Source organism: Dreissena polymorpha, chromosome 10, assembly GCF_020536995.1.
Source record: "Dreissena polymorpha isolate Duluth1 chromosome 10, UMN_Dpol_1.0, whole genome shotgun sequence".
Taxonomy (NCBI): domain Eukaryota; kingdom Metazoa; phylum Mollusca; class Bivalvia; order Myida; family Dreissenidae; genus Dreissena; species Dreissena polymorpha.
The window spans coordinates 32,062,149-32,206,327 of record NC_068364.1 but is presented as its reverse complement, the minus strand read 5'-3'; the positions used below and the strand labels follow the sequence as shown (position 1 = coordinate 32,206,327).

Here is a 144,179-nt window from a genome sequence, read left to right as displayed (position 1 = left end):
CAGAAGCAAGCGTGAATGAGCCCGATAAATCACTGTAAATCGGACTGCAAGAACAATTTGTGCTGATCAAAGCAATTCACAATTGCATGGCATTCTATAAATTATACACACACGCGCACTATTGTCTCCAAAATCAAAACTGTCACTTCCTTTGTCTTGGCAGTGATAGATTGTGATTGTGCTGTAAAGTACCTATCAAAACATACCGAGCGTTATGGAAAAACTTTTGACCGAAGATTGAATTTATTCTGGTTGTTCAAGTTTCATGTCAATGTCAATGCCTTAAATTAATTGCAACAGACGAAATGCACTTGTGTACGAGCATGCAGAATAGTGTGCGTGAATTGTATAATTTATACTTTTTACGCTACGGTCACGGTTGTAGTCATTTGTGAGCGCTATAAATAAACTAAGCCAAGGGGAAAATGCACTAATCGCGTTTTCTGTACATGTCATACATATGGCGCTGATCATTATTTGATACGATAGGCACATACTAAATAATATTTATTACGGATCTATACTTTGCAATTGCATGTATATTGACTTGATTAAATATAAACGGGACGTGCATATTTATTAACGAGAAATAAATGAAACACGGAACGACGTACGTTTTAAAACGTCAAATTCGAAGATATGCACACGGAAATGGTGAACACGTAAATTCTTGTTGAATTTAAGATCTTTTTTGTTTCTAACAATATTTCATGCAAACTTTATAAATAATAATTATATATATATAATACATGGACATACATAGAATTGAATAGCTGGTTTTAATTCTCTTCTAAAATATCAAGCCACACAACATTGAAAAACAATGTTATCCAGATAGTGCATACTACAATTAGTATACATTATTGATGTTAAAATTTGCAAATACATGTACAGTGTACAGACCTGCGACAAAGAAATGGTTTGTTATGTCTTGTCTTGTTATGTATTATATAACAGGAATACCGCAAATCTATTGATGCGTGAAAACTTTGATGAGTAAATTAGGCCTCAGCTCACACCCTGGTGAATATTGCCTTATTAATTATAAGATACGCAATACAATTGAGACCTATCGTTAACATTAATTTATCTCTAGATGCTGCTGCTGGAGTGCTGTTAAAATTATTGTTATTATAATAATATTTTTATATAATTATTTTTAGAATAACATGCAGAGATAATGGTATAAGTGCTTTTATTATTTGTGTATTTTTTTCGGAAAATATCATTATAGCTTATCTCATAATTATTTCACAATGTTCCATGTTTATTCTTAACAGGTTATTTGAAATAAATCAGCTACACCATCTTTGCGTTTTTATCATTTTGCCTTTTAAAATGCTCACAGTTACGATGAAATTGTCGGAAAACAGATTTAACATCTATGTCGCATCGATTCCATATTATTCGAAAACACTGTTCTTTACGCACTGTGTCTATTGAAGTGTTCCGAGTGATAAAAAAGTGTCTTAAAACAAAGTAACATATAAACTTGATGTTTAAAGTAAAATTTGACTCGTTAATTGAAAAACTCGTTGACTATGTAACTTCTATCAATGAGAATTTCGGTTACTTTAATGGAAGTTATAAAGGTATTTCAAAATAATTTTTTCAAGCGTGGAAATGGAGAATGTCGTCAAGCTTGTTGACTCTTCTTTTTTCCCTTAGAACTCCAACGGAAAATCTTGAATTACTTATTGCAGTTTTTATCAAATGTATTAAAACATACATATTTAATATTGTTAAGTGTGACTATTCTGTAAGTAAATAATGACTTATTTGTTAACCATCAGTTATAACACAAATATACAAGTATAACGTAATTTTCTTTTTTAATCATGAAACTGAAAACCGTTCTTTAATCCGTTGATCAATTCTCAAGGTAATCAAAGTTTAAAATAATATAAAGCTTGGTTCACCACATTGGAAAGTTTCAATAAAAACTTATTACATTTCCAAACAGTATATATAAAGAACACGGTGCCTATACCACGTGACATTTTAAGATCTGTGTTGGGAGAATAAAGCGCAACCCAGTTAACATTTTTTATGATATCATTTTTAATATTTCACCATTATGTATGATTTTAAGTGGAGAGCCCGCTCATTCGTGAGAGTTTTCCATAGGTATCATGATCTTTTTAAACAAATAAGTATTTATTCAGTAAAGTGCAACCGCGCGGTTTGTAATATGAATTCCCCACACTGATCCGTCATTTTTCTAACCGTTCAAACGCGCGGTTGCACTTTACTGGAAAAACAAAAACTTTTTTGTTTAAAAATATCATGGAACCTATAGACAACTCTTTCGAATTAGCGGGTTCTCCAATTCATCCCATTAAAAATGGTGCAATATTTAAAAAGAGATCCTTAAAAATGTTTTATTCTCCCAACACAGATCCGAAAAAGTCACGTGGTATAGGCACCGTGGAGAATATATTGATTTAAGTGTTCTGAATATGGTACAAATGAAGTATGGGATTGGAATGAAAAACGCAGATGTAACACATATACACGTTTTGATACCATATTTTTAATTTAGAGAAAATATACTCAAAATAGTATGTACCACAATAATTGATTTCCACCAAAATTCTGTTATTGTGAGCATATACTTTTGAATCGCCAGTCAACGCTCACGTATGTACAAGACACATGCATTTTTTCTATAATTACCTCATGTATGGTTAACGATTTATCTCGATCAAAATTTACATGAATACGTATGGATATCGTTTATCCGCATGAGTGACAGGCAATAAACCCAAACGTATACTTGTTTTCCGTTAACAACACCAAACAGTGTATTGCGCATTTTTTTTTTAGCTCGACTATTATATATAAAATATATATAGTGGAGCTATCCTACTCACCCCGGCGTCGGCGTTAGCGCTAGCGTCTGCGTCTGCGTTAGCGTGCAAACGTTTTCGTACTACCCCAAATATTTTCTTTGTCCCTTGACATATTGCTTTCATATTTTGCATACTCGTTTACCAACATGACCCCAACCTATAAACAAGAGCAGACAACTCTATCAAGCATTTTGTCATAATTATGGCCCCTTTTCCACTTACAATATGCAGCAAATGTTAAAGTTTTCGTACTACCCCATTTATTTTCATTGTCCCTTGACATATTGCTTTCATATTTTGCATACTTGTTTACCAACATCACCCCAACCTATAAACAAGAGCAGACAACTCTATCAAGCATTTTATCATAATTATTGCCCCTTTTATACTTAGAATATGCATATTATTGATAAATATATGTTAAAGATTGCGTACTGCCCCAAATATTTCCTATATCCTTTGACAAATTGCTTTAATATGTTACATACTTGTTTACCAACATGACCCCAACCTATAAAGAAGAGCAGACCACTGTATCAAGCATTTTGACATAACTATGGCCCCTTTTACACTTAGATAATTGAACATTTTGCTTAAATTGCTATAACTTCTTTATTTATGATCTTATTTTATTATTACTTTGACAAAACAACACTTACCTGAATACCACAATGGATTCCACCCAAACAATACCCCACGCGCCTACCAAGAAGCCCCCCGCCAACCTCCCCCCCCATTCTTTTTAAAACATCATCTAATAAATTGCCACACCCTACATTATACCCCGCTCTCACCCCCACCCCCACTCCCCTACTCCCCCCAATTTTTTTAAACATCATCTAATAAATTACCCCACCCCAAATTATACCCCCCTCTCACCCCCCTACCCCCCAAAAACAATTTTTTTTTCCTTTTTTATTTTTGAAAGATCGTCTAATAAGTTATTGAATATGAACAATTTCCCCATGATGGCTTACGTTATACTGTCAAACACTCGAATAGTCGAGCGCGCTGTCCTCTGACAGCTCTTGTTTAATTACCTAAGAACGTGTAAGCTGTTTTTATTCTCTGATTTATTAACCTGATAGTTTATACGTTAAATGGGCTTACGTAAGTCTTCATACGATGGTTTCAGAAAATTCAAAGTGAATTAAGGATACAATGAGGTGTTCAATATAAACTTTGTTTGATGTAGCAGAAGATAAGATTGCGTTTTAGTTTATTTGCTTAGGTAAATATGCTTAGTCAGGGAATTTCGAGAGCGATATTCGTGAGACCTACTTTTATCCTTTAAAGCCTAATAAACACTTACAATCGACATCACACATTTTATCCACTTTCATTACTTGAATCCACAACTATATATATATATATATATGTATATATATATAATATATATCCCCTGCTGTAAAAAGCTGACCGATCAGTAGTTGAAATTATGGTATACAAGTGAAATCGCTTAAATTGTGTTTTTTGTTTTGACCAATGTGTCATTTACCTTAGACATTTGTGCACCCGCTTTTCCTTTTTTTCTGTCGTTTCTCTTCTATCGGTTTGTCTAAGCTATCATCGTTTTGATATCATATTTCCTATTGAATATGAATAGCACAGCTGGTAGGAAATATACATTTTCAGATTAATCTAATAGTGACCCTTCATTGACCCTTCCAAGCAATAGTAATTATATGGAGGCAAGATCAAATAGTCGTCTAACATGCTATCACATTAAGAAAACGATAACGATGGTTCTAATAATTTGTGTAGATTGATCGTAAAATGTATAAATCACCGTCATGCTGTCACTGTTATTCTAGAAGACATTTAACAACATGTGTTTCATTTGACACGTTGAGATGAAATGCTGATGTGAACAATACGGTAATAGTAAGCCCAAACAATATGTAACAGTATAACTATATGTTATGAATGTCAAGTAATCACTGAGAACTTACTTCATAATAATACAAAAACGGAATTAAAATGACAATTTTATCCATTAAAAACGAAAATGTTTTAATTTAATATTTTGTCAGCACACAGCTTTACAATAAATAAAGGAATTTTACATTGTGTACACACAGGTCTTACTGACCTGTGTACCAACGCGAAAGGAATTGTGTGTAGCACGTCTTTTACGAGTGAAAAGTGAAAGCGAAAGTAGGTCATGAAATCGTGCTTCTGATAATCGCTTCAGTCGTAATAGAGATTCAATATCACATTTTAACATACTTAAATAACATTTCTTTAAACAACATTCCGTTTTAAACAAACAATAAAAAGAGGTTTTTCTTTTTTATTGTTAACAGTTTCATTCCTACGCAGAACTACTTTGGCGAAAGCATAATTCCCCAAACCAGGGGAATGTGATGCGTCTTAGTATAGAGGTGACAATAACGTAGTGACGTCACCATCTATGTATAGAACGGGAATTTCAAGATCCCACAAACAAAGCAAGAAGTGTGTAACCATCCTTATGTGCTGTTCCAAATGCATTGAGTATACAAGATATGAATCGATGTGTCTGTTAATGTAAAAGCTGGTAATGTTATCTATTTGCAAGATGTATGTATGGATAATTGTCTTTAGGAACTGGATAAATTGATTCCAGATTGCGATTAACCTTAGTTTACGTAAGTCTAATGAAATATTAAATGCCAATTAAACGACATTGTTGTGTGTATACATATATTGAATATTATTATTTTTGTGTAAGACATATAATATCATGGAGCCCTTTTGAATATGCACCAGTATCGTTCCATTTGTTACCATGATTCCTAATTGGTATTGATACCGTGGTTACTCATCCTTTTAAAATTAGCCCACCTAAAAGTCTCATGTATATTTAATACATTTGTTCGATTTAGAGTTAATCCCCTTGTCATGTCTATATCGACATCATATTACCAAGAAGTACCAACTAATCTGTATCCCCACCTTGTTGAAAACAACGCACACGCGCAGAGCAGTGGTGCTGTTATTAATTAATTAATTATTTTCACGACGTTTCAATTGTCATTTTCGATAACATTTTTGCTAAGGTTCAAATTAAGACAGAAAAGTAACAAAGAGAAAACGCTGGCATAATATGAAACCATGGAGTGTCTTATACATATGAGCTGCGCTCTGAGAAATCGCTGCTTAATGCATGTGCGCAAAGTATCGTCTTGTATAAGCATACGCAGTAAGCGTTTATGCTATTTTTTTAAATGAAGTCTATTCTTATCAAACATCAAGCAAATACTGAGAGTGTTAGCCTGATTAGCTTTAACGGACAAAACAGGCTAATCTGAGACGAAACTTAACGCCCATGCATTTGTTAGCCTATCTATTCTATTTTAGCTCGATTGCAATGAAAGTGTTATGCCTATTGAAACGATCTCTGGACCTAGAACCAGTACTTGGTGTCTTTGGGGGAGGTCGAAGGAACGTTCCAAGTTGGGATCAAACCAGTGATCTCACGGTCGCTAGGCGGACACCATATCCACTACACAACGGGGACCTTTAAGCCATATCTTGCCAGTGCTAGGCACATATTAATTTGATTTGTCTCAGCACTTAAAGAAAATACAAGTCGTAATTTGTAGTGGTATCGTTTTTATGCTTCTCAAAATAAACATACCAATCGCTAACCTTTCAATTTCTATACATCGACGCAAGAAGCAGGCAGCAGGTGCTGTCGCACAGTGTCAACCACTCCACTCAAGGCAAAACTGTTTAGGTCACCAATGTCGTAAACTGCAACATATTTGTATAATATATTGGCGCTTTTGAACTCCCATAACGGTAATAATAACAAGTATTTGTAAATACATTTAGTCATGTTTATTGAATTTTTTCGTTGCATGAGCAAACGGGTTTTTTGGAAATCACTTAAGCATTTGGGAATTACAAGATTATTATTTCGCTTCAGTTTATATCCACTAACCGAGCGGTAAACGAGAAAAACGAAGGTTCTATAAGACTTGGCGAATTGTTGTTGCTAACACTTATACTGTGTTGTCAGCATTAGATCTTTGGTATTTCTCGTAACCTTCTTGACACCAGCACGTCACTGATAAAAAGAGGTTTGTTTGATAATTTTTACAAAGGGTGGACATTTATGACAAATAACATAAAACAAAAATTGCACGAGCACGCCTTTGAGCTGGTATGTTTGTATAGTCTGTTTTGATGATTCGCTTACTCTTCCTGCTATTTTTTTTATTTTTCAAATATGTTCTTTAATCACGAATAGGTTATACTTCATAAAAAAGATCTTAGTTCGAATTTTAATTAGAAAACACCAATATTTAAAGCGAGATAATACATTTTTTTTATATGTGTTAAATTGTAATATATTGATAAAATATGTTACAATAACACAAAATAGGCAAGAAAAGTAATACAGTAAGGACGAATTTCATTAAATGCAGCAAAGACAAAAAAGCGCCCCGAGCCGATTGTGACGTACATATTTCCCTACAATAACCGAACCATTCGTATTTTTATTACGACCAGAGTTAGTGTTCGTGTGTCGTATGAATACATATCGTTGCAGGAATTTAAAATGAACCGTTAAACTAAGTTAAGATTGACATCATACATGCATGATATGCATGCTGGCAAATTCGACTGTACAGCCTTTTTCAATTTCAGAATTAAATATCTGGCTTATTCCGCATTTTTCGATTCATGTTCTTCTTAACTTTTATTTTAATTGATATTGAAATATATGCTTAATACGTTTTTACACATGTTATATAAATTCATTAATATTCGACAAAATGGTATAATCTCGCTTTAGTTTGCAAGATAAAGCTACACTGATTATCCTTACACAAGGGTATACCTATGTCAACTAAGATTAAAGGTTTTCCGTATTCTCCGAGGTTTTACTAAAAATGTGTTACTGGTTTTAAGAAAATAAAAAAACACAATGTAAAACTGTTCGTTTGGCAACGGGTGACTATTTGTAATTGCAAACATGAACTCCTAAAATAATTGGCGTGGATGCAATTCATTTCACTATATTAATTTGATAATAATATATGTTTTATAATAAAAGCTTAATAACGTGCTTAAAGGTTTCAAAATACAATCAACGTTACACTGTTCAAATCTTTGTATTGAAATGAAATCAATATGTCGACAGTTCATACAAATTTGAGTTTCATTCATTTGTTTACTTTTTATATGTGTATTTTACTCTTGTTTAAATACATATGTAGCACATATATTCGAGTAATGACATTATATTAGCATTTTCAGGAGATAAAATCTTGCTTAAACCCATAAGTCTTTTATCTCACGCGAATGACAAACTGGAAACACAATAAAATAAAAGTAGATACATTACGACATTTAACATAAACAAGAAACGCATTTAAACAAGAGGGCCACGCTGACTATGAATCGCTCACCAAAGTTCAAGATCCAAATTACCGAAGACTTAACCTGGTGTCTTAGTTGTTTACCTCTTTATATCAAGATCCCAACAAATATTATGAGTCAAGTTTCATTTGATCGATTCATTGGATAGTAGAGTCGAGATATATTTTTTCTAGTTATTTGTTTTAATGTACAACACATATTTTCAAAAATATAAACTGTTGTTATAAGTTTGCATTCCCTCGAGTAAAATAAAATGCGCAAGTCAATTTGCACTGCTATTCAATGCCCCGCTGTCTCTAATTATTCCAAGAAATTTCGGTCCAAACCGATCTTAGACATTTTAGCCAAAACAAAAGTCAGATTAATGCGGGGGTCAATCCATGGAAAAACACATACAATCGCATGGACAATTAAAACCGGAGTTTTACGTCTAAAAACTCTCAATGTAGTTGTCCAGCATAATGAACCAATTTTTTTTGTAATTTAGAATTAGTTGAAATGCAAAATTAATACATATGGATTAACGCATACATAATGGCTAGATTAGTCTCCGCATTCAATTGTTAAATAGAAAATAATATGAACATTAAAAAAGTAATACTGCTGAGGTAATATTTTAATTGGTATAGCATTTGGAAACGTTTTGATTGTTTATAATTTAGAAGGGTGATTGCATTTTCTTGGTACGTTGCATGTGGAATCAATTTTATGAGGATTTCAATTTTTCTGGTATAGTAAAGCTCTTAAGGCTGTCTGTAGTTGCATGGATATGCATTTGTGAATAGCGTGTTTGTAAGATTTCCTGAAAGCGTACAATCAATTTTCGCCTCTTCTGGATTGAAACCAAGAGTGAAGGACGCACTTGTTTTGAATTAAAAGAATGTTGATGGCATAAACATGTGTTTGCGTGTTTATATATAATCAGATAAACATCAGGTAAGGATTATACCACAGTCACTTAAATGTTACTTAAAATTATGTCCAAATTGAGTATTTAATGTACGTCTGGGCCATGAACTATTTTGTTGCAAATTCCGAATTCCTCCACTTTTTTGCGCTTCTTCCTGAACCGGAAAGTTTTTTGGTTGGATATCATTTTCTGATTGTACACGATTTTGTATATTTATTATTATACCACATTTATATAGCGCCCTTTTCATACTCGAGATGTGCGTTCAAGGGCGCTTTACAGTTTTTCCCTGATCACTGGGTCATAAGTCGTCCGTTAACATCTTGGCGCAGTATGCAGCCACGGCACATTGGCTTATTTCCCTCACAGGTACCCATTTATACACCTGGGTGGAGAGGAGCAGATGTGGGATAAATTTCTTGCTCAAGGAAATTCCAGTGGTCGGGGCAGTATTCGAACCCGGGACCTCTCGATCCCTACGCCAGCGTCCTACCATTAGACCACTGCTCCCACATATATGAGAAATTAGCACTGCAATCCTGGTGATATTTTTCCTGTTAAGGTAGAGAATGCAATTTGGTTATCAGTTACACATTCCCTATCTTTTTGTGTCCTATCGAATCAGTTACACAGTCCCTATCTTTTTGTGTCCTATCGAATCAGTTTAACAGTCCCTATCTTTTTGTGTCCTATCGAATCAGTTACACAGTCCCTATCTTTTTGTGTCCTATCGAATCAGTTACACAGTCCCTATCTTTTTGTGTCCTATCGAATCAGTTACACAGTCCCTATCTTTTTGTGTCCTATCGAATCAGTTACACAGTCCCTATCTTTGTTGTGTCCTATCAAATCAGTTTTACAGTCCCTATCTTTTTTGTGTCCTATCAAATCAGTTTTACAGTCCCTATCTTTTTGTGTCCTATCAAATCAGTTTTACAGTCCCTATCTTTTTTGTGTCCTATCGAATCAGTTACACAGTCCCTATCTTTGTTGTGTCCTATCGAATCAGTTACACAGTCCCTATCTTTGTTGTGTCCTATCGAATCAGTTACACAGTCCCTATCTTTTTGTGTCCTATCGAATCAGTTACACAGTCCCTATCTTTTTGTGTCCTATCGAATCAGTTTTACAGTCCCTATCTTTTTTGTGTCCTATCGAATCAGTTTTACAGTCCCTATCTTTTTGTGTCCTATCGAATCAGTTACACAGTCCCTATCTTTGTTGTGTCCTATCGAATCAGTTACACAGTCCCTATCTTTTTGTGTCCTATCGAATCAGTTACACAGTCCCTATCTTTTTGTGTCCTATCGAAGGTAAAACAATTGTGGAAATCATGCGTAACATATTGCGTCATTCTTAACATATATGTGTCTTGTTCTGAGAAAACTGGGCTTAATTCATGTGCGTAAAGTGTCGTCCCAGTTTAGCCTGTGCAGTTCGCACAGGCTAATCAGGAACGACACTTTCCGCTTTAATGGTATTTTTAGTTTCAAGGAAAGCCCTCCTTACCGAAAATCAAGTTAAAGCGGAAAGTGTCGTCCCTGATTAGCCTGTGCGGACTGCACAGGCTAATCTGGGACGACACTTTACGCACTTGCATTATGACCAGCTTTCACAGAACAAGACACATATTATTTAGTATAACTCTTTAAAACCTTGTACGATTATTGTAAAAAAAATCTAATCATATTTACTGATCGCAAAATTATTTTTTTATCTTCAAATATGTGGATCGGAATAACATAAGTTCATAAATATTACCGATTTGCATTTTTATTAGAATGATGAACACAATATTTGATTTCTGAAATATAATTCCATCGTTATTAAAAAACAGCACTTTGAAATGAACCTGTTCTTATCGGTAAATATCTTGTTTTTGAATACATTTACCTGATTCATTTTTATAAACTGAAATAGTTTCTGTGTTATCAATTGGTGTGAACACAAATACTGCTTTGTCTTTCACGTTGACGGATTTTATACGATGTTTTACTTATATGGTAAATATTGAGCTCATGATTTTGTTGCAAGTTTTAAAATACATTTTTTTTCACTGCCCGTTTTCTTTTCAAGTTTAGTTCTTTCACAGAACTATTTTTCGGTATAAGGAACAAACCAAAGACATATTGCGAAATACAATGTAAGATTTTCCAAAAGCACATTACACACATAAATCAGAATTTCTATCACAGTAAAGTGATTCTATCTTTGGCTTTTTGTGGGCATTAAACGGATCTACATGATTTTATTTAGACTGACTAGCCTCCTGGGGAATCGACAGACTGAAGATAGTAAAACGAATGAATTAGATTTGAATGGCAATATGTTAATAAAGAAGCGTTCGATAAAGCTTCTTTATGTGGTCGGTATCTTTAGACTGCTTGCAAAACTTGTTAAACTGGGGATATAAACAGACAGACAGACAGACAGACAGACAGACAGACAGACAGACAGACAGACAGACAGACAGACAGACAGACATAGTTTATTCAGACTTATACAATAGTACATCGTCTTAATACTAAAAATACACAGAGGACTAGGTGCGTGATTGGTTTGTTTATTGTAAGTACTACGTGCGTGATTGATTTGTTTATTGTAAGTACTAGGTGCGTGATTGGTTTGTTTATTGTAAGTACTAGGTAGTGATTGGTTTGTTTATTGTAAGTACAAGCTGCGTGATTGGTTTGTTTATTGTTAGTACTAGGTTCGTGACTGGTTTGTTTATTGTTAGTACTAGGCTCGCGATTGGTTGGTTTATTGTTAGCATTAGGTTAGTGATTGGTTTCTTTATTGTTGGAGACAAAATCGAGACCAAAACAAAACAAAACAAAATTAATGTATTCGACACAAAACGGTTTCAAAGTATACTATCGGTTTCTCCATGTTATTGTTCTATCAATATATGAAACTTAAAAGCAAATGTCATTGAAGATGATATGAGAATAGCAAATGCCACAGCTGTCTTGTGTGGGTGTTTTATTTTCAACTTGGTGAAAATACAGCTTAGTTTATTCTTCTGGGTAATATATTGCCGCAATATGCACGATGTGTTGAATAACATACAAATCGCCCAAAATGTTTTCAGTACTAACAAGCATTACGAAATATAAAATCACACTTGTTGATGGATTAAAATGTTTTGCACATGACGAAATACATCACGAAATATGGATAACAAGTTTTGGTTGACTAAAATGTTTGCGTAAGACGAAGCCATTACAAAATATACATGAAACGTGTTGGTTTACTCAAATGCGCTGAATATTCAGAAGTCAAGAGGTGATAGTCAAGATGGCGTCGCCCATGCCAAGGCAAGTATTTTTCGCCGTTTAATACCCGTTATTACGTGTGTTTATTTTTTTTAAGGCCGCTTACTTTTTAGCCATATCAGCACAAAGTTACTAGCATTTATTTTTTATTTATATTCGATCTTTTCATCGAATTTTCTCGCTGCAAAATTTCTTTGCGGGGAGTCAAGTCGAGATTTAAAGTGAATTTTAATACGAATTAAACGCTAAGCAACTCTTAACTGATATGGGTTGGAAGTGAGCGTCATTTAATTTTTTTCAAGTAATAAAGGGTATACAACGGTTAAAATACCTCGCCTGCTTGACTTTCACGTTGTTACCTCCTCTGAATGGCGTTACGAAGTTAATATGACAAGCTTTGGAGGACACTTTTTTTTTTTAATAATGGATTAGCATCAATTGTAGCAATACAAATTGAGAACCCTTAAAACAGTTGGAACGAAACTGATGCATGTTCAATTCGGCGCATGTATATTATGTCTTTTAAAATATGTCAAAATAATCGTATTCAATAACATGAATTACACAAACAAATTGTTGCTCTGTGTGTAAAGTTCTACAATATACCCCCGTTACGTAAGGTTTATAACAATTTTGAACGATCTATTCCGTTCCTATAGATATGGATATAAACCTGGGCTGGGTACGCATTTTTAATCGAGTATACACGACGTCAATGTCAACGTTTTATTAACGCTATCTTAACCCATTTATGCCTATTTTACAAAACCATTTGACATTCTCATTATAACGCAAACACAGAAGACATATTGCATGCATAAATGTATGATTTTCTAAAAGTACATTAAAAATATAAATCAGAATATCTTCACAGTATAGTGATTTTATCTTTAGCTTTTTGTGGGCATTTAAAGCATCTACATGATTTTATTTAGACTGATAAGCGCCTGAGGAATCAACACACTGAAGATAGTATAACTAATGAATTAGATTTGAATGGAAATAATTATGTTGATACACACGCGTCTGCTAAAGCTTCTTTATGTGGTCGGTATCTTTAGACTGCCTGCATAACTTGTTAAACTAAGGATATAATACGCTGGATACGAATTTTTAATCGAGTATACACGACGTCGATTTCAACATATTATTTACGTTATCTTAACTCATTTATGCCTAGCGTCTAGAAAAAAGGCCTTGGCAAACAGCGTAGACCCAGATGAGACGCCGCATGATGCGGCGTCTTATCAGGGTCTACGCTGTTTGCTTAAAGGAATTCTGTACGAAATATTCTAAATATAGAAATAAATATACTAGACATCCCTAATTTTGGAAATTGATCCAATTTACAAGGATGGGAGAGTCCACTAGACATAAATGGGTTGAAATTTAATATTCACAACGGCAATATCAGAAAACACAGCGACATATAATATGGATCTTTAAAATGCAATTCGACTCTTTAATTGAAGAACTCGTTTACTCTGCTATTTCTCCCTAAGGGCATTTGTGTTACTGCAATTGAACTTAAAATTGTATTTCAAAACAATTCGTTCAAGTTTGGTATTGAGAAGGTTGTCGCATTTGTTTGATTTTGTTCCCTACAGGCATCATAATACTCTAACGGAAAACCTGATATGACTTAAAACGTTTTATTCTATTCAATAAAGAGACCAATACTGAATATCGTAAATTGTGAATTTCTATAAATTATAGTGACTTGATAGAAAGTCCTCAGTAATAAATAATATTTTGAATGCAACAACTGTTCTATTCATATTATAAAGTAAGCAAAAACATACTTGAACTAAATAAATAGGAACAGCAATGGGCAATGGGAAAACTTAAATGTTAAATAATTGAAAGAAATCACAAATATAAATAACAATGCTATTATATTTAATCCCCAAGTGAATTACTAATTTTCCGCCGTTGCTGTACTGTTTACAAATTAAATGTTTTGATCTCCTTTAAATATTTCTTAAAAGGCGGTCAGAATCTATAATATCGATATGGATGATCATTTTCATTCCAAAGCCATACGCTTAAAAATTCAATTCAAAACCACTTTCTGTTGATATTCTTGCAGAATCATATGTGACGCTCAGCATTCGGGTTCAATCTCCGATGAGTTACGATTCAATTGACATATGTGGAGGAAATGAAAATCGAAAACAGGCTCTAAGCTTTTGTTTACAAATGGTTCTAAACATGTGGGCAGTTAGCATTTTATGTGTGTAATAAGTGTGGGAATAAGTGTGTCTGTGGTGAGATATTCGACGGATTTTATTGTAGCGTGCTGATTAGCTTTTCTTCTGGTTTGCCTTAAAGAGTCAGAAGTTCAAGGTGGTAGGTTAAACAAAAATGCGGTAAGGTCACACATATATCGTATGTAGTCGTTTTATGACACACACTCACACACACGCATATAAATAAATATATATATATATATATATATATATATACATATATATATATATATATATATATATATATATATATATATATATATATATATATATATATATATATATATATATATATATATATATATATATATATATATATATATATATATACGATATATGTGCGATCATATCGCATTCTTGTTTTACCTTCCACCTTGAACTATATATATATTATATATATATATATATATATATATATATATATATATATATATATATATATATATATATATATATATATATATATATATATATATATATATATAGCTGAACCATAAGTACTTAGAACAAAAATACACTTATTGCTATTGTTCTACAGTTTATTTGGTTTGTTTATTGTAGTTAGAAGAACACAATATTGTTGTTTCTGCAACAAAGACATCGTTAAATTACTGGTTTTCTATTCCTTTATATAACAAGTTACTGTCACACAAACGGCGTTAATAAATAACTTGCCATCAAAGACTGGAAATCGTAAAAAGTCCGTGTTGTATTGTTTCACACCTGTATCCAAGAAAGACGGTATCCGATTTTTACATTTTTTCCATAAATTTACCTCGAGTTTATGAAAGCAAAGGTTATGTTTTTTTAACAGATAAATGTGTTTGCTGTGAATATGCGGTGAACTCGTTACGGTCATTTCATCTTTATAAACATTTTAGGTTATTATGCAGACACGAGTATCAGCTAATATTTGTTACAGTTATATTCCTTTTCCGTATGTATATTAAATAAGTTTTGTTCTTAAAATCCTTTAAGCTAAGCTGAACGATATCTGTAAACATATTTAACAACTTTGTTTAAAGTTTGATGTACTGGAGTCACCGAGTGTGTTGGTTGGTTGAAGCGTGTGTTCGCTTTGCTTGTTATTCGAACTACTTCTGCAAATCACATGCAAGCCTCTTGTAGCATTTTATATTTTGAATATGTGATAATGCGTGATATAAGTTATATATAAGTATCTGGCGTAACCTTTTACCTTTATTTGTGTTATTCTGTTCTGAAACATTTAACTGTTGGAAAAGTTTCTGTAAAACGTAAATGAGTCTATACACTTGTGTGATCACGGCTTGTTTCACTTCCTCAATAAAATTACACGAGAAACAATAACGTCCTTACCCTTTACGGATCAAAGGTCTGTAAAGCAGATATCTCGTAGTTATAAGATGAAGTATGCATGCTTTTGTCGTTGTTCAATAATAGGTCTTTTGTTCATTTTGTTTAAATTCTATGAATTATATAAAGGGCATGGGAAGTGCGCAATTCCCATAAAGCTTTCATTGGGCTTTGATAAAACACTTGTAAAGGTATGCTTGATAACTTCAGTTATTACGTATTAAAGAATGTCAACTATGTCCATGTGTACACGCGTGCAAATCCTGTCAACTGTCTTTGACGGAACACTTTGTTTTGCTGGTCGGCTACAGTTTATTTTTTGTTTACCATATACTTTATACTATAAAACGCTTACAAACGAAATGCAAAGTTCTATTATAATATATGTAATCTAATTTAAAAAATAATTAAATAAAAGACAACATGCTGTTCTCGTTGGGGTTCAGACCAGTGTCTTCACGATTTAAATGATTTCCGGACTTTACTAAATTGTTATGCGTTTGGCACTTTATTAAAATTTAAGCGATCAACGTTTTGTTACAAAATTTTATGAAATCTACACAACCATTCCAAATAATTAAATTGTCATTCGTTAACCGTTTTATTAGCTTCAAATGATTATTTGTTCTTCTATTTTTGAAAACTGAAAAAAAGTTCGAGAATTGCCAATAGTCCTTTTTACAATATTTTTCAATGATCTAGATCACGTTGTATAGGAGGTTGACTAATTAAGTAACACTTTGTTGGCATAGCGGTTAATCCTTGATCTTCTGTAACAAATTTACATTGTTAATATTAATCTTTTCAGAATGAACAAGCTGTGTTTTTTTAGAACGTACACGGTTTAGAAAAGGGTGTTTTGCTTCCACTAAGAAATCATAAAAAAAATTGGACAGGAAGATAAGGGAAAATATGTTATCATTTACTGTTTTATTATACACAAGTAATATCCAACTGTTGAATGTTAAATGGCATTTATTTTCCGAATATCTTTGCAACGTTTACTATTGTTATTTTAAATTTTTGCGAATGTAATCCGTAATAGACAAAATTAAGGATCGGCCAGAAAAGTAGTGTCGGTCGGGTTGAAGGAACAAACAACTTGTTAAGGCCTTTTTGATAACAATTTTGATAGAAGATCGCTTGAGTGTGTGAGGTGAGAACATCGATGAACAATCTGCAGAAACGAAAGACCAATAATCGAAAGTATTTTACAATGTTTGACAATGTGTTATTTGCCATAAATAAACAAATGTTAATTTCCGGCTTGTGTAAATGTTATCAAATACTTTAATAATTCACTGACAATAAATTGAAAATAAAGATTAACCTTTGTGCTTGTATAACACATTTAAATCGTGAATGTTTTTGAACTGTTGCAGGTGAAGTTTTATGATTTATATTTTCTAAAAACACTTGAAGGGTTTATTTTGCTTGTGAGGTATAGAGCATTTTGCATTGGCAACGAAAGCTAATGAAGGTATCCGAATGCACTTTATAGACCATGTGACACACACTTACGGGTTTTTTAATACTATAGATTCAAATGATACATGAGATCTAAAAACACTGTCAATTATGTGTTTATATTGCCCCGTTGAGATAAACACATTATTTCTTTTGTTTCAATCCTTTTTTAATAAATATGCTAGTGTGCGTTTTGATATATTATTTAATTGACTTAAGAAATGAATATGTTTAAACTAAGTTCCCTGACACACAATTATTTGAACTTTTCGCTGGTTATGTTTTCCTTCCCTCAAGGCATTATCCTTTATACGACTGTAATTTGCTTTCCTATGTTCAAATACATGTGTACACTGCACAAAACGTTATTCAGTATATTTCACCAGACTACATTTTACGTTACAGAATAATTATAACTTGTGAGTGTGACAAAAAACGTTGTTTACAAACGATATGGTTAAGAAATTCTGTAAAGATATTTATATTCGCTGGCATAACATTTCGTGGTTTTTCATTACGTTCGTGGACACGTAAATCTGTGTCTTTTTTTATTTCGGAAACAAAGAATTTGCGAAAGCTATTTTCCGCTTTTTTGAATATAAATTAATGGATCGGTCAAGCCCCGAATGAACTAAAATGCATGGGCCAACTCTGTGAAGAAGGGTTTTAATGCATGCTCGTTTAGTGTCGTCCCAGAGTAGCCTGTGCAGTCCGCACAGTCTAATCAGGGGCGACACTGTTGCTTACACTTTATAGTTTTGGTATGAAGAGTCTCTCTTTAAACAAAAAAAACATAAAAGCGGAAAGTGTCGTCTCTGATAAGCCTGTGCGGACTGCACATGCTAATCTGGGACGACATTTTACGCACATGCATTAAACCCCCTTTTCACAGAGTACGGCTCAAATGACATTACAGTCTGTAAGTAATTTATACAAGGTAATGAAAACATGTATTGCAGTCCAGCTTTATACCAATTAGGGTTGTAAAAAACTTTAACGTTATACATGTATGTTATTTCATTACACTATCATTGCCGCTGTATTGGACTCGAGCGTATCATTATATTTTACGCTTCAATATTTGCATTTAGGAACGTATTTTAGACGTTAACCTTAGTGCGTGTAATGGCGATAAACACTCAGCGCAATAATTTTTTGTTATATTGAGAATGCTTTAATTAATTTATTATTCAAAATACAAATACGTGGGTAAGATTAAATATATATACTTACAAACTGATAAAATTCAAATATTTGACAGTATATTGCATTCAAAAGCGTTCCTTTATACGTTCATACGAATAATGTGTGCAATTTATGCATGATTATTTTAATTGACAGTATAGTTCTTTCACACAAGAAAGTCAATATATCGCGTAAAGCTTTATTTAGCTGTCCACCATATACAGTAACACATATTTCTTACCGTTATTTAATTATTTTTTAATCTGTTTGCGTTGGCGTTCAATTAAGGATTGATTCTTATTTTTCGGGCGTTTATGCAGTATGAACGCTCATAGCGCGTATTGAAAATTTACCGAGAGCGCGCTTCACGGAATTTTCAAAACTCGCCCTGAGCGTTCATACTGCATAAAAGCCCGAAAAATAAGAATCAATTCTTATATTTATATTTGTCCTTTGATTTGAAACAATTAAAACATATTCAAGCATAAAAAACAACTCAGAATTTTATGCTTTAAGGGAGGCAACACACGTTGTAATCTTAGTTTCGGGAACAGCCGCCCCTTAAGGTTTTGTTAATCATTATTCCTGCGCGAAGAAAAGGAGTTCTGAAGTTTTACTATTAATTATAATTACACGTAGCACATTATTTGGAAAATTAAAACATCGATTGCAGCTGAAACTGTGCTGTAGAATAGATTAATGCCATTATTTAAGCTTTGACAGGGGTCAGACAAACTAAATTTAGTATAAACGACACGCTTACCTCAATGGCAACTTTAATCCAATGCTTATAACACAAAAGTTACAACGATATACACTTCCAGTGTCTGTTCTTAAGGTGTTATGCATGACAAACACACAAACCGAAATACGTTTTGGATTCGTTCGATGCTTTAAACAAATATTTAATTGTAAAAATACACCACGTCCATATTGTTTTCGTAAAATGTTTCGTCACCGAAATGACGTCACACAAGATATGTCATAAATTGCGTATTCAAGTGATGAAAATAAAATACGGAAAGCTGGTTTTGTAATATATTTTTACAGAAATATTTGACAACTAAGAAAATTGATGTGATAAATCGACACATCGAGAAATGAAACAACAAAGAAACAAAATAAACAAGCGGGTAATGTTAATTCATGTTTGTTACTATATTTACAAAAGTAGTGCGGTCACGGTATTGGTCACTGTATAACTACGCGTCAGCGTCTTGAAACCATTGGTTTGATTTTAGAAGCTCCGCCTTCGAAGGCGGTATCGCCGGCTTACGGGTTACGCAAAATGAACTCTTTCATTTTTCTACAGAAAACTAAGAGTGAATGTAAATATCAGTTTGTATTTGCTTATAAGTGAACAAGATATCTAGATATTTTCTCTTTTTTTATGGAACATACACGGAAAATAAATCTTGCGCTGAGAACAATATATGTAATAAAAACTAACCAATTGTTACAACGCACTTTGATATTTAGAAACATACCGACAAATGTATGTGTAGATGTGAAAGATTGGTGAACCCTTTGTCGACTTATAGCTCTGTCTTAAGTTGACATTTTCTGAATTAATCATGAGAAGACAAAACATCCCAAGTTTTGCACACATTATCTTTATTTTCAGGGACGGTTTCAGTTTTAATTGGTTTTGTTGGTTGATATGGCTTTCCATATATTTTTTAAAATTTGATATTTTGTCTTCTTTGTCCGTCCGTCCGTCCAATTGCCCTTACTCGTGAATATAAGTATGCTTGTCCATTATATCCATTATATATTGGTTATCAGCCTGTTACGAAGCCATCAAATCATTTCCAATGTAGTAACCACTCTGCTACGCAGCACCAGATATATTGAATGGTCATAATAATTCACATTTGAATGGCCTGTCATAAATTATTCATACACACGCACTATCGTATCGGGAATGCATACACACGCACTATCGTATCGGGAATGCATACACACGCACTATCGTATCGGGAATGCAAAATGTCACTTCGAATATTCTTGTCTTTGAAAAGGACTCTGGTTGAGAAATGAAGCAGCTCTTATAACGTACCGGGCGTTAATGCAAACCTTCAGTTTGATTGAGTATGTTCATTCGTGTGGACAGGCTAAAATTGCATTTGAATTTTAATGCCTTAAATATGCCGCAAGGGACTAAGCGTACTGATACAACTGTATGTTGAATATTATTCACGTTTTGTTAAGTTGAAAGTTTATATGGTACGATCATATTCGTACTTAATAATTTATACGTTACGGTCATGTTTGTTGTTATTTATTATTTCCATAATGAACATTACTCAATACAATTTGCTTGAACTTAATGTGTTTTGTTTTTATGCATACATTTCTATTGAATATATTATCACCGTATTCAATAGACATCGTCGAGTAAAAAGAGATAACGAACTACTGTAAAATTATTTACGCGTCTATATTACATACCTAAACAATGAAATGATATAATATTTTTTGGATATAAATCATATTTGTTCGTAACAATCTTTCAAGTCAAATATACTACAAAATGTATACTATTACAAGCCATATAGCCAGATGATTCCATCCATCAATTCAATTGACCTGCTGGTTTAACCCTTTCAGTGCGGGAACCGAATTTTAAAGGCCTTTGCAAACAGTTTGGATCCAGATGAGACGCCACAGAACGTGGCGTCTCATCTGGATCCAAACTGTTTGCTATTCTGATAGTATTCTTTGCAAAAAATGAAGAAAATGCTTATTTTACAAATTCAGCAGACGACATTTTAGCAGACGACAAATTTCCCAGCATGCAATCGGTTAATTCCCTCAACCAAACAGGCAACAGAACATGATTGTACATAATTGATGCCCGGGGAATAATTACAGACTGACACAAAGCGAAAGTGCGTTGATTGATTGATTGATTTTTTTTGGTAAAAATATGAACATAACATAGTTACTACATAATGCAGACAACATGAAATATATTATCACAGCAATATACATAGTAAAACATGGAATGCACACACAATACCAAGGATAACACAAAAAAGAGAAAAATGATTTTCACTTATTTCCATCGTGGTCCTTGATATTGGTGGCAGTAACCATGAAACAGTCACTTACGTTAAAAGAATGTTCCACTGCCAGCTGTGTTCAAACATGTGGTGTTGATGAAGCAGTGTCTGTGAACCATTTCTAGTTATATTTATAACTTTTTGTAACAGGTAAAGCATTTGGTTGTTCGTAACTATTTATTTTGCTTGATGTTGTTGTTTTTTCTGTAGGTGTTTAAGTGTGTGTGTTTTTTTTTTTTTGGGGGGGGGGGGGGGGGTGGGGGTAGGTGGTTAGGGGAGAGGACATATATTTTTGGGCGACATGGCCGTCACTCAATGTTTATCTTTAACAAGTTGTTTTAAATAGTGTGTATTTTATATACATATGTAGGTTTTGTGTTGGCTTACATGAAGATGTCCAGTAACATGTAATTTGAGTCAGTATTCGCAACACAACATGTGATGGCACTAGCTCGGTCTCTTAAAATTGGTCAAAGTGTAAAGCCATTACAGCAATCGTGATAGAAGTCCCGGCGACCCGTGAATCAAGAAACTATTCTTTTCACGTGTATATTGATACAGTGATTGTTTGCCTCAAATTGCAGCTTCATACTGGCTGTTTATTAATGGTAAAAAGTATAATTTTTTCAAAACAAATCTGACCAAAAATTCCTAATATGGATACCAACCTTTTCAAATAGAATCTATAATCAATATAGTTTAATTTTAGTTTAACGTACAGAAATATAATTGTATATGCATTTTAATTTTAATTTTTAAAAAGCAGTTTAAACTACACTGTTATTTATAATAGTATTAACTTTGCTAAAATGTTCCCAATGTCATGGATTACCCCGCTATTTTTCCCAATGCAAAAGGCACAGGTTGTAAAATATAAAGCAAAAAAAATACAAATCTCTGATAAGAGCTCATATTTTAGCACAATTTGTCAAGGGCAAAGTAGTTTGACTTTTCTCTTGTTTTATAGCTATCTTCGTTACATTTATAGAACATTAAATCATATTTCAAAACACATTTTTCAGTAGAGACCTTATAGGAGGTTTTTTATATGTATCTTCACTATTTCAGCATTTATGAATAATTATGAAAACTACTATAATGATGCCATACTCATTTTTTCAAGGATGGATTTTGAGATCTTTGTTACACTTTTGTATGTTCTGATTTTCTTTCTAATCGACATATATATTTGTTATTGTAATCTAAACACTTATATTAGTAAAAACTGTAACCAGAAAGTCAGATTATATCACGTGTTTAATATTGTAATTATGACTTATTTAGTTAAGTTTCCACGTTTAAGTGGTAAGTAAACAGTAAAACAAAAGTTTAATACAACCATACAGCTCCGGCTATTCATACTAATTAACGAAAACGGATGTACTGGAAAAAGAAAACCTTCAGCTAAATGTTCAAAAACAGCAACGGAAGATCGAGGCACTAAGATTGTTAATAATGGCTTTATGTTACTCAGAAGCAGTAGCTATTGTCAATTTTTATAGGTGTAATCGACACGCCAAACACATACAGTCAACTTAAATTCTTGCGTATTAGAATTCATAAATATTGTTGTGATTTAAGGATTTTCGCATTTACGGACAGTCCTTTTGAACCATTTGAAGGGAAAGAAATTGGTAAATAAACGAAATTGTGTTTTTCTTGTGGTGTCTAATATGGGGTCATGACTCTTTTTTTCAAAGTTTTGTATAAATGGTACGTATTATTTTTGAATATTTATGTCCCGTAAAAAATTGGCTATGGGCATAATCTCTGAAAGAATCGGGTTTTAAATGTGTAAGTTTTCGCCTCATTTCTCCATAAATGGCGCTACCTCTAACGAACGCGCATTATGAACATTTTAGCATTATAACAAGAAATGTGATTGCAGCTTTAAGCGCGTGTCTGTCTAAAGATGGAATACGTTTTTTTTAATGTGCATAACTCCCCGTTCTCACAGAGCTGCGACTTTACGACGGTCACCCAGATCAAGCCAAGATATGAAAAAGGTTTGGATCGGGGCCGATCGAGGCCGATCGGAGTCTAAATCGAGCATTTTGGCAAATTATGGTCTTCATTTCGACCGTAATACGATTCCCCTATACATACAGTCCACTCTCGTTATCTCGACATTGGATATCTCGATATGTCGAATAATTCGATTTCTCGATATAAAATTTTGTTCCGAGTCAAGTTTTTACATGTATTTACTGTGGTTTATCTCGAAGTACGAATAACTGTTCCAGTGTCGGCAAATGTGAGAGTTTTTTTTCTTTGATACTTCACAGTCCCGCTTCGCCCGGCTGCTCTCGATACTGGGCGGTAGGATATTGATCCGTTAATTGCATCAATAATTACACGTGTGTAATGTCGTTAGCCATTAATCCTTGAGTAAGGCCTGCCACATTAACTGTCACTTTAACATCAATTAACTGCGACTAATACACAGCCTGCCGAAAGGCCGAAATACTAATTGTTTTTACAAACAACATTCCAAAATGCAGTGAGTTATATTTTTATAATAATCGATTGAACTTTGCATTTCAAACTACAAAATGTACATGTACAGTTCAGTCTTCCGGAACGTGATTCAGGCATGTTCAGATGGAAACCCTCGTATTGATTGCATCTTAATTGCATCATAACTCTAAATAGCAATATAACCGGATATTTACTTGACAGTTTAGAACAATTATAACCGCATGTGTTCATGCAATTCTGTAATACTTTAAACTCCATTTTAAGCATTTAAATAGCAAAATAACTCTTGCCTCGTAAAAAACGCGTATATTTCAGATAGAGAGTATTATGCCACACGGTGACGGCTTTAGTTAGACCACTTAGCAGGTATTTAGATGTTAAAAACAAGGTCAATTTTCGTCTCATTTTTTTTCTTTGAAAACGCTTAATCGGATATCTCGAACTCTCGTTATCTCGATTTTTTTTCTTGTTTCCGCCGACTTTGAGTGGACTGTATACACCGAATATTGTATGCCACGATTACGTTACGTTTGTTTTGAGCATGTTCAAAATAAGCGTGGCGAGAGCGTAGAGCTCTCCGATCATGAAGACTTTGCCGCGATCATACTACGCTTATGAAGACTCCACTATGTTTATCCTGCGATTTGTCACGATCGGCCACGTTTTCGGCCACGCTTTGATCGAAGTAGAAGCGGCGTCTATGTGTGAACGGGGGGTTAGTTAAAACCGATTAAATGTCATCGGATTGTATCAAATGCAAGTACAGTGCGTCGAGTAAAAAATGTTTAATGTATATTCTTTCAGATCGTACGAACGTGTTAGTTTTTAATTTTGAAGTGGTTAAAAACAAAATATTTAATCACAATTTAGATGTTTCTCAGCGGTTAATTCTGGTAGCTATTTAAGTCATTAGATAAATTATGATGACCATCGCGTTCGTTCAACAATAGGCCTGACAATTACCAGCAAAATCAATTAAATCATCTGCAAGTGTTGACAAATATGTAACGTAATATAACGCTCTCAACGGGCTTTGGTGAATTAATTATAAAGGCTTCGGTATAAAGCCTGGAAGTAGCGCGAAGAAGCATGCCTAACTGATTTAGAGCGGAGATCATTTCAAACAGATTTTGACCGAGGGTAATTTCAAGCGGATTTATATTTCTGAAAGTCATACATATGTGATTTCTATTAGTTTTTTTATGTTGCATTGATTCAATATAAAATTAAATGAATTGCAACGTTTGCTCCCTGCTGTAAAATTGCACATAACATTAAGATCAAAATTGCACACACATAAGGTCATGTCGTAGGGCTGCTTGCGTTTGGTTTATCCTTTGTTTTTATAAAAACAATGTATTTCATTGTCGATGTCTTAGTGGTGTTTATATATGTATACAGATTTTAGACCTCAGATTTTACAACGGCTTGAACAACACCACGAACTTTATTATAGACATATTTGTCTCCTTTTGCAACACTTTGGGGATTTCTCATTTTAAGTACAAAATACATCAATCACAATGTTCGCACGCATGGTCGGGTGTGGAAAGTGCTAGACTTTTACAACAAGGGTCGGTGGTTTAATACCCAATTGGGCACTCTTTCTTATTGTATTCCTGTTTTTTGTTATTGGATCTATTTAATTCTTATGTTTACATTTATCAATTTAAAGCATTTAATGACTATCTTATGACATGAATTTTCTGTACTTAACGTGAACGAGCCAAACAATCATTGCCACTCGCACAGCAGCATTATTTAGAACTCGTAATAGAACTCGCCATTCACTATTTCATAATTATAATGTTATACATTATGCACAGATGCGCGTCATTGTCTCCCACTATGTCAATTGTCACTTGAATAGTTATGAAAAAATCCGAGCGTCAATGAAAGCTTTTGTCTGATGGCGTTTATTTATTCGGGTGGTTCATATTTCATTTAAATGTTAATGCCTTAAATGAATTGCAACGGACGCAGGAACTTTCGACGTGTTTACAGACTAATATAAATGTTTTGTTTGTTTTATAATTAATACGTTACGGTCATTGTTGTAGCTATTTATTGGCGTCGCACTGAAGTGCGGCGACTAGTATTTAATACTTTTTTTCTCTTATGGGAGGAGAAGTTATTTTACGGATCAATGTATATATTTTTGTTGTCAGAATATCTTGCATAGTGGTGATTTTTTGTGTAAATTAGTGTAAATAAGTACTGCATTTGTGCCTATTACATTTACTACAACATTTATTGCCAATAATGCTAAGCAAGTTGTTTTAATTAATAACTGATCAGAGGGTAAAGATCACAGGGACTGGGCAAATACGCGAACCGGTGAAACGTTCTGGTTTTGTATAAAAACAACTTCTTTGTTCCACTATCCTAGCAACCACCTAGTTACTAATAAAGGCGCTATAGAGCCCGAAGCGCGACACGTATTATAAATTGTAATACTGAGTCTTGATAAAGGAAGCAGCCGCTTATTAATGAGGAGCGTCATCACAGCACCCCAGCCTCATTACTATAAAGTCCTCCTACATGTTTGTTTTAAGAACCACATATAGAAGGCCGCAGGCCTGATCCGTATCTTGCCAGTGGTATGGACCCTTTGGTATGGACCTTTAACCCCGCTCACAATCCAGCGTTTAAACTTCCGGGTTTACATTTAAACCGACTATTAATAGCTTATTTATATCTTAGTAAGAAGGTGATTTTTTAAGCGGTTCCGTAGTGTAGTGGTTACACGCTCGCTTCACATGTGAGAGGACCAAGGTTCGAGCCCCAGTAGAATCTAATTATTTTATTTGTGTTCTATGTTAACTCATTGTTTTGATGTAGACATTTTAGTTTAAATAAATATGCTGTTTTATTGTAACCACTTTTTGTTTCAATTATGCCCATGAAATATATGTGTGAGAGGGTGGGGTGGGGGGTTCGTAAACACATTAAAACTTTTACAATGTTTTCATATCAATGAGTACTCAACCCCTATCGTAAATGAGCAACCTAAAAAAAAGTTCAGAATCATCTCCCCTTGAAGTTGAGAAGAATATGAAATAACGCACATAAGATGAAGCAGATTTTTAAAACCTAGACAGTTCTGTTCCATTAATGAAAACTGCACACGGATACCAGTACGAAAAGAAACAAATGTAAATAAAATGAACTATGAAATATTTGGGAGTTACAACACAAAATCATAGATAATGGTTATTTGGGGGTTATAACACAACCTCATAAATAATGGTTATTTGGGGGTTATAACACAAAATCATACATAATGGTTATACCAGTATCCTTTTCTATTTTGTTAAAAATAATCGGCCAATACATTAATATTTTCATTAGAACAAAATCATTGCATGTAACTTCATTGAGTGCCTTTTACACTGAAATTCCCGACGCCCTTTGATGCTTTGCATCAATACTTATCTTGTTATTTTAATAAATAATGAATAAACTCGGGATAGAAAAAAGAAAATGCAAAAGTCGCGTTATCCGCCCATGCCATACGTGCACATACGTACGACCTTGACCTTTGAATGACATTGACTCTCAAGTTCAAAGGATTAAATTTTGCTAAATTTGCCAAATATCTTTTTTATGATCTGATTTGATTCACACTTTGACAAAACAAAACTTACCTGTCAAACCACAATAGACTCCACCCAAACAATCTCCCACGCCCCACCCCAGAATCCCCCCTCATTTTTTTCACTTATTTGTATATTTTAAATAGTTTGGAAAAACAATATGCATGGACAATTAAACCGGAGTTTAACGTCTAAAAACTCTGAATGTAGTGGTCCATCATAATAAAACAACTTTTTTGTAATTAATTAATAAGTTGAAATTCACTGATGAAATTCACTGATTTTTTTTAAAATTAATACATATGGATTAATGCATACATAATGGCAAGATTTTTCGTCGCATTAATTTCTAAATATAAATAATATAGAACTATAATACAGTAGTACCCATGATGAACTATTCATGATTGGTATAGCATTTGGAGACGTTTTTCGATCTTTTAGAATTAAGAAGGTTGACTGAATTTCTTGGCATGGTATTCTTAAAAAAAAGGTATTTCGCGTGTGGTATCAATTTTATGGGAATTTCAATGTTTATAGAATTTGTAGAGTAAAGATCTTAAGGCTGTCGTCTGTAGAATGGATATGCATTTGTGTATTGCGTGTTTGTAGGATTTCCTGAAAGCTTTTAATCAATTTTTGCCACTTTTGGATTGAAACCAAGAGTGAAGGACGAGATTGTTTTGAACTAAAAGAATTTTGATGGCATAAACATATGTTTCCGTGTTTAGATATATTCATAAAAACATCACGTAAGAAAATACAACAGTCACTTGAATTTCACTTAAAACTATGTCCAAATTGAATATTAAATGCAAGTCTGGGCCATGAATTATTTTGTTGCTAATTCCGAATTACTCGACTTTATTTGTGCTTCTGTTTGAACCGCAAAGTCTTCGGATGGATTTAAGTATTTTGATTGTACACGATTTTCGTAAATATGACAAATTAACAATGCAGTCCTGGTGATATTTTCCATGTTAACGCAGAGACGCACATATCTGTACATGCTTGCAAAAAGCTTTTTAGTTTCACAATCACTATCTTTTTGTTTCCTATTGAAGCTAAAACATTTGTGGTAATCAACAACAAACAACAACAACAACAACAACATTTATTTCAGCAAATAAAGCTTATACAAGCTCTTAGCCTACACATATACATTCTATATATACAAGTAATACAAGTCATGGCAGATGTGGATTAAGTGTTAAATTGAACACATGGTGTTAGTGCAAAAAAATATATAATATATTCGTTTGAAAAAAAAAATGTTCAACATTGACAACTGAAAAATTAAATTAGTATCTAGTAACAAGTTATAGAAATAATTAAAAATCAAATTATTTCAATACGAGGATTATGGTTATAGTTATTTATAAAAAATAACAATTTCTGAAAGTTGATTTTATAACATAAATTATTAATAGCTTAGCCATTAAAAAAATAAATTCAAAATGAAACAACAAGTTGAGCGGAAACAAATTAGCATTGTTTATAATGCTATTCAAATTTATAAGGAATGAGAAATTGTATTTGAGTTAAGGTATGTTGTGCGTGAAATAAAAGATGGAATAATGCTAAAGGGTTGTTACGTTCTAAAAGACTTATTACGTATCTAGTAGGCGTCGTAAATTTGAAGCTTCGTATATAAACTTTGCTAGATTAATAAGCATAGTTTTATTTTCACTGGACATCAGACTTTGAAACTTTGAAATTGTTGGCCATCTGCAGTACTGTGACTTTAAAAGTTTTCTTCTTAGGTGCGTATATATTTGTGGTAATCATGCGTTACACATTTGCGTCATTCTTAACATGTATTATATAGTATAACTCTTCAAAATCGTATACGATTATTGTAAAAAAAATCCAATTATATTAAATGATCGCAACATTAAACATTTTTATACAAATATGTGTATTCAAATGACCTTAGTTCACAAATATTATAATCTGCAGATTTTTTATTACAATGGTGAACACGATATTTGATTTCTGAAATATAATAATCGCTTTCACAAAAAAAGCATTTTGAAGTAAATTTTCCACTGACCGTTGCTCTTTAATTTGAATTCTTTTACAAAACCATTTTACATTCTAATTATAAGGGAAAAACCAAAGGCATATTGCAGGCATAAAATGTATGATATTTCCAAAAGCACATAAATCAGAACTTATTTGTTTACATGTATGTTTTACAAAGTAGAAATGGGTCTATGTGTCTTACAAACAAAAACAACCCAGTGTTTATGTCTTGATCATTTGAGTTTTCGATTGTAAAAATGACAATACTGTATAAATATGTTGAACTAAAAATTGGTTGATATTCGGTATTTATTAATTGTTTGCTTTTATTTGTGCTGTATGTTCATGTTACATATATTGAAGAACATAACATCGTGTTATATTGCTATAATATATATGTTTCCCATGTAATATAATCATAACGAATATAGAGAATACTAGGTCGGTGCCGAATAAAGCAAAGTTTATTTTGCGAGGCTTAGAAAATCTGAACCACGAGCCTTGGCGAGTGGTTCAGATTTTCGTGCCGAGCAAGATAAACTTTGCTTTATTCAGCACCGACCTAGTATTCGATTTATCCCATCAATTTTCTTAGTCGTTAATTATTTCTTTAAAAATAGAATAGGAAAATCGAACTAGACGGAAAATCCCAAAGATATTTTAAGCAAACATTGTTTCATTATTTTAATCGTGTCGAGCCTAATACATTACAAAAAGATCAGTAACCAACCTGTTTTTCTGTTTATCATACCTCTACGTCCCCGATTTTAAAAAATAATGAAAAGAAAAGACACTAAACAACTGCATCTTTAGCGTGGAACAACATGCATTGTGTCGTATGACGTGTTAATAATGACGTCACGAGTACGCGCACTTAATATTTGTAAATAATGTTTATTTGCTTTTTGAGTTGCATTATGTGTTAAAACTATATTACATCTTGGTATCAAATTGTTTGTTTTGTTGAATCTGATTCGATTTTACTAAAAATGATTACTTTATAGTTGATTCCGAGTAATATGAACATTCTTCGCCGCGCGTGACAGCTATATTTCAGCACTGCTGAAATAGAGGAAAATTTATTCCACAGTGGTTTATTTCGACAATGCACGTCTGATGATGGGATAAACTTTTATCTCACACATTTGTAATAAACTTATTTTCGCATTTTGTTATTTTGCTTAAATGACGTTGCAACGTCAAATGACGTCACGAAAAATACACAACATTTGGGATTTATCATTATGTTTGCGTTAATATTTATTTAATTCGTTCATTTAAAAGCATGTGATAAAAAAGATCTAACACTCGTTGTCATGTCATATATTGTAAATTACTATGTCGATACCCGTCTTTAGAGCGATTGAAAAGTACCTCGTGCTTGTGGTGTTGAACCGTTTGTTTACTATAGCTAAGTCGATTGAGATCTAAATGCAGAGCTGACAGAAAAAAATAACAGCTCTATAGACAATGCTTCTGGAGGTTCATTATTACTTGATAGCACATATCGTTACTATAAATAGTAACAAAGTGACGTCACGGGCGTGCTGTTATTCGTATGGGCCGGGCTAATATGAGCATGATAATAATGTGATCTTGAATGTGGGAATGCATTTGAATTTCAGTTTTACAGATATCACACGCATGAAACTTTGATGAACCAAAATGGGTCCTTCATGTTTAAATATCCTTATATCTGATCAAATAACAATGTGTTAATTATAATCTATGGTCGTTCAATGACATATCGCAATTTGTTAAGTTTAGATCGAGTTTTATCTCATTTTTTTAAATAAATATTTTTACCATTCAATAATGGCATCATTTACGTGTAATATAGTTCATTTCATCTAATTAAAAAGACGTATATTTCTAATCGTTGTTAGTGGAATGGTGTTGATCGTATGCAAGTTTATTACAAGTTATAAAACAGTATCAATTACAAATAACGCCTTGAGCTGCACATGACAATTGTGGTTTATTCAAGGCCGTATGAAAGTAAGTTAACATTGCACTTAATACGTAGTTTTTCCGTCCGAATATACCATTGCAGATTCATTTCTTAGCCTTATTTATTAATACAATATTGCCGTCTCCATATCAATCGTCAGTAGACCCCTTTTGTAATGGCTCTGAAAATGTTCCAGGTGTGTCGCGTCGTTTATGATTTTAAAAGTCTTTGTTTGAAGCAAACGTCTAACCTCCGACTTAAAGGGACATTTCCACCTTTTGGTTTATTGGCAAAATTGAAAACAAAATTTTCACAATCGCAAACTTACGTTGTAGTTATGAAATTTGCAAGGAAATATAGAAGATCTTTAGACGATTTAAAAATCATGAAAAATTATAAAGCGTAACAAACGCAAAACGATTGAATAATCTGGAGAGCTATGTTGTTATTGTTCTATTTTGTAACACTTTGTGGAGTTCTCATGTTTAGTACAAAATACACCAATCACTATGTGCGCACGCATGGCCGAGTGCGGAGAGTGCCGGACTTTTACATCAAGGGTCAGTGGTTGAACCCAATTGAGCGTTCTTTCTGTAATTCTTTTCTTGTATTTTATTGGATCTATTTAATTCTTATATTTACATTTATCAATTTATAGCATTTAATGACAAACTTCAATACATGCCAAAATTCGAAAAGTTCCCTTACAAGATATATTTTAATGAAATAAAGTGCCTGGATTTGTCTGTACTGTACTTGATTGAGCCCAATAAATAATTGCCTATCGCAAAGCAACAACTGTTAAAACTCGTTATAGGACTCGCAATTCAGTGTTGCATTGAGTGTTATAAATTATGCACACATGCGCAGCATTGTCTCCTGATGTCAACTGTCACTTGAATAGTTCTGAAAAAAAGCCAAGCGCAAATGAAAAACTTTTTTTATGATGACGTTTATTGATTCTGGTGGCTCAAGTTTCATGTAAATGTTAATGCCTAATATAAATTGCAAAGGACGACATGAACTTGCACGTGTTTGAAGACTAGTATAAATGTTTTGTTTATTTTATAATTAAGACGTTACGGTCATTATTGTGGCTATTTATTATTTTAATAAATAATTTATAAACTCAGGGAAGAAAAAAGAAAATGCACTTTTCGCGTTATACGCCCGTGCCATACATGCGGAACTGACATTTTTGATGCAATATTAATATACGAATTATGTTTTATGTAAGTAAAGCTTTTAATGGGATATAAAATCAATTAATTCATATAACCCGGAAGTCAATATTAATTGTCGATTTGTTGGAGATAACGAATCAATGTCAAAATGTTTACTCGTTAAATATATACACAATACCAGGATGAACATGTAAAATCTTCGTGTTGACTTTTAAATAATGTTTGTTTCAAACACTATTTAAACCCAACATTACTATGAAATATATAATAACAACATAGTATTATGATCCTCGCGTCTGATGATTAAAGTCACTAACTACCTGACTTGCTGGTAGTAATGCTTTTATATCATTCGAACCAAACAATATTTAACACTGATGGTTTCCAGTTTGTGTATTAGTAAAAATTATTCATGTAAAAGCGTGCAAGAAAGTTGTACAGACATGCACTAAAAGGGAATGGTAAGTAATGCCTCACAGGAATTACACTAATGTGTGTGTGTGTGTGTGTGGAAATTTTGGACTATTGAGTTGGGCCTCAGGTCACAACGTGGTGAGTGTTGGCCTAATTATTCGATTTCGATATTAAATTGAGAGCTAACGGTAGCATAAAGTTTTCTCTTGATAATGCGTATTGAGTTGAGTTATTACTTTATCTACCCAGTATTCTTTTTATAATTATATTTGTAATAAAATGCAGGAATAAGGTCGTAAGCGCGGCTGCCTTTTTTTTTCGGAAAGTGCCACTGTAGATTATTATATGGTTATCCATCTATAACACGTTATTTAAAATAAATGATCGACATGTCATGTGTTGTTTGACATTTAGCGTTTTAAAATGAGCAGAGTCACTCTAATATTACTAGGATTTTTTTAACATAGCTTTTAATCATGTCGTTTCGACTTACATTTGACATGTTATTTAAAACACTTTTCGTTACAGATTGTGTTCATTAACATGTTATGTTAACAACGGCATTATCAGAAAACATAGTGACATATAGTATGGATCTTTAACATGTTATTCGCCTCTTTAATTGAAGAACTCGTTTACGCTGCTATTTCTCCCAAAGGGCATTTGTGTCACTGCAATTGAACTTAAAATTGTATTTCAAAATAATTCGTTCAAGTTTGAAATTGAGATGGTTGTCGCATTGTTTCTTTCGTTCCCTACAGGCATAATAGTACTCTAACGGAAAACCTGATATGACTTAGAACGTTTTTTTCTATTCAATTAAGAGACCAAGTTGAGTATCGTAAATTGTGAATTTCTGTAAGTTCTAGTGACTTGTTAGAAAGCCCTCAGTAACAAATTATATTTTGAATGCAACAACTGTTCTATTCATGTTATAAAGTAAGCAAAAGCATAGTTGAACATAATAGCAATGGATAATGGACAAACTTAAATGTTGAATAAATGAAAGACATGGCAAATATAAATAACAATGTTATTCTATTTAGTCTCCACGTGAATAACTAATTTTCCGCAGTTGCTGTAATGTTTACAAATTGAATGTTTTTGATCTCCTTGAAATATTAATAAAAACATGCGCAGAATCTGTATTTCGAAATGTTTGATTATTTTCATTGCAAATCCATTCGATAAAAAATGCAAATCGAGAATACTTTCATAACCGCTTTCTATTGACATTCTTGCATAATCATATGTGACACTATGCATTCGGGTTCAATCTCCGATGAGTTACGATTCAATTGACATATGTAGAGAAACAGAAAATCGGAAACAGGCTCTAAGCTTTTGTTTACAAATGGTTCTATGATTACATGTGGACAGTTAGCCTTTTATCTGTGTCATAAGTGTTGGAATTAGTGTGTCTGTGGTGAGTTATGAGCCGGGTTTTATTGCAGCGTTCTGATTAGCTTTTTTCTGGTTTGCCTGACGGAGTTAATAGTTCAAGGCGGTAGGTTAAACAAGAATGCGATGAGGTCACACATATATATCGTATGTAGTCGTTTTTATGGCACACACACACACACATATATATATGGCTGAACCATTTGGACCTAGAACAAAAATACACTAATTGCTGGTGTTCTACACTTGATTTGTTGTTTTAATTGCTGTTAAAAGAACTCAATATTGTTGTATCCGTTACAAAGAGTTCGTTGAATTACTGGTTTTCTATTAAGCAATAAAACAGGTTACTGTAACACGAATGGCGTTAATAATTAACTCGCCATATAAGACCGGACAATGTAAAAAAGTCTGTATTGCAGTCTGTTCCCAAGAAAGATATTGTTCCATTAGAAAACATTATTTATTTTATATATTAACGTCGAGTTAATGCAAGCAAATGTCATGTTTTTCTAGCATATAAATGTGTTGACTGTGGATATGCATTGAACTCGTTACGCTCATTGCATTTGTATAAACAAATCGTTTTTATGCAGAAAAGAGTGTTTATGCTATGATTTTTGACAGTTGTATCCCTTGTACATATGTATATTATATGACGAGTTTTGTTCTTAAAGATCCGTTTAGCTGAACGACATCTAAAAACATAAATAACAACTTTTGAAAGTTGGGTGTAATGGAGTCACCGCGTTTGTTGGTTGGTTGGTTTATGCGTATGTTCGCCTCGCTTGTAATTCGAACTACTTCTGAATTTCACTTGAGTGCCTCTTTTATCAATTTATATTTTAAAGATGTGGTAATGCTTGATGTTAGTGTTCGATGATATTCAAGATGGCTTACTTGATATCATCTTGGTTAAAGTTTTGACCTTCGTTAGTATCTGGCGTAACCTTTTATTTTCTTATGTGTTGTTCTGTTCTGAAACATTTAACAGTTGAAAAAGTTTCTGTAAACAGTTAATAAGTCAATATACTCACGTGAACACGGCTTGTTTGAGTTCCTCAATAAATTACACGAGGAACAATAACGCCCTTACGCATAATGCATCAAAGGTCTGTACAGCAGATTGTCTCGTAGTTATTAGATAAATTATGCATGCTGTCGCCGTCGTTCAACATTAGGTCTTTTGTTCATATGCAAATTCTATTGATAATTTAATATGCGTGGGAATTATACAAGCAATATAAAACTTTCAATGGGCTTCGATAAAGCAATTGTAAAGGCTATGGTTGTCTTCAGTTATTATGTGCAAAAAGAATGTCAACTATTTCCGTGTAAAAGCGTGTAAAGCCTTTCAACTGTCTTTGCCGGAACACTTTGTTTGGCTGGTCGTCTATAGTATATTTATTGTTTACCACAGGCATTATACTGTAAAATGCTAACAAACGAAATGAAAAGTCCTATTATAATATCTATAATATAATTTAAGAAATAAATGAATAGAAGACAACAGGCTGTTCTTATTGGGGTTCAGACCAGTGTCCTTATTATTTAAAGGAATTCCGGCATGTACTAAATTGTTAGGCATTTTATTTAAGCGATCTACGTTTTGTTACATAGTGTTATGAAAACTACAAAATAAATCCAATTAATTCAATTGTCATGCGTTTACAGTTTTATCAACTTCAAATGATTATTTGTTCTTCTATTTTTGGAAACTGTCAAAACAGTTAGAGAATTGTCAATTGCCCTTTTGTCATTTATTTCAAAGTAAATTATATTAATACAATATTAAAATAGCACCACTCAAGTTTCTAGTATATTATAACTAATTAAATTCATTTCATCATATCAGGGAGATGTGCATTAAAACTGGATTCTGGTATTTTGTTTTTATGCTTTTAAAGTTTAATACAAGTAATTAAACAGTCTCAAAATCACTGGGATCTTTTTTCTCCATGTCTGTGATAAACTAGTTATATCGTTCTTAAAACACTACCAATTATGTGTTAATATTGCCCCGAGCTAATAAACGAATTATTTCTTTCGTTTCAATCCTTTTCTAATAACCATGCTATTGTGTATTTCAATATATCATTGTATTGGCTAAAGAAAGAAATATTTTTATACAAGTCCACTGACACACAATTCTTTGAACTTTTTACTGGTAATAATATGTTTTGCTTTCCTCAAGACATTATACTCTCTTTATACGGCTGTAATTTTCTTTACAATATACACATACATTTGTGCACTCCACAACGACGTAAATAAGTTTATTTTACCAGACAACATATTACGTTTAAGAAGTGTTTTTGTGACGAAAAAAGTTTTGTTAGCACGATATGGTTAAGGAATTTTGTAAAAACATTTATTTTCGTTGTCATAAAATTACTTGTTTTTCAAGACTGCATTTTAGTGGACACGTTTATCTACAGATGACTGAATTTGGAAACAATGAATGTGCGTAAGTCGTTTTCCACCGTCTTTTTTTATTAAATTCGTATATCGGACAACCCACGGTAAACCAATGGTCAACCCTCGGTCAACCCATGGTCAACCCTCGGTCAACCCACGGAAAACCCTAGGTCCACGGCATGTCGACTTCGTAATTCAGTCAATATACGCAGCATTCAATGTAAATCACAGCTTTTTTCACGATCGTTCTTACCATCAACAATAAACCTATGGAACGCTCTACCTGAATCTGTTAGATCTTCTCCTTCTCTTTCTACCTTCAAAGCAAATCTAAACAAAGACAATCAAAAAATCCCCATGCATTACTACGATGGCGAGCGGACGCTGAATGTCCTTCACGCACGTCTACGAATGCATTGCAGCAACTTAAATGAACATTTGCACTCGAAAAACATCTCGGAAAGCCCATATTGTTAATGTGGGGAGATCGAAGACACTTATCAATTTTCCTACACTTGCCCAATATATAATAAAAAAGAGCATTCCTATTTGACAATATTTCCAGTTTTCAACCCATAACCTTAAAACTACTTCTCGTTGGTGTCAAAGACGGATCATACGAAGGCGATTCCTGTACATTTATCTTCAAACATGTTCAGTCTCTCATTCGAGATAGTCATAGATTTTAACATAGCCCCATTTCAAGGACAGACCTGATCCTGCTAACGATGTCCCGCCCCGCAACTGTTTCGTTTATTATCGTAACTCTCTCAAGTCGCGTTAACTCTGTCACTTTTAACTCATTCTTTATTACTCATTTATAATGCTGATGTATACAAACGTAACATCATTCTTTCACTATCTACATCATCTTACGTTTTTGTATTAATTCACCTATCCCTTTTTCAGTTCGATACTGTATATTTATTTATACTTACGTTATTCTCTATTCATTGTTTCGACATTCTGTACATTGTAGCTTTATGTTTAATTGTTTTCACCTTATCAGCAGCACCATCGAAGGACAGAAGAGAGACTTAGCATAAGCTTCGAGCTTTTTTCTCAGTTCTGGCAATTTACACTTCGCAGTACTTTTGTTAAGCATATTTCGTTGAAAGTTGTTAGTATGTTTGTATTGTATTATATTGCTTACATGCTGTATATGAATAGCCATATAAACATTGTTTAAACCATCCCTAGGTCAACCCACGGTTAACTCACGGTCAACACACGGTCAACCCACGAAAACCCACGAAAACCCCACGAAATGAACTAAAATTAATGATGTTACCATATGCAAGAATTATGAACTATAATGATTAAACCAAACACGTGTTCAAGTTCTTGGTAAATGGTGTTTAACCAGTCAGGATTCTGTCCCTCATTCTTTGCAAATCCGGCAAGGGTGGCGTTGTACACGGTATCTCTGATGGTCTTCCATTGTCCCATAGCATCCCGCTTCCGAATGTCTTTGATAGCTTTCACAAGGCTTATAATAAATTCCTCCCTGTACTAACAATCTCAAATATGTGTTGATACCGGTCCGACCTGGGGGTTTGGAACGATGTGGCTTGCTGGGGGTGGGGGTTGGGAGGGGATCTAACCTTGCTGTATACTAGGGCGAGGTCTGAGTCGCAGTCAGCATGTTTTTTGGTTGCTGCGTGTTCCTCGATCGCTGCTCAGCACTTCAGGAACTTGAACTCAAACTTCAAGTCATTAATAGAAGGTATTGAAAACAGTTATTTAAGTCTTGCATCATATCATATTATACTATCAATGCCGCTGTAATGGACTCGAACGTATCATTATAGTTTACGCTTCAATATTTACATTTAGGAACGTATTTTAGACGTTAACCTGAGTACGTGGGATGACAATAAACACTCAGCGCAATATTGTTTTGTTATATCGAGTATGCTTTTAATATATTATTATTCCAAGAATATACCTGTGGGATAGATTAAATACATACTAACAAACTAAAGTTAATATATATATTGATTTAAGAAGCGTTCCATAATACATTTTATTATACTAATACTGTGCGCAATTTATGCATTATTATTTAAATTTACAGTATAATTATTTCACATAAAAAAGGAATAAATCGAGTAAAGCTTTATTTAGCTGTCCACAATTTACAAAAGAAGATACATTTTCGCCGTCATTTAATTATTATTTAATTTGTCCGCGTTGGCGGAAAACACTTTGTAGTTGCTTATAACTGTACAAAATTTCTAGATATTTTATCTTTTTATGGAACATACACGGAAAATTAATCTGGCGCTGAGAACGATATATGTAATACAAACTAACCAATTGTTACAACGCACTTTGACATTTAGAAACATACCGACATATGTATGCTTACATGTGAAAGATTGATGAGCCCTTTGTCGACTTATAGCTCTGTCTTTACCCATTTATGCCAAGTGGTCTCTTCTGACCTTAACAGTTAGATGAGTCCATTTCCTATGAAAGGGGTTTCTGGTATATTTGTTCTATTTTTAGAATATTTCTTACATAAATTTCTTTATAAGCAGACAGCGCAGACCCTGATGAAACGCCGCATCATGCGGCGTCTCATTTGGGTTTTCCCTGTTTGCCAAGGCATTTTTTCTAGACGCTATGCATAAATGGGTTAAGTTGACAATTTCTGAATTAATCATGAGAAGACAAAACTTTCCTGGTTTTGGACACATCTTTTTTTCAGGGACGGTTCCAGTGTTCATTTGCTTTGGTGGTTGATAATTATTCAGTTTTACCGGCTGTCCATATATGTTCTAAAATTTGATAATTGATATTGTGTCTTCTTTGTCAGTCCATCCGTCCGTCTGTCAATCCATCTGTCCAAATACCCTTACTTATGTATATAAGTATGCTTATACATTATATCCATTATATATGGGTTACCAGCCTGTTACGAACCCATCAAATCATTTGCAATTTAGTAACAAATCTGTTACGCAGCACCAGATATGTTGAATGGTCATAACAAGTTTCAATTAAATGGCCTGCCATAAATTATTCATGTGCACACACTATCGTATCTGGATTGAAAAATGTCACTCCCAATATTCTTTGCTTTGAAAAGGACTCTGGTTGAGAAATGAAGCACCTCTTATAACGTACCGGGCGTTAATGCAAACCTTCAGTCTGATTGAGTATGTTCATTCTTGTGGACAGGTTATACTTGCATTTGAATTTTAATGCCCTAAATGAACCGCAATGGACTAAGCGTACGTATGCAACTGTATGCTGAATATTATCCACGTTTTGTAAAGTTTAAAGTTTATATGGTACGATCATATTCGTAGTTAATAATTTGTACGGTTATATTTGTTGTTATTTATTATTGCCATCAATGAACATAACTCAATACTAATTGCTTGAACTTAATGTGTTTTGTTTTTATGCATACATTTCAATAGCATATATTATCACCGTATTTAATAAACAATGCAGAGTGACAAGAGATAACGAGCTAATGTACAATTATTTACTCGTCTATATTAAATATATGAACGATGAAATAATGTAATATTTTTTGGATTTAAATAATTTTTGTTCGCAACAATGTTTCAAGCCAAACATATTACAACATGTACACAATAACAAGCCACATCGCCTGATGATTCCATCAATCAATTCTATTGACCTGGTTTAATGCCATTAACCAAAAAGGCAAAAGAACATAAAACGCGCATACATACTTCTATTGTACATAATTGATGCCCGGGCAAAGTTTACAGACCTGCAAATAGCGTAGGTGCGTTATCAGTTACGTAGCAATATAAAGAAGTGAAACTCCAGCTGCTGGAGCAGTATTGAAGACGTACCTCTCGCCAGCTGTGTCCAAGCATTTGGTGTGGATACATCAGTGTCTGTGAACCATTTCTAGTTATAGAGGGGGTGGTTACGGGAGGAGACATGGTCATTACTTAATGTTTATCATTAACAAGTTGTTTCAAATGGAGTGTATTTTATACACTTATGAATAGTGTGTGTTGGTTTACATAAAGATGTCCAGTAACATGTAATTTGAGTCAATATTCGCAACACAATATTTCATGGTACAAGCCCGGTCTCTTAAAATTGGCAAAGTGTAAAGCCATTCCAGCATTCGTAATAAAAGTCCTTGCGACCCGTTTATTTAGAAACTATTCTGTTCACGTGTATATTGATACAGTTATTTTTTGTTCCAAATTGCAGCTTTGTACGGGCTTTTTTCAAATGGAAAAAGTAATATTTGTCCAAAAAATCTGACCGAAATTCCCTCATAAAGATACCTTCCTTTTCAAATATAATCTATAATTAATGTTATGAGTTTAACGAACAGAAATATAAGTGTGTAGCCATTTTTATTTTTATTTTAAAAAGCAGTTTAAAATTCACTGTTATTTATAATAGTATTAACTTTGTTTAAATGTTCCCAATGTCATGGTTTCTCCTGCTATTTTTTTCCAATTCAAAAGGCACAGGTTGTAAAATATAAAGCAAAAAAAACCCCACACAAATCTCTGATAAGTGCTCATATTTCAGCACAAGTTTTCTAGAACAAAGTATTTTGACATTTGTCTTGTTTGTATAGCCATCTTCGTTACATAATAGAACAGTTACTCATATTTCAAAACAAATATTTCAGAAGAGACCTTACAGGAGGTTTTTGCTATGTCTCTTCACTATTTCAGCATTTATGACAAATTTTGAAAACTGCTATGATGATGCCATACTGAATTTTTAAAGATATATTTTGAGATCTTTGCCACACGTTTGTATTTTCTGATTATCCTTTATTATTTAATTTATTTGTTATTGTTATCTAAACACTAATATAAGTAAAATCTGTAGCAAAAATGTCAGATAATATCACTTGTTTAATATTGTAATTGTGACTTATTTAATTAAGTTTCCACGTTTAAGTTGTAAGTAAACAGTAAAACAAAAGTGTAATACACTCATACAGCTCCGGCTATTCATATTTATTTACGAAAACGGATGTACTGGAAACAGAAAAACTTGAGCTAAATGTTCAGAGACAGCAACGGAAGATCGAGGCACTAAGATTTGTAATAATGGTATTGGCTTTATGTTACACAGAAGCAAGAGTTATTGTTCAGTTTTATAGGGGTAATCGACACGCCAAACACATACGGTCTTCTAAAATGTGTGTATTATAATTTTCCAACTATAAGTATAATTTTTGTTCCAGGAAACCATTGGCTTATAAATATGTTTTTCCTAAAAAAACTTTCACAATAACTCAATTTATGGGTGCTTAGCGGACGAAAATTAAATGCTTCGTCTTCTTGGAAAATGTAAAGCTTGGATCATATTGAAATTACTTGACATTCAGTAAGCATTTCTTTGAAATTTAATTCCATTTTATGGTTGTAAATTATAGGTCTAGACCTGAATATGAAGCCTCCATCGTCGTTAGCGGAGGCGTAGACAGAAAAACGGAATGAAACAAGTGATACATTCATTTGCCGTTATCCATCTTTTCAAACAGCTCACTTGATGTTTAAGTATGGTCATAAAGCTCATAAAATACTGTACAATTATTCTCATCGTGGGAAATAAATTGTCGGTGATTTCGCGGATTGACCGATCGACATATAAAACACATATTAAAAAACGCATAAATAAAACACATACATAAAACACATAAATAAAACATACAAATAAAACACATACAGTTGGTACAATTACGAACGAAGGAAATCCTCTTTTTTCTAAGACAGAAATCTACGTCAGAAATATGTGTCCACAAAAAAAGTATTTTTTTTAACCACTAACTTTCATGCCTACGAAAATTTATGATAGAACAGTATTGAATGCGCGTACAATTTAGAAGGAGTTCGTATTGGAACATATCTCACCTCCTACAAAAATGACCTGATCCGATTGGCTTAGAGCGGTCACGTGCCCATGGTGTATTTTCTATACACCCGGAGTAATTTACATACACCCCGAGTAATCGAGTTGTCGGTTGAGATATATTTTGCTCTCGTATGGTATGAAATAATTGAGGTGTATATCCCATACACCATCAGTTACTAACAGTGCAACTAATTGAGCACTTATCTACCCTGCCTCTGTTGCAAACATTGACTTAATAAAGCAGTGTCGAATAATTTTTTCTATCTCCGGTCAACAGGAAGTAGTGTATTCCTACGCAAGCTGTGACACAAGGTTAAGTGTAACCTTTCCAATACACTACACATGGGTGTAGTATTCAACTCATATCGGCTGCTATCGTAATTGTAGACCAAGAGAAAAAATATCACATTCTCGATTCGCTTTTTATTTCTTCTCATATTTTCAATAGGAAAGTATTAAAATGAACAGTTTAAAGTGGAACTATTTTTTGCGATACACAATCGGTAGTTATTCGGTCGTCTGGAATATTGTGTACATGTAGGAGGCTCGACAAGAATAACTATATTGTTATTAGTCCCCTACCGGTTTTACCGGAGGGGACTTATGGTTTGCGCTCTGTGTGTCTGTCAGTCTGTCAGTCTGTCTGTCACACCTTTTTGTATTCTGCGATAACTTTAAAAGTTCTTTATATTTTTTCATGAAACTTGAAACATGGATAGATGGCAATAAGGACATTATGCATGTCATTTCATTTTGTTCCTATGTCAAAATTCTGGTTGCTATGGCAACAACTATAAAAAAATTTATACAAATTCTGACAATGGTGGAGCCGGTAGGGGACTTATATTGATTGGCAATAGTATTGTTACAATTTATCATTTGTCTTTGATAAAATGTGTCAACGGCATGAAGCATGATAAATCGAATACAATGTACATGGTTTGTGCCGAGATGGAGAAAATTTATCCGGTTCGGCCCTAAAAAGAAAAATAAGGCTCGCTAAAGCTCGCCCTATTTTCTTTTTCTAAGCCTCACCGGATAAACTTTCTCCATTTCGGCACCGACCATGTATTCTCTATATAATTATTTCCTAAAATGATATCTGTTCCAGATACAGAACTAAAATCTCCCACTATTTAAGCCATTGTAAATGCAGCCGCGTTCTGGGAAAACTTATCCTCCCAGATTAATCAAGCAAGGATCATATTTAAATTACCTGACATTTAGAAAGTTGTGCTGTGAAATTTAATTCATTTTAAGGATGTTAACACATATGTATAGACATTAACATGATGAAACCATCGTCGTAAATGGAGGCGTAAATAGATAATTAAATATTAAAAAAGTGATGAATGCATTCGTCGATAACAATCTTTTAAAATTGCTTCCTGTCCTGATACAAAACGGTTTATTGATGAATAGTCTGTATTCATAAGATACTCAATGGCCTTAGATAGTTAATGGTAACAATAACTTTTTTGTTGATTTATAAGTACAACATGGGCGCAATGATGTTCTGTTAATGGTACTATTCACTACATTTATGCATGCAATTGGATTCATATGGGCATCAACAAGGATGTGATCCAAAGCTGAATGAAGTTAACCCTTTGCATGCTGGGAAATTTGTCGTCTGCTAAAATGTCTTCTGCTGAATTTCTAAAATTAGCATTTTCTTCATTTTTTTTCAAAGAAAACTATCAGAATAGCAAACAGTTTGGATCCTGATGAGACGCTACGTTCTGTGGGGTCTCATCTGGATCCAAACTGTTTGCAAAGTCCTTCAAAATTCGGTTCCAGCACTGAAAGGGTTAATACAATAAAATCATTGTAAACATTTGGCATTAAACTTCGTGGCTTTTCAAACAGTGGCCTTTTCTTTGTAACGTATATTTATGTTTATTTGTTGCTGTTTTTAAAAAAAAGGAGAAATTCGCGTCGATCTTTTCCGATGTTTTCGTATGAAATGCTTGATTCGTTCAATCCACGAAATCAACGGAAATGAATGTTCCACAAATCATAATGATTTGACAGTAAATTGATGACTTAAATATATGTTTCTGTGGTAGAAATCCGAGCTTTGAGATGTGGTATAAAGTTTAAATAATATTATAAATTCGAAGATTATATTCGAGTACCATCGCCATATACTTCCTGGTACGTTTTCACCTTTGTTAAGTCGCACCACATTTTTTTGCCACATCAATCAACACTAGCATTGTATTTGTATTTTATTAATTCAAAAACACGATTTACTCTTTAACGTTTAATATTACAATGTATGCATGTTAATCCCTCTTTAACTTTGCAAATCGCCCCACTGTGTATACAGAGTTATTTCAACCTGGAATTCAAAAAATCCAGTTATATGCACGGTATTGCTGTATAATAAATGGTTTATAATGTTTTACTGGAATCGGCCATGCAAAGATTCTCTAATTGTCAATTGTTGAAGATATACACGAGAAATACAATTTCAACATAACCAAATTCCATAAGTGCTAACAAATTATTGAACAAACAATCCTATACATGATCATGATAAAGTACAGACTATGTCAAGCAACCTTCAGTCCAAGCAGATCTAGTCTTAAGGCAGTTTTGTTCATGTCTTGTTTCCATTTACCCCACACTTAAAGTACACGTAATATGTACATGTAGGTATTCTATTGCAATAACTCATTTATGCATAGCGTCTAGAAAAAATGCCTTGGCAAACAGCGTAGACCCAGTTGAGACGCCGCATGATGCGGCGTCTCATCAGGGTCGGCGCTGTTTGATTGAAGGAATTTCGGTAGGAAATATTCTAAATATAGAACTAAATATACTAGACATCCCTAATTTTGGAAATAAGTTGATCCAATTTAGAAGTACGTGTGAGTCCACTAGGCATAAATGGGTTAAACGCAAGAACAGACCAAGAGATAACATCGTTGAAACCATAAATAACGTAAGCTTACTCTCAGGGCTTTGTCATGCCAAAACAGACACTAACATATTGCTGTAATGTTATTTAAGAAAAAAAGACAAAGGTTGAATGTTTCCTGGAAATAAAAATAATACAGTTTGTTGCAAAAAAGTAATAACGTTATGTGCGTGTAAATAGGTCAAACATAGTGTTCCTTAGGCATTTACGTACACGGATTTGTGTATTTCTTTAACGTGACACATAGGGTATATAATTTTCAGTATTTTTATGTAACACCTAATTTATTAAATCAAAACAGATTGACCAGAAGCTTAAATATGAAGCAGATAATTTCTCTATTAGATGACGAACACATTACGCATTTGAAAATGATTAACTATTTTTGTGTTCGCTTTCATATCGCCTCACTTACTGTACCATCTTTAAAGAGCTTTTCTGTTAACAAATCACCTACGAATGTGACAAAGTATTAAACAAAGAGTCAAATTATAACATATTAATTTATATACATGTAGACACTTTATTTTAGAATATAGACACTTTATTTGAGAATCAAACAGAACTTAGAATCAATAGAATTTACTTACACCTCTGCTATTGCTACAAGTACTATTACCGCATTGTCGGCACATTGGACAACAATTATGTATGAGATGAAAACATGTAAATGTTGTTTAAATGTGCGCCCATGCCAAAAAAACAAAACAAAAATTATAGTGAGGACAGAATATCGAGTGTATAACAAATACAGTTAGCACGACATTATTCTTCATCAATAAGATTTTACGTTTGCTTGTATTGTCCTGCCTGGGTCCAATGGTATCGATCGGCCTCCTCTTTGTTATCCGACTTGTCATCACTCGTTAGCTGGTATTGACATGACACTTGTAATGTAGAAGTGTGGCCATGCATCATAATTCCCTCTCGGATGATATCTGTTTTGCTTCTCTTGCCTCTCTGTGTGTACATGCACTTATACGGAATAGAATAATCGTTGTCGAATGTAAGAATCGGTGTCGTATGATAGAATCGTTGTCGAATGTAAGAATCGTTGTCGAATGATAGAATCGTTATCGAATGAAAGAATCGTTGTCGAATTAGGAATGGTTTTCAATGAATACCTGTTGGCAATCTCTTGCACGTCGGTTACATTACATTCACCTCTGTGTTGGGCTCAGAATGGACTATTGTTATGAAAGCGTCTCATTCATGATCATACCAAGCGTTCATCATTGAGGTTACAGTATACTAAACAATCTCTTGCACGACGGTTACATTGCATTCACTGCATTAAATAAAACCATCTCATACCATGATATCTTATATCAGTCTTAATTCATTATTATAAAATTGATATGGTTTTTTGTTGTTAAGAAACCAACATACATACACACGTCGAAGCAATTCCTTACGTCACTCAATAAACATTATGTTCAATTATTTACATATGTAAAGTGCGTGGAATGATTCCATCTGCGTAAATGGGCAATAAAATAGTTCCAAAGAGTTGCATTAAAACTCGCAAGTATTTGCACGATTTATCGTACACTTAAAAGTCATATTTCTTAATTTAATGCATGCGATCTTAAATATCCAATCAAATATACATTGAATGAGTTTGTTCGATTTTAGCTATTTTATAGACAAAATGGCGTGCTGAGCCTTTCGCAGAGTTGTATGTGAGAGCAAGGAACGACAAATCTGCGTGGAGATTGACCGGTTGGATGTGACACACGTGGTATTTCAATGAAACATATGCATTCAAAAATAAATGTTAAATACTTTGAAGATACATGTATAGAAATTATTAAAAAATGCTAAACTATGTACGTTTTAACTGTACCTTGACACGAACAATCCTTTGTTAACATGTGATGTATGGTAATGCAGAAGAACTTCTCATTCATTTGTTATGGTGCTTGTTTAACAAAATGTTGATAAGTGCAAAAAGCGTACTAAAGATGTTAAAACCACCACGTCAGGCAATGCATTGGGGAATTTATCCAACCACACAATTAAAAAATGTCAAAGTTGTAATACGGCTTCGAACATTTCTATGTAATTTCAAAATACGGTTGAATTCCGTCTTGTCTGCAATTATCTCCCCGCTTTTAGAAGCCCAATTAATTCTTCGTTATCAACTCGCGAAACCATTTAGGACACTAACGTAGAAAAATCCGGAGAAAGCTGCGCGGATAATATTGGAAAAATCGGTATTGCATTTTGCCAAGCCATTCCGCGACGAGGTGATAGGGAAAATCGCCGAGTGCATATGTTAGGCTTCTATTGGAATGGCAGGAGTTTTATCGCTCAACGACAATAAACGACGCTTTCATCGGAATATTGTGATTTTGTCACGGAATTGATTGGATTATTATACGCTAATTGGGGTTACAGTTAATGTGTGAACTTATTTACATAAAGCATGTGTTGTGCATAGGAATGTAAGTTGTGAATATCGGTTTGAATTTTATATAAATAAATGCCATTAAATCACACATTTAAAAATAAAATAAAATTGAATACCAGCTGTCAGCTTAAATATGTTTAGTAGTGTTTACATTTAGTGTTTTTCCTAAACGGGCAAAGGGGCATGGCGCAGTACATTTAAAAAGGACATTTTAACGCACAGTTTAGGCAATAAGGGCAAAACGTTCCGTAAAAACCTTGATTATCTTAAGTAACATCTAATCGCATCAGTGCCAGTGGTGGGAAAGACATAAAACTATAAACAAGCACACTTAAGTGTAATTGTTGGTAAAGTAACTTTATTTTAACAATATTTTGTAGAAATACGGAATATGTGCTATGTAGTATATGACTTTTAATATAGCAATAAGAACGACCACCACGTTAATTTATATATATATCTTTACAACTCATCGTAAATGAATCTAGCTATGCAAAATTGGATACCATGCCATATGCAGCCAGCATAGCTTCAGACCAGTCTGCGAAAAGAACAACGGTGTATGTAAAATAGCGGAAAAACGGGTGATTTTAAATGGATATATTCGTGCATATATAGATTCAACGACGGATGGTTCAAAATGCTAAATCTTACGAAAGGAAACACGTTCTTGCTTTAATGTTTGATATTAACCCATTTATGCCTAGCGGACTCTCCCATCTTTCTAAATTGGATCAATTTATTAAAAAATAGGTGTCTAGTATATTTATTCATATATTTAGACTATTTATTACATCATGCGGCGTCTCATCTGGGTCTACGCTGTTTGTCAAGGCCTTTTTTCTAGACGCTAGGCATAAATGGGTAAATTAATGTTCTAAAATAATTGTTTGAGTGTATCTTAAACTAGTTGTGTTCCGTTTACATCGATACATGGAGATATAATCAGAATGTCGCATTTGCATATTGTGCAAAACTGTAAATCGCTAAATGGGCGCGCGTGTTGTTCCTTTAGTAGTTTAAAAACATATGCGTGAAGAAATATGTGCATTTTAAGTAGTACATGGTGTGCATGGAATAGTTGCATAGTACACGGTTACTGTTTTATGTCATTGATAACATATTGATAACATATTGATAACATATTGATAACATATTGACATCAGACTCAGATGAATGTCGGAAGGAAAGCATCGCCTTGCATAGGCCCTATAATGCCGATATCATACTCATTCGATATCAATACGTTATAACAAGACAGAAACCATTTATTCTCTATATATCTATCAATCACAGATTGGTATTCAAATCTTATTTTATCTTATTAACGTTGTCATACAGTAGCATTTTTTCATACGTTTGCAATATATTTACTCATAAACCTACGATGTGTGACAACATCTCTCCAAATGCTTCTCGAATACTTCCATGAATAAAAAACAACCTGTGTATGGTATTTCTTATAAAAAATTAACAGTTAAACATATGAGTCGCGTTCTTAGAAAACTGGGCATAATGCATGCGCAGTCCGCACAGGCTAATCAAGGACGACCCTTTCCGCCTTAACTTGATTTTCGGTATGGAGGGACTATACCATGAAATCTAATCTGGGACGACACCTTATGAACATGCATTTTGCCCAATTTTAACAGAACAAGAAACATATATTCCGAGATTTAATACTGAATAAACCGTTTAACTTAAACAATAATTTAAGTTAATTACATACGTTGCTTTTTATTATGAATAATGACACATTAACTGGCATTTGTTTTCTCTTTTTGTTTCAGGTTTTACATGTTAGGAAACAATACATATATCTGCTGAGCGGAACCGTATTTGAATGACATGCGCTGAGAATTTGTGGCTTGTTATGGAACAGCAGCGAGTTGTGGCGAATATTCTATAAAACGATGAACAAAAAAATAAAACAAAAATATGATAATATTCTCACTTATAAGGTAAATTGCTAGGATTCGAATACTAGTTCTAAACATGGGTTAAAAAAGGAAATAAATGAATTAAGGCTATTTGTAGTAAATTGTATGGCACGAACATTTTAAGATCACTGCTAAACAGTTCGAGCAAAAATATTTTACTATATTTCCAACTCATTTGTAATAAGCATTAGCAGTCGTAAAACATGTTTGGCGTCAGTATAAGGTGAGGTTGTTCGGTACATTAAAACCACAATCAAACAGTAATCGTCGCATGCAATCCTAATGGTGAGCATAACACAAACATGTCCGGTCCGCCATCTTGGATTTTACAAATGGCGTCTTTCTTGTCTCTTGCGTGGATTTAAATATATGAGTGCCATCTAGCGCAGCGCTGTGTGTATTTGATCGGATTAATTTATCTTAACCCTGGGTCCAGGCCATTCAATCATGAAGAAAGGCTTGTTGGCCCCACAGAATACCTTTCTAGACACGATTGCAACCCGCTTCGATGGAACACGTAAGTAGTTTGGCATTTATAGGAACCTATCGTTTTTCTTGACTCTAGAATAACGACTCAACTTTAGACTTCTGCGTTATAAGGTTAAGAATTAAACGTCTGCGGTCTTAGACTCTAGAATTAAGCTATGTCCTCTACGATCTTAACTCTAGAAAAAACAATCCAAATATCTTTTTTAAATCTCTAGAATGAAGACTAAACTTAAGGCTTCTGCGTTTTAAGTTTGAAAATAACACGTCTTCGGTCTTAGACTATAGAAGTAAATTCAGTCTTTTGCGTTCTAAACTCTAGAAAAAAACACCCTAAGTGTCTATTTTAAACATAAGTCTTTTGCGTTTTTATACTCTAGAAAAACATACGCGTCTAGAATAAACCAGTGACTAAGTATTAGATATTGGAAATATGAAGAAACCTATGATGTATGCGTCCAAAACTATAGCATACATAATACAATTAAGACGTCTGCAAACATAAAATGCAAAGGGTGCATTGGAATATAAATATTGCTTGTGGGTGTGGTCTAAATCATCCAACGTCTTCCATTTCAACTTGTGATCATATAATATATGTAAAAGAAATGTTTCGATGAAACAAATGAGTCTTGATAATACAATTGTCACTTTCCCTGGTATTGACGTAGACATTCGTTATCATAAGCGATCGTAAATGGCATTTTATGCTGAACTATTTCCATGGATTCGAGTACTTATGCCAAGGAAGAGATACGTCCATTGAAATTGCAACCTATTTGCAGATTTGTCTAGGTGTTTAGGTGTACATTTCAAAATCGTCGTGTATTTCGGTGTTTTTCAAATTTCCAATTTGATAATAATATTATGTATACTAATGCAACACATAGTTTTGCTTGTGGATGTTTTTCACAAGGTAATTATCTCATCTGACATACATTTAACTTGCAAATGCTAACACAAGAAATGCAAAATTGTGTTGCCCTTGGACAATTGAATTCATTGATGCATTCATATGCACGAAATAATTTCTACGTCAGATAGATATTGCAAATATTTTCTGTATCGTTCAAGACGTCAATGATAATTACATTGTTTAAGAAAATGTATTGAAAATTCTATACACAGCTCCACTTGTTCCATTATTGGCTTGGCATAAAAACTTTTAATATTTCCCTTTTCTCATTTGGCCATCATTTACGTTATTTGAAATAACGTGACAATATATTTTCTTGAAACAAACACAACAATAACAACTGATCTAGTCTACGAATAATTGAAAACATGATGTACACGTAGACGTTTATTTTTGTTAACTTTTGCGTCGACCCTGGGTGGCTTATGCTCATGAAACTGGACAGCAGTTGCATCCACTTCAATGTGTATTATATCAGTCGCGTTCTGAGAAAACCGGGCATAATGCATGTGCGTAATGTGTCGTCCCAGATTAACAAGTGCAGTCCGCACAGGCTAATCAGGGACGACACTTTCCGCTTTTATGGTATTTGTTGTTTTAAGGAAGTCCCTCCTTACCGAAAATCAAGTTCAGGCGGAAAGAGTTATCCCTGATTAGCCTGTGCGAACATGCATTAAGCCCAGTTTTCTCAGAACAAGGCTCATATTTTTAATATTCGGACTTGAGTAAGCTAAAAAAAAATCTCATATGAATGAAAATACATGTCGCGTGCCAAGCATTCGTTAAATCTATCATATCTCATTCTCATCCTTGCTATCACTGTCAAACAGAAGCTTTACAGAATTCTAACAATGCATTTAAGTACGAAATGAAGTCCAAATCAATAACAGCAATATTTTATGATTTCCATAATATATTTCCCTAGGATTCAGGAAACATTAAGAGTCATTGTCGCGTTAGCGTTGCTCTAATGATTACATATAGAATTTCGGTCAGGATTGCTATTTTGTTAGAAATGAGCTTTATAACGGCGATGGTTTTCGTGTTGTTGATGTATTCGTGCCGATCCTATGATATTACAAAACGATAGGCCAGTAATCTGTTTTCCTGTAAATGATGCCTTTAATCTCCCTTCTTTTTACGGAAATATAACATATAACCGCTTGGACGCCGCCTCTTAAGCGAGAATGAATAAACTGTGTGACGTTTGAAACGTTAATTATGACGTCATGAGAACTTGCGCTTTATATTGTGAGTAATGAAGTGTATTGTATAACAAATATCTGTTATGAGGATGTCAAAATAAAACTTCTAAAAATACAGCAGCCAAAATGCATGGCGATCTAGCGGCAATAATGACAGAATAATTCGCCCATCATTCATACTAAAATTGCAGACATCGCCAAATTACGCGCAGGGTTTGACTATCACACACTAGCGGATAATCAGAAACGCATATGGAAGAATGATACGAGTAAACGCATTGTAAGAGATAATCTTCTAGTTAATGTCGTTTAACAGATACTGTAAGAAATTAAATAATATTAACAACAATGTCTTTACCATGGACAAATAATTTCTATTTTGTCTGATTTTGGAAAAACATGAGGAACTTTAGCCGGCCATTTTCTGATGTGTTATTGTGAAGATTGTCGCGAATCGCTCAACCCACATAATATTCGAAAATTAAAGATTTTATTGTCCTGAAATCTCGCTTTGTCGTTTTCTGATAACTCTACTCTACTAAAATTCGATCAGACAGTACAAGAGCATATTACAATGTTATTGCTATTTTATATGTGTGTGCATGACTAGCTGTTAATAATTGCATTGCAAACGGTAAACAAAAGTGAATCGAAATATCTGACTTCACGCTTTGTCTGATCGAACAGGGTTTTAATCGGGCAATAGCTAAAGCGATGCAAACCTAAAATCAAAACAAGTTTGATTTGTGTATACATCTAATCTGGGACGACACTTTACGCACATTCATTAAACCCCCTTTATACAGAGCACGGCTCATATAATATATATATATATATGAAACACATATGATCAATTCGATATTGCAGCTCATACAATGAATCGTAATTTGTCGAATAATCTAATGGTCAAGTGACGATGCATGCATGCGTAAATAGGTACTGTCATATAACACAGTTTATATGGACTTAGAAGAGAACATTGTCATGATATTAGATACAGAATCATTATTTCGAACCGTTTTACAATCTAGTTTTTCGATCCTCTGGAGAATGCTCTTATATGAGTGTTTTTCACGCGGAACACGTTACTGGGGGAAATATGTGTTTGTCCATAGTTATATTGTATAGGTCAATGGTCCACAAACATTTTTGTTTTCACATTGCAAACGTCTTTCAATATTCACAATGTAATTGTGTGTTTAAGGACCAAGTGGTACTAAATATACTTAGATTTTTGACAAAGATTTTTCTGATTAATATTAAAAACAAGTGTTAACTGTGGTGTATTATGTAATAGGCAGAATTTGAAGCATGTATCATATTCATATATAATGTAACTTACATCATTTTAATTGTATTCATATAAGACGTTTCACTCAGTGAATCTCTGTAAACGTGATAGTTTGTGCATTGACATCGCAAAACACTTAGATAAGCCGGCTTTGAAAGAAATATATCTTCCACATGAAACCTAACCATTTGTTTCCATAAATAATCTAGTACGAAAGTGCTCATACCGCTATATGGCATAATACTTTAGTTCATTAAATTGAAGTGTTTTATAAGAATAATTAATAAGGAAGTAATTAAGTACCAACGCAACGTCGAAACCAACCGTTATTGTATCACCACTCAACTCAATTCCGCATATAATGTATTACTTGAAAATGAAGGTCAAAACAAGACAATTCAAAACTTGATATATCAGCAACTTGAAAAGCCATTCATTAAAGAAATATAACATCGACATAAACTTTGACCGTTTGTTGCCATTAATATCTAGAAAACGCCCTCAACTTTCTCTGATCGCAGACATTAATTTACTTAATTATATTGTATTTTCTAGGAAAGATTAATCAACAAGTAATTATGCTACTAAGCAATGCATATTAAATAGATCACTCAATGTTGTCAAGTCTATAACGTAGGCTTGAAATTTTATGTCATAACAAAACCATTCAAAATTTGATAAAAACCCCACTCCAACAGTATATGTTAACAATTAAAAAACACACTGTTAGCAGTTATTTGAGTATTGACCCCGACCGACTTGTTCAAACCGAAATGGCATCGTCCCTTCGAAATGAAGGCAATAATTTCCACACGTATGTACGTCGTTATGGAATAATGTCGTTAGAAGGTTAAATATAAATCTTCAATCCCGTTTATCTCGTTTGTCGAACGCGCTGTACCAAGAATATCATACGTTAACGTTATAAGTAAGATATCTTTCCTAGAAACTGTAATTGTTTACCGGCGCGAATAAATTAATATCAGGTTTTTATCACAAGTCCTTACCGAGGGATTACAGTATAATGTTATCATTGATTATGAAACATCTCTTAATTTAGCTAATTTTAATTTATATTTCAACTCATATCTGCAATATCAACGCGCATGCAATAATACATTTCCTACAACCGACTGTTTACGAAATGCTTTTTTCAGAGATTGCATATTAATACGGGAAACTACTCTTGTTTCCATAACATTATAAATATGAATGTGAATCTGTCTGTGCATTATGGAAAACTTGTTAGTCACCCAGTATTGAATTCTGACCTAACATTTCTCATATCTCTCCGTTTGTTTTGGTTTGTTAACGCGGGCGGAAGTTCGTGTTATGTCGGTTGTAGATTTCTTACTTTATCAGAATGTGTATTTATATTTTATGACTTAAACACGAAGAAATGAGAATAAATCAGTAAGCATTAAACTCTTTAAACAAAGCTTCAAGACGGTTTAACGAATGTCAATAAAGATCAATCTGTCTACTGCGTGGGTAAGATGTACGTTGAACGATCATATACAGGCATGCAATCATGACGTTTTTGTACGTTTACATGCTGAGATTCCTTACTATGACAGGAAGCTAGTGGATGTCTAACATAGGAGTAACAGAAATCTAACAATGCATTTAAGTACAAAATAAAGACCAAATAAAAAACAGCACTATTTCATGATATCTTAAATATATTCCCCAAGGATTCATAGAATAGTCAGATTCAATGTCACGTTAGCGTTGTCCTAATGATTCCATATAGCATTTCGGTCAGGATGGCTATTTTGTTGGGATTGAGCTTCATAACGGCGATGGTTTCCTTGCCGTTGTTGTATTCGATTTGTGCCGATTCGGTTATATTACAAAACGATAGACCAGTAGTCTGTTTTCCTGTTCATCATGCCTGCATTCTCCCTATGTTTTTCGAAAAGATAAAATATAACCGCATGGACGCTGCATTTTAAGCGTGTATGAAACTGTTGTGTGACGTTCGACGAACTTATTATGACGTCACAAGCACTAGCTCTTTATATGTGCTTAATTAAGTGTCTTGTATAAAATAAATAGTTGTTATGAGGATGCCGAAATAAAACTTTCAAAACTGCATGGCAATCGAGCGGTAATAATGGCAGAATAATTCGCCCATCATTCATAGTAAAATTACAGAGATCGCCAAATAACGCACGGGGTTTGACTATCACACAACAGCAGCTAACTCTGTAAGGCCAAAAAAAAATAGTCTTGGTTCAGGGAACATGGCCAGAAAAATGTTGGAGGGTAGGTAGGTTTTTTATTTATTTATTTTTTTTTTTTTTTTTTTACCAGTCGACTGATTTCAGGGTGAAAAAGGGTCAGTTAATGCACCCATGATTGTTTAAACACTGACCAAATGATTAATATTGCACATGTGGTATTTAGTCGTTGTATATTATTCAATATTCCTAGCTCTTTATGCACTTCTTCAGGGCTAGCGCTGGCCCAAAATTTCTTTTAGCCAACCATTTTTTCTTTGTCTGTCTGTGATAGTGTGACCTTCATATTCAAAAGTGAACAAGCCATCTTTATCAGTCTCTGGTGTTTGGGGTGTGACCTTCAGAATTTTTTTCATCATGAGACCTGACCTAGTCTCCGACAGGTGCTCAAGAGTCTGAATAGTGGCTGTCAAAAGGAGGGTAACCTCAGAATAGCACAAGTCTTTCTTCTGGTACATTTTTTGATAAAATGGCAATGGGTTTGAGCGCATCGCACAGGAAGTGAGCAGTGTACATAAATTTGAATGTTGCTATTGGTTTGTACAGGCTAAGGGCGTCACAGTACATTGATTTTGATTCATTATCAAAGCGAAGCCAATTGTTGTCAAGTTTCCATGACTCTTTGAATGTTCTAGTGTTTTGTGTTTTAATTATTTTTTTTTGTTATGACTCTTTTTCGTCCAACAACGCTTTAAGGTTAAAGACGCCATGTTAGCGACTTTAGAGACAAAGTGGTTACTTCCATTTTTATAGTAGTGTAGATGAATGACTCTTCCTATGTGTTAAAAATTTGAAATGTTAATTAAAATTAAACCGCGCGTGTTTTTCACATTTTTATTTGATTAAAATACGCTGCTGTCAGTTAGCATAGTGTGCGAGTAAAACAAACAAATTAATTAATTATCATCTTTTCATTTCGATCGGAAATTGGCAGAAAGTTGTAACATCATCGACATAGAACTAATTATTTAATTATCACTTTTAAATTCAGATCAATAGACAGCTTGGATATAATTAAAATATTGTCACGCTTCTTTTCATTTTTAATCTTTAATAATACGACATTTGCGACCGGCCGCTATTTTGTTTGCAGACGACAATATTAACTGTGTATTCAAAGTGCACAGTGTCTGCGCATGAATGACCGAATATTACTCCATAGCTCCACCCATTTTTACATTTCATTTAACAACGTCATTTCATGTGTAAGCGAGCTCAATGTTGATTGGCCAGCTAGCATGCGCACTTCAATAACAATAAGGTCAAGCGATGTCTCGTATACACGTGCAGACCGGTTATTGTTCACTGTTCAAATTGCGAACACTTTCATTGAAACAAAGAGAAAAATATAGAAAACCAATCCAGGTTTAATTGGTGGCTGTTTTCAATGAAATTTTACGAGATTTTAGCATTTTCGCCATCAGATTTTTTTCCATGGACCAAAAAAATCGTTAGGGTCGGGGGCAAAAAATAGGGTCGGTCGAGTTCCCTGAACCAAGACTATTTTTTTTTTTGGCCTAACGCATGTTGAAAAAGGATACCAGTAAACGCCTTGTAAGGAAAAATCTTCTTGTTAATGTCGTTTTATAGATTGATAAAATCATATATCTTCGCCGCCAAGAAAGTGCATGATATTAACAAAAATGTCTTTTCCGTTGTCAAGTTATTTCTTTTTTGTCCGATTTTTGAAAAATGAGGAAAAAGAGGCGGCCATTTTCCGATGTTTTTTTGTGAAAATTGCGAATCGGTCAACCTGTGTAATAACTTAAAATAACGGTTGTATTGTCCTGAATAATTCTTCGTTTTGTTCTGATAATTCTACTCATTTTCTCTGCATCGACACATGTAATTGCGGAGATGCCCAAAAATATTAGCATTCAATCAGACAGTACAACAGCATATTACAATTTTATTGTAATTATTTATGTATTGGCATGACTATTTGTTGCCGATGATTGGAATAGACTTACAAAAGGTAAATCAAAGTGAATCGAAATTTCGACCTCACTCTATGCAAGATTGGACATTTTGTAAATCAGGCAATAGCTAAAGCGCTGCAAAACTCTTATCAATATCAAGTTTGATACTTACATTCAGAAGTGCACAGTAATACGCAACTCAAAATATACTGTATCAATATTTAGTTTGATACTTGCATTCAGAAGTGCACAGTAATACGCAACTCAAAATATACTGTATATATATATATATATATATATATATATATATATATATATATATATATATATATATATATTAAACTTATATGCTCAATTCCATATTGCAGCTAAAGCAATAAATCGTGATTTGTCGAATAGGCTAATTGTCAAGTGACGATGCATGCATACATAAATAGTTACTGTCATATTACACAATTTTTATAAGGGAACATTGTCACGATATTAGATACAGAATCATTATTTCGATCCGTTTTACAATCTAGTTATTCGACCCTCTAGAGAATGCTCTTATATTAGTGTTTGTCACGCGGCATATTTTACAGTGGGGGGGGGGGGGGGAATATGTGTTTGTCTTTAGTGATATGGTATAGCACAATGTCCACAAAGATCTTTGTTTTCATATCGCAAACGTCTTACAATATTTACAAATAAATTGTGTTTGAAAGGACCCAGTGGTAATGAATGTACTTAGATTTTGGACAAAGATTGTTCTCAATAATATATGAAAATACGTGTTGAATGTGGTCTATTTTGTAATAGGTTGAAACTGTATTCTGTATCCTATGGTGCTTTTTAGCTCATCTATTTTTGAAAAAATTATGAGCTATTGTCATCACCTTGGCGTCGGCGTCGCCGTCCGGTTAAGTTTTGCGTTTGGGTCCAGTTTCTCATAAAGTATCAATGCTATTGCATTCGAACTTGGTACACTTACTTACTATCATGAGGAGACTGGGCAGGCAAAGTAAGATAACTCTGGCTTGCATTTTGACAGAATTATATGCCCTTTTTATACTTAGAAAATTGAAAATTTTGGTTAAGTTTTGTGTTTAGGTCCATTTTATTCCTTAAGTATCAAAGCTATTGCTTTCATACTTGCAACACTTACTAACTTTCATAAGAGGACTGTGCAGGCAAAGTTATGTAACTCTGACTGGCATTTTGACGGAATTATGCGCCCTTTTTATACTTAGAAAATTGAGAATTTTGTTTAGTTTTGTGTTTAGGTCCATTTTTTTTCCTAAAGTATCAAAGCTAATGCTTTCATACTTGAAACACTTACTAAGTATCGTTAGGGGAATGTGTAGGCAAAGTTATGTAACTGACTGGCATTTTGACGGAATTATGGGCCCTTTATACTTGAAAATTTGGTTAAGTTTTGTGTTTTGGTCCACTTTACCCCTAAAGTATCATAGATATTGCTTTCATACTTGGAACAATCGCAAACTATCATAAGGGGACAGTAAAGGACACGTTGCATAACTCTGGTTGTCATTTTAACGGAATTATGGCTTTTTTTGACTGAGTAATTTTGAATATATGGTTACATTTTGTGTTTAGATCCACTTTACTTCTAAAGTATCAAGGCTATTGCTTTCAAACTTCAAATACTTTCATGCTATCATGAGGGTACTGTACCTGGCAAGTTGAATTTTACCTTGACCTTTGAATGACCTTGACCTTCAAGGTCAAATTATTAAATTTTGCTAAAATTGCCATAACTTCTTTATTTATGATTAGATTTGATTGATACTTTGACAAAACAACTCTTACCTGACATACCACAAAAGACTCCACCTAAACCATCCCCCACGCCCCCCTTCCCGAATCCCCCCTCATCCCCCCCAATTTAAAAAAAGATCATCTTATAAATGACCACCACACCCTCACACTATACCCCCCCCCCATCCTCCACCCCCAAAAAATAATGTTTATGCCCCCAGTAGGGTGGCATATAGCAGTTGAACTGTCCGTCAGTATATCAGTCAGTCCGTCCGTCCGTCCGAAAAAAACTTTAATATTGGCCATAACTTTTTCACTATTAAAGATAGCAACTTGATATTTGGCATGCATGTGTATCTCATGGAGCTGCACATTTTAAGTGGTGAAAGGTCAAGGTCCTCCTTCAAGATCAAATGTCAAATTTATGGCGTCTGTCCGTCCGAAAACTTTAACATTAGCCATAACTTTTTTTAATATTGAAGATAGCAACTTGATATTTGGCATGCATGTGTATCTAATAAAGCTGCACATTTTGAGTGGTGGAAGTCCAAGGTCAAGGTCATCCTTCAAGGTCAAGGTCATCCTTCAAGGTCAAAGGTAAAACCAATATCAAAGCAGCGTAATCATGAAGCTGCACATTTTGAGTGGTTGAAGTTCAAGGTCAAGATCATCCTTCAATGTCAACGTTAGTTCATTGAATTGCAGTTTTTGATAAGAATGATTAATTAGCAAGTAATAAAGTACCAACGCAACGTTGAAAAAAAAACACTTATTGTATCACCATTCATCTTTATCCCGCATATAATGTATAACTTGCAATTGAAGGTTAAAACAAGACAATACCAAACTTGATACAACAGCAACTTGAAAAGCCATTTATTAAAGAAAAATAACCTCGATATAAACTCTGACCGTTTGCCATTAATATCTAGAAAGCGCACTCAACTTTCTCTGATCCCACACATTAATTTACTTAATTAATTGTATTTTCTAGGAAAGATTAATCAACAAGTAATTATGCTACTATGCTTCTGAGCAATGCCTATTAAAAAGATCACCCAATGTTGTCAAGTCTATAACGTAGGCTTGAAATTTTATGTCACAACAAAACCATTCAAAATTTGATAAAAACCCTTCTCCAACAGTATATGTTAACAATTTAAAAAACACTGTTAGCAGTTATTTGATTACAGGGATAACATACAATAATTTGACCATTGGATATTTAAAGTGAAAGATGAATAACAATCTGTGATGTATAGGCAATTTTAATTTTAGTGTTTACGTTTGCATTCTTGTTACATTTAGGAATTAGTTTTCATGACGTCAAAAGGCAAGTAAAATTCACGACATCAAAAGTTAAATTTGCTCATCCTTCTATGGGGTTTTGTCTACCAACAACCTCAAAGGCACTGCATCTCAGGTTGTAACCGGAAAAATATGCCTTTTATATGTAGCATTAATAATAAGAATATTTTATTGATAGTTAAGATCAAATAGAAGTATACATCAACGTAACGTTGAGGAGTAAATGACGTTTTTTGGCGTTCTTACATGCTTATTTATTTTTAATTATTCTAATTATATAAACTGTTTTCATTGAATAAATGTTCAAATCATTTTACACAAATATCATAAAATATTTTTTTTTTATTTTTGCTACTGATCACACATTCATGTCTTTTTATGATCAATGCGTAAAACAATGCGGTTAATTAACGTGCTTTGTTAACACAGTTCATTATGACATCCTGTTGATAAGTTTTTTTTCAAATTTGACACACATTGATGGTATTAAAATCTCAACTAGAAAATCTCTTACAAACATTAACCAAGTAGAAATAAAATACACTTTGCGTTATTACCGACAAATGAGTGGTATAAAGAATAATTGTCAATTTATAACTTGATTCTAGTGAATCCAATGTCTGTGTATGCTGCTTTGGTTGAACATTGTGACCAGTAAAATTGCAATTCAGGCAAATCGTGTTTTATTTTCGGGCTTCTAACGTAAACCCGTCAATATAAACTGAAGTTGCGAAAATTGATGGAATAAATTTGGCACAAGTTGGCCTTCTGATACGGTTATTTCGAAAGATAAGATGATGTCTTTTGCTATGATACATATCAACTTTTAGCAATATAGCCTGCGTGTACTTCATCAATAGTTTTACATTATGTGCGACAGAAAATAGACCCTTAAACCCCGTCTACCTTCATATCAGATATTCATTAATTCGTTTTATTTGATGAATTTAGATAACAGGCACTCTATCGTCTAATTACCTCAATTTTGGCATGACAAGATAGTCAGATTGTTATTGGCCTTCAATGAATGTATTTATTTTAGGCATTGCATTACAGATTGGCATGGTGTGCTGTTTGGTATAAACGTCAATCAAAACCCGCCGTTGACGTATGCGACATTTTTTTCCTGATTTGGTGTATTCTGATTTAATGATATAAAATATACAAACATTGACAATTTTGTTCGCAATATCGGATAATTACGCTGTTAGATCTTAGCGCACAAACAAAAGTTGCTTTTGATTTATTCTATAAGTAATCAGTTATTCTTGCATGATTTTAATATCATACAATTTAGCAAAAATTATCCTTGCAAAAATAGAACGCTCACGTATCAAAATTAATACATACAAGCTGAAGAAAGCCGTTATTAATCGACTAGAAAAGCGCACGTTTGAGGTTACGTCATTAATGTACACTTCTATGTTAGACAACTTTTTATGAGTGAAAACTGTTTATAATTATCAACATTGAAGACGTTCAAAAACAAATTTTAACGATCTGTTCATAGCATTTTATTTGCTACCAAAAGCTTGTCTTCAAATAAAATGTCTGTATTCTTATTAAAAATTATAGTAGTAAAATTAAAATGTCTGTCATATCCTTTACATGATCAAAGAACAAAAAAGCATGATCTTTCCTTTCTTTAGACCCTACATATATATTGCTTTATGCTTACTGAACTCAAGATCTCTAATCAAAGGACATTAAATGCATTTCGTGCAGGGGTAAATCAATCACGTTGTGTGTGTGGTTAAAATGTATATACGAAATTTATATTAGATTTTTAAACGTGTGATAATATAAAGGCTGTCAGAGAAGGCTGTTCGATTGAGAAATTAAACCTTGAACTATATATTGGTCACCTCCTCTGGTAAATGCTTAGAAATCCGTCATCATAAGTGATAATTGATGGCAATTCGTGGAGCTATTTCTTATGATTTTCACAGTAAATGACAAGGGAATGTTATTTCCGCTGAAATTTCAAACAATTTTTAGATTCGACTAGGTATTGTTGTTAACTAAACAAAATCGTCTTGTTTTTCGGGGTTTACATATTTTCGACTTGTAACAGAATAATAAATTGTTGCTTTATGCAAAACTAAGATTCCTTGTGCAATGTTTTTTAGCAAGTAATTATGTTAATGTGTCATCGGATAAACATTTTACTTATGCGTACACGATAATCGGACAAATATATCGCCGTTGAACTATTTTCCTTCCGCCTTAGGAACTTAATGTCAAAGAACAAACACGATAAGTCTTAACAAAAACAACAAAATCTAATTTATTCTTTGAATAAATGAAAACATGGCTTACAATAAGACGTGTTTTTGAAAATATCTTCTTTGGCCGTTTATAGCAAATACTCTTTAAATTAGTTTGAATGTAATTTTTTACAGTTAAATACACTGTCATTTTGTGTTGTTATTTTTAACAATTTTGACGCATTCTGAAATTGTTCCATGACTTGCCTAAAAATGTATCTTGCCTGCCGTGGCATATTAAGTTGATAATATATTTTTCTCAATTTTGCTGACACTGTCGATCAGAGAGCTTTACAGATACCTGACAATGCATTAAAGTGCGAAATAAAATCATAAATAATAACAGCAATATTCATTTCATCCATTTAATATATTGCCCTAGAATTCAGAAAACATTAAGAGTCAGTATGGCCTTAACGTTATTCTTCTTAAACCGTTTAGACTTTCGGTCAAGATGGCTCCTTTGTTCTTTTACTCATCTGCTCTAAAATCGTGTTTAATGACGTGTCTATGTTGTGCATACAATAATATTTATAATGAGGACGCCATGTTAATACTTCTAAAACTACAGCAGCCGGAAAGGATGGCGGTCTTTTTTGTTCTTATTGTCAGAACGACTTGCTATGGCCCTTACTAATCTTACAGAATTTGTCAAATTTAGCACTGGGATGATTATCACACACGGAGGCTAACACAGCAGATCATATTAAGGTAGGATGCGAGAAAACGCCTTTGCACAAACGATTTTCTTATATATATTTTTTATTATTTTATAAATTTGTTTTCTATTATAATCACTTATATTCGTTGGTATGAATGTTCGTGGATTAAAAAAGACTTCTTTTTGTGGACAAGTAGATTTTTTGGATTTCTAAATTTGGACAAAAAGATGACTTTTGCGTCGGTTCTATTCCGATGTATTTGCTCATTTCGATATTGCAGCCAAAACAATAAATCGTAATTTGTCAAAATATCTCGTGGAAATGTGGCGTCTATTTCAGCTTTGATCTTGAATATAAAAACAAACAATGTTTAATATCGACTCCATAGCACGACATTGATAGGAATGGATTAAAAAAAACTTATTGTCATAAATGATCGCTCAGAGACAAGAAATTTCATTCTGATTTAAGAAAAACAAAAATGTCTCAAATGTCTCAAGAATGTGGTACTTCTGAAATGTACACATGATTGACCACGACGTATTATTTTGTTATGGTTGATCCCCAACATATTTCAAGACGTTATCTAGAAAATATCACAAGAAATCAACACAATAAAATGTGTACACTTTTTTATGCCCCCGGATCGAATGATCAGGGGTATATTGTTTTTGGCCTGTCTGTCTGTCTGTCATTCTGTCATTCTGTCCCAAAACTTTAACCTTACAGTAAAGGTTTGCAATAACTTTTGAAATATTGAACATAGCAACTTGATATTTGGTATGCATGTGTATCTCATGGAGCTGCACATTTTGAGTGGTGAAAGGTCAAGGTCATCCTTTAAGGTCAAAGGTAAAAACAAAAGCGGCGCATTAGGGGGCATTGTGTTTCTGACAAACACATCTCTTGTTTTATGTTGTTTTCTGTTAAAACTTTTTAAATATACAAGTATTATCTTTTTATGGACTAACTGATTAAACAAAAAATCTTTCGGCGCTAAAATAATGTTTGATATTTTTTTATTGACGTCTTTCAATCAACAACTAACTCACATATAACTTGATATTTTTTACTAGTGTTCTTACGGAATCAATTTAAACCGAATTTTATAAACTTTGTGAGCATTGACCACGACCGACTTGTTCAAACCGCATTTGCGTTTTCTCGTTGAAATGCTGACTTTTAAGTCTACTCTTTTAGACCTTTTTATGTAATAAGGTCGTAAGAAGGTTTACTATAATTCTCCATAATAATAATAATAAAAATAGTATCCTTTCGAAAAAATATGTGTATCCAGGATACTACACGTGATTGTTTATTAGTCAGGCATCTTCATTGACGCCTTGAACTCAACAACGAACGCAGTTGTGACTTGTAATAATCAAAGTACTGAAAGCACTGAAGTTGTTCGCTGTTGTCGTCCTTGATTAGCTTGTGCGCATTGCACAGGCTAATCAGTGTGCACAGGCTAATCTTATTTGACATGCTAAAAGCCCCGTTTTCCCTGAAAGCAGCCAATATGTACAGATTTTAATGATGAACACTAGACTGGCCAATGTCGTCTTACAAGCTGGTAAATACACACACTGAAGAAGTAGAGCAGACGCTCCTAAGCATTTGTCGTCTGCAGTGCAGACAGGCAGCGGTAATCGTTCCTAGCGTAGTGAGTTACCGTCCTTAGCGTAGCTTAGCACAAACTGATTTGCAAAACATGCTCTGTAAATTTAGTCGGCCGCTAACGCGACCAACTAAACACGAATATTGCCAAATACCTTAAGGATTCAACTTAAGTTTTAACCGCAACCGACTTGTTTAAAACAAAATGGCATTTTATCTTCGGAATGATGGCAATAATTTTCACACTTATATACATGTACTTCGTGATGGAATTATGTCGTAAGAAGGTTAAATATATATCTCCATTCCCGTATATCTCGTTTTGTCGAGCACGCTGTACCAAGAATACCATACGTTAACGTTCATTAGTAAGATATATTTCCTAGAAACTGTAATTGCTTGAACCGACTCTAATATCAGGTTTCTATCACAAGTCCGTACCGAGGGATTACGATATAATGGTATCATTGATTGAAGCTAATGCAACATCTCTCAATTAAGCTATTTTAAATTTGTTTTTCAACTAATTGCTGTTATAGTAACGTACGTACCATACTATCTTTGCTATAATTGGCTGTTTCCTTTATGCACTATTCTACAGTATTGAAGAAGGTTACAAGAAAACGCTATGACACTGGTGATTTGTAAACGTCGTTGAACAGATATTTAATTGTTTTGAAATTTCGCTTTGTCATATTCTGGAGAATCAAGTCATTATTGTTTCTTTCTATACCAATCAGTGTTGATTCAAAGGTGTTTAGTTATATTTAAATCAAACAATTGTTTTTATTCCAACGATTTTTTAAGGCATCGATTACTCGATGTTTATAAGAATTCGATCATACAATACAACAAACAATGGCTTTTGTATTTTAATTATTAATTAAATGTTAACGACTATTAGTAATAATTATAATTGCATTCCAAACGGTTAATCGAAGCAAATCAAAATCCCCGACTTCAAGCTATGTCTGATGGAACATCGGGAAATAGCTAAAGAGGAGGCAAAACCAAAACCAATACAAGTTTAGCGCATACTTGATTGCATAGGGAAACACAATCTCAAATAACTAAACATAATCTATAAAACGCAAATGCTCAATTCGATATTGCAGCTTAAATAATAAATCGTAATTTATCGGAATATCTCGTGGTCAAGTGGCGCCGATGTCAGTGTTGATGTTGAATACGAAACAGTATGTAATATCGACTCAATAGCACGACATTAAAAGGAATGCAATGTAAATAACAATCTTGAAAGCAATAATTGCTCCGTGACATGACATTTCGGTACGATTACAAGAGAAGAATGTTGTCTCAATGCATCTTTTTCCGAAGTTTGAACATGACTTGCCACGATGCATTAATTTCAGAATATATTTTGCCATAGTTTATCACACACTTGTTTCAAAATGATCTGTAGCAAGCATCAACTATTATAAAAAAAAATTGATTGTGTAAGCTTTGCTTTCCATTTTTTTGTTTGTTAGATTTTAGAAACTTTTTTCATAGACTTGCTGAGAACGTAAAACTTTCGGAGCTTAAAAATAACTGTACATTATATTTTTTTGACGTCTTTGAATGAAAAACGAAGGTTACCGACGTCCCTGATGAATCAATTTTTCAGATGTTCCACATTTTATGTCTTATGTAAGTACAACCTAGTTGGTTGCTTGAACCAACAACCAACTTGTTCAAACCGTTTCGGCATTTGGTCTTTTTAATGACTACGTTACTATCCGTACTATTGTACTTCGTTATGAAATAAGGTCGACAGAAGGTTTAATACATTTTTTTTGTGAATCCCCAATTTTGTTGACCTCCTTTGGCAAACACTCTGTACCAGTAATACCAGGTATTAACGTTCATCTAAAGTCCCCACATAGGGATCACGATTTAATTGTATCCTTGATAAAATATTATGTAACAAACCTTGCATTTAGCTCGTTTTAATTGTGCACGTATGTGCATTGGCATTGGGCAGTAAATTACCCTTTATTAATATGGGTCATTTTGTCAAAGGTCAAGGTCACTGTCACAATAAGAGAGGTAATCGTTTCCGATTAATAACTTGTCAACAAATTGATCGATTGGCTTGATTCCTCACATGTGAATTTGCCTTGGAAAGTAGACTCATGTCGAAAATGGGATCACTAAGTCAAATGTCAAGGTTACTGTCACAATAAGTGGTAAAATCGTCTCCGTTCAATAACTCGTCAACCAATTGACCGATTGCCTTGATACTTCCCATGTGCTTTGGCCTTAGACAGTAGATTACCCCTATTGAAATTGGGGTCACAAGTTAAAAGCCCTATTTTTTTGGGTGGGAGCATATGTCTCCGAACGCGAAACGCTTGTGAGTATTTCAGCTCATCGCTTTTAATAGCACAAATGTCATACTCCATTTGCTTGAATCAAGCGTTCCCTGAATGCACTTGTTGCATATAATGCATATTATTTATAGGACAATACGTGTTTCCATGACATTATACTATGAATGCTTATTTATGTCTTCGATTTTTTGTCCGCTTGTAATTCCCCTAGTTATGCAGTCTAGCCCATCATTTCTTATGTCTCTCCGTTTGTTGTTGTTTCTTGACGCGAGCGGAAGCTTTTGTAATGTCGGTTGTTGTTTATTTACTCTATCAGAAGGCGTCTCTATTTTATGACTAAAGAAACAAAGAATTGAGAGTAAATCAATAATGTTCATTCTCTTAAAATGAAGCTCCAAGGCGGTTTAAAGAATGCCAATAAGGATCAGTCTTTTGCATGGGTAAGATGTCTTTTAATTTGAAATTGAGATTTTTTCTGAGAAAACTAGACATGCTTACTGTTAGTGTTGTAAGTTTTTTCCCCGATTAGCCTGTTCGGTCTGCACAGGCTAATCTGGGACGACTCGTTTTGCCTAAACTTGATTTTCAAAAATGGATACACGAACACACAGCCAACACGCAAAATTAACCGTTACGTCCACGACTACCCAAATTCAGCATGCCAAGAGCAGCTGCATCATGCTAATGGTTTTGACTTTGACCCAGTTAAGCCTAGTGGACTCTCCCATCCTTCTAAATTGGATCAATTTATTTCCATAATTATGGATGTCTAGTATATATTTTTCTATATTTAGAATATTTCTTACAGAAATTCCTTTAGCAAACATGGTCTTGACTTTTGTTAAAACATTTTTATTCCAGAGTGTGTTTACAAGATAAATTACAAACATCTTAAGTTTATAGAATTGGAACGTTAGCTAGTTGGTTTCCTTTCCTCAATAATATATTAACACATATAGTGGCGGTAATTGCCTTTTAAACACTAACAATGACTTATGGTTTGAGGTTAAACAAGTAATTCTACTAACCAAACATATTGCATATTTGATTGGTATCTCTTTCATGAAATTGTTTTCGGACATCGTCTTGCTCTCACATTCACTCTTTGAATATATTCAAAACATTGGGTTTTGAAATAATCACATTTCAAAACACGTTTCATTTCAAATTTGATTAACTAGAACAAACGAAATACTATATGTTTGATTATAAATAATGATATATAAACTTTTATTAACTTTTAAGAAATTAAACATACAACGCGGTTTTGAAAGTTAAATCCCCATAGACGTAATTCCTCACATTTTGTTTTATTAAATATTCTAAGTAAAAAACGCACTTTCCTTTCTTCGACCAAAGACACTAATTAAATAAATTACATTGTTAATTGTATAGGAATAATTAGAGCACAGGTAATTAAGCAACTTAGCAACGTCGAACAAAAAAGACTGTTATTATATGATCTTTTTTCCGCTGATAGTTTACGTGTTGCAAATAATTACCAATGAAAACATGAAAGCACTGATCAAACAACAACTCGAACAGTATTTGCAAACAAGAAACTGTGTAGTTATTTCATACCAAGATAACATATAATATTTTGAAATACATGCAATATTAAAAGAGATAAAATCTATGTTGTATAGGTATGTGTATCCTTCGTGAGACCTTTTCCCTTTTTTAAACCTAGAAATTATAATTCATTACGAGATACCATATATGGCAATCTAGCGCATACCATTATAAGGCAAATGTTTCATGACGACGACGCACACTGACTCATGACGTCATAAGGAAAACTGGCTTAAACGTCATCAGGCCAAATGTCTAATGCCGTCAAAAGGCAAACTGGCGTTTCTTATGACATAAATCTATAAAAATGTCACTAGTAAACTATAAATTATATGCCAACATAAATAAAAAGAACACGTTATTGATTATTTAAGATATGAGATAAAATATAAAAATGCATGTATGTAAGGCAGTGGAGTAATTGATAATTGATATGGTATTGAAAACTGTTGCATGTATTATTTTATTGAAAAATATAATAATTATGTTAATAACATTCTGTACATTTGATTAATATATCTAGCACGTTTCACAAATACAAAAAACGAGTTAATCATTATTGCTTCTATTCACACATGTTTTTTTTTAATCTAATGAACACTGTTTGAAAATATTCCCTTAAAATACTCCTTACAATATAACACACATGCTCTGATCACACAGTTAAATAAGACACTCATATTATGAATTTTCTGCACACGTATGTATTAAAAGCAAAAAATCAAAGCTAGAAGATCTGAAACGAAAAAAACGAGAGTAGAAAATACACCGCACACAACCATTTTGAAGCGAATCCAATTTATATTGATATGTAGACAATAAGTTCAATACATCACTTGATTATTACGCATCCAATAGCTCTTCATGTTGTAATGTTCCTTAAGTGTTATCTTATGAGCAGTCAAATTGCAATTCAGGCAAATTGTGTTTGCTTTTAGGGCCTTTATCGTCAATCCATAAAAATAAACAGAAGCTTCCCTATCTTATGGAATCAATTTTGAGCAAGTGGTGTTACGTCTGATACGGTTGTTTTTAAGGGTAAGGTGATGAGTTGCGTTCTTATAAATAGATATATTAAGCAATATCAATCTTGGTATACGAGTACTTCGGCATTAGTAATTTAACATTATGCGCGACGGAAAAAAGTCGAAATATACATAAAATATTCATAAATTTGTTCATGTTGAACAATTTTGATAAAAGGCACAATAACGTATTATTACTTCAATTATTGCCTGACCTTATAGTCACATTGTTTTTTACTATTAATGAATGTGTTTATTTTAAGAGATTTCTATACAGATTAGCATGGTATGCTGATTGGTATTAATGTCAATCAATGGCCGCCGTAGACGTATTTGCCATTATTTCCTGATTTTATTTATACTGATTTCATGAATGTAAATATCTCCTTTGGTAATTGATAATAAATGCATATGAAAAAAACTGGACAGTTTTCACCCATTTATGCCTGGCGTCTAGAAAAAAGGCCTTGGCAAGCAGCGTAGACCCAGATGAGACGTCGCATGATTCGGCGTCTCCTTAGGGTCTGCGCTGTTTGCTTACAGGAATTTCTGTAAGAAATATTCTAAATATAGAAATAAATATACTAGAAATTCCTTATTTTAGAAATCAATTGATTCAATTAAGAAGAATGGGAGAGTCCACTAAGCATAAATGGGTTAAATGCAGCTGCATAAACTGTCATGTTGTATTGTTAATTTCAACTAATCAAACTTGCACATTCTTTTTATGTCCCCGGATCGAAAAATATTGTTTTTGGCCTGTCTGCCATTGTATGTGTTCGTGTGTGTGTCCCAAAACTTTAACCAAAACTTTAACCTTCTTCATAATTTTGCAATATTAAACGTAGCATCTTGATATTTGGCATGCATGCGTATCGCATGGAGCTGCACATTTGGGGTGGTGAAAGGTCAAAGTCATCCTTTAAGGTCAAAGGTAAACAGAATTCAAAGTGGCGCATTAGGGGCATTGTGTTTCTGACAAACACATCTCTTGTTTGTCCATAACACGCATTTAAATGTATGTTGCGTGCCAGTGCATTCGTTATATATATATATATATATATATATAATAGCCATTTCTCATCATTGCTGTTACTGTCATACAGAGAGCTTTACAGAAACCTAACAAAGCATTGGACTGTGAAATGAATCCCGAATCAATAACAACAATATTTCATTTCATCTACAATATATTCTCCAAGGATTTCGAGAACATTTAGAGATAATGTCACGTTAACAGTTTTCTAATGAACCCCGCTAAGAATTTCGGTCAAATGGTTCCTTTTGTGGGTAGAAAGGTTCATAAAGACTATTAGAGTACTGCCGTATCTATCTGTGATAAATATAGCTTAGAATAAAATAACGACGAGCCTTGCTGAACCGTTTTTACTTCTTTTCGAGCCAGATGTATTACAAACGAAAGGCAGCAACGTGTTGTTATAGTGTCCGTCTGTCTGTCCGTCTGTCCGTTTGTCTGTCCGTCACACTTTGCGTTTAGGTTTCGGAAAATGCTCATAACGTCTATGTCGCTTCAGATGTAACATTCATATTTGGTATGCATGTGTATATGGACAAGGCCTTTCCATAGGCACACACATATGGACGCGTTAAGGTTTCGAAATCTGCATTTAGGTTTCGGAAAATGCTCATAACTTATGCCAAAGCGTTTTTCGGGGGCATATGCCATCCTAGGGAGACAGCTCTTGTTTCTGTTGAACATACATCTACACCCCATTTGTAAGTAAATAATACAATAGAATTGTTGCCATTCTGCATTTTTTTGCGAAATTAATATGTTGTGTTTGTGTGTTGTGTAAATAGAACGTCATTAACGCATGATTGTTTTAAAACCACATTGAAAGGTGTTTTTGAGTCAAATATGTACTAATTCTTAGTTGTGTTTAATCTGATTGTTTTAAACAACTATTGGAGATTTAATATTTGATCCCGGCTTATAGCTCGTACACATATGGACTAATATTAACACATACATGTACTAACCTGACCTATCAGTCACCTTTTTATCAGGCCGATGTTGCTCGCTCTGTGACAGCCGGACTTAATGCATACGACACGTTCCGATTTCATTTGAGGAAGTCTTTTCTAAACGATAATCTAGTTTAAACGGAAAGTGTTGTCCCTGATAAGCCTGCACGGACAGCATAGTCTAATCTGAAAGGTTACTTAAAGCACATACATTAAGCACGGTTTTCCGAGAGCAATACTCATATAAAAGCTCATCAAACAAGGAAATATGGTAAATGCAAATCAATTTCTATCAAATAATTATGATACATGGATTGTGGGTTTGTTTTACAAGTGTAACGTACATTTATTTACGTAGGTACACACTGTGTCATAAACACTTATGAAAGAATTGCGGGTTTAATACCTTTCTCTGATGACATTTTCTTATATAATTTGTTAAACATTTATTAGATGAAACCATCATGCAAAAACTTTATAAATCCATAATAATAGTTTTAAAACACAGCTTCCAAAATGGACGCCGGTTGAGTGGTATTAGGTCGATGACATAATAATTCGCCCATCGTTTATACCAAATATAACAGACTAGGCAAAATCACGAACGTGGGTTGTGATCAACACAATTAAAGATAATTCAGTAGCGCATATTAAAGAATAATACTAGTAAAAGCCTTAACAGAACAGATTTCCTTCTAAAGGTCCTTGAACAGGTATGCGCTTTTTTGATTGGCCCTTATTCAACATACAATTGTTCGACTTAAGTATAAGAATAAACATTTTCCTTAAATTTGAAAATTTTAAAGAAAAGCTTGTATGTCAGTCAAACTTAGCATGATCTGCCTCTATGTACTTATTTCTTCATGTAGTACATTAGCAAAAGTTTGAGTCGTTATAAATTTAAAAAATGTGCGTATTGTTCTTGGTACTAATTTGTATTTAAGTCTAAAAATGGTTGGGTGAATCTCGCTTCGTCATGCGCGGGAAAAACTAATATTTTATTTTGTATCGACCAGTGTTAATTCGAAGATGTCAAAATTGTATATAGAAATCAAATATTGTGTTACTGGTAAAGATTCGTTTGCGGCATAGATAACGGCATAATAATTAGAATTCGGTCAGACAAGTACAACACCATATGACAATCTTTTAATTTTTATTTAAAGTCCTTTTATGATTGAAAGTCCATTGCAAAAGGGAAATCGAAGCGAATGCCACTAGAATGTCGTCAGAAGCAAATTTTCAATATTCCAAACATTCGGTTCGAAAAGGTTCTGGGGCAAACAACATAAATAATCAATAACTAATAATTTTGTTAGCCCTTGCGTTGTTTTTTGTTTCTTACAAATGTGTAAATATAACGGTTTTGTCTTTTAATGGACTAACGGATTCAGAACAAAACAGTTTACTTTTTATTGACGTTAAGGAATCAGCTTTGAATGGTCAATATTTAAAGGGATCTTTTCACGCTTTGGTAAATTGACAAAATTGAAAAAAGTTGTTTCAGATTCGCAAATTTTCGTTTTAGTTATGATTTTTGTGAGGAAACAGTAATACTGAACATTTACCATGGTCTAATATAGCCATTATATGCATCTTTTGACGATTTTAAAACCTAAAAATTATAAAGCGTTGCAACGCGAAACGATTGAATAATTTGGAGAGTTCTGTTTTTGTCGTTAAATTTTGTGAAACTACAAAGATTGCTTATATAAGGTATAAAATACATCACATATGTGTAATCGGCGGAATAGCTCAGTAGGCGAAAGCGTTTTTACTTCAGGACTCTGGCAGGACTCCAGGGGTCACTGGTTCGAAACCTGGTCCGGGCAATGTTCTTTTCCTTTTTTAAATTTTATTCTTGATTTTTTACTGGAGCTTTTACGATCCAATGTTTACATTTATCGATATAAAGCATTTAATGAATAAGTTAAAAATGCCAAAATCTGTGAAAAGGCCCCTTTAAGGAGTATTGTAAGTTTAAACCTAAACCGACTTATTTTAACCGAAATAACCTTTCCCTTTCTGAATGATGACAATAATTTTCACACTTGTATACTTCCTTATGGAATTATGACAGAGGGTTTTATATAAATATTCCATCCCGTTTATCGAACACGGTGTACCAAGGATATGTCACGTTAACGTCGATAAGTAAGATATCTTCCAAATGAACTGTAATTAGTTGTACTGGCTCTAATATCATGTAAAACTACTTTAACTTCTATCGAACGTTACATAAGTGCACTTGTTACCGAGATTGCATATTGATGTAGGAAAATACTCGTGTTTGCCATGGTATTTTACATAAGCATGCTAATTTCTGTCTGTGCAATATTGTTCGCTTGTTTCTTCCGCTGAAAATTCAGTCCAACCTACCATTTCGTATGTCTCTCAGTTTGTTTGTGTTTCTTTACGCGGGCGGAAGCTCTTCTTATGTCTGCTGTAGAGTGTTAACTTTTTTTACAATGTTTATTTATATTTTATGACTTAGAGAAGTCGAAATGAGAGGAAATCAATTATTTTCATACACTTAACAAGGAGCCGCATGGCGGTTTTAAGAACACCAATAAATATCAATCATTAAGCTGCGTGGGTAAGATGTACTGTACTCATATCCAGTTATTTACGAGTTACATGTGTGCGGTTACATATAAAGATGCCTAAATGTCAACGGCAGCTGTTTGAATACATGCTTCTATATATACGAAATGCAAAAAGCAGTTTTACATATACGATGAACGATATATATTTAAAAGCGAATGGAAATGTTTGTACCTACAGACACAATATTTTGGTAAAACATTATCGTTATAATTAAAGCTTTTTAAAGTTGTGTTATACAAAGGCGCTCTTTGATACAACGAATATTAATATACACTTATAAATGATGTTATCTTTTACATGAACATCAACACCAGTATATGGCAATATCTCACACAATTTGTCGACACAGTACTGCATACAAGACAGTCATTTCAATTTCCGGGATGATAGTGTAACATGCTTGTCAAAAATGGCACACCAATTGATGCATACATAAATTGTTACTGACGTGTAACACAATCCCATAACTAAGTATTGAACATTTGCAAGTTGGGTTGTCATGATATTCGATGTCGATGCAATATCTGGATTCTTTGTAACAATCTAATACTCCGATCCTCTAAAGAATGCTCTTATATAAGTATTGTTCATGCGGCATACTTTACTGGGGAGATGTTTGTTGATTTGGTTTAGATCAAAGGGTACTAACACAATTGTTTAAGAAACGAAAAGATGATCGAAGATGATACACAATATATAGCTATTAAAGGAATTACACGTATGTTACTATATTAAATACTCAATTTAAAAACACTTTTAAGCCGGTTTTTAAATTAAAATCACCTCGAATGTTTTGTTTCCATAAATATGTTTCATCTGGATAGACCACTATCCTGATTTTGACGTCAAATGTTAATTTACCTCAATTGATGTCTGTTTGAAATTGTATTTGATTTCAATTATTATTCAGCAAGTAATTAAGAAACTAGGCAACGTCGATCAAAAGAGATAGCCGATGTATAACCATTCACGTGCATTACACAGATGACGTAAGAATTGCAATTTTATGTCAAAACAAAACATGAATTAACTTGATAGAAACACAACGCGTACACGATTTGTAACCGATGCAAAACAAACACTCTTTCTGTGGTTGTTTGATAACACAGACCACATATAATATTTTGAATGTGTAGCCTATACGAGATTTTGAGAGAAATCGATTTATCATCTATGTTGTATAGGTAAGTTTACACTTAATGTGTCCGTTTAAATATGTTTAACGCCTAAGAAAAAATAGCCATGACGTTATAAGACAATACATTTTCAAGACGCCATGAGAGACTAAATTCAAATGGCATTTTCTCTACCAACAATTTCTATAGGGTAAAATCTCAAAATGTTACTCGAAATTTACATAAATGTCTCACATAAATAATAAGATATACACGTTATTGATAAATCAGATACAAAATAAAAAAATATATGTATTTAAGGTATTGGAGTAATTGATTGTTTTGGTTTTTTACTTTATGGCAAACTATAGTCACAATAATAATTACTTCTTGTCCACTTAATCACTATACCAACCACTTAACAAAAATATATACATGGGAATGCTTTATTGCTACTCATCACTTATTTATTTTATGATCATTGCGTAAAACAAGTCCGTTAAAATAATGAGCGTGCTTTGTTAAGAAAGATCAATGAACATTCAGTTTATGAGAACTTTCTGCACACACATGACTTCTATGAAGATGAAAGCTAGAAAGTATAAAAGAAAAATACAACGAGTAGAAAGAGAATACACTGCACACAACCACTGAACAACAAACCATTTTCTAGTGCATTGGAAAAATGTTGTCAATCAAACACTTGATTCAAATGCATCCGATGGCTCTTAATGTCCCTCACGTGGTATCTCGTGACGAATAAAATCTCACTTCAGGCAAATTGTGTACAATTTCAAAATAAATAGAAGCTGCGAAATATGATGGGATCAATTTTACATCAGTGGACAGTCTGATATAATTATTTCAAAGGGTAAGAGGATAAATTGTGTTTCAATAAATACCAATATTTAGCAAGATTAGTATTAGCTAGTCTGTAAAGCATCACTACTCTTTGCACACAATGCTCTACGGATAAATGTCGAACTCTTAAACCCCATGTACCTATATATCAAATATTCATAAATTCGATCGTTCGGATGAATTCAGAAAAAGGCACAATACCATATAGTTGTCTCAATTTTTGCCTGACCGGATAGTCATATTGTTATTGGCCGTTAATGAATGTATTTTTTTCCAGGGATTGCTTTACAGATTGGCGTGGCATGCTGATTGGTATTAACGTCCATCATTTCCCGCCTTGGATGCATGCGGCATCATTGCCTGATTTGATTTATTCTGATTTCTTTTTTTAAAAGATAAGACAAAATGGGCGATTGTGTTCGCAGGCTCAGATAATTGCGTTCTTAGATCTTTGCAGCAAACATCTTCTACGTCAAAAACAGTTGCGTGTGATGTGTTCTATACGCAATAATATGTTCTGTAATGATTTCAGAAGATATCAGTTTTAAAATTTATAATTGCGAAAAGAAGTAACTGTAAAGCATACCTTAAAAATAACGCTTAAGCATACCTAAAACAGTATCGCTAAATCCTACCTCAAAACGTAATGCTAACGCATAACTTTATATATACATAATAAATTTGAGTAACAATCATGTTGAACTGCAGCACAATCTTTAATTGCGGTAACAATAATCTTTACAAAGATAAAGATATAGATATTACTTGATATTTATACACAATTAACGACAAATTAATTGGCCCTGAAAATTGTTATAAAAATATACATTTAATTATGAACCTTGATATCGCATAAATTAAGTTGCGTTTATTTTAGATGAAAAGTGCGGTTAATAACCCATTATCTTGATTTGAGGAACATATTTGCTACTCAGCTGGATTCCATCGATTAAACACGGTACATCTAAGAATTTTTCAGAACATAAAGGTGAAGAGAAACTGAACGTATTAAACTAATGACGTAATTTAGGTCCATGGTCGTCAAGCATATATACCAAATCGCCTTAATGATTACTTCCGTTATTCAGTTACGAGTAATCACACCAGTAGATTACTAATGGTCCGTAAATAATGTGACCTAATTTACTACGATATTACACTACGCATTACAATAAATAGTTCGGCAAAATGGAACATAATACGACTAATCGGTATTGTTTGTTGGAAAGAAAAAAATGGCATTAGGTGAACAACGAACTTTGGTGTTCCTAATAAAAACAGTCCAATGGATAAGTGCCAGGTTACGTCAATGATTAGATCATTAAATTTTAAATCGTTTGAAAGTCATGGTTGAAACCAAAATTCCTGTTAGATACGCTTTTAACTAGTGATATGAAAAATACCACGTTGCTTCGTTGTTTGTTTATTTTTATTCGATATATTGTGAAATAATACCATGCCTTCCTACTTGGTAGAGCATGTTTTGTGTAGAATGGTATTGACATAATCAAAAATGGTTTTGTGCTTTCATTCGCATTCACCCAGACTTCGCGGTGTTAATCTCTGTCAATACAGTTCCCTACAATCAACAAATTCTTACATGTATTTCAAGAAAAAATCTCCTCATTGATACAATTTCATAATTTCAGGAGTTTCATTGTTTGATATTTTACGTAGTGTTGGTCTTTGTCTAAGCTGTACGCACCAATATTTAATCCGCGTATCGCCTTTAAATTTGAACTAAATTTGTAACTGAATAATTAAAATGTGTTATTTATTCTTTATTTTCTTAAATAATTATAGCAGCTAGCCCCAATCAGCACGTACAATAATAATATACGTTTTGCATTAATATTAAAAGAATTTTAATGTCTATGACCAGTGAGTAGTGTGCTTGTATGGAAATAATGTAGTAATTTATTTCGTATTACTTAGCATATCTTGCAAGAGTTTATGTATATACAATATTATATTGGAAACGTGATGGAATTGTAAACGAATGCCAACCATGTCTTATTTTTTCTTCCAATTCCTTACAAGCTCGAACGACTCTTACTCATTTACCGTTGACAATACATTAAATCACAGTTGCGAATTATCCCACAAACAGCATTGATGTACATTAAAATGCTTTTAGACAAAATTACCAAAAGTTAAGTTGAAACCACATGAAAAAGAAACATTTTCTTTTAACCCGAAGCGTTTTGGAACAATTATTTTTGTGGGAGGTTTATTTGAAGAGTTATGTGTTCACTAGAACCGATCACAGGTAGAAGGAGTAATTAAGTAGTCATTTATTTTACTAAGTATCTCAATTCAGGCACTTATCTTTCTTTGACCTCTGACGCTAATTAATTTACTAAATTGATGTGTGTTAGAAGTTGTATTTGATAGGAATGATCAACCAGCAGGTTATTAAGCAACTAAGCAACGTCGCTAAATATGAGATACCTATTTATAATCATTTGTGTTTAGTCCGCCAATTACGTTTAATATTTTTACGTGCGAAAAGTAAAAAGAAATATGTATGACCATATTATAAACGATTAATATGTCTCACATATGTTAAAAATATTAATTTATTTATACACTTGCATCTGGAATAATGTTGGTCATTATCAACGATTGCATGCTTTACTTAGTTTTCACCTAAGTGCATAGCTTACGTTTATACACAATGCAATTGTTAGTATTATGGTAAGATTAAATATTTACGTAGGTAAGAATATTGATGCTACTAAATAACTTAACCCCGACCCCTATTGAAATGTGTAGTATTGATCGTTTACACAAAATACAAGAATTTATTATAGATTTTTTCGCAATTGTTACTTATAGACAATAACATTTGAATGTTTTCAAATAAATGATTTTTAAAAGCACTTACGTTAACTTTCACCTACATCTCATAAAATATGGTGTGCAATTTATGTTTGAATCGTGAGCTATGTTAATGAAAACAACGTGGGTAGTTCTCAAGGGTAAGACCTGCAATAAATAACTCAATAATCACATACAATGTTTTAATACCAAGGGGCAAATTAGCTTTACCACATGTGTAAAAAGCTCTTTACCAGATTTAATATTAAAATCTCTCGCATCTGACAGTTATCTTCGCGCACGAACTTTACCTATTTTTAATAAAATATAAATATAGCACAATAGTTTTGTTAAACGTCGTGTTTTCTGTGGGGAAAACGAATGTAACGTTAGGGAGGGGGGGGGGGCGGGACAGAGATAAAAGACATCGAATAGACAATAGTTGTTAAACAATTAAACAAGTTTGCCCTGTAAAATATGGTCATTAACTGACTATTATCGGTACTTTTTGTTTAAGTTACACTGATTGTTCAAAACAAGGCAAGGATGAGATTGAAAATTATGTACATATACATGATCGTCATTACAGCGAGGACGAAAGGTTGATGTGATAAATATGTACGTCTTCTGTTTACTGATTCGTAGAAGATCTTAACTTTTGATTTAGTTTTTCATGAGTGAAATATCCATTTCAGCCATTTCATTTTTATTTTTTACTATAATTACAACGGAAAGTCTCATTTTTTTGTCTGTCCACGAAGAAACTTCATCAAGTGCCGTTTTAAAGGTTTAAATGATGGCAATTTAATGCTCACACGGGCATTCAACCCAAGGCAATAGTTTAACATTTACTTATCCATCACTCTTAGAACGATATAGAAGTTAAGAAAAGCATCGAACATGATTTGGTTCAAATTGACTAAATTTGATTTTGACAGTTTAGCGGTTTTATTTGGAAACATCATTTATATATACATGATCATACACGAGGGCAACGATTTTATCCCCGTGAATATACATAATCATATGAGGGCAACGAATTTCTTTTTTTCCAAACTTTTGGCACTGACACTCCAAATCCTTCCGCTCTAGTATTAAGTATTTAGAATTTAGAATCACACCAGCATGGTGACATATTGTATAAATAAGCGCGGTATAAAACCTTTTCATTAAATTGAGTTGGTTTCACTGCTTACTTTCAGGATATTGGAAGGTTGTGAATATAGTATTTAATCTATACTTTATCGAATGAAATAATCAACACAAGCCTCTTAACGAAAGCTGAAAATATCAGAGTTGTGTATACCTTTGTCTTATCGGACCCACATACGGCTTACTAATGAATGTAATCTCTTGTAATTTGCACTATTACGTATTTACCTATAAAGATTCAAGCCAAGTTGAATGTTGATCAGTTCAGACAAAAGGTCAACACAAATGACAGCAAACTGATCAATATTATTATAAATAACAGTAAGACATCATTTGTTCATTTAATATTATCATAAGTTGTATTTATTAAATGTGTTTCTTTTATATGATAATTTTGTATTTAGTATATATTTATAATTCGCCAATTTAATTACATTTAAATTTATATTGTGTAATTTTCATAAGGGTATGAGTATTTTTTGTTATGATAAGATGCTCGATGTTCTAATGAAAATGCGCACAGCTTTATATGCTATACGTACATTCACATATATATTTTACAGTTAACATTTTCAGCAGTCAGTAACTCGATGGATTGATTGCTAAATGTTTAAGAACACGTTTTGAAATAGTTTTACAAGAGTCAAACCCCGTATCAAGTGACGATCGCTAACCTTCGTATCATAGTAAGTTTGCCTTTGTTGCTATTATAATGCTTAATCACTCACCAATTGCGAAGAGCATTTGTTTGTTTTGGTTCGCCCTATGTGATATTGATAATATTTTCAAGACCGTAAACAAAACTATATCTGATGATGACAACAATGAAATTGCGTCTAAGTTGTACTCATTTTGTTTAGAAAGCTCTGTCATGGGCTTTACTTGTGAAAAAAATAAAGGCAAGAAAAAAAGATACAATTTGTGTGTGTTTTTTATTCAATTACCGAATTCTATGATAAAAGAACCTTCGGAATTCAATCAACTTAACAGCGTTATTGTATATGTATTGCCTTTGAAATTGTTCAATGAAATATAATCGAATTTTAAGTTTACATTCACGTCGTAAATGAACTCCCCACCCCTAAATAACAACAACACACATTTGCCTGAATCAATACAACATAAAGATGCTAATATCTCAAACATTCAGTATTAAGGTAAGAATAACAGCTACATGGTTGTATTATATTCATATAATCCCCTTCAAATGACCATACGTGTGATCATGAGAGATGTTTCTATCGAATAATCAGTAATGTCCATTCACCGTGAATCTTCCGAACATTTTCGAGTACATTGTCTTTTATCTGGTCCATGTACGGGTTAGGGTTACATTGCTGACACATGTTATGCTCCAAATTGCAGCCACATAGATGCGGAATCTTTCTTTTCAATTATAAGCCTGTAAACTATAATCATGATGTATTCTATCATTATTTCTCAATATTACAGTAAGTATAACGACCTAACATACTAATACATTATGCTTACAATAGCGTGTTAGAACCTTTCGTTTAAATACTAATTCATACTATAATATATGTTAATGCCAAAACATAATTATGCAACATACATACATCTGTATCTACTTTATTCCTGTTGATTGACTAAATGCTAGATGTATAATTTGTCGATGAAGCCGGTTTTAATAGCAGCAAACCTACGCGCTCACCATGACATACTAAACCTTCGCCAATCGAACGCCCTCACTAGTAGGAGTGTTTGTTTTCACCGTATAAAGAGCACACATGCGATGTAATGGCCTGTTTTTCCCCCAATATTGCCATCATTAATGTTTCCGAGGTGTTATATTTAGTCGGGTTATTTAATACTCGAAAGCTTGGTCTGTGGATATAAATGTTATTGACACATGGTCTAATGAACTTCTTAAGGTCGTTATATTTACTAAAGAAACACTTAAAGCGTTCTAAAAACACGGGTACACATCATTGGTATTTAAAAAAAATCACCATAAATGTTGTTATACACAAGGACTTTAAGCGGAACACGAACATAATCATTCATTATGGTGGTGCATGAACAATTTCAAAACTCTAAAAAACTTCCTCTTCAATGTTTCTGAACATTCATGATGCCAAGATAACCAAAGTTGTTTTGTCTGTAGATAATTTTTTTTAACATAATACGTTTGTTTGCAGGAACTTTTTTGACTGCAATTACTAAGTATTAAAAGCAACATAAATAAACCTTATTTTAATACAATTTGGTCACAATTCAGACACCATATCCACTGCATCCTTGTGATATCTTTACATTGCCGCTATTTAGAATCATTTCCGTTGAGTACAATGTGTTGTGAATGTGTTTTGCTTTCTGTACAGTTCTTCCGCTCATATGGATATCCATGGGATGGCTAATATAAATTTTTCTTTTATTCGCATGACATCTATATTCTTTTCAACCACACATCGTTGTCAAAGGCCTTGATGTAGCTACGATCAGGTCATAAATAGCCCTCCACCAACACCATCGTTCTTTAAAATAAGTATATCCTGATATTAAAGTACATATCCATTAATATCGGAGTCTTTCAATGACATTTCACTTACAACCTGGCAAACGCACGACCCTTGAAAATACGCAATACACCGACGCAAACTTTACTGTTCAACTAAAAGACATGTCGCGTGCTACGTTTATGTTCGTTTTACAATAGTTGTTTACGTCTTTTCCAACAAAAGTAAGTGTAATTAAAGGCTCCATACATTCAAGCATCACACAGTTGATGACCGCAAGCAATTTTCCTTCCGGCAACAATATCGTATACAGCTTAAGCGTGAATCTTTCACGCAGCATTAATCTTCTCTGATTGCAGCGAATATGACATAATAATACTTTGTGTAATACTCGTAAATTGGTTTACGGTGTGCCAAAAACTGTTTTGAATTTGGTTGTTTTTAAGTGATTCCAATTAATTGTTAAGGTTAACCTTTACCATTAATTGTTTTCGTAACAAGTAAACATAAAAGAAACAACATGTCAACTTTGCTTTGCTTATTTGTTCAGCAGTTGAAATGCAGTGTACCCGCGTTGAGGACATATGTTTCTGTTCCATGCACCTTGATGTAGAGACATCAACACATTATACAAACATTTCTTCTTATCATAATCAAAGAGCGTGATATTTTATCTTGTAATTAAAACATACAATATTTTAATAACCATACTTGTATACGTTTTTTTCTTTCGCATATATTCACTGCCGTACATAAACACACATGCCTTCCTAAGTGTATTTAAACGGTCACCTGTGTTAATGTGGCATGTTAAATTAGTATTCGATAAAAAGGTATTTTCTTTTTCTTTGGCGATGTACATTGTTCGGTACTCGACCCCGAAGTACACACTACTTTTACTTGTTCATCCTTGGGTTTCATAATACTCATGTATTTAAAACAACAACAACTATTAACCCTATCTCTTTTGGCAACATGTGAAAAACCATGTAAGCAGCCAATAACTTGAACGTCACATGATGAGGGTTTTATCGTTAATAAAGAGGTATTAGGTAAATACTAGTTATATCAAATGATTAACGCTGAAATCGAGAACAAAAAGCACAATACACATCACCAAACAACAATATAAAACTCAACTCTTGACACGACTTTTAACGCATGACAAACGCTGCTTGTGATTTATTTGAATCGATAACTTTTCCTGGAATAATTAGTTTTCTTATGCAATAAAACTGCTTGAGTCTGACACGAAGCGAGTCTTCTTGGCGTTGGTTGAACCCGGTGTTACAGGGTTCAGTTAGAAGACGTAAAGTGTATGTAAATGTCTAACGTCGACAAAATTATTTTTGTTATTTCAAATGAAACATTTCGAAATGTTTTAATTTATTCATTCATGTTTTAAACGGATGAAAGTGTATACATGTATGAACGGTTGATATCCGGTTTTTTTCTGTTTGAAGTCATTTCAAGGATTATTATATGCTCTTCAAAAGCTAAATTATACGTACTACAAAATGGTTTAAGAAGAAAAGTGTGTTTAAAGATATATAATAGGCGTTTCATGTAATGTGCAGATTGATTTTCGTATTCAAATACGTAATTGCAACGCTAAAAAATAAAAAAGCCATTCCACTCTTATATATTCGTGAAACCATCTTCGCGAACTTGCAACCAAAAAATAATATATTGTGGTTGCATTAATTAGTGTACCGCTTGAACCCCGACAGGTTTTGGACTAGCGCTTTCACATCTGAAGATCCTTTGCATGTTAATGATCGTAAACAAGCGGACATTGCTGCAATGACCAAATATGAGAAATCGAATATGTTTTTAGTAGTTTTTATTAATTATAGATTTTCTCATAATTTAGTGTTTCCCTTAAACTGATTTGTTGATTTCTCTTAAATGTTCAAAGATGAAACACACTTTGCAATGGAAGGCGTACAATATGTGAGATAAAATGGTTTAAATCGTTTTAAATTGTTTATTTCTTTCAAGAATTTATAGTATGTTATTAGAAGTTTTTCATTATTAACGCATTTAACTCTTGAAATAAACTATGTACAGTAGTAAGTACATGTAGTAAAAATCTAATTTGTCAAGCTCCACTGCAGACATTATAGATTGTCATTTGTTGCATGACATCTTAGGTATTCTAAGAAACACTTTCTGTGATTTATTAAAAATTAATTTCTTTCAGGAACGAAAGATCCGCTTTCAGACAGCGTTTATTGAACATGTTCTGCCTTCAATGACATTGTCATGACTGCCTAGTCAGAAAATGACATGTTTGATCATATGCTTCCTTTCTTGTATATTCACTGTTCACTGCAATATAGCAAATCTCATGTGAATTATTCGACATATTCTTTTGATTGACAGTCCTTTGGACGCAATGCATTATCGACATGATTAACGTTCTGCAAAATTTTGGCTTAATGCCTTGGTTTTACGTGTCGGCCCAAATTAGCCTGTGCAATCCACACTTATCAGCCACGACACTTTGTCGTTTGTGATATTTTTCGCGACAGTTTCGGCACAGGGTAATTTGGGATGACATATTACATACTTTTTTCCAGAACGTTTCCTCAACATTTGTATTGTTAGTAAATACGGATGAATCATTTCAACAGGACCTTTGTTTGGATTTACTCAACATAGGTTTTATACAAATCCGCTATATGACAAGTGCATCCATAATAAACGTTGATTAGCGTAGGTTCTTATAAAAAACGTTGATTAATGGGTCTCTTACGCTCTGCTTATTTTATGAGATAAAGAATGTTCATGCGATCTGATTGATAAGCGCGCGCATAAAAAGTCATTCATTGCGGTAGAAAATGCTGAAACCATCGATGTCCCTCGTCAAGAATTGACAGCTACATGCAACAATGAGTGCTTGATTAATGATGAATCGTGTTAAAAGATTATTATATTACGTGACGGACATAATACCCAGATAGTGCTATTTATTCCATTTCTACTACATGTCAACTAGTACACAATCGTGTATGTGTACAAGGATGACTTCTTTTGCTGTTATTATTAATACATCATCTACAACAACAACTGCTAATCTGAGACGAAACTTTTCGCAAATGCATTAAACCCCGTTTTCCCTGAGCAAGGCTCATAACAAGAATTGTCATTCGATCTGATTAATATGAACACGTATAAAAAGTCCATCATCGCTGTAGCAAGGCTCATAACAGGAATTGTCATTCGATCTGATTAATATGAACACGTATAAAAAGTCCATCAACGCTGTAGGAAATGCAGATAAGCATCGATGTGCCACGTTAAGAATCGACATACTACATTGAATGGTTGATTGATGATGTCTCGTTTCTCATAGATTATATAACGGAAGAGAAAACAATTATTAAGGACAAGAAAACAATGTCAGGATATTTATATTTATTCAACTTGCAATTCTACGTCAACAACAACAATAAAACGACACAAAAACAACAAAAACCACTATTACTACTACTTCTACTACTACTACTACTACTACTACTACTACTACTACTACTACTACTACTACTACTACTACTACTACTACTACTACTACTACTACTACTACTACTTGTACTACTTGTATTACTAGTACTACTAGTACTAATAGCACTACTTGTACTACTAGTACTACTAGTACTATTAGTACTACTAGTACTAATAGTACTAGTACTACTAGTACTACTAATAATACTTGTACTTTTAGTACTACTAGTACTACTTGTACTACTAGTACTACTAGTACTACTAGTACTACTAGTACCACTAGTACTACTAGTACTACTAGTACTACTAGTACCACTAGTACTACTAGTACTACTAGTACCACTAGTACTTCTAGTACTACGAGTACTACTAGTACAGTACAATGAAATGTAAGAAACCGTTTAAGTGAAAACTAACTCATAGATAAAAGGATTTTCGTTACAATACCTGTACGAGACTTTGATACAGTAACATTACCATGTTTACTTGAAAAAAAGTGGACAGCAATGTACAAGCATAATTTGGGACGACAACTTCATTGTTAAGAGGAGGCTTCCTGTAAATACCGTGATGATTAAAGCGTCTTTCTTTATTAGCATATAATGAGTAAACCAACAGATGACGATTTATTAAAATCAATCTCTCTCTGGAAAAACTGGGGGAATCGGAGTTCCGCTTAAACTGGATGTTTACTAAGACAACAATTCCTTTAAACGAAATATATCAGAAAAGCGTCGTCCCTTACTTGCCTGTCCGGACTGCTCAGATGCATTAAACCCCGTTTTCCCAGAGCAAGTCTCAAATACTATTTTGTTGTATACAGTGGAAACGCGATACAAAAACATTAGTCGCGGACGAACCCTTAATGACAGCGTGTTTTCGTAGCCTGGCACTTCATTCACATTCGCAGTAACCATTGAAACGAAAATCACAGTAATACGTACATACAAACAGTGTTGGTTTTCTAAAAAAATATAAATATTTATAAATATAACCATCCTTATAAATGAAGCTTGTTACGTCTCACTTAACCTTCTTATTAGACTAATTTATTTTTATTGGATGGAAGCCCTTTGAAAAGTCAACAACATCAGGCGCTAATTCGAGCACTCAAAATAATTTTCAAGTTCATAAACCTCACGCTTTTGATTAAATTTGAGTATGGTACAGTGAACTCTACGTGTCTTACAGACGATCATTTAAAAAAAAGGCATATTACCCAGGGAAGCGTTCTGGAAAAACTGGGCTTACTGTATATGCGTAAAGTGTCGTCCCAGATTGGTCTGTGCAGTCCGAAGTGGCGGAAACATGTTAATTGAGAAGCATGAAACTAGCAAGGTACAATAATGATTGTAATAAACAACTAAATAAATCATGGTTAAATTAGAAACAACTGAGAAAAAGAAAATATGGCAGAATAATATAATCAAACACAATCTTATTATTGCAGTTCATTTACGTTTTCATTTGAACAACACTTGAAACTTGTCATGGAAAAAGCAATTGTAGTTGTCGATACTTATTATAATGGGGAATCACATCTAATTTTAAATTGTGCTGTTTTTTAAATAACATCCATTCGCGTCCCTTTCCAGACAGTAAAGACCATTGAAAGGTCGCCGTGGAAGACAAACGTGGCGTAGTTGCTTTGATGTCCGCCTTGCGATCGGGAGTCATGTGTTCGATCCTCTATGTGAGAGCGTTTTTTATCCACTCCAAGACACCAAGTACTGGTTCTACCCAGGAAACTGACTCGAGTGTTTTAAATTAGCCTAAGGCTTACAAAACAAGCAAGCTAAAATCAATAGGTTTTAAAGTAAAGCTGAATTCTGTATTGCTCTTATTGTGCTAGTACAAACCTGATTATTTCCTTTTTTGCAGACAGCAACTTTGTGTTGGGAAACGCACAGGCGACCGGATGTCCCGTCGTGTACTGTTCGGACGGTTTTGTGGAACTGACGGGCTACCAGAGGTCCCAGGTGATGGGCCGGAGCTGCTCGTGCAAGTTCTTATTCGGAGAAGAAACGCTGCTTAAAGAACGTGAACGAATTGAAGATGCACTTGAAAAGAAAATTGAGCTCAAGACTGAACTGCTGATGTATAAAAAGAGCGGTAAGAATTTTAAAAGAGCGGTAAGAATATAAAAAGATTGGTAAGAATTTAGACTCTTACGCGTTGCAAACGTTCTTTCATTTTATTTGAACACATCTATTTTAAATATTAAGCATTTTCTTAAAAATAAGCAAGGCAAACAAGATGACACTGGTGTCGGTAAATTTTTTAAAATGACATAAATAGACAGAACATTGTTTTATGGAGGTAAATTGTAACGTTTGTTTTTGCATTTAAATATAGAGTAAACATTACATTGCACACATACAGTACACCTTATTATCGTCTTGAGTCGTATTATTCCGCACTTAGCAAACATTTTGAAGTTCATTGCTATCATTATTCCCCCGACGAATGGCATCAGTCTGTTGACTAGACCCAGATTCTGATCCGCAATCATCCCCCAATTAACATTGCAATTATTGCCAGTGTTTGATTAGCCGATTGTTTCACAGAGTTTGTTAGCTAACCCTTATGAATGTTCCAGACAATTATATTGTTTTCTGGCGTAATGTTCTTAAATCGAGAATGTATTTCCATAGGCCATAAAGGTTCCTGAAAGTCGGTGACAGATAATATAGCGACTGTAGCACTTTAGCGGATTATTTATGGCCATATTGGTCTTAGACCATTACATTTGCCTCGTCCATTACAAACAGGGTTCTGGTTCATTATTTATCTTTGTCACCTTTATTTTGCAAACATCATAATGTTAACGCGCTTTATCACCAGTATGCGCCTTGACACATACAGACGTGATTGAGTTCGAACCTTGACAAAATATGTGAGTGCCTCTGACATCGAAAGACTATCCAACTGCAATTATCCGTTTTGTTATGCGGACAGCATATGTAGATAATATGACGTGTACGTTTAAATGGTATTGACCCAGTGGCCTGGAATTATGAGGTTTTTTAAACGCAACTCAGTATTAGTCGAAAGTTTTCCAAGATTAACCCATTTATGACTAGTGGACTCTCCCATCCTTCTTAATCCGATCAATTAATTTCCAAAATAAAGGATGTCTAGTATGTATATTTATATATTTAGAATATTTCTTTCAGAAATTACTTAAAGCAAAAATATCGCAGACCCTGATGATACGCCGCATTATTATGCCTTTTTTCTAGACGCTAGGCATAAATGGGTTAATAATTATGTCAATTAAAGGCATTTTTATACTTTCTACTTACAGTGCATTCTCTTTCAAATTTAAATGCAAAGGTGTTTTTTTCCAAGTTCATGCAACTGTTCTTGTTATTGTTCAAGTTCCGTCAAATGTATTTTTTATTTGCAACGTTGAGTTAATATGCTAATGATCAATGATTCCGTTGTTTCGTCTTAGGAATAGCATTTGAGGATTGTTTTGAATCTTCAACATTATACTGTACCAAGCACAGATCAAAGTAAGAAAACAATTCAAGATGAATTATATAGTATATTTGTTAGAATTCCCGTCAAACTTAAATATGAAAATATATATAAACATATCTTTTAAGTATAATAACCAATACCTTGGTAATGTAATTCTTATAATAAAATCTTATATATGAGCGAAATGTTAGCCTGCGTTTGTCTTTTCCAATTGTGTCCCAATTTACGTCGGCAATTTTATAGACCCTGTGCCGTTTTTCTGTATCATCTTGTGATGGTATGAAACGTAGCATCTTAATATTAATAAACAGGCTTAAAAGCTTTAAGCCTAACTTAAAAGACCTTATTCTGCACATATTATTGATGTGAATAGTAAATGTGCACCGAAATGAAGTTACAATATAATTTGAATGCCATCATTTTAAGATCTTCAAGTAATGAACTGTATGCAGCGCAATTTTTCGCGACCAGATTAAATATATTACATCCTTGCCTTAACGGACTGGATTATAATTTCATCAACATAATATGCTGTTCTACTCAATGGAAAGGTTAAAATTACTTTTTTTATTCGTTTATCGACAACCGTTGCCTTGCTGAAAGTATTTTTCTCCTTTTATGTCATTGGTCTTTCTATTTTCCCGCCGCATAAAAACCATTATTGTGTTTCATCAGCAAATATACAGACAATTAAATATTCTGCACTCAATGTTCTTGCTTTTATAGTCATTTGAAACCAACTAAGTGGTTGCAAATTAAAGTCTTTGTTATCGAAGGACAAAACTAAATTAAAAGAATTCACGTTTCATGACATAATCAGAATTCCAACCACCCACACGACTGCGTTTCGAAATACGACCGTCAACTGCTTACTTACATTTATTGGAACAATGTTCTGTCTTAGTAACACAAACGTGTTTGTTTCAAACGAAACGTTTGAATTACAATTAAAAAAACGGACACATTGTTTATGTGTTCGCAAACGCTTTGAAATAGGATCATTATATCAAAGAAGATAGCATTAATAACATGGCTTTCGTGTAGACTGCAATGCTTAATTTGTGTTGTTTTTTAGTTTGTTGTTTTTGATTATATAAAATAATATGAAGGTGTTTTAAAAACAAAATATTTCGTTGCCAGAAGACTGAAAATGAATATGATTATAACTATGGCTTGTATGCTGAGATGAAATGCGACCGATTTGTTGCGTTCACTTTAAATGGACGCGTTTTAGTAATTAACCCATTTATGCCTAGTGGACTCCACCATCCTTCAAAATTGGATCAATTTATTTCTAAAATTAGAGATGTCTAGTATATTTATTTCTATATTTAGAATTTTTCTAAAAGAAATTCCTTTAAGCAAACAGCGACCCTAGTGAGATGCCGCATTATGAGGCGTATCATCTGGGTCTACGCTGTTTGCCAAGGTTTGTTTTTCTAGATGCAAGGCAAAAATGGGTAGATACCCCGGTGGAGCTCAAGGAATTTTCACTGTTAATGACGACGAAGCAAACACGACCTGTGAATAAAAAATAACGGGTCTGAGCGTGTGTAAGAGTTGAAAGGCCATGCGGATGCAAGGCACACTGACGCCAGTGTGTCTGGTTCTTTTAACATGAACAGGAGGGGATGTAGATCAATTATGTCACTTCCTACAGCCTTTCTGCTGGGCCAGCATTTTAGCAATACAGTAAGCGCGTCTTGTTATGTTTGTTTTGGAGCTCAGATTTTTTACTTTCATCTAGACAGAACTTTAATACACGTAATCACAACCACTGGGCGCAATTTTGGAAAATATGTGATTGAAAGCATATCACATATTTTGGATATTTATTCAAGAAATAAACGCTTGCTCCAACAAGAGCGTTAAAATTGAATTAAGCCCATACACAATTCAAATCGAGTCGAATACTCTTCTGTTTTATGAATGCATTTTCGTCGCATATTTAAACATTTTCCTGGCGCTGTATATTCTACTTCAAAGCTTAATTAAATACAACAAAAACGCAGATCCATGAAATCAACGGATACTGAGTGAAAATAATAATTACGATACAATGATATAAAGTCTCAAGTTTCACAGCAAGCAATTTCCGCTGATTCCATCTCGATATTCATATTAGCATAACATGTTTAAAAGGCTTGGGTTTTCAAAGGCGTTAACAGTTCACTTGAAATTGTATAATGTAGTGCAACCCTTTATGTAGTACCCAGATGTATCTGGATTGCGAAACAAATGAGCGTCGCGCTGTGATAAGTGATTGAAACTTAATGAAAATTGTCCAACGTAACAGTCTCATAAAATAATATTCTCGACACTTATTTTATTCATTGACGGTCAATGACTTCAATAATGTTTGATATTCACGTTTTGATAAATTGACGGAATCGAAAAATCCAATGTTTCTGATTTGCAAATTTTCGTTGCAATTATGTTATTTTGTTAGGAAACAGTGATCCTTTAAATTTACCGTGCTCTTAAATATCAGTTATATGCTTGTTTTGATGATTTAAAAACCTGAAAATTATAAAGCGTTACCAACGTGAAGCGATTGCTTAATTTGAAAAGTTACGTTGACATCGTTTTATTTTGTAACATTACGATGATTGCTTATATCACGATTGATGGGCATGCAGTTTAACGATGATTGCTTATATCACGATTAATGTGCGTGCAGTTTAACGATGATTGCTTATATCACGATTACTGTGCATACAGTTTAACGATGATTGCTTATATCACGATTAATGTGCATGAAGTTTAACGATGATTGCTTATATCACGATGAATGTGCATGCAGTTTAACGATGATTGCTTATATCACGATTAATGTGCATGCAGTTTAACGATGATTGCGTATATCAAGATTAATGTGCATGCAGTTTAACGTCGTTGCGGGTGGCCGAGTTGATTAAGCGCTGGACTTTTACCCCAAGGATCATAGTCCGTGCGCGCATTACTTTTTTATTTCTTTAATTGTATGTTTGTTTTATACTAAAACTCTTTAGTACCTGTATTTGCATTTATCAATTTAAAGAATGAAATGACAAACTTCAAAACATTCCAAAATCTTTGGAAAGTTCTCTATAAAGGCCAATACTTGCTTAGGTTTTGAATTGAGGCTTGGTGGTGTGTAGCCTCTTTTATCAATTATATATTTTGATAATGATTGGTATATATAGAAATATATTTGATTAAAAACTTACAACAAACGTTTAATGTTTTCTTAACTGTTATTTTCTGATGATCACAAATCTAAAGTTTTATCAAAACCAATCTCAAAATATTATTTAAATCAGCCTCGCTCTGTGAGAAACGGGGCATATGCATGTGCGTAAACTGACGTCTCACATTAGCCTGTGCAGTCCGTACAGGTTTATCAGGGACGACACTTTGCGCCATAACTGGATTTTAGATCAGAAGACACTTCTTTTAAAGGAAAAGTTCCATAAAAGAAGAAAGTGTTACCCCTAAAATGTCTGTGCAGACTGCACAGGCTAATTTAGGACGACGCCGAACATATGCATTCAGCCCTGTTTTTCAAGAGCGAGGCTTAAATACTCATTACTGCGTTTCATTAAAAAAGAAAATGCGCCGCCCCAATTCAAATGCCCACTTGCGTGGTGTTCTTTTTCCAGGCCAGAAATTCAAATGTTTACTCGATGTGGTCCCAATAACGAACGAGAAGTCACAAGTTGTGCTTATTCTCGTCTCCCACAAGGAGATTGGCAACACAACGCGCGCCGACGACGACTCGGATGATGAAAAAACCAGCAATGAGGCAGACAGTGACGGTAATACTGCTATTTGATTCATATTCGTCCGCATAAAACGTCTTGGTTGTTTTTTAAGGAGTTTTTCATGGACTCGCATGTTCATGGATTTCTGATTTTGGATTTCAAATTGACCTTTCCATCCCCAGTTTTGTTGAATTTACAATAAAGCAGTTTATAGTCTTCAGCATGATAAGTGCTATTCGAATCCCCATATTTCGGAGAGAAATCACATATACGCTATTGTTGCAAACAACGCTAGCAATACTGGCTAATTTTTCGGATCCCATGCATAATTTTGGATTTGCTTACAGTATCTTATCTGTAAACAGAAAAAAGTTAACCCATTAACTAGATCTCCTAACCTCTAGAAAAGCCCATATATTCCCCAGGTACAAACAACGATCACCTTTTTTATAATCCAATTTCAAATTTAATCATTTATGTAAAGTTGATATTGTATGCAATTTTAAAAAGATTTTCAACGGGTCAGAATTTTTGCATACACACATTAGTGGCGTTTTCCACAATGTAGCACATACTGTCGTGCGTCTCCTTTTTCTAAAGCTGTTTTATATGGATTAAAAGTTTCTTGAATATATATGAAAACATGAAATTCCCACCACTTAAAAATGGAGTGGACTCATACATGCAATTAGTCGTTGAGAGTCAATATTTCACAGTTTCTATTGATGAACATTTCGTTACAACCAAACCTCTTTTGCATGGACCGTTTCACCGCTTATTATAATACTCTTGAATATTTTTGATGTTTTGACGTTGTGACGTCATCTGCAATTAATTGGATTTGTAGCGTCTCTATACGAGTGTTTTGTTTGATATAATTAAGAAAATGTAGTCTATTTGTAAAAACAATCATTGAAAAAACTTATTCAGGCAAAATGTATCAGAGAAAATTAATGATATTTCTGTGTGCATTTTGTAGTGTTATTGTCGAGTTGTTTAAGCAATCTGTATTTTCACTTATAAAGAATTACACACCGCAAAATATCTACTGATAATGTTCCGTCAGGATTCATGTTATTTGTATGTATTGATTGTATGACTAACAGAAGAAATGGCGGAGGCATACAGGCGATGCCAGGCGCGCCAAGGTCGCTCCGCTGGAACACTTCCGGGACTTGCTGGTGCACAGAACCAGCGCAGAAGGAGTCGGGCAGTGCTTTACCACTTATCCGGTCAATTTGAGAAACACAACAGAGCCAACCGAGCGAAGTCAAAGCTACAACAACTAAATAAGGTATATGATTAAACAATTTAAAAAAATCGCCGAAGTAGAGTGGATATGACGTTCGCCTAACAAGTGGAAGGTCACTGGTTGCATACCCCTTATAGGACGTTATTTAGATCTCCCCCAAAATATACCAAGTATTACTTCTACTCATGTAATGGAAGATGTTCATGCAAAAGACCCATGTCTAACTTGTGATGCGTTTCGGTAATGCTTCTGTTCATAAAGTTACGTATCGGTTTAGGATAAACATACCATGGTTAGTTTTCTTACCAACTTTTATTTGATTTTACCTTTAGGAATAAAAATTTCCAAAATCAGCACAAAGTATCAACCATTTGACATGTTTTACCCTAAAAGGCTAAAAGCACAGTTAATTAAAAACAAATTGACCATGGTTAGATTAACTAATTTTAAAGTGAACAGTTTTGAATAACAAGGGCCCTGGTTCAGTGATCACATTATTGTGTGTATTTTACAGCGTCTTTATCAACGTAGGAATTAATTAAGCATTATACTGTATGTGTGTCTGTTTTGGAGATTGTTTATATCTTTAAACTCAATCGATATATATTTACTTGTCAGTTCTTTAATTGATTTTGTTTGCACTTTCGAACAAATCTCAAACAAGTTTAAAGCATTGACTTATTTTGATGTCATTTCAAATTTAGTCTATTTAATGTTTTAAATAATTTTATTTGAGGGCTAAACTGTCAACAACAAATCTTAACGCATCACGCATCAGAAGTCTAAATGTGAATTGGTCCATTCTAGACTATTCAAGATTTGGCCTAAATTTGTACTCAACTAACGTATTCACGATTTACAGTTTAGTTCCATATCAACGAAGATGCCGGAATACAAGGTCCAAGAAGTCAAGAAGTCCAAGTTCATATTGGTCCACTATGGACTGTTCAAGATCGGCTGGGACTGGCTCATACTGCTTTGCACGTTTTACACTGCAATTCTCGTGCCCTACAACGCCGCTTTTACACGAGCTGAGAAGAACCAGAGAGAATCCATTTATTCCGATGTTGTAGTTGAGGTTCTATTTATGTTCGGTAAGTGTACAGTTACTGTATCTTTGGACGCAACGTGATTTCCAATCTAAAATTACCTGCGTGTTATTATCCGGTGCGTCTTATATACAGACACAATAATACTATATTAACCGTGAGAATTTGAAAAAGGGCCACACTTTCTTAATTTCGTAATCGAAAACCATTGCCGGTATTGTTTTTGCTGTTTTCGTGAAGGTCACAGGCGTTGTAAATATGGAAATAAAGTGGTACACTTGCCAGATTTATTACGGTATTACCGATTCAACATTTTGAACTCTGATAAAAAGTCGACATCGAATTCCATTATTATTTGATAAATTATGATAATTGAAATTTAATAACTTATGGTGTTTAAAAACAAAAAGGCAAGCGAGATAATGATACGCTTTATTATTTCAACTGTCTGGCTGATTTATAACTGTAATTAATTGACCACAATAATAAGGCTTGTAGGTTGTTTTTTTTGTGTACGTGTTTTTTTTTTTGGGGTGGGGGCTGCATAGATTTTTGGCAAACATCGCTCGTTTGATTTCTTTTGAAACAAAAATATCTAACTATACCGCGCGAATCGCAATATTTTTAAATGAGGTTGCATTAGAGCAATTATGTTTTGGGTTAGATCCTAACTATAGGGGGAAAAGTTCTCAGAATATTTCAAAACACACAAAGTTACTCTCAAGCCCAGCCTATCGATGCAAGCGAGCTTATCATTGTTTTTATAGGTCTGGGTGCAAAATGTATCGTTCAAATTTTATTTTTACTTAAACTCGCAAATGTCGTCATTATGTAAGGTCTGTCTAAATTACAAACGTGTGCACTTTCACTTTAGTAAAACCGATTATATTTCAATCCTTCCTTTAAACGAGAGCGTTATACCTCCGCTACAAATAGCACGTGTCTCTGTTCGATCGGTGTTAAGAGTGCTATGTATTGAATGTAACGTCATACTAAAAATCGTAAAATAAAAGAAAATAAGCGAGCATAACTGGGGAACAAAGATCTTTTTTGCAAATAATCTCATTTACAAGACTACCAATGCATGATAATTTCTTCCTTAAAAAGTAATTACTAAACACGCTAGGCCAAATTGACATGGTATGAAAAAACACATATGCATTTATCTATTCATTTCCCGAAGGGGAGGGGACATACACAAATCATATAATTATTGTTCAACCTAACCATCAAAATGCAATAACATTGTATTAAATGAGTTACTAGCAACACTTTGAAAATAAGATTATACATTTGCATTATCTTAACACGTATTAACATCGCACTAAGCTATAAACTTATTAATATGAGTTTTATAGATGTTTTTCAATTAAAAAATCATGAACAATTATTTAACCTGTCGTTGTATATTTTAAGTCAGGTACAAATTTAGATATGTGAAAAATATCCCGCATGTCTTGACATCATTAATTATGCAACAAATTGTTGGCAATGACACCCAGGAGACTCGTAAAACATAAAACCTTCCTTTTCAATAAATACGGATGTATAGTGCCAGCTCATTTAATGTTTTATTGATTTGGAATGCTATTTCACTTCCATCAGGAGATCGCATTTGAAATTATAATTACATTGTATGTACAAAAAGCTTTGATGAGTTGAAATAATAGTTTACAGAGTTCTGATTCTTTTCGGTGGTTTCTAAGAATAAATATTGGTAGTAGTCAACGATTGTATAAGTATTGAACAAAACAGCGAGCATTATTAACTTCATACCAGAATTCCCGCGACATTCGCCTTCGAAATCCTCTAAAATTGTAAGCAAAAATTAGAATAGTAACACTAATATAACATATCTCAGGTGATGATTTAAATTAACGATTTTATTTACGCTTTATCACAGAATGCTTTCTTGATTAGCCTGTGTGGAGAACACTTTACACACATGCATTAATCTCCCTTTTAACAGAGCGGGGGCTCATAAGCTTTCTAGTCAACTTACTTTACTATTTTCACGTACCCTCGGCATATTGATCTAAAACCCGACCCAGTAAGCCTCTATTTAGCCTTCAGTAAACCTTTTGGTCAAGACACCGACTCAATAAGCCTTCGACATATTGGTCAATATAAAGAAGTGAAACTCCAGCTGCTGGAGCAGTATTGCATTCCCTTTTTATACAATTAGTTGGTCCTTTACTTAAGGCAAATGGCCAATTGCCAAAACAGTACGAAACAACTCAAACTTTATTTACCCTTATATATATCATGAATATTGCTGGACCAAGTGTGAGGTTGAGCGCTCTTAAACCGTTTTAAAGCACCTGTATATAGCAATGACCGTTCCAAGGCAGTGACCCAGCTTTATTCTACTATATGTGTATGCTGTTTCGTATTGTACCGTACTGTTTATGCAATTGGTCACTTATCATAAATGAAGGACCTCGAACGTGTGTATAATAGGACTGCTGGACTGCTGCAGTTTCACTTCTTTATATTCAGTTAGCGTTCGTACTCTGGGTTGGACTCGTAAACGATTCTCGAAATTTATCCTTTAAAAAAAACATTGTGACTGGCTTACCCGTTGCAGCAGACTCACAACATTTTATTGCAACGGTCTCCAGCTATAAAAACTGTAATTTGGGATCTGTGTTAATTCCTCCTTAATATATATTTTAGTTATCTAATTTAACTCCCGCACGTCATTCGTCAACAAATGCGGGAAAGTGGTCTGCTAGTCTCACTTTTATAAACATCGAATTTTTGCTCTGTTTAAATTCCACGATTGCATATGTGTATACATTCGCCGTGGCGTGATGTATATGGTGTCCGCCTAGCGAACGGGGTAATGGCTTAGACCTCTCCAATAGACATCTCTCACTGGTTCTATCCAGAAAGCGAATTTCAATAAGCCTCACGTTTTCGATGTACTCGAATAGAAATTAATTTTAGATTTAATATAAAAATTCCTCACCTCGTTTCAGATATCATATTTAACTTCCGCACTTCGTTCGTCAACAAACGCGGACAAGTGGTGTACGAGGCACGAATGATCGCCATCAACTATGTCAAAGGGTGGTTCCTGCTCGATCTGTTGGCCGCCATCCCGTTCGACTTTCTGTACATCTTCAACATCAGTGCTGTAAGCGATGACAATTATTGCATTTATCACATCCTTATCCAGGGTGCAGAATCAATGTGATTTTTAGGGATTTACACACGGGCTGCACAAAATGTAAACACACCGTTAAGAACTTTATTGTTGCAATTATGTATGTTGTCCGCCATCCCGTTCGACTTTCTGTACATCTCCAACATCAATGTTGTAAGCGATCGAAATTATTAGAGCGGTCATTCTGTAAGCGATCGAAATTATTACAGAGGTCATGCTGTAAGCGATCGAAATTATTACCGTGGTCGCCTTCTTACTGGGGAAACCAAAGCAATTTTTTTCAAAATGTAAAATCCTCCAGATCGCTCCAGATCTTGAAGGATAATAAGTTTTTTACTACCGTATCATCATGTATATTCGTCGGCATGACATTTCTTGGTTTTTGCCAAAAAAAATATTTTATGGAAATGGATGTTCTTGGATTTCTGATATTTGACAAACAAAAGGAGTGTTTGCTTTAGACCTTTTTCATTTTTTTGTGTGCATAATTCGTGGATCGGTCAATTGTAAAGATCAACGAATATTAATTTCAGTGTAAATTTCTTCAAAATACGTCATTATGTGATTTAAAGACACAAATATCAACGAAAAATAAATTATAATTCCAATGCCACTGGTTCCTAAGACTCACATATAAGTATTTGCCGCGCTCTGTGAAAAGGGGGTTTAATGCAGGTGCGTAGAGTCTCGTCCAAGATAATCCTGTGCAATTTATGTCCTTGAAATGAATGTATTGTGTCATCCTACTTTGATTTGGTTATCTGACTTAATGTGAACTTTTATAGTTTTCATTCATAAAAATGTACCGCTCACCAAAATGTCATGAAAATATGAACCAGAACTTTTCAAAATATACAATCATACGTAGACAATATCATAGGTTTTTATGTCATTATGATAGTAATATGTCTCCTATAAGTCCGCAAATAACAGAATCTCTACGTCCTGGTTATTCTTATCGACACTATAATCGTCATATAATCGCTGGTCGTATAGCTAGACAGACGTCGGCTTTTTTTTCAGTTGCCCCATATAACATATAGAACTTACTCATAATATTGCCTATCTTTTGATTACGTGCGTATTTTCTGTAAGCGTATAACCCGGACATTTAGATAAATGACATTTAAAACGCTTTGAAATAATAATTAGATTCCTATCTTACACCGTCGCACGTCAATTTATCACAGTTTCTTCAGATAATTAATTAGTTGACTTGTCTCCAATAGTGTACAATGTCCTCAGTATTAATTTCTCACTGTCCTCGTTTTGTTTCAGTATCTGATAGTCGATCAATGCGTGTTTAATGTAACACATATTCAGCTCGATCATTTATATAAATGACATTTCGCCAAGTCTGATCCCAGATTAGCCTGTGCATGTTGATTTTCGTTTTTAAAAAGTCCATTCGTAGCAAAAAAGCCGGTCTAGGCGGAAAGTGAAATCCCTGACTTGCATGTGCGCACTGCACTTGCCTATCTGGGAACACTTATCGCACATGCAATACGCCCAGTTTTGAAAGAACGAGTTTCAATGTATAAGCCAACTTTTTTGCATCATTGTATAATGAATATATACACATTTGACTGTTGGTGGCATATATCAGTGTGTCATTGCCATATGCAATCGACTATTTGCTACATGTTGGGACTACTGTAAAATCATTATTGTTTGTGGAACATTAATTTCCGTACATTTCCGTACATTTCGTGCATTGACCCATTTATAAATTTAACACAAACTCATCGGAAAATGACCGACGCAAATTTTATCTTTTTTTTTATCAAAAACCAGAAATTATCGAATTCTTGTCTCCACTGACAAGTGTTTTAGTTTTGAATAACCTCGAACTTTAATGACGTCAAATACAACTAATTTTACTGTGGTCATTTTGATTAAATAGGATTGGACTTTGTTGTTATACCCCCGAATGTCGGTGGTATATTGGAATCACTCCATCGTTATGCCAGCACCATGAAGTTTAAAGTGTTCAAGACACATTCATGTGTTATATTGCATTGAACATAGCATACACAGCTGTGCAAGGGTAGAAGTTGTTACATTGCTCATTAATATTTTGTTTATATTTGAACCGGGAACTAGTTTTTATAGTTGCATATTTTTCTGAATCGTTTTATGAGACGATTAATATTTAAGAAATTATTGTTTATACTTAATCATATGTAGCATTGTTTTATTTTAATAATACACGGTTGCTTTAGCATACGGAGCATGGTTTCGACCTTTTCTGGATGTGTTGGTATTGTGTAGATACAACTTTCGACTGTTACTATAAAAGTCCAAGTAAGGACATTACTCGTTATTAGCTTTGAAGTTAAAAGGACAATGACCAGCAACATAGAAAATGCCTGCTCGTTTATTGACAGGTCACGTTCTCTCTTGGCCTTTGCTATGTTTCTCCTTTTTAAAACTTTATACTGCTTTCCTGAATAATATATAATTCAAGGTAACTTGCATGTTCTAATGCAATATATGTTTTCAGACCCTATAACTCCCGATTAGTTTATGGTATGATTTTTATATCAAATCTTATTCTAATGTTTTGGCTTTTTAACACATTAGGCTAACGCCATAATGGCTAGTTTCCGTCGCATAAGACTTCCAAATCGCGATTCAGTATACGTTGACAAACTTTGTGTTGAGGTTTTTCTTAAGTGAACATAATGCCTAAATTAATTTGTTTTAAGATTTGACCCACAGTTTCTCCAAAACTTGGCCATTTATTTTGTCAAGGTCTTCGCGCTTTGAAGAAAAATAACCTGTTCGTAAAAATCGACATGAGTTGCTTCACACATGTATCGCATGATAAGAATGATAGTTGGTAATTCTCTCGTGATAAGATGATATCCCCGTTCTTTTTCAGGATGCCCCCGTTCATTTGCTCAAGGTCGCTCGTCTCATTAGGCTCGCCCGACTGCTCCAGAAGATTGACAGGTTCTCTCAGTACAGCGCCCTTGTCCTCGCTTTGCTGATGGGCATGTTTACTCTGCTTGCCCATTGGATGGCTTGTATCTGGTACGCCATTGGCCACGCCGAGTTTGAGGAGCACATTACTTCCGGTATGGTTTTTTTTGTTGTGCGTGTCAATATTAATATAAAAGGACTTTTGACGTCAATATTGATTTGTTTTGTTCAGTAAAATAAAGAAAGTGTAGTCTTTGTGTAAAAAAAAAATTCGAAAAAGCCTTTTAAAACAAAATATATCAGTTAAGAGAGAAAAAAGTATGTTGCAATTTACTTTTATCCCTTTTGTATACAAAATGTGTGTTATTATTTTGTTTAAGTTTTATGAAAACATTCATTTGTTTTGTTGAATAGTTTATTTTTGCTCACGATTTCTGGATTCCGATGAAATTTGTGTTGTTATGTTTCATGCACGATCTTAGTACAAAGGTAATTGCATGTCTGTACCTTAAATAATTTATGTAAGAACATCAATACGCATTATGTAAGTTAGTATGTACACTTCGTATAATTGCATTTTCACTCTCTGTTCACATGACCTTTATGTATGTTTATTATCAAATGTTAAGACTGACGATGTACAATTTTCACGCCGTAATACATTTCTGATTTGTTTTGCTCTTTTAAGGTATATGCTAAAGAAATGTATATCATTTATATTGGTTGTGTGTGTATTTGTTTTGTTTATGAGTCGAGCCGTCTTTAATTGTTTTTCAGCTTGACTTGTTTTATGGCGTCTTGCATTTTTAATGCTGCGATAAAATTATTTCAGGGTGGCTTTACGAACTCAGCGAAAGGCTTGACCTTAACAAACAGATCCTGGGCGCAAACCATACCGGAAATGACACATTCGATTTGGTCAAACCGGACCTCATTATCAGCTATTTGTCCGCCCTCTACTTTACCTGCAGCAGTATGACGAGCGTCGGTTTTGGCAACGTGTCCGCTAACACCAGCACCGAAAAAATCTTTGCCGTTTGTTGCATGATCATTGGCGGTAAGATAGAAGCCGCGATCTGGGAGAATGGTGTTTAATGCTTGGGCGTGAAGTGTTGGTCGTGATAAGCCTAAGCAGAATGCAAATATAATCTGAGAAGGCACTTATTGCACATACAATACATCCCGTTTTCCATGAGCGAGTCTCATATGTGTGTTTGGCGATTGATTCGGGACTTTGTGTTGAGAACGACGCGTAGTTGAGCCGGCTATTGAATATTTTGCATCTACTGTTCCAAGGCGGTTGCACATGCATTGATTATTGTATATGTTTAATTACGTCTCGTTTTTTAAGCCCAGTTTATGGCTCACCTGAGCACAATGTACTCATGGTGATTTTGTGTTATCACCTTTTGTGCGTCTTACCCATTTACCACTTCGATACGTACATTGACGCATTAGTAGTCCCATAGAAAGTTAAATTTAATAAAATACCTTTATACTAAATTCAAATTTTAAAGGCTGCATTTCGATCCCTTAGATACTGATGAGCAGCAAACAGCAAAAACCTGAACAGACTTAGAGTTACTCATAGCCATTATCACTTTGCTTCTGAGTGGGAAAGGATAAACAATTACGTTGTTAAAATTGGGGAGATATTTGGGCAGACAAATTATATCGTCCAAATTATATCTCGGCCGAATTCGAAACTGTGTCACGTTGCCACTAGGTCAAAGTAAAGAAAAAGCTTGTGGGCACTTTAGAAGTGGCAGGCTCATTTTTATTTTATGGCTGAAGTTAATTGATTTGAACACTTTATAATTAACAGTTTGTGTATAATCTAAATGAAACTTACCCAGAATGTTCGTTCAAACTATAATTTTGCTAAGTTAGAACATGAATCTCGATCAGAACATTTGTTGTATGATATCTAGTCCAAGGTTGAAAATAGTACCGGTCCGTGGTAAAACATGGGTGCCAGGTGGCAAGACAGTTTTCCTTGAACAGTTATTGTGAGTCCATTACAATAATCTAAATGCCTCTTATTCTGTCGTATAGTTATGAAAATTTCCCAAAACCTTAGTTGTAATGTTATCGTGGCTGAGCTCGACAATGAATCAGGTCTATCGAAAAACATTTCCACCAGAGAGGTGTGCAGGGCAGTTTCCATCATGTAGTTATATTGAAACTATGAAATCTGTAAGCCACACGCTTTAATTAATGTTCATGAAACAATCTCTGAACGTTGTGTATATGTTAATCGGCTCTTTTGGACAAATATAACCGAAAGGGGGTGGGGAAGTGTACCTTATATGGCTCCTGTGAAAACTTTTGAACAGTATAGAAGTCACAGTTTGCTATGCTATATCGTCCGCGTTTGAAAATGGTTCCGGACCGTTACAAAAAATACTTAAAGGGGTTTGGGTAGTTTTCTTTGTGTTTTATTCAGTGAAACTTTGTGAAAACCTTAATAATGACACGTTTGGCACCATGAATATTTCAACTTAATCAAAACATTTGCCTTATGCAAGGTAAGCAGAGTTCTAAAATTGTTCCGGGAATAAACGAGATCAGAAGCCACATTTAATATATACATGTCATTATACTAAAGCTTCAAAGAACAGTTTGGTTCCTTCGGTTCTCAAATGAGCGATATAGTACATTTGACCCTCTTGTTGTAGGCAATGTAATCTCGCCGAGAGACTTTCTTTTCGAGTAATGTTTCTGTGGTTTTATTATTTAAAGTTGGTTATCATAGGCTATTCAGCGTGCTATTGTTTATGGATGGCCATATTTGTTTTAACACTTATAATAGTTTGGCGGTATGAGTGTACGGTACAAAGCGCAAAGTCGCCGACTTCGGTTGAATGTTGTTTCCACTTTAATAACAAAAATCCATGTCCGTTCATGCATCAGATTATAATGGAATTAATATCCACGTAATCACAATTGATCACTTAATCAAAATGAAAATACAAATAAATAATAATTATAATAATAATAAAAATAATTATGATAAAACAGATGTTATTGCTACTACTTTTAGTTATTTTTTTCAGCTTTAATGCACGCTGTTGTGTTTGGGAACGTCACGGCATTGATTCAAAGAATGTATCAACGGCGGACAACTTTCCATTCCAAAACAAAAGATCTTAAAGGTAGGTATAACTGGAAAAACAAAACAAAATTAGCAATAATAAATATACGTATATATTTGTATCAAACAACGTTTATATTTGTATCAAACATAATATTGGTATGTAATCCTCATGAAACAGTCAGATATTTACTGAATCGCAAGCTAAACTTTTAATGTAATCAAAACCTTAATTGTATCAGATATTGTCACTTTATAACAACCTTTACTTAATCAGATATGTCCATTTTATCACAATATAAATTTCATCAGATATTTACACTTAATCACAATATAAACTTCATATAATTACACTTCATCATATATTCACAACGTAAACGTAAAAAGTCTTAGCATTTTTCAATTCATTTATATATTTGATAACATGTGAAGCTATAACATTTTCATAACTAGATTTTAATAAGAGCCATGGGTTAGCGTCGCAGGTTTTCAGACATATGGTAACCACATTCCTTATAGAAAATCTATAAATGCCCTTATTCATACGGTAAGTAAAAAAATCAAAAACATAATACAACATATGTGTACCACATAAATCTGGACGTTCTCGTACTTAGTCTATTAATACGTCTGTCATTTGCAGATACATGGAGTTCTTTTCGACATTGTTCTTGTGTTGCTTGCAGATTTCTTCCGAGCGAATGATATTCCAAAGCCGCTGAAGCAGAGGATGCAGGAATATTTCCAGACAATGTGGTCCATGAACAACGGAATAGAGACGGACGAGGTGAGAATAGAAAATAGGCCTTGTTCTGGACAAACTGGATTTAGTGCATGTGTTTGAAGTGTCGTCCTAGATTAGCCTGTGAAGTACGCTCGAGCTACTCAAGGGAGACACTTTCCGCTGTATGGATTATTTTGTTAAAATAATGTTTCCTCGAAACGAAAATCTAGTTAAGGCAAAAATTGCCGTCATAGATAAGCCTGTGCGCTCTGGGAGTACATTTTGCCGTCTTACAATAGCAATTACTTCATGTGAACGAATGCAGACATGTACAATAAAAAGAATTGTGTCGAATAGGATAGGTAATTATGATGAGATATTCTTACACAGAGATATTTAAGTACGTTTTAACGATGATCTTGAATATTTTATAAGATGCAAGTTTAACATTTTACGAAGGAACTGTGTCAGCGATTGAGGTGTTCAAAGGTTTATATTTCAGATAAGTCTTCACATGGAGACTTCTCTAACGCCAAACTAGAGCGTCGAATCGTTTGGAAGTGTTGTTTTAGAAAAGTTTCCAAGTGTATTACAACATTTAAACATGAATCTTCATGGGTGTGTTGAAATCAATGGAAAGAAGCGCCATGCACTAGAACAATAATGTTAAACGTTTTTAACCAAGAGTTATTGCCAATTGTTGTATTTGTATTATTTATCATTTCAGGGCTATGTATCAAATGCTCTACCAGATTTGAACATGAAACTTCATGTGTGTATATATATCATTGAAGAGAGTTGCATCGCATAACAACAATTGCCATACACTTAATTATGTTTTATGATTATATCAAGGCATTTGCACCCATCCATACACAACATTTATTTGGCAGAGAATACCAATGCAACGAATTTGCTTGTCAATCATCTGATCTTATGAATCATCCATTAAGAAAATAAGTCTTACCCATTACAAACTTGATACAATTTGAAACTTCAGAACACAAATACCATCCAATCAGATTCTGAAGTATTAACATATCGTCCAATTATAAACTGAAATCCGCAAATATTATCATATAAGATACAGGAAATATCATCCAATCAGATACGATTATACAAACACTTCATCCAATCAGATTCTAAAGAAAAAAACACGTATAATCCAATCAGATGCTGACGACCAAAAATATCATCCAATCAGTTACTGTTGACAAAAAATATCATCCAATCAGATACTGAATGATGAAAATATCATCCAATTAGATACTGAAAGACTTCCCAGAAGAGATGAAAGGTGAACTGGGTCTTCATCTTCACAAGGACATTCTAAATCTTCCCATTTTCGAGGAGGCCCCACAAGGCTGCCTGAGGTCAATCGCCTTGCACACTAAGCGGTCGTTCTGTGCCCCTGGGGAGTTCCTGGTACACAAAGGTGACACCTCTAACTACATGTACCTGCTCGTGAGCGGCTCGATGGAGGTGCTTAAGACGGACATGGTTGTCGCAATTCTTGGTAAGTATTCGTCGCAAGTTTAAAAATATAAACATTTATAAACATGTTTATTAATATATTTATAGAAATAGACATATAAATATAAATCATATAGCTAATACCATATTATTATATGATTCTTATGTATTGTGCATGTACCGTCAGTCAAGGGAAATACATTATATATCGTTTGTTACACCGTGCGACAGCAAATAATTATGTCATTCTAAAAGAGAGCATTATACATTTTTTAATCAGAAGACATTTAAAAGAGTAAAAGGTAAGACAAGTTATACAAGCTATTTAGTTTAACGTTGAATACAAATAACTTATTTTGAAACTATTCACATTAATATTTTAAAATGCGGAGTTTTCATTGTATTATTTATTTGACTTTCTAAATCCCTGTATGTCATAACAAGCACGTGTTGTATGAATAGTATAACACTTTGGCTTAGTGATTATAAGTTAAATTTATAGTTGTTACTTTTTTATTCATGCTTTGGACGTTATACATGGTCTAGATTCCCGTAAAAAGGATATACATGTTCATAATATTGTGTCTATGTGGGCAACGGACGCGGCGTTTTTTGTGCTTGACGAGTACAAGATAACCTATGTAACGCAAACATTGCACGATGCCTGAAAACAACTTCTGTCTTATATAATGGAAATATCAGCCGCGCTCTGTGAAATGGGGCTTAGTGCATGTACGTAAAATGTCGACTCTGATCAGCCTGTGTAGTCCGTATAAGCTTATCGGAGACAACCATTTCCGTTGCTATGGTATTTGTAGTTTGAGAGAAGACTTTTCTTACAAAAATCCAGTTAAGACGGAGAGTGTCGTCCCTGATTGGCATAAGCGGACTGCACAAGATTATCCGGGACGGCACTTTATGTCCTTAACCAATAAACACTGTTTTCACATTGACTTGCTCAATTTGCCTCTATTTTCCTAGGTAAAGGTGATCTCTTCGGATCTGATATCGACTTTGAAGATCCAATCAGCGTCTGCAATTATGACGTCAGATCCTTGACTTACAGTGAACTACAGTGTATCAGCATAAAAGGTAATCATTGACATAAAAATAATGCATACATACCAGTGATATTGCAAACATTGAAACTTAAGAAATTATGTGGCCGTTTTATCATTATATATCATCCAATTAGATACTGAAAAAATCATCCGATCAGATACTGATGAACAAAAATATCATCCAATCAGATACTGAAGAACAAAAATAGCATCCAACCAGATACTGATGAACAAAATAGCATCCAATCAGATACTGATGAACAAAAATATCATCCAATCCGATACTGATGAACAAAAATAGCATCCAATCAGATACTGAAGAACAAAAATAGCCACCAATCAGATACTGAAGAACAAAAATATAATCCAGTTATATACTGAAGAACAAAAATAATATTCATTGAGATACTTAATAGTTATAATTAGCCCTTTTTATCTGGAAAAAAATCTTGTTCGTACCCACTACTTATATAAATTACAATTTAAAAGATAAATCAGAAAACTGTCAAATTGTGATCGAGAAAGGTCTAACTATGACTGTAGGTCCATCGAGTATTTTTTGTTCCAGGTTTGAATGATGTTCTACTCTTGTATCCGGACTTTGCAGAAAAGTTCGCCAAGGATATCCACAATGATCTGACCTACAATTTACGACAGACTGCCGAGGACTCCGACGAAGTGAGTGGCTGCTTCTTATTTACTTAAATGAGTCGTGTTCTGAGAAAACTGGGCATTATGCATGTGCGTAAAGTGTCGTCCCAGATTTGCCTGTGCAGTCCGCACATGCTCATCAGGGAAGACTCTTTCCGTTTTTATGACATTTTTCGTTTTAAAGAAGTCTCTTCTTAGCAAAAATTCAATTTAGGCGGAAAGTGTCCTCCCTGATTAGCCTGTGCGGACTGCACATGCTTATCTGGGACGACACTTTACACACATGCATTATGCCCAGTTTTCTCAGAACACGACTCAATTTCTTACTTAAATAAATGAGTCTCGCTCGTGAAAATAGGGCTTAATGCATGTGTGGTAGGTAACGTTCAGATTAGCCTGTTCAGTCTCAACAGGCTGATCAGGGAAGATACTGTCATTGACTTTTTCGTCTAAAGGACATCGTAGCGAAAATCTAGTTACAGAGCTTAGTGCCATCCCTGATTAGCTTGTTCGGATTGCACATATTAATCTTTGACGATTCTTTGCGCACATGCATAACACCTGGTTTTCCAAAAGCGAGAATAAATAATTACTTTGATGAAACAAAATGAGTTTATACCTTTTTTAAAAAATATTACAAAATATTATGAGTGTTTATTGAAATCATTTGTGCAAGGTATGATCTTTAAAATTATGCAATCTACTACAGCTACTACTACTACTCATAGTACTACTACTAAAATTTTATTTGCTACTACGCCTTAAAATAATAGTTGTGTCATCATTTTAATGGATATCAACTAAACAACGCCTTATGGCCCTGACGTCATTTCTTCGACGGAAACATTTGGAGGTGACGTTTTAACGAAGCTTGATTTGTCTTTTCAAACATTTGGTTGGGCAAAAACATGTTGTTTGTTTCCAATTATACAAGCGATCCTTATTTATTGGACCATTCCTTAACATATTTATATTCCTTATAAACAAAAAAAGGAACTTGTTAACGGTTTAAGATCAATGAATAAAAAAGAGCGCAGATTAATGAAAGATTGAATGCATTTTATTTAGACAAGCAATATAACACTTTCACTAAGAATTATGTTAAACATATATGTTCGTTTATTTCTAGTCATCCGTGAAAATGGGAAAAATGATAAAGCGTGTGTAACGCTTTTCATCGATCATTTAGAAAAATGTTTATGCCCGACACTACGTTGAAATTACATCCACATTGAAAAACCTACATGACAAAGGGTTAAATAGCTAGCTTTTTCTTGAAGAGGACCGAGTTGAAGAAAGCGACAGGCACAATTATTTTTATGTAATCTTGTTTTCTTTCGTTAACTTATTAAATTAATTAATAGTATATTTGAACAACAAGAAAATCTGTGATCAAGTCCAATAAATTTTAGATAAAAAGAAATAGAGGGTATTTTTGGTATTTGTTTGTTTCGATACATTCTAAATTTCAATAAACGAATGATCATAGAAATTAATAATAAACGAATGACGCTGTTATTTATTAACTTCGATCGACAATGGGTTAAATGTATAATATATACCGAACATTCCTTTTTATTTAATACTTTTTCGTCGTTTTTAAACATTTTAAAATGTTAACTTGGAAATTTTCAGCGTAAAAATAACGCCATAACGTCTAAACGACGTCATTTAACAATACAGCAATGAGAAACATCGAAAGTTTTGTGTTTAAATCACTGATATTTCCCTTTTAACCAATGACACGTATTAAACAAGTTATGCAATAAAAATGTTTTCAATACTTCTGAAAATCCTCTTTGAAGTTATTATTAACATATGAACAGTAAAAAACAAAATAACAAAAATAATGCAAAAAATTAACTATTATTTGAAGATATATGTGGAAACGAACAACATATTTTGTTGGCCTTATTATCTCGTTATTCACGCTTTTTATTAGAGTTTGATCTTAAGACTACGTACATGCGTTTTATATGTTGACAACACCTTATGTTGAGTGATATTATTTTATATTATTGCATTTGTGCACATTGCACTTTGTTTAAATATGTGTATGTCCACCACCACTATCGCGGGGGACATATTGTTTTTGCCCTGTCTGTTGGTTCGTTGGTTTGTTTGTTGGTTTGCGTGAAACTTTAACATTAGCCATTACTTTTGCAATATTGAAGATAGCAACTTCATATTTGGCATGCATGTGTATCTCACGGAGCTGCACAGTTTGCGTGGTGAAAGGTCAAGGTCATCATTCAATATCAAAGGTCAAATATATAGGTCAAAATCGCTTATTAAATATACGCTTTTGCAATATTAAAGATAGCATTTTGATATTTGGCATGCATGTGTATCTCATGGAGTTGCTCATTTCGAGCGGTGAAAGGTCAAGGTCATCCTTGAAGGTCAAAGGCTAGATATATGGGGGGACATAGCGTTTCACAAACACATCTTGTTTTATTGTTTGAATTTAGCTATTAAATTGGTGAATGCTTTTTATGTGTACTGCTCGTTTGCATTTGTGTGATTTTTCATTGAGGTATATTTTAACAATCTATGCCAACATACCGACTGATGGTATTTATGTCGCGTTAAAACATCCGAATTCCGTCATTTTTGCAGGCGACCTTATATAATTAATGTCAGATATATTTTCGGAATTTAAGAGGCTAAATTAAGGCATTTTTGAGATTTATATGATATACAGTAATTTGTATTTGCAACGTCGGTTTCGTAGTTGTCTTTTGTCAAAGGGCTGTTTGTCTTAAAATTTGATTAGAACTGATTTGTTAAAGCAATTATGTGTTATTATCACCGGAATCGAAAGCCATAATTGTTAAATTCAAATCAATTCATAATTGACACACTGTACAAGAACGTGGGCTTGGCGTAGTTTTTCAATTACTCAACTAGGCCTTTTTTGCTTGAATAATCAGGCTAAAGTAATTTCCGTTAATTGTCGTCCAAGATTAACTTGTGCGTTGTGCACAAGCTTACCACGGACGACACTTTCCGTCTTGAATAGAGTTCCGTTTTGAAAAGACAACCTTTAATCAACAAATGCCACCAAAGCAGAATTGTGTGGTCCCTTACTAGCCTGTATTGACTGCACAGGCTAATCTAGGACACACACTACATAAGTCCAGTTTTCCCAAAACGAGGCTCAAATAATTTATATAAGAATGAATATTTTGCATAATCACTTTCTATGAGTCAATAAGCAATTTTTTATCAATCTCATACGTGAAAGTTAAACATCCAAATGATGCTTATTAAGCAGATCCGAGTATCAAAAAGGCGCTTTAAACGAGTGTGTTTTAACCGGACATATCCAGGAAACCAACAGCAGTCCAAAAGCCCGTGTATGTACGCTGCCTTCAATCTCTGAGGACGACGAGCTGTCGGCGTCCGACGACGACGACGACCATGACGACAAGCTACCGCCCCCGCCGCCGACTTCGCTCTTGCTTTCCGAGAAGCCCTCTGTGTCTACTGTACTTGAAGAAGAGGAGGATGGCATCACCGCTGTGAATCCCTCCATAAGCTCGCCCTTATTGCCGCATACCCCGAGACTGAGTCATAAAATGATACCGAATGGAGATATACAGGTGGAGGCGGTGGGAAGGTAAGAACTTCCGATTAATATATGAGCACGTTTCCGGGAAAACGGGGTTTAATGCGTTTGCGAAATGTATCGACCCAGATAAGATTGTTCGTTACGCTTGTTTTTGGAATTTTACGTTTATATGAAGACTCTTTGAAACCCAGTTGAGGCGGACATTGACGCACCGGATAAGCGTTTATTGACTGCAAAGGCTGATCTAGAACGATGCATTTCGCACATGTATGAGTGGCGTTCTGAGAAAATTGGGTATAATGCATGTGCGTAAAGTGTTGTCCTAGATTAGTTTCTGAAGTTCGCACAGGTTAATCAGGGACGACACTTTCCGCCTAAATTGGATTTTTGCTAAGAAGAGACTCCGTTTTAACTAAAAGTGTCATAAAAGAGGAAAGTGTCGTCCCCGATTTGTCTGTGCGGACTGCACAAGCTAATCTAAGACGACACTTTACGCACATGCATTATGCCCAGTTTTCTCAGAACGCGACATGTATTATGCCCGGTTTTCTTAGAGAGCGGATCATATTGTTTTACGACTCCTTTGAAAACAATGTTTCGCATTCATAATGCAACTACCCGTTGACGTTTCATATTATCGTTAACATTGCACTAACATTTCCACTGAATTTACAGATTGATTTAATTTACCTGTTGCATTTTAAAGTCCCAGATTTGACATTATTCTGAGCTTAATTGTTTTATTATTAAAATAAAATTAGTTGTATATCAAAACTATATTTTATAGACAAGTAATTCAAATAGACAGTTTTAATAGGGGTTCTTCACTGAAATGTTAAACAGCTGATTTAATTAAAGTGTAGGAACATGCTTAACTTATTTCCCAATTACCCGTTATTTGAAACAATTCAAAATAAATCCATGGCTATGTTTTGCATTTAACAGTGTTTTAAACATTGATAGGAGCTTTCATTGATAACTAACTTATAGTGCAGTAGTCTGTTACAAGAAGGTGGTCGCAGTCACGTGATACCAAATCATTTCTAAATTAAAATTGTTCCATAATATTTAAAGTAATTATTTAAAGTAAGTATTTAAAGTAAGTATTTAAAGTAAGTGTAAATATAAGGTCAGTCTGTATCAACATCGGACCGTCATTTGAAATGCATTTCCAAATGTTACAACACTTCTAGCGGAGTATTTGTCTAGTAGTATAGTAATGCACTTACATCATAATGTATTGTTCCCGCTCCAATTTCCTTCATAATTTTCTTCTGACGCACTAGAAAGCACACGTCAGGAATGTGAGGATAAGTAGGAAACTGAGGACCTATTCCATGTCCTTTGTCCGACCGTATATTCAAAAACAAAATTAAAAGACGTTAAACTTTTTTTATTTCATTTATTTAATTAAAAAATAATAATTAAAGATTGAAAAGCCACGTATGTCTGAAACGAGGCAACTTTTTGTATCTTACTGGTCTCTCCGTTACCAAAATAACATATTTAAACAAAATTAAACATAAGTTGCACCAGTAGGGGAGAAAGGTTATTAATACATGCGGTCCTTAACGCAAATTAACGCAGCAAACACGCAGGTCAATTAACGCAGCAAACACGCAGGTCAATTAACGCAGCAAACACGCAGGTCAATTAACGCAGCAAACACGCAGGTCTTCTGCGATTGATGTTCACGTGGGTTAGAAATGCGATGCACTCGATACAAGTAACACAAGCACCGAGTGCATGCAATATTTTAGTTCAAACACAATCGAGCAATATAATAACAATAAAAGTAGTTCATATCGTAGTGGGATAATCTGCTAACGCAAAAAAGGACCTCAGTTTCGAAGCGTCATTACATGTTTATGGTCATTCTTGAGTGCGTCTTCACATCTTGTGTCATACAAACACACACACTTTTGTATTCATAACAGTCCGTCGAGTGTTCGGCTTTGGGGAAGTCGGCGACCACCCGGTCTCATGAACAGATCTTTCAAGGAGACGAGGAAAGTGAGGATGGGTGTTGGAATGCATTCTTGTGGTAAGACAAACATGACTTTTGTACTTTCATTGTGCAGATAAAACACGTAATGTACACAGTAGTTATTGGGATATAGAAACGACATATAGACGACAAACAAACAAAGGATAAGAAACAAAATATAAAAAAACACACTAAGTTTAATTATTTTCATAATGGAATTATTGTTTTGATCTATTTAGTTTTAATGTGAATTGCCTCTCGTGTCTTTCTTACTTTTTTGTCTTTTCATTTTCATTTTATTTTATGGGTAGTTGTTTATGCATTTCCAAGATATATATCTAATTTTTGAACGTCAATATATATATAACTGCAAATGATATTATTGTTCAAGACGCGGCGGAGAAGATTGTCCCACATATCCAAAATCTGCAAAATGAAGTAGAAGGCACAAAAGCTTCGATCACCAAACTTGAGCGAAAGGTATCAAAAATCAGCCAGGATATAGGTGCAATCGATCGTAACTTGAGAGAAATACTGAAACATATTACGAATGTTGGCAAAATATCCCATTTGGAGCCTTTACTGCCGCCGTCACCCATTACACCGTTAAACCATTCACGTGCAACATTTAGTTTTGACTTTTCTGAAATAACGTTGAATGATTCTCCGTGTTCACGCAATGCTCTTAGACATAAAAGTGCGGAGAATATTCGCGGTTCCGACAGTTCGATAACCGTTTCAGATCGTAGTCCAAAGCCTCTGAATCATGATGTTTTTAACTCTACGAATACGAACCCGGTCTTAAAATCCAGAGCAACATCACGTTTTCCACAGAATTTTGATCCTTCAAAGAGGCGCAGTAGCTTGCAGGTTCCATTGTTGTTAAATCCTCATGACTTGGTTACTCGTCGTTACAGTGATGGTACAGAAAATAAAGACAAACCAATTATAACATCGATGGCGAGTTCTAAAAGTGACAATAACGTTACAAAACAGGTACTTCCTTTCAGCGAAACTCAGAGTGAATATTTGATTGCGAACCGATCTTTGGGAGGTTCCGAAGAAATGACTATCGATTCGGTATCAGACTCAAAAGATACTGACCATCTTCTTGATAAAGATACATTTATGAACAGTCTGGAAGACGTACACTCGTTCGATTGCAATTCTCCGTTGACGGAACGGCATATTAAATCATTTGATAACAGTGTTTGCTTAGAAAAGGGTAACAGAAGCCAGTTATCGAATAGCTGCGATGAACGCCTCAATGACTCTCCGTACAGTAACATTGTACATCCGTCAGCGCAAACCATAAAGAAGAAGTCTAATGATAAGCAACGTTTAAAGAAAGAAAATCAAACAAATTGTTCTGCGAAACGGAGTTTAGTCAGCAGTAAAAGTTGTTTTGAAATAGGGCACGGCCGAGCTAAACCACTAAGACCAAACGACTGTAATATTTCAAAGGTCCAAAGCCAAGTATTCCTTGAAACGGAATTTGGGGCAAATACACCAAATGAAGTTAAAACAGTTTTTTGTGATAAGAAGCCTCTATCCAGAAAAGATTCCTCTAATTTGTGTTTAAGCAACAGTTTGTGCGATAGGCCAGTGTATGTGGGTTCTATTGAAATAATTGACAGTTCTCCTGATTACAAAGTTGACATGGGACAAATACCCTTAATGTGCCATGGCTCCAATGAGAATTCATTACAGCGTGACTTTAACACTACACATTTCGACAGTCAAGAACATTTAAGAACCGACTCTGGAAATGTTAGTTTAATGGAAACCCAAGATTTTAAATTTAGCAGCGCAGATAATGTCGATCAGTATTATGACGGCCTTAAAGATACTTTTGGAAAATCAGTAAACAACATAAGTAATAAGTACAATCATATTTACGGTAACAAATCGCGAATGAAGGAGAACGAATGTGTTTCACCTGACACACCTACGGATATAAGTGGTAGTTTAAAAACAGAGGACGACGATGCCAACATATGTACCACTGTGCTGGATATCGAATGTGATAATTTAGCCCGTAATGGAATTTTCACACCAATGTTCGATGATAACTCATTACGAACGACAAATTTGTGAATGGATAAGAGAGTTTATACATTTTGAATATTTACTCCATTTTTACATTTAATGTTTGTTATTTTATACTTTTGTAATGATAGTTCTTTTGTCAAGTTGTAATTATAGATATTGTTGGACTATACAATAACGCTTCTGACCTTCCTTTATATGGAGCAAGAAATGTCGTTTACTTTTAATAATTGTTAAGAATATATATTTAAATGCATGTTAAATGTATATCCTTATAGGTTTTTACAATTGTAAGTTCGTTTGTCGTGTTGGGATAAATGTTGACATTGTGTGTTAATATTCGGATGCGTGTTTTCGGATGTTACACGTGTCATACTTATCATAAACTCGGGATTCACGTTAATAGAAAAATGTTGCTTCGTGTAATATGTTTTGTATGCATTGTCTATTACATTGTTCCTTACCTTGTTACTTCTATTAAAACGTTATAAAAACGCATTTTACCTGTTTAAGAAAAAAAAAGAAAAGAACATATACAAATAATGTACGTTTACAGATCTACTTACTCAATGTAAAATGATGGTACTAATTTAACCAACCATCTACGTCTGTTCCTTCGAAGAAATAGGAATTGCAATTTTGCAATTTTCTGTGAGAACTGAACATCATGCTAGTGGAAACAGAACCAATAAATAAGTAATTCAGAGTGCAAAACAGGCTGTCTGCAATTATTTGATATACGAGCGAACATATTTTAGTATTACGCAGTAAAATTGGGTCTACCATCGGTGTCTTGAAGTAACGGTGAACTTTCACTTTTGTGTTAGACCAAGACATACGTATTTATGACGAATAACGTTCTAGTGAAAACGAGGTTCAAACCTCATATTTATTGCAAAGAATATAAATCCGACATTAACACATATGCAATGATAGTTTCGATTAATACTATGTAATAATGATAAAGATCAATAACATACATAAAGCTTTTGGTCAAGCATAGGGGTAATATCGGATTTTCATTAATGCACAATTCTTGAAGGCGAATATAAATAGATGATTTACATTTATTAATGATGCGCTCTTTGAAAGCTCTTTTAATTAAATATTTAATGGATGACAACATCCTGCACATAGTGTATACTATGGGGTTATACGCTTTAAATCAACGCAAAGCAACTAGAACATTTATCGTAAAAAAACTCCATTATAACACAAGTTGTGTCAATCAAGCGTTTTCTTTTAATACATCAGTTTGAACTTTAACAAGTAGAGGCTTCTTGTACAGTATATATTTCAATTCAGGCAAATTGTGTGCGGTATTCGGGCAACTAGCGGCAACCATTTAAATGTAGCTGAGCAGTTTATATGTTGGGATAGGTGGCATAGAAACACGAGGTCCATGCAATATGCTATAAATAAAGATTATCAGAAACACACATACCACAAACAGTTAGCTTAGATAAAAGGATATATAGATAAGTAAAATGTAAATGTTAATTGAAAATACGTCAACGCATATATGTGCCAGGTAATAGAGTTACGTATGAAGACATGTTCGATTGGAATATTGAAATTGAAAAATGAACTATAAACACAACTGCTTCTATTGTAACTGTGAATTTTGCAGATTCGTTTTTATTGTAACACGTTTTAAAGCCATTAAACAGGTCTAACGATACTTTGTATCGTTTTTTACCATGTCTAATTACAATGTCAACATAGTTAATATTCCCCCTAAATATATTGAATATATCGGCCTCTCTGTCAGTTATGTTGTTGGGCTATAATAAAGAAACACGTTTTTCTTGGTAATATTGGAGAACATCGATACAAATATATAAACGAACATACACAACAAATCCTATACTACACTGTGACGTCAATGGCCACCAAAATTCAGCGTGTCAAATGCATTCGCACCATGTTTATGATCTAGACGCAGACATGTATGAGATCAAACTAAAATTAATCAGTCCAGTATTATAAGGTAAAACTATCGGCTGAAATACCATTTGATAAGCATGTAAGAAACTATTTCAAAGATATACTTAAATGTAAAGAATACGCACACGTGTCACATAAAATCAACAGTTGTTCGGGTTGTATTTGCTGTTTATAAGAGTAGCATTGTTTTTAATTGTGGTAAATTGGGATAAGCTTTATTTTAAATTATGTATAGTTTAAACATATTTCTTTCTTTTGGCAAGTACAATATATCAAAATACACATTACAATAGATATCAGAAAAGGATTGAAACGAAAGAAATACTTCTTGTATATTTACTCTCGTTAAATTGTGTATAGAATTAAGTATATTGAGGAAACAGTCATTTAATATATATAATGACATACATGTGATATGTCAATGAGTAAGTCATCTCCAACAACAATATACATATAATGGATAAAACCAAACGTATATAGCCATGCATTATGATGTAATATTGTATGATTGCATATTATTATGTGATAACATTTTTTATTTTTGATGAAATCCAAAGTTCATGAAGAACATCTGAGCATTACATAAATCTATCTGGATAGTGCATTAACATAAACATAACCAATGGTTATTTTATTACATTTTATTATTATAACACTAAATTTAGAATTGTACTTTACTGCTGCTGTATGAAACTTCAAGTAAATGGCAGAATTACAAGAACGGGAGATAATGAGTAACGTTACACAAGCTAAGGGAAGGACGTGTTTCAACTCAATTTATGGTCAAATGTTACTACGAATAAATGTGTTATCCAGAGAACGCTGTATACTGAATGTTCATTATTTTTTCTCATACAGTTATTTGTTTGGCATTATTAACTAGTCACGAACGATCTTATATTCAGGTTACTGTAACTAAGTCCCTGAAGACCCGGGGCTTTATAGAGGCTCAAAATAATTATTTGCAGAAGGGCTCAATAGCTGCATTGCTGCAATTATGATATTGCAATCATCTGTGTCTGCAAATACCACATAGCCAACGCGCATATTTTTGTTGATTATTGTTGAACAAACAAGGCAAACAGTAACGTACATCAATAATTCATGTGGTTGTGATTTCTAAAAGGGATGTACAATCATGTAACGAGCCAACAAATTAAAAATTGTTTGCAAATCAAATGATACTTTTCATTTACTTGATATAAGTATAGTAACACTACCAACCAAACATGTTTCCTATTTTAATGGTATTTCTTGGTTGTTGGTTTGTTTTGAAATCATTTCCTCTAACATCAAACATTTCATTGATATTTTCTACCATCAGCGTTGAAACCATCATCTTATTTCAAAACACTTATCACTTTTCCCCACAAATCGAGTTCACTACAACAAGCGAAATACTATATATTACAAATTATAAGATGCTACATTATATATAAATATTAAAGCTAGTAAACATATCCTATTATAATAAACACGGTATAGTCAAATAACCTCGACACGAACCCAAAGCCTTTTGTCCATGAATATTCTATCTAGAAAACGCACTTACATTGCTTTGACCGTAAATTCACGTTATTGAGTTGTGTTAGAACTTGTATTTGATTGCAATAATTAATCTACAAGCAATTAAGCAAATAAGCAACGTCGATAAAAGAACTAGCAATTGTAGCATCATACATGATTATGCCACCTAACATGACAATACAGATATGATATAATAATAGTTTGTATTTGTAAGTCAGAAGAGATTTTAAGAGAAATATTATAACCATATATTTTGCACAGACATGAGTTTACTTATCCATTGCTACATTTATAATTTATATTCATGACGAAAGTCGTGAAAATGGAAACTGTCTCCTGACGTCATAAGGCAAATTTACCCTTGACGTCATAAGGCATACTGGCTCACGACGTCATAAAGTAAACCTGCTCATGACCTCATAAGGAAAACCGACACATGATGTCAAACTGTTAACTCGCCCAAGACGACATATGGCTACCTGGCATAACCTTCAAACGTGTTTCCCTGCAAACACTTTCAATTTACACTCCCAGACTGTCGAACATTTGTTAACATAAATAATAAGAAAACGTTATTGATAATTGAGATAAAACATACAAATACGTGAATGTAAGGGAGTGTAGTAAAGGATGGTATTGGATCTTATGACATGCTTATTTTCTTGAAAAATATAATTATGATTATTATTACCTTGCGTACATTTGATAAATATAACTATCATTTACACGAATATTATACAACGATATTTTATTACTGCTTCTAAAGGCACATTACTGGTATTTCATTGTGTGATTTCTACGATAAAATATTCCTAAAAAGATTTTTAAGGGACCTTCAACCAAAACGACGAAAAAAGAAAAGTTCTAAAATACCATATTTTTAAAAAGTATATTCGGTAATAAAATTTCACGATGTGTAATCGAAAGTACATCGCGAAAATAGGTGACATAACGATATACACATTATAAATAACGCAAGTAAATTGATGAATTTATATATACAATATATACAATGCACTACGCATGTACAATTTGCATTACTGGGTTTACCACGTGACGATGATGGTTAATCGCCTTGCGTATAACTTATTTATAGTTAACTAGTAGTTACCTGGTACCTGTATCCAATAAAAATTGTATTACGGAATATTCTGAAAATATGAAAACGTAACAACTTTTACAAGTAATGTGCTGTACCGGTCGTGATATTTTAAACAATATAAACTATTAATTGTACAAACTACGGTATTCAATAACTTTTATTTTTTCGTCGTTTGTGGTCGACGGTCGCTTCAAACGTGTTAACATTTTTTATAAGAATTTCGGTTAATGTGAAGTTTCTGCATACAAATGTATTCTATGCAAATAAAAGCTAGACAATCTAAAACACAAATCGAACGAATGAACAGAGAGCCTAATGCTTAGAGCCACTAAACAACGAACCATTATATGAGCCGCGTTCTGAGAAAACTGGACTTAATGCATGTGCGTAAAGTGTCGTCACATATTAGCCTGTGCAGTCCGCACAGGCTAATCAGGGACGACACTTTCCGCTTTTATGGTATTTTTAGTTTCAAGGAAGTCCCTCCATACCGAAAATCAAGTTTAGGCGGAACGTGTCGTCCCTGATAAGTCTGTGCGGACTGCACCGGCTAAACTGGAACGACACTTTACGCATATGTATTATGCCCAGATTTCTCAGAACGCGACTCATATAGTGCTATGAAGATCATGTTGGCAATGCGCCAATTGATTATATTAGCTATTCCTGCTCCTTAAGTGGTACATTGTGACTAATAAAAATGAAATTCATACAAATTGTTTTTGCCTTAAGTGCTTCTGCGTCAGCCGTTCAAAATAATCAGAAGTTTCGCAATTTCATTGAATCCATATTTTATAAATGGTCCTCCTGGTAAGAAGATTTCTTACGGTAACTCGATTTCGGGTGTTTTATCAAATATTTTACTAAATTTAAGTCGTTCATAATAATTGACCAGCGTGATTCATCACATTTACACATTTGTATTAAAGGCACATTACCGGCTAATTGTCACAAGTTAAGCCCGACCGGATAGCCACAATGTTATTAGGAGTTATTGAATGGATTGATTCTCAGGGATTGCAATTGTTATTCTCATGGCATGATGATTGGTATAAACAGCAATCATAGGCCGTTGTGGACGTATGCGGCATTATTTCCTGATTTGATTCATTCAGATTGAATGAACGTGTTTAAGATATAAGAAACCCCGGACAATTGTGTTCACAGTTACGGATTTTTGCGTTGTTAGATCTGAGCAGAAAACAGCGTCAAATCACTTGAAATAATTTAAAACATGATTTACAATTAGGCGCTTTTTTAAATACTGTAAGGTAATTTATATATATCGGCATGAATTTTGTTTAATGACTATTTTATTCACATGTCAATTCGTAATTTCTGATTTTTGCCCAAAACAGACAAACAAAATAAATTATCCCTTGAAATCTAAATGTGTTGATCACATCACGGCATCTACGATGTTCTGTTATTTTCTACAATTTTGACTCGCGCATTCTCAAATTTTTCCATTACATGCAAGGTCAGGTATATTACTTGCCAAGTTATGCGTTGTACCTATAACTTCTCTTTCTAATCTTTGCGATCTTTTTCGTGGAAAGATCTTATTAGAGACGTAACCATGCATTTAAGCGCGAAATGAATCTCGAATAAATGACAAGGCTACAAATTGAATACCGTCACTGCTTGGCATACATAATGATCGATAATCGTCGTATGTGACTCTTCCCGTTTTCATTAAAGCTTTCGTTTAAAAGTAATTTCAGCTAAACAAAATTCCAGTTATTGCCCCTGATTAGCCTGTGCGGACTTCACCAGCTTTTTTTCGATTTTTCGACGATACTTTACACACATACATACAGCCAGGTTTTCTATGAGCACGGTTTATTTAAAAGTAAATAAGAAACATGGAATTGTAAATATAAAAAAAAAACCAATCAATAAGATAAATGGATTGTGCGTTTGTTTTGCAAGCGTAACTTACGTTTAATGACGTAGGTACACTCTTTGTTATAAAGACGTATCTTTAAAAAAGAGCGATATAATTTAAAACCATTCTTGTATGACATCCTTTCAACCCAATGCTTGAAACAAATATTAAAACCATTTTGCAGGAAAACAAAAGTGAGTGTCTGTATTTTATTCAAATTAATAATTATTATGAGAGTGACATAATAATAGTTCTAAAAACGCAGCAGCCGAAATGGATGGCGGTCGAGCGGTTTAGATGACAGAATAATTCGTCCATCGTTCATACTAAAATAACAGACTTATCCAAATCACGCACGGGATTGAGAATCACACAACAGCGGCTATCGCAGCTGCATATAGAGAATACTATTTTTTGTGATTGTGTACTTAAAGTTATCCAAGGAGTGAAGAAAGGTTGGGGAGGCTTGTCGAGCCTTGTAAGCCTTTATGAGACGAAAGGGATACATTTAAGTACACAATCACATTTACATAGTATTCTATTTATCCTTCAATAAAAAAAGTAACCTATTTTTTTCTGTTCATCGTACCTCTACGTTCCCGATTTTAAATTAATAATAAAAAAATCGCTAACAAGCTGACTAGGTGTGGTATAAACATAGGTGTGGGATAAACCTTATCTTTTCTGTATGGGTCCTATTATGTTCTATTAAAATCAATTAGCTGTAGGATAAAAAATGAAGAAGTAAACGAGTATACGAGAATTGACGCGGTATATATTCTTCTAACACAGACTTTATAGTCGTTTATATTCGTCGGTATGATTTTTTTTTCATTTTGTGGACACGTGCATTCGTGGATATCTGAGTTTTAAGAGAAAAAAAGATGAAAAGTATGAGTCCGTATTTTCCAAGTCGTTTGTGTCTAATCCTTAGATCGGACAATCCACGAAATTTGCAGAAATTCATGTTTTTTTTCCATGAAATCTTGGGTTGTCATGTTCTGGTAAATATAGTCATAACGTTTTGTTTGGAACCACCAGTCTTAATTTAATGATGTCCATTACACATTAATACAATAATACGTTTGTAACAACAATTCTTTTAAAATATCGATGACTCGATGTTTATTATTGACCAGCTAGTAAAAATATTTATGACAATTTTATTTGATTAATTTTTCAATTTAAATGACTACTCCAAATAATTGACATTTAATTGTAAAATAAAACTCAAAACGAATCGATGTATCCGCCTTAAATCTTTGATTGAACATCTTTTTAGTCAGGCAATATATATACGATCGACCGTTTCCTGAATACAATCTTTGCAGAGTGTGCATATTTCTATTTAAATTTTCGCGTGTTTCCATGGTATTATACATGCTAATGCATGTCTTTGCATTCTTTGCCGGTTGTAACTCGCCTAGAAGTACGCATTCGAACCCATCATTTCGTTTTTTTTCCAGTTTGTTTTGTTCCTTTACGCGGGCGGAAGCTCTTGTTATGTCTGTTGTAGTTTGCTTTCTTTATGATAAGGCGTATTTACATTGTATATGTAATAACTTAGAAATGATGAGATCAATCAGTCTAAAGCGTGGGTTTGATTTTCTTTGAATGATCATCGTTGAAATGAGTGTTTCTCTACAATACAAACAATATCAGTTGCACGGATTCTCAGATAGAAACTGGAAAATATATTAACAATTTGCCAGCATTAATAATACGGAAATATTATTTATAAATCAGATCGAACAAATAAAAGTCATGTTAGGTTGTTCAGCTTATGATATTATTGGATGTTCTGGTGGGCTTATTTTATTAAAATTACTTTTTTCATTTGTGATATAACAAGCATTTTACATAGTTATTATAAAAAGAACAAAGCATTTAAGTCAGAAATCAATTCTTAATCAATAACAACACGATTTCATTTAATCTATTATATATTCCCAATGGATTTATTACACATTAAAAATCAATGTCGTGTTACAATTGTTTTGATGAACACGTATAGAATTTCGGTCAAGACGGCTCATTTCTGATAAATAACAATAAAAAACACCCACTAACGTATCAAACGCCTTTGTTTTTAGTAAAAGTCGACGTAGAAGTATGATAAAATGGCAAGGATTTAAGTTTAATTATTACTTTAATTGTTTGACATTTGGTTTATGGACGTAGTTTTAAAGATTGCAATTATCAGATAATCATTTGTATACCTTTTTATAAAAGAGCATTGATCTTAATGGTCATATACATGTACTTGTATATTGATTGCGTGGAACAAAACTTATAATAAAAACATAATTGTACAGAATAATTGTTAACAACTGTATAACTTTAGTAACAAATGGCATTATTTCAAAATGTGTTTTTACCCAAATTTTTATAGTACGAAGTGTGTTACCAATACATTTGTTAGCTTAAGATGATGACTAATCCGAGAAAATCAATGGTATTTGCTCTGTGAAAATCAGGCTTAAGGAATCTTTTTAAATTATCTTCCAAGTTTAACCTCTGCAGTACAAACCAATCTTTGGCGACACTTTCCGTTTTATTGGATTTTTTTTATTTAAAGGATCTCTGTACTAAACGAAAATCAATTTTTAGAAAGAAAGTGTTGTCCCTGTTCAGCCTGTGCGGACTAAACAGGCTAATAGGGGGCGCTACTTTACGCTCATGCATTAAGCACGGTTTTCCCAGAGCAAGGCTTACATTAAGGGTCATTAAAAGGGAGCGTACATTCAAATTAATTACAAATATTAATTTGCATGAAATTTCATGTTTAAAAAAGTCTTTTTTCTTGGAAACGTTTATTCGCGGAATTCTGTTTGTTGGGAAAAAATGAAGATTTTGTATCGGTCATTTTTATGTGTTTGTGTGTGTGTGTGTGTTGAATTTGTTTCGTCTACCAACGAAAAAAATGCAAAAGAATGCTCCTCGTATTATTATGATTTTACCGTGTTAAAGAGTGTTACAAAAACGCATTGGCACGAATGTTTTGTAGAAGTCGTTTAACATATACTTGCTTGTTTTTGAAATTTCGCTTTGTCATGTTCTGGAAAATCTAGTCATTTAGTTTTGTTTTTGTACCAATCAGTGTTAATTCAAAGATCAATAATATTTTAATCAAAAACATTTTTATTCCTACGATTTTGTAAGACATCGATAACTCGATGTTAATAAGAATTCGATCACACAGAACAACAAACAATGGCAATTTCATTGTATTTATTAGTTTATTTAAATGATAACTCGTAATATTTGTAATTGCATTCCAAAAGATTAATCATAGAGAATCGAAATCCACGACTTCCAGCTTTGTCTGATGGAACATCTGGAAATAGCTAAAGATGTGGCAAAACCAAAACCAATACAAGTTTTGCGCATACTTGATTGCATAGTGATACACAATCTCCAATTACTAAACATAATCTATAAAACTCAAATGCTCAATTCGATATTGCAGCTAAAATAATACATCGTAATTTGTCGGAATATCTCATGGTCAAGTGGCGCCGATGTCAGTGTTGATGTTGAATACGAAACAGTATGTAATATAAACACAATAGCACGACATTAAAAGGATTGTAATGTAAATAACAATCAGGAAGGTCATAATTGCTCCGTGACATGATATTTCGGTCCCGATTTAAGAGAAGTAGAATGTTGTCTAAATTCTTCAGCAACCTTTTCCGAAGTGTGAACATGATTAGCCGCGATGTAATAATTGCATAATATATTTGCCATAGTTTATCCCCCACTTGTTTCAAAATGATCTAGTCAACAAAATTGATTGTGTAAGCTTTGCTTTCTTTATGTTTGTTGTTAAACTATATTAATGTTATATTTTTTTGATAGACTTGCTGATTACATAAAAACTTTCGAAACTCAAAAATATATGTCCATTATTTTTTACTGACGTCTTTTAATGAACAATCCAGGCATATTTGATTCGGTATGAAATACGAAGTTAAGCAACGTCCCTGAGGAATCAATTTCAGTTGATCCACATTTGAGGTCTTATGTAAGTACAACCAAGTTGCTTATACCTCGTAATGAAATAAGGTCGACAGAAGATTTAACACATTTTTGTGAATCTCCAATTGTGTTGACCTCCTTTGCCGAACACTTTGACCCAGGCATACCAGGTATTAACGTTCATCAAAAGTCCCCAGCTAGGGATCACGATTTAATTTTATCCTGGATTGAAGATTACGTTTCAAACTAGTATACGCTAGTTTTAATTAGTATTTTAAATCATCGCTTTTAATAGCACTGCACATGTCACACTACTTTTGCTTAAGTCGAGCGTTTCCTGAAAGCAATTGTTTCAGATATTGTGTATTTGTATGGGGCAATATGTGTGTTTCCATGACATTATACTATGCATGCTAATCTATGTATTTGCATATTGTTCGCTTGAAATTCCCCTAATAATGCAGTCTAGGCCATCATGTCTTATGACTCTCAGTTTGTTGTTGTTTCTTGACGCGGGCGGAAGCTGTTGTAATGTCGGTTGTGGTTTATTTACTTTTATATCAGACGGCGTCTCTATTTAATGACTTGAGAAACGAAGATATGAGAGTAAATCAATAACTTTCATACTCTTAAAACGAAGCTCCAAGGCAGTTTAATGAATGCCAATAACGATCAGTCTATCGCGTGGGTACGATGTATTTTATTTTGAAATAATCATATTATTCTGATAAAACAGGGCTGGCTTCATTTAAGTGCGTTGGGTGTTGTCCCAGTTTAGCCTGTGGTCCGCACAGGCAAATCTGGGACGACTCTTTTCGCCTTTACTGGATTTTCTCAAGGAAGAGGCTTCCTTTTGACGAAAAATACCACACAAGCGTTAAGTGTCGCCCCTGATTAGCCTGTGCTGAATGCATAAGTTTAAAATAAATAAATATGTGCTCCTTGACATAATATACATTAATTTACACGTATGAAAAATGTTTACAAAGATATCAAAACTTTGACATGAACATAAAAACAAACACAAATAACTTTCTTATCGGTAAATAAAAACAATTTCTTTAAAAAAATCACACAGTTATTTCGGCAAGGAATGTTAAAATCATATAAAGAACTAACATATTGATCACGACTGCTCATGAATCAAATACTATGTTTCCAAAACATGATATAGATAAAGAGATAAAGAAATTAACGAAAAAAAAACACGAGAAGAAAATACACTACACACAACAATTTTGAAGCGAAACCAATTAATATTGATACGAAGACAATGAGTCCAATACATCACTTGATTATTATGCATCTAATAGCTCTTCAAGTTCCTAAAGTGTTATCTTGTGAGCACTCAAATTGCAATTCAGGCAAATTGTGTTTGCTTTTTGGGCTTTTAGCGTCAATCCATCAAAATATGCAGGAGCTGAGCCATCTGATGGAATCAATTTTGAGCAAGTGGTCCTACGTCTAATGAGGTTATTTTTTAGGGTTTGGCGATACATTACGTTCTAACAAATGTACATATTTAGCAATATATTAATTTGTATATGCGTACTTCGGCAGTAGAAGTTAAACATTATACGAGATGGTAAAAAGTCGACATACACTATTAATGAATTTGGTCATGTTGAACAGTTTTGATGAAAGGCACACTATCGTATAATTACTTACATATTTGCTTGACCGTATAGTAACATTGTTATTGGTCGCTTATGAATGTATTTATTTTAAGGGATTGCAATGCAGATTGACATGCCATTATAATTGGTATTAACGTCAAAAAATTGCCGCCGTATACGTATTCGCCATTATTTCCTGATTTGATTTATTCTGATTTAAAGCTTGTAAATATCTCCTTTTGTCTTTGATAATAAATGCCTATGAAATGAACTGGACCGTATGAACCCATTTATGCCTAGCGTCTATAAAAAAGGCCTTGGCAAACAGCGTAGACCCAGATGAGACGCTGCATGATGCGGCGTCTTATCAGGGTCTACGCTGTTTGCTTAAAGGAGTTTCTGTAAGAAATATTCAAAATATAGACATAAAGATACTAGACATGCCTAATTTTGGAAATAAATTGATGCAATTTAGAAGGATGGGAGATTCCACAAGGCATAAATGGGTAAATACAGTTGCATACACTGACATGTTGTATTGTTATTTTCAACTGCTCAAACTTTCACATTGGTTTTTTCCATAAAATAAATGCATAAAAATGTATGTTGCGTGCAATTGAATTCGTGATATATATATTAATAACGAATAGCCTTACCGAAACGTTTTTACTTCGAGCAGACTGACAGCCAGATGTATTCCAAACGAAAGAGCAGCAACGAGTTCTTTTGTTGATCATACCTCTATACCCCATTTGTAAATAAATAATAAACTATAATTGTTGCCGTTCTGTAGTTTCTTTTGCGTCAATAATATGTTTTGTGTTTTGTTAATAGGACGTCATTAACGCATGATCTTTTAAAAACACATTGAAAGCTGCTTTTGTTTCTTTTGGAGTGAAATATGTACTAATTCTTTGTTTCAAATTCTTTGGTGTGTTTAATCAGATTGTTTTAAACTAATATTGAAGATTTGAAGCTCTGTGACGGCCGGACTAAATGCAAATGCATAAAGTGTCTTCCGTTTGAACGACACGTTCCGTTTTCATTTGAGGAAGTCTTTTCTAAACGATAATCTAGTTTAAACGGAAAGTGTTGTCCCTGATAAGCCTGTGCGGACTGTCCCTGATAAGCCTGTGCGGACTGTCCCTGATAAGCCTGTGCGGACTGTCCCTGATAAGCCTGTGCGGACTGTCCCTGATAAGCCTGTGCGGACTGTCCCTGATAAGCCTGTGCGGACTGTCCCTGATAAGCCTGTGCGGACTGTCCCTGATAAGCCTGTGCGGACTGTCCCTGATAAGCCTGTGCGGACTGTCCCTGATAAGCCTGTGCGGACTGTCCCTGATAAGCCTGTGCGGACTGTCCCTGATAAGCCTGTGCGGACTGTCCCTGATAAGCCTGTGCGGACTGTCCCTGATAAGCCTGTGCGGACTGTCCCTGATAAGCCTGTGCGGACTGTCCCTGATAAGCCTGCGCGGACTGTCCCTGATAAGCCTGTGCGGACTGTCCCTGATAAGCCTGTGCGGACTGTCCCTGATAAGCCTGTGCGGACTGTCCCTGATAAGCCTGTGCGGACTGCAAATCTGAAAGGTTACTTAAAGCACATACATTAAGCACGGTTTTCCGAGAGCGATACTCATATACAAGCTCATCAAACAAGGAAATATGGTGAATGCAAATCAACTTCTATCAAATATTGTATATGGATTGTGGGTTTGTTTTAAAAGCGTGACGTACATTTATTTACGTAGGTACACAGTGACACTGTGTCATAAACACTTATGAAAGAACTACGGGTTTAATACCTTACTCTTATGACATTTTCTTACATAATTCTTTAAACATTTATTAAATGAAACCATTATTAATAATTTCAAAATAATAGTTCTAAAACACCGCTGCCGAAATGGATGGCGCTTGAGCGGTATAAGTTCGATAACAGAATAATTCGCCCATCGTTTATACACAAATTACAAGCTAGGCCAAATCACGAACGTGGGTTGTGATCAACACAATGAAATATAACAAAGCAGCGTATACTGAAGAATTATACGAGTAAAAGCGTTGGCAAGGAAGATTTTCTTGTAAATGTATTTATTTTACAGATATGCTTTTTTGTCATTGGACCTTATTTAACATACAATTGTTCGACTTAAGTCTAAGAATAAAGAATATTTTTTAAATTTGAAATTTTTTAAGAAACGTTTGTATATTGAGTTAAACTTGACTTTATCTGCCTCTATATACATAATACTTCTTGTCGGACATGTTGTTAATGGCAACATAATATGTCGTTATACATTAAATAAATAAAACACTCTGAGTTTTGTTCTTGTTTCTAATTTGTATTCGTAAGTTCAACAAATGGTTGCGTGAATATCGCTTCGTTATATGCTGGTAAATCTAATCTTTTGTTTTGTATTGACCAGTGGCTTATTTGAATTAGATCAGACAGTAAAACACCATACGACAATCTATTTTTTATTAATTTAAATGAGTCCTATTATGATTGAGAGTGCATTGCAAAAGGACCATCATAACGAATCGAAATATCCGACTTCAAGCTGTGTCTAATTGAACATTTTTAATCAGGCAATACGCGTTTCAAACCTCACACTAATTCAAAATAAGCCATTACATTATTGCTATGTAATATACATTCTAAATGTCACAGGGTGAGAACATTGTGCGGCAAGTCCGGGACTCGAACCCGGGACACCTCGCTAACAGGGCGAGTGCTCTCCCGACTGAGCTAACCGGGACGCCACACAACTTTTCCGCTAGCGTGACAAAGTTCAGACCGTGACATACACTCCCATTTGAATATGTATTCGTCCTCGAAAACAGGGATTCAGGCTGATATATAATAAACTATGGGCTCCGTAGGATTATACCCATGTAACGTCACGGGCCTCACTTTGGGCCCAAAATGTCACAGGGAGAGAAAATTATGCGGCCAATCAGGGACTCGAACCCGGGACACCTCGCTAACAGGGCGAGTGCTCTCCCGACTGAGCTAACCGGGACGCCACACAACTTCTCCCCTAACGTGACCAAATTCAGGCCGTGAACTTCTAATATATTTCATATATTAAGCTCATACGCTCAATGCGCTTTTGCAACTGAACCAATAAATCACGATGTCAGTGTTTATTTTGATTACAAACAATATGTAGATGTCGACTCTATAGACCGACTTAAATTATATTGAATTGAAAAGAAATATCTGCAGCCAATTGTATAAATATGGATAACTTTAGCCAATCAAAAAGATAATCGTATTCATATAAAAATAACCGAAGTCAAATACCTTGGCTAAATCTTGTCCAAAATGTAACCAAATGTACACCTGTTCGGATATCTATTTTTATACAATCGCTAACCAAAAAAAGAAGATATCATAAAATGAAGATATCCGCTTGATAAGAGTTATCCAGATGTATACAATTGGCTACAGATCCTCATTACTAGCTCCTTTGATAAGACCTTTTGGTCTGATTTTCCCAAGGCCTCTAGAATGTCGTAATTTGGTCTGATTTTCCCAAGGTCTCTAGAATGTCGTAATTTCTTGAAAGTATTATTTGCAAAAGCAAATTTGCCATATTCCACCCCGCCTGTTCAAAAAGGCTCTGTAGCAAACATCACAGATAATCAAAAAAATAAATTGTGTTAGCTTTTTTTAGAGTAAATATTATAGTTTTGACGTCGAATTGGCTCACGGATTACGAACAAAACGTTCGTGTTATTTTTGTATCGACGACTTGACAACCAACGCACATTTGACGGCTTATGCAAACAAATAGTACCAACGACCTTAAGGAATCAACTTGAATGGTACATATTGCAAGAGTGTCGTAAGTTTTAATCATAACCGACTTGTTCAAACCGAAATTACCTTTTTCTTTCTGAATGATGACAATAATGTTTTCACTTGTTTACTTCGTTATAGAATTATGACGTAAGAAGGTTTAATATAAATCTTCAATCACGTTTAACTCGTTTGTCGAACACGCTGTACACAGCATATGTAACGGTTACGTTCATTAGTAAGGTGTCTTTCAAAGAAACTGTAATTAGTTGTACTTGCTCTAATATCATGTGTCTATCAAAGGTCCTCACAAATGGATTTTAAGTTAATTGTATCATTAATTGAAGCTTACGTAAAACACTCTGAATTCAGCTAGTTTTAATTAGTATTTCATCTCATCGCTTTAGTATTTTCTCTACATGAAATACTACTTTAACTTTCATCCAACGTTACATATGTGCACTTGTGAAATATCGGTTAGAATACACGTGTCTACATGTGTCTGCCGAAAAGTATTAAAAACTGAATGTTAATTTTCAGTTTTTTGATGCTTTTCGGCAGACAAATGTATTATATCTAAAGCAAAGCTAGAAAGTATAAAAAAATACAGCGAGTAGAAAGAGAATACACTGCTCACAACCACTAAACAACGAACCATTTTCTAGTGCCATGGACAAAATGTTGTCAATCAACATTTCAGTTTAGTTTAGTTTAAACCTATTTATTTTTTTAGCTCGACTACATAGAAAGTAATTCCTACGTATTTGAAATGCTCTCGAGTCCGTTTCCTGGGCCTAAAACCAGTACTTGGTGTCTATATGGGAGATTGAAAGAACGCTCCCACAGCGGGGATCGAACCCGTGACCTCCCGGTCGCTAGGCGGACACCATATCCATTTCACCACGGCGACCTTCGTTTCCTGGGCCTAAAACCAGTACTTGGTGTCTATATGGGAGATCGAAAGAACGCTCCCACAGCGGGGATCGAACCCGTAACCTCCCGGTCGCTAGGCGGACACCATATCCATTTCACCACGGCGACCTTCGTCGTAGAATCAATAACTTGATTCTAATGCATCCGATGGCTCTTACTGCCCTTAACGTGGTATCTTGTGACGAATAGAATCTCACTTCAGGCAATTTGTATACAACTTCAAAATAAATAGGAGCTGTGAAATATGATGGGTTGATTTTTACATCAGTGGACAGTCTGATATAATTATTTTAAAGGGTAAGAGGATGAATTGTGTTTTAATAAAGACCAATATTTCCCAAAATACTATTGGCTAGCCTTTTACTCATCACTACTTGTTGTACAAAATGCCCATCGAGTAAATGTCGAACTCTAAAACCACATGTATTTCTATATCAAATATTAATAAATTCTTTCGTGTGGATACATTCAGATAAAATGCACAATGTCATATATTTGCCTCAATTTTTGCCTGACCGGATAGCCAACTGTTTATTAATGTTTGTTAATGAATGTATTTATTTTAAAGGATCGCTATGCAGATTGGCGTGGCATACTGATTGGTATTGCGGTCAATCATGTCCCGCCTTGGATGCATGCGGCATCATTTACAGATTTGATTTATTCTGCTTTCATGTTTTTTGAAGAGATAAAAACAAGGTCTATTGTGTTTGTATTATCGGATTATTGCGTTCTTATATCTTTGCAGCAAAAATCTTACGTCCAAAAACAGTTGCATGTGATGTGTTTTATACGCAATAATATGTTCTGTAATGATTTCAGAAGATACCAGTTTTAAAATTTATAATTGCAAAAAAGTAACTCTAAAGGTTACCTAAAAATCTCGATGAAGCATAGTTTACACCTAAAACAGTAACGCTAAATCATGCCTTAAAACGTAACGCTAACGCATAGCTTAACATATACAAAATAAGTTTAAGTAACAAAAATGTTTATCTGCAGAACAAAATTTTATGGATTAATGGTCTTTTAGGTAACAATATTATTTACATAGATAAAGATTTAGATATGACTCGCTATTTATACACAATAGACGACGGATTAATTGGCCCCGAAACTTATTATAAAAATATATTTAATTATGAACCTTGATATCGCATTTAATAAGTTGCATTTATTATAGATACAAAAGTGCGATTAATGAGCCATTATCTTGATTTGTGGAACATTTAATCATCCAAGCTGAATACCATTGATAAAAAACACAATACATCTTAGAATTTATCGGAACATATAGGTGAAGAGAAACTGAACGTATTAAACTAATGACGTTATTAAGCTCTAACATACTATTCGTCAAGCATGTATACCAAATCTCATTAACGATTACTTCCGTAATTCAGTTATGAGTAATCACACCAGTAGTTTTCTAATGGTTCGTAAATAATGTGACCTAATTTACTACGATGTAACACTACGCATTACAATAAGTAGTTCGGCAAAATGGACTATAATACGACTAATCGGTATTGTTTGTTGGAAAGAAAAAAATGATGGCATTAGGTGAAAAACGAACATTGGTGTTCCTAATAAAACAGCCCAATTAATAAGTGCGAGATTACGTCAATGATTAGATCATTACATTTTAAATCGTTTGCAAGTCATGGTTGAAGCAAAAATTCCTGTTTTATGCTCTTTTTACTAGTGATTTGACACTTACCAAGTTGTTTCGTTGTTTGTGTATTTTTATTCGATATATTGCGAAATAATACCATGCCTTCCTACTTGGTAGAACATGTTTTGTGTAGAATGGCATGGATATAATCAATAATGGTTTTGTGTTTTCATTTGCATTCACAGCGACTTTTCGGTGGTAATCTTAGTCCGTCAATACCGTTCCCTACAATCAACAACTTCTTACGTGTATTTCAAGAACAATTCTCTTCATTGATACAATTTCAGGAGTTTAATTGTTTAATATTTAACTTAGTGTTGGTCTTTGTCTAAGCTGTACGCACCAATATTTGATCCGCGTATCGCCTTAAAAATTGAACTAAATTTGAATAAAACTGAATAATTAAAATGTGTTATTTATTGTTTATTTGATTATATAACTGTATTGTTTAGCCACAATCAGCACGTTTAATAATAAAATTCGTTTTGCCTTAATATGAAAAGAATTTAAATGCCTATGACCAGTTAGTAGTGTAAAAAACACGTGGTAATGTATTTTTTAATGACTTAGCATAGCTTTTATATATATACATTATATTGCTTACCTGATTATTGATTATTTTATCTTCAATTTCTTACAAGCTCAAACGACTCTTACATATTTTCCGTTGGCAGTACAGTAAACCGCATTTGCGACTTTTCCCTTACAGCAATGATGTACATTAAAATGCTTTTAGACAAAATTGCCCAAATTGAAGTTGAAATCAACATGAAAAACAAACATTTTTCGTTAAATCGAAGCTCTTTGAAACAATTATATTTGTGGGAATTTTATGTTTTTATTTGTGTGATCACTAAAACCTCTCAGGTGGAAGGAGTAATTAAGTAGTCATTTTTTTTGCAAAGTATACCAATTGACGTACTCACCTTTATTTGAACTTATACGCTAATTAACAAAATTGATGTTAGTTAGAAAGAGTAGCTGATTGGAAAGATCAATCAGCAAGTAATTAAGCAACTAAGCAACGTCGCTAAAAAAACATACATATTTTCCTCATTAACGTTTATTCCTCCGATGACGTAGAAATGGAAATTTATATAAAAACAAAACAAGCAAGTGTTAGTATGAATGCTGTTTTCTGTAGTTATTTGAATACACGTATACCATAAGATATTTTGAATGTGTAGGCTATACTAGAGTTAAAGATAAATGGAATCACTATCTGTGCTGTAACGACAAGTGAAATTCTATGATTTTTTTTAATAATTATCCCCAAAGTACAAAACATTGTGTATGACCATATTATGCGAATAATATGTCTCACATATGTGAAGAAAATTTTAATTTATTTATACACTTGCATCTGTAATTATGTTGGCCATTAACAACGACGGCATGCTTTACTTAACTGTTCACCTATGTGCATAGCTTACGTCTATACACAGTACAATTGTTAGTATTATGGTTAAATTAAATATTTACGTACGTCAAAGATTGATGCTACTAAATAATAAAAATATACTTAACCCCGACCCATATTAAAATGTGTATTAATGATCGTTAACACAAAATGCAAGAATTTATTATAGATGTTTTAGCAATTGTTACTTATAGGCAATAACATTTGAATATTATCAAATAAATGATTTTAAAAAGCACTTACGTTAACTTCCACCTACATTTCATAAAATAATTTGTGGAATTTATGTTGGAATAACGGTGAGCAATGTCAATGAAAACAACGTGGGTAGTTCTCAAAGATAAGACCTGCAATACATAACTCAATAATCACATAAATATTCAATGGCAAGCAGCAAATTAGCTTGTAAATTACCAACTGTGTAAAAAGCTCTTTAAGCTCCTGATTAAATATTAAAATGCCTCACACCCGATAGTGATCTTTGCGAAAGAACTTAACCTATTTTAATAACATTTAAAAATAGCACACGAAGTTTGGTAAACGACTTGTTTTCTGTGAACAAAACGCTTTTGATACTATTGTCAAGACCGTAACACAACTCTATCAGATAGTGACAACACGGAAATTACGTCTAAGTTGATCTCATTTTGTTTAGAAAGCTCTGTAATGGGCTTTACTTGTGAACAACATAAATAGATTAGAAAAAAGGATACAATACAATTTTGTGTTTTATTCAATTACCGAATTCTATGATTAAAGAACCTTCGTAATTTAATCAACTTAACAACGTTTTTGTATATGTATTGCCTTTGCACTTGTTCACTGAAATATATTCGAATTTTAAGTGAACATTCACATCGTAAATGAACTTCCCAGCTCCCATATTAACAACAACAAACATTTGGATCAATAAATACAACATGAATGTGCACAAATCTCAATCATTCAATATTAAGGTAAGAATGACAGTTACATGGTGGTATTCTATTAATAAAATCCTCTTCAAATGACCATACGTGTGATTATAAGAGATGTTTCTATCAAATAATCAGTGATGTCTATTTACCGTGAATCTTCCAAAAAAATTTTGATTACATTGTCTTTCATCTGGTCCATCTAATGGTTACGATTACATTGCAGTCAAATGGTATGCTTCACATTGCAGCCACATAGATGCGGAATCTGTCTTTTCAATTATAAGCCTGTAAACTATTATCATGATATATTTGATCATTATTTCTCAATATTGCAGTAAGTATAACAACATAATATACAAATTCAGTATGCATTTAATTAAAAATATAGCGTGTTAGAACCTTTAATCTCGTTAAGATACTAATTCATACTATAATATATGTTAATGTCAACACCTATTTATTCGACATATGTACATCTATTACTACTTCCTCCCTGTCCACTGACTTATAGGTGATTTTCAGGTTTTGGTAAATAAAAAAAATAAAAAAAAGTTATTTTAGATTCGCAAAATTTCGTTTTAATTGTGTGAGGATACAATAATACTGAACATTTACCATGCTCTCAAATATCCAGTATATTAATCTTTTGACGATTTGAAAACCGGAAAATTATAAAGCCTTGCAAAGCGAAACGATTGAATAATTTAAAAAGTTTTGTTGTTGTCGTTTTATTTTGTGAAACTACGCGGATTGCTTATATAAAGTACAAAAGACATTGCATCATATCATGAGATCGGATGGCCGAGTGGTCTAAGCGGAAGACTTTTAAATCCAGGACTTCAGCTGTCAGTGGTTTGAGCCCAGTTGAGGGTCGCTTTTTTCTTTAATTGTTTTTTTTAATGGAGATCTTTATGTCCAATATTTAAATTTATCAATATAAAGCATTTAATGACAAACTTCAATTCGTGCGGAAATCTGCGAAAAGGCCCTTTTAATGCTAGATGTATAATTTGCCGATGAAGCCGGTTTTAATAGCAGCAAACCTATGCGCTCACAATGAAATAATAAACCTTCGCCAATCGAACGCTCTCACTTGTAAGATTGTTTGTTTTCACCGTGTAAAGAGCACAGATGCGATGTAATAGCATTTTTCCCAATATTGCCATCATTAATGTTTACTTAGGTGTTATATTTAGTCGGGTTATTGAATTCTCGATATCTAGGACTGTGCATATGAATGTTAATGACACATGGTCGAATGCACTTCTTAAGGTCGTTATATTTACTAATAGGAACACTTAAAACGTTTTAAAAAAACAGGTACTTGTCATTGGTATTCAATAAATGTTGCTATGCACAGGAACTATTTGCGGAAAACGAACATAATGAAATGTATGATCATATGATGAATAAACCATTCCAAAACTGTAAAAGACTTCCTCTTCAATGTTTCTGAATATTCCCGATGCCAAGATAACCAAAGTTTTTTTGCCTTTGACAACTGGTTGCACAGTAGACGATTTTTGCTTATTTTTCTTCTTATTCTTTTGAGTACAGTTACAAAGTTTTAGGAACATTGTTTAAAAGCAGCAAAAATAAATGTTATTAAAATAAAATTGGATCACATTTCAGACACAATATCCACTACATCATTATGATATCTCTACATTTCTGTTATTTAGAATCTAAGACATTTTCGTTGTGTACAATGTGTTGTATATGTGTATTTTAGTTTAAACCTATTTATTTAGCTCGATTACATCGAAGGCTCAAGGCTTATTTTAAACACACTCGATCAAATATCCTAGGACTAGAACAAGTCCTTGGAGTCTATCGGTGAGATCTAAAGAACGCTCCCACATTGGGGATCTAACCCGTGATCTCCCGGTCGCTAGGCAGACACCATATCCTCTACGCCACGGCGACTTGTAAATGTGTTTTTTAATGTGTACAGTTCTTCCCCTCAAATGGATAGATCATGGGATGGCTGATATAAATTCTTCTTTTATTCGAATGACCTCTATATATTTATCAATCCCACATCTATGTCAAAGGCCTTGATGTCATTAGCATTCGCTACGATCAGGTTATAAATAAACCTCCACCAACACCGCCGTTTTTTAAAATAAGTCATTTCCTGACATAATGATACATGTCTATTAATGCCGGAGTTTTTCAATGACATGTCACTAACAACCTGGCTAACGCACGACCATTGAAGATACGCAATACACCGACGCAATCTTTGCCGTTCAACTAAAAGACATGTCGCGTGCTTCGTTTATGTTCGTTTCACAATAGTTGTTTACGTCTTTTCCAGCAATAGTAAGTGAAATTAAAGGCTCCATACATTCAAGCATCACAAAGTTGATGACCGCAAGTAATTTCCCTTCCATGTAAGCATCCAATATCTTGAACTTGTGGTTTTCTCGTTTATATAAAAGTATTCGGTAAAAACTAGTTATATCAAATGATTAACGTTGAAAGCAAGAACAAAAAAAACACAATACAGTTTACAAAACAACAATATAACACTCAACTCTTGACACGACTTTAACGCATAGCAAACGCTGCTTGTGATTTATTGGAATCGATATCTTTGCCTGGAATAATTAGTTTTCCTATGCATTAAAACTGCTTGAGTCTGACACGAAGCCAAATATTTACGCGTAGGTTGAAGCCGGTGCTTCATGGTTCAGTTTTAAGACGTTAAGTGTATGTTAATGTCTCACTTCGACAAAATAAAAATAAAAATATTTCAAATGAAACATTTCGAAATGTTTGAATTTATTCATTGATTTTTTAAACGAAAGACAGTGTATACGTGTATGCACGGGTGATATCCGTTAATTTTAAGTTTAAAGTCATTTCATGGATAATTATATGCTCTTTGAAAGCTAAAATATACATACTATATAAGAGTTTAAGAAGAGAAGTGTTTTTACACATATATAAGAGGCTTTTACTGTGATCTGCAGATGGATTGTCGTATTCAAATATAATTTTGCAACTCTAAAAAAGCCATGAAACTCTGATATCGCCACATTGGTGCAAAAAGGTACCAAGTGACATTTTCATAGTTTTGAGAAAATCGCGTTTAAAGATTTGAAAGTTTATATACAATTAACCATAGACAACTCAGGACTGTAATTGTGCATATGGTTAGATATAAATACAACATTCATGCTTGCAATAGTTGAACATGTTCCAGTTATCAATAAGCGATAATTGATCAATTATGTCATATGGTTCCTTTTTGCATAATTCAAAATTAAGGTACACAACATGCAAACATGTACCATATGCACACTTGTATCCTTTTTGCACTAACTATTTATGTGGGTTGTATTCTAAAAATGCACAATAAGGTACCAAGTATGACATTATGGTACCTTTTTGCACCACACAAAGCTGGAAAGTAAAAACGATGATTATACTTTATTAACAACAGTTAAGTATAAACGTTATAAAGATGTGACATTGTTAAGGTTAAAAAACAATAGTATTCTTGAAAATTTATCTTGCAAATGTCAGTTTTTGACAAAAATGCAGAGAACCCATTATATCCACATTGTCAACATACTTCACTCAAATCAGTATCTTAATTATCCGACTCCATAGGTACAAAATTCTGTTTCGTGCTGTTCGTCGGTAAGGACTCGTAATAAGAATGAAACTCATCAGGAATGATGTCTTTTGAGCATAAATTAACAAGGTAATTTTTTCTTTTGAATTGATATTGGCAGTTTTGTGTCGTAACAACACTTTAAATCTGACACACAAGTTGACCAAGTGTTATGAACGCCTTTCTGTTATCTTGTTGTTTTCTGTACTTGAAATTACTGAAATAGGTTGTCGTCAAAGTTGTAGTTCACAAATACTGATCTTTGATTGTCCCTTCGCACTTGTATCCACTTGACCATAAGCAAGTTTATTGTTTGTACAGTGACTGATGTTTTTAGGTATGTACAATTTTTTTTTCACAAAGTCTTTGAAGTCCATTACAAGATTGTATTTCATTGGTATAGTTACATATGGCTTTGATTTTCTAGAGAAATTAAAGTACATCAATGGTCTGGAACATACACTGACGTTACTTTTTTGGAATGTTCAACGGTTGAATGGACTGAATCGCATTCCATTTGGGAATGACTTGAAGTAGAAATTTGTGGCTAATGGCTTTCAGGTTTTGTACTAACCGCTTCACTTACTACTTTTCGTCTATTTTTCAATAATATTGTTGTATCTCTCAATTTCTTGGCATGTACACTTTGACTTATTCTCCTAATGTTATTTCTTGGTTTTCTTTTCAATGAAGTTTATCTTTGCTAGTTCATTTGCCCAAGTCTCTGTTTTGTCTCTAGCTTCTTGACATTGAATTTTGAATCAGTTTAATTGATCTCATCTTTGTTAGGATCATAATTTTCACCAAGAGCACTATCGTCATGATCTGATTCACTATCACTTTGATAAGTTTCCTTTTAACTGGTTGATTATTTTTTCTACCAAGTTCAGCTAATAGAATATCTTCAGGAACTGTAAAACTGTAGTGTCGGAATCATTGCCTTTTGTTTGCATTGCAATCATAGGTCCAAACAGTTGTTCTTGTGTAAATGTATGATAAACTTCATCGGACCAAACCTCGTCTTCTTTCTGTGAATCAAATACCACAATATAGTGAATATATTGATGATACTTTCTAAATAAAATTAAAACTTATTTCTAAAAAAACTTTGAAATTACAAGCTACCTTTTGAAACGTAAGTACATAAAAAGTATGGTCTTCTCCTGACTGCTCCAAGAAATATATCACTACCATCCATGATAATTTTATAATAAAGAAATGAACTCTTTCAAAAAGGATGCAAGCATTATATTAATTATTAAGTTTTCATCGTTTTCATAACTTACTCGTAAATGAATTTAATTTTGCAATAAAATATACTTACAATTTTATTATTTTCCATCTCCTTCTATAATTAACATGTACAAAGTCATATGTATTAAATCTCAGTATGTTTCTGCTCTCTTCACTCTAATAATCACCAAATGAAGGTGCAAAAACTTCACCTACATAATTATCATCTGCTAATTAAGACATCTTAGGTTAACAGGATAGTTTGATAGTGTTATCAGTGTCTGGAAAGTGTATTCATTGTTGAGGCAAAAGGTACAACATAAACCAATTGATTGTTACCTGCTTCTGGCTAATGTATTCATAGTTGTGCTAAAAGGTACCAACTAAACACATTTATATTAAAAAAATGTGGACACATTCATTTCATGTCTGCAAAAAGGTACCATGTATCATATGGTACCTTTTTGCACAAAAAAATGTTGCAATTTTCACTTGGTACCTTTTTACATTGTCCTATATCTTTGGAACCTTACAAGCTACAGCTTAGATAGTTTTACAGAATGTAGATTATACAAAGTCATAATGAAATATACTAAAATGTCAGTTTTGACCAAAATGTCATTTGGTACCTGTGTTCACCAATGGGGCGATATATTCGTGAAACCATCTTCACGATCTTGCGACCAACAAAGCAGTTCATAATTCCCAACCAGGGACATGTGTTCTGATGCTTAAAGTCTTTTTCAAGATCGGCATGATAAATACAATAGACGATATTATATAATTGTGTAGTGGCTTGTTGA

The 144,179-nt window shown here is 33.8% G+C and overlaps 1 protein-coding gene and 1 non-coding gene across 2 annotated transcripts; one reads left to right on the top strand and one right to left on the bottom strand.

Moving 5' to 3' along the window:
- Positions 1 to 50,272: 50,272 nt before the first annotated feature.
- On the top strand, positions 50,273 to 118,158 carry LOC127849014 (potassium voltage-gated channel subfamily H member 8-like). Its single transcript, XM_052381738.1, has 16 exons — positions 50,273 to 50,857; positions 89,352 to 89,582; positions 94,598 to 94,753; positions 95,806 to 95,993; positions 96,814 to 97,045; positions 99,982 to 100,139; positions 103,054 to 103,249; positions 103,927 to 104,151; positions 106,151 to 106,249; positions 106,875 to 106,975; positions 108,179 to 108,428; positions 109,367 to 109,477; positions 110,015 to 110,124; positions 113,430 to 113,719; positions 115,609 to 115,715; positions 116,050 to 118,158. The coding sequence occupies exons 1-16, from the start codon at positions 50,788 to 50,790 to the stop codon at positions 117,753 to 117,755; spliced, it is 4,230 nt and encodes a 1,409-aa protein (XP_052237698.1). The 5' UTR covers positions 50,273 to 50,787; the 3' UTR covers positions 117,756 to 118,158.
- A 14,296-nt stretch (positions 118,159 to 132,454) lies between these two features.
- Positions 132,455 to 132,531, bottom strand: Trnat-ugu (transfer RNA threonine (anticodon UGU)). Its single transcript has one exon. It is a non-coding gene; the product is annotated as a tRNA-Thr (tRNA).
- Between the last annotated feature and the right edge of the window lie 11,648 nt (positions 132,532 to 144,179).

Bases quoted from the DNA above. Each gene is read 5' to 3' on its own strand.
- LOC127849014 (XM_052381738.1), top strand. From the start codon at position 50,788: ATGAAGAAAGGCTTGTTGGCCCCACAGAATACCTTTCTAGACACGATT. The intron at 97,046-99,981 runs GTAAGTGTACAG...ACCTCGTTTCAG, and splicing joins TGAGGTTCTATTTATGTTCG to ATATCATATTTAACTTCCGC. The intron at 100,140-103,053 runs GTAAGCGATGAC...GTTCTTTTTCAG, and splicing joins ACATCTTCAACATCAGTGCT to GATGCCCCCGTTCATTTGCT.